Source organism: Oxyura jamaicensis, chromosome 1 (assembly GCF_011077185.1).
Source record: "Oxyura jamaicensis isolate SHBP4307 breed ruddy duck chromosome 1, BPBGC_Ojam_1.0, whole genome shotgun sequence".
In the NCBI taxonomy this organism is placed as follows: domain Eukaryota; kingdom Metazoa; phylum Chordata; class Aves; order Anseriformes; family Anatidae; genus Oxyura; species Oxyura jamaicensis.
This window is the reverse complement of record NC_048893.1, coordinates 105,668,801-105,807,539: the sequence shown is the minus strand read 5'-3', so window position 1 is coordinate 105,807,539 and position 138,739 is coordinate 105,668,801. Positions and strand designations below refer to the sequence as shown.

Here is a 138,739-nt window from a genome sequence, read left to right as displayed (position 1 = left end):
ATTAGTGTAATGCTGGAATGAAGCAACTGTGTGCAAAAAAAAAGGGGGGGGGGGCAAAGAAAAAAAGCCAGCCTAGCCTTACAGTCTGTCTCCATAGAGAGCATCAGTGCGCCTGCTTGCCTTGCCTGCAGTAGCTTGTGCTGTGAGCATGCATGGCAGGGAATTTACCAAGGTGCCAGTGCTGTACAGCCTCTCTACAGCCATGTTTTTTTTGCCCATCCCTTGGAGCTATGAGCTTCTCCCAAGGGCAGAGCCCCTGCTGCACGCTGCTGGTGTGATTGTGTAGAGCAGGCAGGCAAAATTTCTGCATGTCTTGTCTCTTAGCACCTATCGTAACACTCACTATGAACTGCCATTGGTAGTCAGTGTTAAAAAACCCCTCACGTCTGGGGCAAGGAGGGAGGAGGCAGATGACAGGGAAATGAGGCAGAAGTACAGGAGCAGAACTGAAGGATGCCACTGGCATAGGAGTTTCTGACCCCACCGCTATAAGGGGCCAGAGGCCACTGTTCCCCTCTGGGCTAGGGAGAGCCATTTGCTGGACTGAAGAGAGAATCAGGTCCTGTGTGGAGAGGTGCAGCTCTTCCACTACCTCTTGGGCAAGGGCCATGGTTTGCTATGGCTAGTTAAAAACATCATGGTGCTCCTATGCTTTTTGAAAGAAGATCTTCCATTTCAGTCCGGCTCACAACTGCCTTCACACTAGCCTGCTTGGTAAAGGCTAGCATGGCTTACACAAACTCACGTCCTCAGGCAGCAGAGATCGGCAGGCCCTTGTGGGCTCTGGCGGTCACAGCCTTGCTGCGCTGAAGACAGTCACTGCAGTCTGAGAATAGGAAAGGCTGCTTGGTTTGGAGGGCTGTCCTTAACACAAAGCACAGGCACAGTCGATGTGTCTTCACACATCATGTGGTAAACGTCAAGGGAAAATTCCTGCCCACAAGGCAAGGGTGTTTCCCCCCATTGAGTCTTCTCTGATGGACAGCCTGTGGGCGGCAGGGTGGCTGGCAGTGTGCTCTCAACCTCATGCTCTCATCTATAGGCACAGGACCCTCAAGCAAACAGACCCCCTTAACATGGTGAGGTTTTATATATGTATATATAAAATGAATTGAAGCTCAGGTTGTTGCCCCAGGAGTAGTAAGTAATTCTCTGGCTAAAGAAAGGCAGCAAGTCAAGGAAAATGTGTGGGCTGAAATGCATGATAACTTTCACTGATCTCAGCATCAGGATGAATCACCATGAGATGGTGTGAGCATGGGCCGGTGGAGGACTAATAAATCTGTTAGGTAAGCAGGAGAGCCTGAAAGTGGAGTCTTCATTAAAATACTTTGGAAAGACAATATACTTCCAGGGCTGGCTTGCAAAAAAAATAGAGACACAGAGGAGCAACTGCTGCTGACAGCTGTTAAAGAAAAAGCAGCCACGCCACAGGGAGCCCAGGCAGGGAGTAGGAATGTACAGGCTGGGTGAAAAGGCGCAGTGACCTTCCTGTCTCTTAAAGGCCTGTGTGTGCTCCTTCTTGGTAAGGGGTTGCCAGCACCATGGGGTCCTTACCACAGGGTCCATCTGTCAGGTGTGGACTGCTCCAGCATGGGTGTCCCATGGGCAGCAGCACCGCCAGACCACCTGCTCTACCACGGGCTGCAGCGTGGAGATCTGCTCCGTGTGGGACCCATGGGCTGCAGGGGGACAGCCTGCTCCACCAGGGGCCTCTCCACAGCCCGCAGGGGAACTGCTGCTGCCTGCCTGGAGCACCTCCTGCCCTCCAGCACTCCCCCCTTTTAATTTAAATATGCTCTTACAGAGACCCAACTAGCATCACTCACTGCCCCAGCTCTGGCCTGAGGCGGGTCCCTTTTGGAGCTGGCTGGAGCTGGCTCTTAACATGGGGCAACTGCTGGGCTCTTCTCACAGAGGCCATCCCTGCAGCCCCCCACTACCCAGACCTTGCCACATAAACCCAATGCACATTCCCAACTGCTCCACCTCCCCTCCTAGCAGTGCAGGAGACAGGGAATGGGGGCTGTGGTCAGTCCATAACAGCTCTTCTCTGCTGCTCCTTCCCCCTCACATTATTTCCCCGTTCCAGCATGGGTTCTTCACAGGCTGCAGCATCCTTCAGAGCATGTCCGCTTGCTCCAGTGTGGTCTTTCCACATGCATGGTCTGCAGGGGAGTCTGCTTCAGCACATGGTGTGCCTCCTCTGCCTCCTTTCCTCACCTGGGTTTCCACAGAGTTGTTTCTCTCCCTTTTTTTCTCTGCTGGGCCCAGCTGTGCCCTGCAGTGGGGCCATGGGAGCTGTCTGTAACCAGCTGTGTCCAATACACAGCACTCCCCAGCCCCCTGCCACCACCTGGGCACTTGCACCAGGTACATGGAAGGAAAAGAAAATAAAAAGGTGTTTTTGTAGAGACTCTTGGCCACAGCAAAACCAGCCACTGTTCCTTCCTAGGAAGAAACATCTTGGTTAGAATGGGCTTCATTTGTCAACAGCCAGGCAATCTGGGCAGGATGCAAAGCATCTCGGTGATAAACGCCATGCATGTTCAAAGAGAAAGGGCTTAATGCCACTGGAAGAACCATTTCCCCACTGGTCCCAGCTCCTCAGACACAGCAGACACACACACACACCATTTTTACTGGGCTCACTAGGTCCCCACAGGCCCTGATGTCAGGCAATGGCACAGGCAATCGCTTTCCCTGCAAGATGTTGTACTTCCCAATTTCTAAAAACTACGTTATATGGATAAAATGTGTAGCAGTCAGGCATCAGACTTGAACGTGTGCTTCATCGCTGCTGACCTCTTTGATTTTTGCCTCTGCAGACCCCTCCTGCTCCCCCAGCACCCTGACAAGCTTGACACGGCAAGCAGGAGAGGCTGGTGGAGAGGAGAGCAGGCAGAGCCCGGCACATCACCGTCTGTATCTCAGGAGGAAAAACAGCCTGCATATTTGTGCCCTGCAGAGCTCTGTGTCAGTCCCCCAAGAACCACTTTCATGAGATGGTCACCCCCTGTGGCCCCTGTCCCTGGAGGGACTGCAGGATTCGGGACCGAGCATTTGGTAGCTCCTGACTACTACTCCTGTTACTGACTGATGCATATTATTTAGCTGCATCTTAGAGCACCCCAGAGAGGTGACAAAAGCAATAACAGGGATGGAAATAAGGCTCAGCAGGCCAAGCAAAGGCCTGAGGGAGGCAGGGAAGCTGGTTTCTAGGCCTATCTGATTACTCTTTCTGATGCTTTTTCCATGATCATATGACTTTTAAAACAACAAGGAAAAAAGAATTTATTTTCTTGCTGTGGCAGACTGTGGTGACATAAAATTCAGGGATACTGGTTGTGGCTTTGCAGTCAAAAATGAATGCATTTATAGAGACTGAAAATAAAATAAAGCCCTTCAAAGAATAAATTTCAGAAAATAGCTTGCTGGTAACCTGTCCGTCTGTTCTAATGATGCAATATCTAATATTGTCATCCTCTTAAAAAAAAAAAAAAAAAAAAAAAGGACAAAAAAAAAAAAAAAAGACTCTCTTCCAACCAAGTGTAACATCAGTGCAGAAAGTGAACTTTTCTGAGCTTCACTGAAGAAGGATGTCCTGGTCCCCTGGGTTTCCTTCTGACTGTGTTACCCAGATGTTTCTAATAAACCCAAACCCACTCAGACGTGGGGCTGGCACAAGCCTCCCCTACATCCTGCTGGGCTCTCATCCCAGGATCACACTTCCCATATCTGTACAATCTGCTCAATTTCCTTATACCATGTATGCTTAGAAAAATCCCCAAAGCAAGCCCAGCAGGCAAGGCTGTGTGGGGAGCAGAGCCATAGGATGGGCATCAGGTCACTGTCTGCCCCAGAGGGCTCCTAGGTACGGCTGAGGAGCCCCAAGCCTCACAGATGCACCCTCTCAAGGGATCTTCTAAGTACCCAGGAGGCAATGCTGAGTGGCTGTAGCCCCAAACTAGCTGAATGGTGCTCCTGCAAGGACCACAGTTTTCCGCCAGGCAGAAAAATTAATTTTTCCTGTGCTGTGAGAGAGCTGAACTGGCTCTATATTTTGCATCAGCAATGTTCTTTACACCCTGGCTGCTGCCAAGTGGGTTGAGGAGAGAGAGGTGGGCAAAGATAGCTTCCCTGCTCTGGCAATGACTCACCCGAGTGGGAGACCTCCTTTTTCTCCATTGAGAAGTCTGACTGAGGGTTTTTCAGGCAAAACATTTTCATTTTCTGCAGAAAATAAATAAAATAAAATAAAAATAGAATAGAATAAAATAAAATAAAATAAAATAAAATAAAATAAAATAAAATAAAATGTTTGGTCACAGAGACGCCAGAGGGAAAGACAGAGAAACCCTGACCCATGTATTTTCTTCAGAGAATAAAATTTCTGTTAGTGAAAAACTAAATCTGAGAGAGTGCTCAGCCAGCGTTGATGCTGACATGGAAAAGTTTCTTCTTTCTTTTCTGGTCATGTCCTTTTATCCTCTAACCCAGAAAAATGTGGTATAATTTGTATCTTGCTCTCCAAAGACCTGAATAAATTCAACCAGACAGACGTATAATGAGGTTTATTTAACAGACCCTTTTACACTTCAGATGTTTCCACAGACAAGCATCAATGTGGAATCCATCAGTTTCACAGGAAGCCCTTAACACCCACTTGAATTTAAAATACACACTTAAGAAAAAAATGCATTGTATTTTAATAACTGTGGGTGACTTTGGAGGTCATGAACACAGGGAGACAAGTGGCTGTATTAGCATCAAACATTAATTCCCATTTTAAGTCCTAGCAATGCGTGGCAATCCCTGACCCGTCACTCTGCAGCTGTGGTGTTTCTGATCTTGAGGAGGCCTCTTCTGACCAGAAAGCAGCAATCATAGCACGCTGTATTGCAGCTTTATTAGTCAAACATCCACTGGAGGCCACTATTTTCAGTAACAGCTTGCCAGCATGTTTGGTCAAATCCTATGCATAATGCCAGCAGAGGTTTAAATGATAATTCAAAGTTCAAGCCAAGGTTCATTTGTGCCCTATCAGGGTCACCTGTGTAGCTGTCAAAATTTCACAGCAGAGGGAGGCTGTGAAAGAGGGAAAAGAAATAGCCAGCACAAGCTAACTCATCCATGAATTGCTTTGGATGAGAGATTCCTGATGGCATCCCTTTATTTACAAAATCACTGATTTTCTTTCCTCGACACTGGTAATGAAAGACAGATAAGAAGAAGCACTGCTGACATCTTCCATATGTCCACGTACCTTCCTGTGCAGCAGGAGATGCATCTGAACAATTCCTCATGGCAGGACACGGCTCGCACAGAGCTCCCAGTCACGGAAGCAGCCCGGAGGCATCCACATAGCCCGGAGGCATGGTTCCTCCTTGGGCTGAGGGTCACTTTTGTGATCATCCTTTTGTCTCAGCACTGGCTGAAAACTCACTCTGTTTGCATCTTGAAGATATAATGTCTAGCCACACATTTCCAGGCCGCTGCCTGAGAGCATTGCAGTGCTCTCTTATTTCAGTCAGAGGAAATGCTTTTAGGAGAAATCTCTCTGGCAACCCGTATTTATCATCTTTCTGTCACATGATCTACAGTCTTTTCAACATTATTCAGTCAATGCTCAATTAATCTCTGTTGCAAATCTTTATACCTAAATCATTTACATCTTTCTTTTCAAAAATACAAACAAAATTCAAACCTGCTATTGAAGCATAAGAAGTATTATTATGTGGACAGCTTGTGTGTAGGAGAATATTTCTTTACCTCTTTAGCTTCTTTATACCCTCAGGACAAAAGATGAAGTGGTCAGGCTATCCCAATGTCCTTTAAGAGATGTCAGAAGCAAAGATTTTGTCGAGAAGCCCCTACTCAGGCATATGGCAGCAGGCTGCTAAGAGAAAATATTTAGCTTTGCCTTTTTAGCCTTGCAGGCACCAATCTGGGAGGGCTCAAAAAGGCTTCAGGGGGCTTTGTGACTTTTTTCTATGCACCAAAACTTGTCAGCAATAATAGTCTTTTAGGAAAACAAGATTACCTTGATTGGATATTGACTCCTACTTTAGGGTTGTGTAGGGCATTGATTTCTACCTGCATGGCATCACATGCAAAAAACACCTGAATCCAAAACTTATCACAAGGCTCTATTAACTCCCCGTGACTAAGAGACCAGTTTTTCACACTGCTTTGCTGCCATAGTGGCTGCCTCTACACAGTCAGAGAGTTGAAGTGGAATGAGTTTCACCTTGAGAAAGGCAGCTCAAATCTACAGATGCTGTGAGAACTTGTCTGAGTATCAATTTTTCCGCATCATGCTGCCTTCGTGCATGGCCTCGGTCTATCAGTGTTGCGTGACATCAGAGCCTGGAGCAGACTGCTGACACGAGCCATACAGAAAGCAATGGTGTAAGTAATGCACACAGTCATCTGTTCGTTTTCGGTGGCCGTGCTTTTCTCGAGAGAGGATTCTTGCAAATACAGAACATGCTGTCTTGGGGTTCAGCGTGATTGCAGGCATCGGTAGGAAGCTTCTGAAATAGAAAAATGTCACAGTTTTAACAGAATAAAAGACTAATATGGTGGTTGAAGGAAGAGGGAGACCTTCTTTCTCCTTAAACAGTAATGGTTACAAAATGTGAGACTCCTGTGTCTCTAAATTACTGCTTACTAAGGCACTTCAGTGAATCAATCTCTGCAAATAGCTATCCCATTTTAACTTCTCTCTAGGCATTCACTAACCCAGCCTCCTGCTTTGACTCTGAAAGCAGAAGTGGCTGCCACTGGCTACTGAATTATAGGCTCTGGCATCACTGGAATGACATTTCATAAAAACAAAAATTAGCCGTGGTTTAAAATATATAAAATAAATAAATAAACAGAATAGAAGAGAGAAAGCACCTGAGGGGAGAAGGATGTGTTTTCCTTCCAATTGCTGTATATGTGGCATCCTCTAAGACAACATGAGCAGGAATAGGTGCCAACACATAGAGACGAGCCGCCTACCACTTCTCATGAAACTAGATGCAAGCAGGATTCCTCTCCAATTGTCTAGCAACATCGCCAGGCCAGGTATTTGAGCCTATGTTTAATTTTAGCAGCTTCTGGCAATCGGGAGATGTGGGCAGTCATATATTGTGCATGCTAATGACACATAATGGTGTTGGCTGATCCTTTGTTTCTCTTTACAAATTGCAGTTCCAGTAAGCTAATTAAGGAGAGCTTTAGGTACCAGAGCTAAGAGCTTCACAGCCTCAGTCGTGAGCCATGTTTCAGGCTCTGGTCCCAGGGCCTGGTGGCAAACCAAGCTGAGCTGGGCCTGCCACTTGTCCATTCAGTTATATGTTTCTATCCCCATGCAATCTTCTCGACTGAGTCCATACAGCATGTTACAGGGTCACATAGTTAAAAGGATCACAGAACTAATCCAGCTGAAAAATATCCCTAACAAAATATACTTTGAGGGTTATTTTAGATAAGCTATCCATTCTATGTAAATATCAGTCATATATAATTGCACATTGTCATATATAATTGTTATGCATTTTTGTGCATGTAAACTTACACTTTTTTACTATATCTGCTGCTAAACACCAAAGCTTGTAATTTTTAACCCGGATGAGTTTATTGCTGTGGTTCCAGCTGGGACTCCAGGTCTGATCTTGTCACCATATGACTGCAACCTACACGCTGTAGTCAGGACAGCAATATTTATTTAATGCAGCAAGCATAACATCTGGGCAACAACAGTGATGGCGAGCCAAAGGATTACCCTTTTGAACCTCCATCATCTGGCTGGTCCTTGAGCTGGTAATGGGGAGAAACAGGGCAGGGGTGCTCTGCTTCTGCTCACCTCTGTAGCTGCAGGACGGGCAGCTGCTTGCACACGGCTAGAGCAGGGAGTCAGCAATGGCTCCTTCTCGGCCTCCCACATGAAAGCTGCTGGAGGCTGAGGGGCTGCAGAGGTGAAACCAGCGGTGAAACCAGCCGACCTGCTGGCCAGCCAGGCCAGGGCATCCCTTCTGCTTAGCGAGCCGCAGCCCCAGAGCAGTTTCACTCCTCTGCTTAGGGCTTCCCATTACGTGGCACTAAAATGCCAAGTTGTATGATAGCGTAACGGAAAAGATTTTTTAACAAAAAAACCAACACCTTGAAACCAGAGGTAAAAAAATTATAAATCTTCAGAAACAGCTCATTAGGAAGCTGGAATTAAGCACAAGTGAGCAGGAATTTTAAAGATGACATGCAAATTTTTTTAACTCAAATTATTGATATTGCAATCTTCTATTAATTTTCTTCTAATTTGTGTATGCACTTAAGAGAAAATATACCGCCCATCCATCTTGTCAGGCACGTACACCCAGGATTTTAACAGCAAGAGACTGAGAACAACTCCAAGGTTAGTGGAGAGAAAGCTGCAGAAGTACCCCTCCGTCACCGGCAAGTCTGAGTGCCTCTCCAGTAAACAGAAGGGAGTGCAGTTTTGTAACACGCAGGGTGCGTAAACCCTATAGCTTCACAGTTTATTTTTTTCTGCATTACTTCAGTTGGAGTGCTTCAAGCACACTACTGAAAATGTCAGAGGACAAATCAATATCATCAAGAGGAGAGTGTTGTTGATGTACCGCTGCATCACATGTGAGGAGAGGGACAGCAGTCCTTTCTGCAGTGTTTTTGCTGGTATGAATGCTACTGTCTGACACTTAGCCCCTAGGGGAGAGAAAAGTGTTGGGATTTTAATCTTGCTTCAAATAACCACCCTCACTCTAATTCAGCTCAAAGCTTAGAAACCATTAGAAACCATCTCCAGGGTGTGTCACAGCAGAAAACCAAAATGCTTGTTTAGAAAGGAAGGGAGTAATTTTCGCATAGTTGGAGGAGGCCTGGGTTGAAAATAATCATTATCAGTTGATTCACTGCATCTGGTGCCTGGTGCCCCAGAAGACGGGTCTTGCCTGAAGCGAAGAAGGCTGGAGCTCAGTACCCACAGCCACCAGCCGCAGGTCATGGTGAGGAGGAGGAGGGACGGGCATCTCCTCAGGGATGTGCAGCCAGACAGCTTCGGAAGAGCTAAGGTGCAGCACTGCGAATGGGCAGCTCTCTGCTGGACTTGCAGTGAAACAGCATTAAAAAAAAATAAAAAAAATAAAAACTAATAAAATGAGTGGTTCATATTTTTTCAGAGCAATTGTGTCAGACTCCCTGCAAATTCAGACTAGAGGCCATAAAAGTGTCTTTGTCATTGTGGTCCCCACCCCCGTGAAGCTATGTAGGCAGCCCTGTAGGGGATTAACAAACCCAAACATCTTTCTCACAGGGAAGGGAAGGGAAGGGAAGGGAAGGGAAGGGAAGGGAAGGGAAGGGAAGATAAAAAGAAAGGAAAGGGAGGCTGGAAGCTCTCTTTAATGGGAATTTTGCCATTTAACATTGTCCTATTTTGGTAATGTGAGAGAGAGTTTTGATAATAGTTTGAGAAGATGATTTTTTTTTTTTCACCTTTTTTAACAGCCTGCTATTTGCCAATACTTGGCAACCTGCAGTTACGTTATGCTTACCTCATGTGCTAAGCTTAACCATTTTTAATGACTTCCTTACTTCCAATTTGATAAATCTTTTTTTGCTTGATTTCCTGACTTTTTATGCATTTGCACATCATCTTATTAGATTTTTTTTTCTGTGCTTTGTTCTCATGTGAAATACGACCGAGTTACGTGCAAAACCTTGGAGCGCATTCATCATTACTTCTTTTCTGGATTTAATATTCCCCACACCCTTGACAGTATTATTCATGTGTTTCTTGGCTGGCAGCACCCTTACTAGTACATTTAGGCTACAAATGCCCACTGGCTCTACCGAGACTTGGACCACAAGAAAGCTCCCCTGTGGAGTGCCAACCCCCCGCAGCGGTCACACACCGCCCTGCTGCCTGCCTCGGCCAGCAAGCAAACAGCTCTCGGTGTTGTTTTCGGCTGAGGCCAGCCCTGTGCTGGCCCAGTCCCTTTGCCCAGTGGCTCTGAGGCCTGGACCTGCAGCAGCCCAAGAGCAGAGCAGCTCCAGCCCTTGGGGCGCGGGGCAGAGCGGGGCAGAGCAGCCAAGCTGTGGTGGAGGCCCACGTCTGCACACCGGGACACGCTCGCCTTAGCTATGGCGAGACAGCCTTGCTGCGCCACAGGGCTGAGGCACCCTCGGCTTCTCCCTCACACAGGGCTTCCCTTTTCGCAGGGAGGACACAGGCCAGCAGGCTGGTGGGTGATGTCCTCCACCCAGCCCCAGCGCGGCAGAGGCCTGGCTGCTGTGGGGGCAGTGCTGCCTGCCAGCATGAGCCCCAGGGGTGGTGCGTGGCCCCATCGGCTTGGGGATGCCCCGCGCCATCTCTGTGGGGCTGGGCTGATGGCTGGTGCCCATAAAAGTTAATACAGTTCCTCCTAACAACCACAGGATGCGTGTCCTCTCCATTCAGGAGCATCATTAGGTTTTATAAAGAGTGCTGCTTTTCTGTCTGGTGTGTTTGAATTCATTGTCAGAGTGACATCAGCTGGGAAAAGCTGGTACTGGAGCAGAAATTCATCTCAAAGAAATTTCTTCCTAAACAAAAGCAAGTTACTCCATGGCTCCACGGAAGGACACCTCAGTTCTTCTGACCTCCAGAAATCCGGGGAAAACTATAACTTGTCATGAGCTGAAAGCAACAACTGACCTCCTGCTTCAGTAGGGTTACCCAGATTAATATCAAGTGAAGTTGTATTTTATGAATTTAAACTATAAATTCTTTATACTTGACATTAGCAAGAGAAAACCAGAGGGAAACAGTGAAGTTCAACTTCTTTGAAGGACAGAGCTGGGCACAGTGGGGTTTTCTGTTTCAGTCATACAGGAATGAATGAAGCTTCAGCACCAGCTCTCATGGGGCTTGGAGGTGGCAATTATCATACTGAAGAGCTGGCTGCATGATACATGTTTTTTCTTTCCATGCTAGCTGTAGTAATTGTATTTTTAATGTTATATTAAGGCTACAGGCTTCTCATTAAAAGGCAAGGCAGTTTCAACACAATACTAAGTGATTCAACATATGTTTATAATAATTTCTGCTTCTGGCTGGCAACTCATGTAACACGCAACAATATAATGGATTTCATATGATCTTGGCATAGATCAGGATTATATTTCTTTCTGAAAGATATCAACAATTGCTGTAAAATAAATTATCTTGGACAATTCTGGCATACATAGATGAGCGGGAAATATATCAAGTTTTTTTTTTTTTTAGTTTTTTTTTTTTTTTTAATTGGAAACAAGGCATGCTTACTTTCTTTCTGAATATGTGATAGATAATGTTGGAGAAATCCTCCTCAAAGAGGAGGATAGGTAAAGCAAGCCTAGGAGACTCAGATCAGCATTGAAAGATTTTTTTCTGTTGTTCTCTTACAGCAGGAGACTGTAATCTTTATGGATTTTTTTTTTTTTTTTTTTTTTTTTTTTTTCAGCCAAAGATCTCCATGGGTGCAGCTGAGCTGATCTTTTGGGAAAAGAAACTGTATGAACTTTTATATAATAATATATGTGATATTTGCTACTCTAAAATCTATTACAGATTTCAACATTGACAGAAGGACTTTGGGCTAGGATTTTGTTCAGTGACCGAAGTTGTGCAGTCCCAGCAAGTGACAGGCTTTTTCAGTGTCTAAGGCAAGCCCTGCAAAGGGAATTCACTTTTTCTTGCAGAAAGCTGAATACTATAAAGGTCAGAGGAAACAAAACTTTCTATACGCAAGCTAATTTATGAAACTATGGAAATATCCCACGGAAACATAGTCTGCACACAGCAGGTCTTTTGGGAGAAGGGAAAAAGCTGAGATTCCTAGAAGAATATCACTCTTGAATTTTTCTTGGCACCAACACCCTTTGGTAAAAAGACAGGTGCTGAGCTAGCATGTTCCCTGGGATTACTGTCAGGAAAAGGGAGTCATTTTACCTTTAGTTCTTCCATTTCTTGAAAGGGTTTTCAAGGTCATATCAGGAAAGGGAAGGAGCAAACAAAGTGCTTATGGGAGTAAACGGCTCCAGTAATTTCCAAACTATGAAAGTTAGATTGAGTTGAAGTTTTGTAGTTTCACAGCAGCAAACAGCATCTGGCTAAACTTTAATTTTGCTCCTGGCTAAAAGAAAATTATGAGCAGTAGCTGAAGCAATGGAAAACTGCAGGAAAAGCGCAGAGCATTACAACATGCTTCTCTTTAGCAAGAGTTGTTCTACATGCACAAGACCAAATACAGATTTAAAAATGAAACACAGGATTCACTGGGATTTAGGGACTGCAGAAGCAAAGGCTTTAAATGCATCATTCCAAATGCTTCATTGCTCTAATACAACACTTTGTTAGGAACCTGTCAGCTCCCCAGGTTTACAACTCACAGGCCATATCTGTTAGCTGGTATTGAAAATAATTATCCTCAGGACACTTGAAGTTTAATCAGACTTTTTTTTTTTTTTTTTTTTCCCTCCCCAAACCCTTAACTGATGCCCAGATAATTAGAGAAGAAATGTTTCTAGGTGTACACTGTTAAAAATGAAAGAGAGAAACTACATTTATATGTTTACTCTTTCTTGCCCAAGGGTATAATCAATTTCACTTGCTTCAGTTCACAGATAGCAATGATATATATGCAAGAGCTATGCTAATGCTGTCTGGTTTATTTTACAGGGACTCTCTGAGATACAGCACCAACAGGCAGTCTTTTGGCTTACAGTACCAGCATCAGCAGCTCTTTTACTGGCCTTTTTCTCAGAACTTCTTCAGATGAACCAAGAGTTTCTGGGCTTCCTTGAGTTTCATTTTTTGCTTCTGTTTCCCTCTCCTCTTGCTTGTGCGCATCGTCAGTCAACATCAGTGCTCTGCCTGTGTGCATATTCAGCCTATTAAATAATGTGTCCATCCTCAGAGTTAGTTTCTGAGTAACTTTGCACCTGTAATGAAAAAGTTTAAGCTTTTTTTTTTTTTTTTTCCTCCTCCTTCCCTCTCCTCCTCCTCCTCCTCCTCCTCCTCCTTTCACTTCAGCCATGTTCCTTTCAAAAATAAATGCAGAGGCTGTTGGCCTTCCTTGTACCTCTCGGCCTGGTCCCTTGTCTAGCTCACCTTCTGGTCCAGGGAGAAATCTGCATCTATTGCTGCCTGCCTGGCATTACCTTTTAAAATTATTTTCAGAAATTCAGTGCTGCTATTTTCAGCTCAGTGCCAGTTTAGTGTCATAAATCAGCTGTCAGTTTTGCACCATACTCCATTTGGCTACCGCCTCTCCTGGAAGAACTATCCTCCTTTTGAGGAAACATTTCATGAGCAAGAAGGAAACCAATGAAAAAACATGTTGAAGTCTCTTTTCCAAAGCATTTGAATCCTTTCCATCCCATCACACGCACACCCATGAATCAGCTCTCTTTGAGTTCTTCCTGCTTCCCTAGCTGAGCACAACTCAGCAATGGCTGGTGCACAGCTGTATACTGCTCGTTGCATAAAGGCTCGCTTACGCTTTATTTTCCTACCTGGGCACACTGATTTGAGAATACAATCTCACTCAGCTATTCAGCCTCACAGAACTTGGGAACATTTACTGATTTGTATCCCTTTGGATGTACCTGGCCTGTGGGCAAGAAAGTTCGTAAAGCAGGGAAGACAAATACGTCTTTTCCTCCTAAAAAACGCCCCCCTAAAAACAAACTAAAAAACAACCAACCGCAGTCAAACAAGAAAACCCACTAAAAGTCTTCCCTAGCTGAATTCTTCTTTTTTATTATTAAAGAGTTCACTTTAGGGCTGGTGATTTATTCCCGAGGAGAAGTTCAAGCTCCTGTTACAGTTCCTAGATCCACGTTGGGCAAAGTTCAGGTCATCTTATCAATTTACAGTCATTAGCCGAAAGGCTGCTCCATCAGTTCGGCTTCCCTCAGCTGTTTACAATGGATGACAGCCAGGAGAAACTCAACTTACACAGCACGTTTCACACCCTCACCAACTGTCCGTGACCTCCTTTCACTAATCATAATTGGAAAAGCAAAGTCCCGCTGTGGGTATATGGATTTCTGCACAGGACGGTTTCAGTGAAGCCCAACACTTTTTGGCACGCCTCAGGAGACAGAGAGCATACTTCATTTGCGGAAAAGCATGGCATTGAGTTTCCAGAATAAAACATTAAAAAATCCTAATGAAGGTAATCTTAATCCTGAAATTCATAAAAACTTCCCCCTACCGATTGCTTTACCCACTAGTTAGTCTAATTCTCATCCCTTGCATTCTTTTTCAAACTAATTTTTCCATTTACAGTTTACAGCTTTGACTCTTACAAGTTTTACGGTGGTGTTTCTTTTTTTTTTAAATACTGATGTACATGTAAATCATTTCTCATTGCCTTCTAAAGCTGAAACTTCTTGCAAACCCAGCTCCTATGAAGCACAGTCCTTGAAAAAGTTTAGTTTTTTTTTCAGAGTACTAAAAAAACTAAGATTAATGGGAAGAAGGGGGAAACAATTGACATTTTCGTCCAAAAATACCTTTACTTATATGGGAGGAATTAAAAATAAGTAACAAATCTTCTCATTTCCAAGAAATGGTTTTAGTGTCACCTATGCTTGCTTAAATTATAATTTATGCAATTATTTTTTGCTCATCTTTGATTAGGGAATTCTGATACATAGCATATATAAGTCTAGAACTACAGCTTGTAAATGATGATGTATTCCATTGAGCTTATAATGTGAGTTGCAAAGGTAAGAAAATATTGGATCTCTTATGGCCAGAGCTTTTTTTTTTTTTTTTTTTTTTTTATACTATAGACTGCCAGCATATTCAGATTATTAGTAGCAACTACAATTAAGCAAACAAGTAAAGTTTCCACAAGTTTTCACACTCATCAGAAGTATGTTGAGCTAACCAAGCAGTTTTCCTGCAGTGTTTCTAATCAGCAGTTTCAACACTGGCAACCTGAAAGCAACTACAAAGACTGAACTATTTTGTTTTATTAACATCTACTGCCCAATGGTTGTTTTACAATTCAGGAATTGTTGGGTATTTTTAAAAAATGCATTTCAAGTAACTTCAGCTGTTTCTGGTTACATTAGCCAATTATTTATGTAAGGAGTTTAGCCGTTTCTGATAGTTATCTGCTCTTTTGACTGCTTTTCTTTTTATTCAGTAACAGCATAAATAAGTTGCTTGCAATTATTATCAACAATTAATTACCTTTGTATTCTTTCTTTCCTGGATTCTAACTTTCCTGTCATGGCTAGTTAGGGTGATACCACCTCCAAACAGAAAATGCTTGGATGTTGTGTGCCATGAACCACAAACACAACAATCAAACCCTCTGTCCTTTGAGGTAAATGATATATTTGTAACCCATTAAGTGGTTTTCTTCTAATACCACTCCTGTTAGCAACATTTAATTTAGGTTTCCAGAAGATCAGTTCCACAAGTTATTTTAATTAAAATCTGACATTAAACATTTGTTTTTCCCCCTTCTCAGCATTTTTTAATCTTAGTTTCAAATGGCCAAGACATCAATACACTAAAGTTACAAGCTGGTAAGGTTTCAGTTTGGTGCCTAGTTAGGTGCTTTGGGCTCTAATCCCAAAATAAAAACGCAAGATGTAATTGAGCCATAACACATCTAATGTATTAAGTCCCACATTACAACTCTAGAAACTAGTCAATCATTCTTCTCCTTAATTACTAAAGTGATATTGTTTAGCATCATCTATATGAAGAATTACTTTTCCAAAAGAAAAGTTACGCACTATCACAACACAATCAGTAATACAATTCTGGAGGAAAAAAGAAAAAAAGTCTAGTTGGTATATTTCGCATACACTAATGCGAATGGATCTTCTGCAATGCTTCCTTCCAAAGATGTTCCCATAAACCCATGTCAATGGACACTACACCACGCTTCTTTCATTATCAGGCAATGGGGTGCTGTATTGGTGGCTTATTTTGCTTAGGATTGATAATTGCAAGGTATCAGTTTGCAATTCTCTGTACTGTTCCAATGAAAATTTTATTCAGAGAATGCAAATCCCCAAACAAACTCAGACTGACGTGAAGATATTAATTACTGTGAATACCAATAAAAGGTCCTCATTTTAATAGGATGCTGAACACTTGTAAGTGCACTTTAAAGGGCCAACAAATTATTGAAATGTTCTCAGAATTACTTTCCGCCATTACTTACTTGTTTGCATGCTACTGCTGCTGAAACAGAAACATGAAATCAAGCGATCTGTTAGGTTTAAAGATAAATATTTCCGTACTGACCTTGGCAGTCTAGATGGAGGACTTAAAAGGTATGAGAAGATTTCTATCAAGACATAATTAAAAAATAATGTAGTAAGAGTGTAAATAGAATTTGATCTTTCTAAGAAGAACACTACTCACTACCGAGTTAGCAGGCCACATGCAATTAAGTGACACTATTTGCAAGAATGGAACAGATTCCTTGCTGGGACATATTCAATGTACGGTGCAACATTAATCTTTCCAATTTAAATACCCTTAAAAACATAACAGTGCTGCGTTACCTGGCTCCATTTTGTCCTACTGTTAAGTTTCCACCATTATTTTCATAAAAGCACCATTTTGAGGTTTACAATTAAGATGTTAAAGAAAGCTGTTACAGTAATGAGGCATACTGAGTGCCAGTTTTAAAGTGGAAACACAAGCACGCATCAAGTCAAAGACGATGCATCTTCAGACAATATGGTAATTTTCCTTCTTCCTGTAACTAGTTTGTGATCTTAAAAGTAATGAGAACGAAGCACATGTATTAATCCTTAACCTGTTTGCACATAAACATTACAGATGGCTTTCTGAAAAATTAAGAAGTAAACAAGCATTGGCCATATAACATTTTTATTTTACTATATTGACATTTTCTGCACAAATATTTTAGAGTAAAAATAGAAAATAATTGTTTCATGTAAAATTACCAAAAAAATGCAAAACAAAAGAAATACATAGTTTTAGCAGAGTATAAGTGTCTTTATTTAAAGAGTAAAAAGTATGCAAAAACCTTCTGTTTTACAAAAAGTGGAAATATTCTTTCTGTGGTTTCCTTCTGGCAGCAACAGAACAACTCTTGACAATACATCGTGCATCTTGTATTTCCTTGAAGACATCAAGTTAGTCACAGGTTTCTCCCTCAACTATAGAAAATGTGACTGATTTTATAACTGTTTAAAAGATTTCATCTCTACTAGTTAGAACAAGGTGGAAAAGCAGATGATCACACAATGAAGAACCCAAAGGGCTGTATCATACCCACTGAAAAGCTTCAAAAATAATAATCAGATGTATTTACAAAGCAAGTGTGATATCAGAACTTCTCCCTAGAGGGCTTGCCATGTAACAAGAACATTCACGGGGATAAAGTATTGATACTACATTTCAACTTTGCTATTAGTTTATCCTACTGCAGTCCAGTTCTATTTAGTAAAAATATTTTAAGTTCTTCTTCTTGTACTGTATTTTAACTTTAAAAGGCCGTTCATGAACTCTGCTAAATATAACTAGTGACTTGTTTTGGACGTCTGTTTAGTAATGGAGCAGTGTTATATACATCATAGCTGCCACTGAACTATCAGCTTCATCTTACTATTAGTAAGCAAATCTACATCTATTTGCGCAAGTCACCTCAAACACTTGCCAACTGGTGGAATTAGACTATTTTAACAGTAAGAAGTGGATTGATGATTGACCTCTTGTGACAGACACATACTTTGCTCAGGGTTTTAAAAAACTATTTAAAAAAAAGCCAACATGCTTAGCAGATGGAGTGCTTTAAGCACCCAAGAAAGAAAACAATATTAAGAGTTATTGAAAGAATCTGTCAAGAAAATATTATAACTGTGGAGGTAATGAAAAAAGTAGACTAGAAATACATGCAAGATTTCTAATGTATCAAAAGCTATCTGCAGATGAACATCCACCTATAAAACAAAACAGGTTTGTCCTCAATGCATTTTTAAAATAAACATAAAAAAGAGTATTCTGTATTTCCTGCCCTCTGACTACAAGTATGACCATTCCTTTTCAGATCAAGAGCAACAGCTCAGTGCTCTCTCACTACTCTGTATAAAGAAGTTTTATGTTTAGAAACTCTGTACAAGCACTTTTCATTTCAGGTTTAAGGATAGCTCACTCTCACAGAATTAAAGGTTTTCCCTTAACCATTTTCATTTTAATTAACTGTGAAGTGTTGGGGGGGGTGTCAATTATAAGGAGTTGCAAAATATGCTTTCTGATGTAAATATTTATACAGTTTAATAACATGAAGGGGCAAAACCAAAACAAAACCACACTATTTTCAGACATCAAAAGGAAGTTCAATAGACATCAGTATAGAAGCTCAAACATTGCAGCCAACTCTTCACTGCACATTTGCATGAACTACACTCTATACTAGCATCTCAGAATTCAAAATACATTCCAACTATTTCTATTCATCATCCAGACTTCGAATTGCACCCAGCTCTGGAGCATGCATTTGGCTTATGAAGCTTCAAAAACATCATTTGAAGTTCAGAAAGAAATTAATTTTAAATAAAAGTTACATATCTTTGTATTTTTATATATGTCAGACTGTACAATAATTTGGAAATCAAACTTAAATTCTCTTTAAAACTATTTCCAATTTGTATTTGGTTTCTGAACAGGAAGGGACTACTGACTGTGATTAACTTAGGTCTTCAGTTACTAAGGTTGGCTACCATGCAGGTGTAAGCACCTTACAGAACAGAACATTAAAAAACCCCACCAGAGCAAAATACTCTTTGGGCAAGGGATATTTTTTCAAGTTTTCCAATCACCTGATGGGGGAGTGATGGGGAATTGTTTTTTGTTAAATGTCTAGCATCAACAATGTCTTTCAAAACAGGTAAGTACTTGCCCTCATATACGCGTATTATCTCCGTATTACAATGAATACTCATAATTGGCTTTTCACCTAAGCCAGATCTAAACCTGGATCTCCTGCTTCAGCACAGATCTTCCGTTCGGTCTAGTCTTAGTTTCCTTTGCTTATAAACATGGAAGTCATTTTAAGAACTTGATGCTTTGTAATGTTTAGTATGTCTTTTAACTCTGCTTGATTAAATGAGAATGATGAACGTGTTTAACTTTGAAAGCATCAAATTCCATTTGGTAGCTCAGCAGAGAACAAAAGACTGGAAAGAACTGAATCCAGACAAACTGATCAGCCTGCTTACTGTATGTACTTCATTTTTGTTAAAAGCACTGCAAAAAATATTTCATAGAGCTGTGGGCACTGAACACTGACCAGTTCAACTTTTCTCACCAATTTCAGACTGCATACCATAGGAGCCCTGACTCAAAGTTGCAGAAGTTGCGGTGATCCCTTAACTTACACTGAAATATATGCTGTTAAAAGATCCAAATTTATGGCAGTCCCAGTTCTTTGTAGAAAATCATGCACTGTATTGTACTGTGAAGAAACAGAAGAAGCTTCAAATTCTGATAAAACTAAGAGCAACTGCTCTGGTTATATAGGAAAGGCCTCAGGCTCCCACTTTTAGGTCCTAGTGCTTAGTTATCTTTCTCTGTTTGCAGGGATGCTGTAGCTAGTGCTACTGCTGTAACTGGCTGAGCAATGCCATGAAGCTGCATCTTGGCCAGTTTCTTTTGCTCGCATTCCGTAACCAACCGATTCAACTCTGCTGCACTGTATCCAATGAGAGTTTTCAAGTCGCAGACAAATTTGTAGACAAACCTCTTGCCTTGCACTTTGCAGATCATGTCTCCATCATAGTAATATCTATAAAAAGAAAAAAAAATCTAGTTAAGCTTTCAGCATCTCTAACTTCCATACACAGTTGCTTACTTAGTGACACTGGGACACTGAACCATGAATACTTTGCACAACAACATTCTCATGTAATTTCATGTACTGAGATAACATTTATGCTTTTTTCCCCCATAAGAAAACGGAAGGTTAAAAGTTTTCCCTGCACCTTGATATGTTAAGTGAAAACAAACCACAATAATTATAATATAAACTGCAGAAAGCACCAAGACCATTTTTAAGCTGGAGAAATTCAAAACAGCTTACAGGGATAAGGGCGTAAAGTTTATATAGTGCTTTGCCTTAATAAGAAAATGTTATCTCCTCCCTTGTTATTGTCCTTTGCCTTCTTTATTCATCTCTGCTTTCCTGAGACAAACTGTTTATGCTGGAAACAGCTTGAAAATTAGCACTGTGGTTTTTACGCTACTAAAAACAAGTGAGAGAATGACTTTTAATGACAGAACTATTAAAAGCATGCTTTTTATAGTTACTACTTGCTAAACAACATCCTCTGCCTTTATTTACAACTAAAAATGATTTCTCTGTGAACACTTTTTACCTTATGTCACAGAAGAGTTATCGCACTGAGCAGAGATGCGGAAAAGATAAACCCTACGTGACCCACTGCACTCGAGACATTACAGTATAAGTATTTAGGTAGTACCACTAAAATAAAGAAGCCAGCATTTACAGTTTTGTTGTTCTTGTCTGACTGCAGGGATTAATTGAATGCACATCATATTTTTCGTTAGGAAAACCTAAGTGGTTAGGACATAACTTGGATTTGATGAGCTTAACAAACCTGTGACAAATTTTTAAAAATTTAAAAGCCTGCCACACAATTTAGTTTCCTCAAAACCATCACCCAGATATTGTACAAGACAGCCCAGGTTTCTTGACTGCCTAAAACTCAATCCTCTGAGTGACATATCTTTACTGTACCGGCATTTCTCATTTACCAGCAAAATCAAGTGAAGTAAAAGACTAACTTTAGTCTCCAAGGTCTAGGGGAAAATAGGTAAGTTACCAAGAAAGGAAATTTTTTTGGACACTTCAAATTCAGTATTTATACAAAGGACCAAAACCATGCAAGATTCCCACATCTCATTACAGAAATAATCCAATTAGAATTGAAGCTATATGATATATATATATTAGTATTATTTTGAATACATTTCTGGTTACAGCATTTGCCTATTCAAACCCACAAATATAGAGCTAAAATACCCATGCAAGTTTAGAAATTCTTCGTTGTTGGATCTTCAGAGTTGCACGAGCACTTTGTTTCAGAATAATAAAGGAGATGAATTCTTTCTCCTCAAGTCTCACTTCCCTACTGGGTAATTAAGCAGATGCTGATTCACCAACTTGTATGCAACAAAAAAAGCTGCTATTCCTTTTTTCAGGAAGATACCGCCTGATTTTCCTACAGCTGGGCAGAAAATTTAGCACATTTACTATCAACATAATTTCTGGTACTAATCAAAACTGACATAATTATTTCAGTACATCAGTAAACAAAACATATTACCATTTTTGTTTTAATAAAAGTTTGGCTTGACAACAGTGTTTATCTCAGTAGTAGTAAGAGGCATTAAATATCCCTTCAAACATTCAAGTGTTAGAAAACATGTCAATATTGACGCAGCTGCCAAAACGGCAAAACTTTGTGGAATGTGATTTTTGTAATTCTGACTGAAATATAAATAAAAAACTTCTCTAATAGTGATTTATGCAAATTACTATGCAGACATCTGTTTAATACTGCAGTGATAAGAGCATTATCCCAGAGTTCTTCAGCTGCCTTTGAGATCTTCTGCGTAGTTTGTTGACGAAACCCCGAAACCATTAGCATCGTTTATACGATTTGATGTTCCGGAAAGTTTTCACGTATACCTTCAGTGCATAAATGAATAGATTCAGAAAAGTAAGCAGGAAATACAGGAATGGTATTGCAATGATACAGGCTGGGGACTGTCTGTCTGGGGAGCAGCTCTACCTACCAGGGGAAAGGCCCTGGGCGCCTGCACTGACTGCAAGCTGAGCATGGACCAGCAGCATGTCCTGGGGGTGGAGACAGCCCAAAGTGGCCTGGGCTGCACAAATAAAAGTGCAGCTAAGAGGTGAAGGGAAGTCACTACCCTTCAGTTGGCACTCATGAGAGCATATCTGGAATATCACGTTTGGTTTTGAGTTCCCTAGCACAAGAAAAACATAAAAACTGAAGCAAGTTCTGTCAAGGGCCCTCGTGATAGTTGAGGCTGGAGCACTTCCACTGCGAGAAGACTGAAGGAACGGGGCTATTTAGCTCAAAGAGATGGCTTCAAAGGGACCTATTAGTTAGACAGGTCCCAATACCAACAGAAGTCACTGAGAAGAAAAAGCCACACTCCTCATAATGGCACACAGTAGAAGGACAAAAAGAAACAAACAAAAAAAAAAAAAAAGAGAAGAAGAACAACAAACTGAAACAGGAGAGGTTAAGACTGGATATGAGGACTTTTTCCCCCAGAGGACAGGCAAGTAGTGGGAGAGGTTGCCCAGTGAGGTTGTGGAGGCTTCATATTCAAGATCTGCCTGGAAAAAGGCCCTGAGCAGCCTGTTTCTGGGCGGGAGGTTGGACCACAAACCTCCTGAGGCCCTTCCCAGCCATGGGATTCTGTGATCCTGTGAAAAAACTAATACTCTAATTTAAAATATAAATATTATATTGCAAGGACAGCCATACAAGTGCAGACTAAAGATCCATCTAGAACAGAATAATTATTCCAACGAACCAAAAGCAGATGCCTAAGAAAAAGCATGAAAGTAGAGTAGATATATAATAATGCTCTTCCTTGCTTTCAAAGACCTGGGGCTCAAGAAATTCTAGGAGTTCCACATTTCTGTATTTAATGAAAAAAATACTTTGAGGGGTATTAATTTGTCCAGTTGCCTCAAACTCATGCAGTGATTTAGGCATCCACAATAACGTGCCCAAATGAGTTAAAAGACAAATAACAGGTATAGACTATGTATTTGCTGCTTGCCAATTTATTTTCATGCCTCCTGTTCATGTAAATGAGATAGGGAGCAGTCATTCTTTATAAAACCACTAATGGCATAGTCATAGCAGCTTTCAACCTCTCCCAGTGTTAGCATCGTTTCTTGCAGAAGTATATTTAAAGAGAATTTAATATTTTTTAAACAACGATAGATGAATTTGCTTCATTCTAGAAGGATAATGTAGCCAAAAGTAGAAATGATTAAAAGTAAATCTTCCATCTGACTTCAACCGATACACAACTTTACTCCTATAAAGAGTTCGTAAAACTACTTAAATATTTATTGCTTAATGCTGCAAACACTTTTCTTGACAGCTGATCATACCTGAATAAGAAATAAGAAACTCAGTCTTAATGATTTAAAGGAACTTGGTGAATTTTCCAATGCTTCCAGAGACCAAATTAACTGGGAAAAAAAAGTATAAAATTCATCTATTTGCATTCTTCCCCACTCCCCAGCTACATTGCCCACAGTGATTCAGTAATGCAAATTCTTTTTACCAATGTCAAACTACAGAAATCACGATGGAATGAAGACAGCCTAAAGCAAATCATTACAGAGGAATGCTGTAAATGATAACACAAGCAAGACGAACATGAACAAGTAAACTGCAAAATATAAACAAGTAATTCAGAGTATTCACATATTCATGCATCTTTCCCCATTAATGGGCATAGTTTGGCATGCTAGTGAAAGCATAAATGCTGAAGATGCATCAAAAATATATTTGTGAGCTGCACAAATTGACTGTCATGTCAGAGTTCAATAGTCTTGAAAAAATAAAGTTTTCAAATGTTCAAAAATTTATTGCACTAGCTGCTACAAAGAAAAGCATGATCTAATAGGAAGGAGTATCTTCAAACGATCTGTTTATTCCCTTACTTCGAAAAACACACGTTGCATTATGATAAACTTGCATTATGACACTTTGAGAAAAAAAAATTTAATCAAGAAGAAGCACAACATTTTAGACCTGATCAGTTTCTAAAGTTTCTTACCTCAAAGCCCGACTAAGCTTCTCATAGTTCATTGTGGGTTTGTTTTTGCGCTGACCCCATTTTTGGGCAACCAGTTCAGGTTGGTTCAATTTAAACTCTCCTTCATCACCAACCCAAGAAATACAGTCCCGAGCATCCTTGTCAGTGAGAAGTTCTAATAAAAACTGCCACAATTGGATCTGGCCATTGTTTCCTGTTAAAAGATAAAATAACAAGATCCATTTCCAGTAGTCCTTTTTATGTTCCCATCAAGGCTAAACATTTTCAACCAACACATTAAAGCAAATAAGCACAAAATGTATGATGGAAGGAAAATTTCTTCTCCTCTACAATAAAAATACCACAATACTTTTTTTGCAAAGTCACCGATATTAATCTATGCAAAAAGAAACTGAGTATTATGCAAAACAAGACTTCTCATGTACTTGTTTCTATAACTTTGGGAAAAAAAAAATGAAAACAAGATGACAAATAGTCATTTAGGCACACATCCATCCCTGAAATAGAACAGATTTAGCACAGTCTCTTTATTCCTCTTCAGGCATACATACGAATATATGTATTTTTTTCCAATGATTGTTTTATCTCTAACTTTCTACGTGAAATATTAGGGATAGGAAAACAAAAAATACCCACGAACCACAGCTTAATTCTATATAACATCTTTCACATACAGTCATTACATTTATTTTTAACTCAAGTATATGAAGTTAAATTTCTCAATTCTCAATGAGATATAGATAGCAGACCTAATGCCTAGATGAAGAAACCCAGAGTGTTTCCCATTGATGTAAGATGATAAATTCTGGGCCTAAAAATCATGAACAAAATAGACTTCCAAATAGACTTTAAAAAAAAAAATAAGAAAAGGAAAGGATTTAACAGAACAAAGGATTTAACAGATCTGCAGCAGTGGAGAAAATCAGAGCAAAAATGATAGCAAGAAACAAAGAATTAGATGAGTTATTAATGATCAAAGGGATGAATACCAATAATTCTGAAAATAAACTGCAGATTTAGCTTGCCATTTTCCAGAAGGTGTATTTGCTTAACAGAACAGAAATCTGAGGCTTGCTATCTGAGGCCATCAAAGAGTAGAGAGGTCAGGGCTAGACAGGGGGAGGCAAACAGATCAAGCAGTAGCTAGGCTAGGTTTCTGCAACATAGAGTTTATTTTGTCCCCTTTCTGCAAATGGAAGCGTTAAATGCTGGAATAAGCGCTATGCAATGGTTTGAGAGGACAGACCGTTAAGCTGCAGGAAGAGAAACAACTCTGGGCATTTTATTTACTATGGCTAGCTCTACCTGTTCCATGTCAGGAAGATTCAAAAGCTGCAGGACTACGTTAACAGTGCCTGTTAGAGCTAACGAACCTGCCAGGTTTGCATGCGCTTGAGGTATGTTTTGCAGGTAACAGTCCCTTTTTTGTATCTATATGGATTTTTCTACAAACATTATAACCAGAGTGACAAAGATGCATCCTACAAAGCCATAATTCAAATTAACGAGTGTTTAGCTCATTTGCATTTAAAAATAATGTAGACAATACCTGTTCTGTTCCCAGGGGAACTTCTATCTTCCCCAGAGATCCTTGGAGCTCTCTGTACTTTAGCTGCCTTTGCACTGCTGTTTATTACTTTAATGGTGGTCGGGGTTGCAGGCTGTACAGATGCTGGAATAATCTGCACAGCTGTAAAGCAGAAAACATTGCAGAACATCAATTATAAATTGCTGACAAAGAAACATCAGATGCATAGGCATGTATTATTTATTATCTACATTATAATATTAGGAGCTAGGGTTTTTTCCATTGTTAAAAAGAAACATGCTGTGTAAGTCACAATGCTAAGATTTTTTTTCCCCCCACTTACAGTGGAAACTCTGGTTTTAGAGTTTTAGTAAAGATGCTACATTGTAAATACAAAATTATAGATGTGACCATTAAAAAAATCTCACGTCTTTAATTTCAATTTTATGTTGTTCCCATGTGATTTACCTTAATGCAATCTTCTCTACAATCACTGTGCAGTCCTTCACATTTGCTATTCAAACAGCAATGAAATAACCTGCTATGGCAATGGTGTAAGAGGACTCAAATGCCCCACCCTGGGTGGATTCAACTAGACACAAACCCAGGACAGAGTACATAGTCCATCTATTTAACGTGTAAGCTGCTTATAAGTCTTCCGAAAACTGATCAATTTTAATAACTGATGACACTATTACAGCTAGAAGAAAATTCCAAATATTTTTTCCTTGTATTGCTTTCCAAACAAGTCCTCTCTTTCATACACTTTCAATTCTTTTTGGAAATGCTTTATTTTGAAATCAAAATTGATAAGTTTTAATTTATCCATTCAGTAATGCAATATATAACCTAAAACACCAAAACCTCTCAAGTCCTCAAATATGTATCCCTAGACCAGAACTCCTACTGTCCAGAATAGGTTAGAAACTTCCATAGCTCAGGTCATACAACATCTTTCAGCCAGTAACAAAATACTGAGAAACCAAAAGTTTTGCTTTTTCATTTGATGAGAGAAGGGGGGTGTATTTTGAAGAAAACTACTCTCTCTAGTGATTTTCTTACTGTTGTACCATTATGGTGTGGAACCAAAGCATAGTGCCAAACTTCCAAATGGTTAACTGTATAAACTAACTGCTGGCAGAAATACTTACGCTGATCAATAGTAACGGTTGCTATTTCTCCAGAGTGTTCTTGGCTAGCCAACACATCTGCAGATCAGAAAGAAGAACAGTTAAGTTCTTATTCAACCCACAAACTTCAAGTTTAACTTAGTCTTCACTTGAATATCAAAAACTTTCATATTTCACAGAGGGAAAAAAAGCCAACACTTTGTATTAGTCTGCAAGAGACATGCACAGCTCATGGTCTTATAGGTATGTATAAACATTTAATGTTTGTCATTCAATTTTTAGAAATGCGTATGTCCATGAGGAATTTCAAAATACCTTTTTCATTCTTCATCCCCTAAAGCCATTAGCTATATAATGTAAATTGAGATTGAAATAGTTTATTCTGCCAAGTTATATTCAAGCACGGTAAATCTAAAAGCATATTAATGCACAAACAAATGTATCACTTATCAGTCAGGCTGCACACAGTCTAAGGATTTCATTGCCTATGCTTAATACTCTTCAATTCTAAGTGAGACAGAGATGAACATTAAATAACTCACAATCAATATTTAATTAGAAAATTGTCCAATTCAGGAGAAGCACAAATTAAGAATCTTAAAAAAAAAACAAAGGACTGATCAGTCACTACTTCCTCCCTCTTAATTATGAAGTTTGATGAAAAATGGGTTCACTGTTTAGCATGCAGGCATGCTTTCTAACAGCAGACATTCTCAGTAATACTTCCTGTTATCTTGTGCTGATGCCCTAATTTATACTGCTAATATGAAGTGGAGAAAAAAGAGCTGCTCACAGGTCATTTCATTTTAAGCAAAAATAAAAGAGAAGGGGGGAAAGGAATTAAGTAAAATCAGCTACAGAAAAATGTCTCGTACACTTTCGAAGGAGTTCCAAATGACTCCAGAGAATTTCTCCACGTGGGACTCGCTGGAAGAAGTCTTCCTGAGTGAGGCTGCAGAGCTCACGCCCAGGAATGCTGAGTGCATTAAGGTCAATGTCTGACATGCTGAACTCCTTCATCACCCATACCACCCAGTGGAGCACCTGGTCTGTTGACCACTGCACAGGGTCTGGAAAAAAAAGAGGGAAATGAAACAAATACATCCCACTGCATACCACACAGTTCCTCAGCACTGAGGGTACAGAGGCAGTCCTTACTGTAATTTACAAGAATGAAATACAGGTGGCTGTTAAACCACAGGATACAAACAAGACTAACCTGTTTTTTCTATGTAACCCTCTCTGAAGACTTTTTTTTTTTTTTAGGGCCTCTTCTACACCAGTCAGTACTTATATTCAGTCAAAGTCCTGCAATGGTATGTTCTCAATTATAAAATAACTTCCATAAAAGTAAATATGTAACATCAAGGAGAGACATGGTTATCATGACCTAATCTGACCGGGCAGAAAGTTGACTACCCTTAAAAAGCTGATGGAGTGGTGTGGCTTGGTGGGGACATGGAAGGGATGAAAAAAGGGACTTTCTTTAGCAAAAGCTTCTACATCAGAACTACACGACATTCCTCGAAACACAAAATGAGGTTCTCTTTTTTCCACGGGTCTTCAGTTTCAAAAAAAGAGTAGGAGTGTTTCATATCAGGATGGTCCTTCTCCAATACATTGATCTGCTTGGGGTTACAATTAAATATTAAGTTCTAAACTCATCCAACATTATTCCAGTTCCTATACTATTTAAAATCACAGTTGGACTGGGTTTTGCTAGGATGGGGTTAAATTTTCTCCATAGCAGTCCACATGGCACTGCGTTTTAGATTTGTGACCAGAACCATGTTGACAACACACCAATATTTTAGCCGAGCAGTGCTTACACAGCATCATTGCCTTGCCTTTCCCACTCAGCCACCCTAGCAAGTAGGTGGGGGTGAGCAAGAGCTTGGGAGGGGATGCATCTGGGAGAGTCCAGACATCACTGTGCTGGTGGTGATTGCTATTGTATCACTTTTTTCCCCCTCCCTCCTTTTTTTGCCTCTCCTCTCATCCCATCCACCCCCTTCACTGATGAAACTGTTGTGTCATTCAGCATTAGCGTGAACAAGCTAGAGAAAGGATGGGTAAACGTAAGCATCTTCAAAACTCTTGGTACTGTATACAATATATGAAACTATATCAGCGAGTAAGAAGTGGAAAGGAAACCTAAAGCAAAAATATTTACTTCCACTGTCACAAGGGTAAAGAAAAGACTAGAACAATTATGTATTTTTAAATTATGATATGCCAAACATTTCACCATTACAAGATTTTATTTTAAGAAGTAAATAAAGCAAAATCTTCTAAATCTATAAACATTATTAAGCACAATGGAAATCCTGGCTCCAAAATAAAGGACAGTCACAATAAATCATTTATGATTTTTCATGCTACCTAAAACTATTAAATGGAATCCTTTGTGAAAAACTACACCAAAAGTGTCTTGCCTTACAAGACCCTTATCATACATGGGAGTGAATTTTCACCAAGAAATCTCCTAATCTGCTCTTTGATGGAACATAATTGCAACACAAATTATTACTTTCCCAAACTAGCTCCATTGTTTCCAAGCTTTCTGTCGCTCCATTTTCTGGCTTTATTTCCTGTATAAATGCTATGGTATCAAGCTTTTGGATTCCATTAGCAGAGATAACTTTAAGAGCTGTGAACCTGTAATCTCTGGTAAAGCCCACCAAAACATAACACAACAGGAAAGGCACAAAATTTTAAAGACCTGCTAAAAGCTAGTTTTCCATTTGCAGAAAAAAAAACAGACACCTGTAAGGATGAAGATACTGAACCTTTCCTGGTGATGATTATTTACTGATTGGACTTGAATTTTACTACCAACATACCAATCTTTCGAAAAGATTCGAGAATTTCAGATGAGTAATTTCAGAACACTGCACAGAACCAAGCCTCACAACTCCTTCCATCTGTCTTCTCTTTCCATTTTTTAAGATATTTATAAATTAAGGTTAAATTAAGATACTTATTATAAATGTTGCAAAAAGGCTTTCCTGGGACTCCATAAGAACCTTAATATTCTCAGAAATCTCTGACTATATCATAATAGAAAATTTTATGGTGCCTCATTTCAACCCAAGTCCCTACAACATGAAGTCAGATAGTACTTAACATTTTACTCTTTCTGGGAAGACAGTTTAGCTCATTCCTGTGACAGCAAACATTCCTACTCTTAATACAGAGATCTCTGCCATAATAAACTAGTAAGATTTTCCTGGAAAATTTTCCATGAAAGACACTTGTGGATTTTAGAGTTTTTGTTAAAGCAACAGAACTATAAAAGCTTAGTAACAACTTTATTCAACATGGTTTTATGTGGAGTCATGGTTAAGTGAGAAGGGGCATGACTTAATTACAATGAGCAACTCAGGTTTTGAAGGACCGTGAAGATGTAGGCCCGGGGCTGATGACTGTCAGCGATGTTGCAACTAGAATAAGCAGAACTATGTATAGAAGGAGAGACGACACTGCTCCGTGTGAACGACACCGTTGTACCAATCGTAGTAGTGCTAGAGACACGTGCACAGAGAAGCTAGACCAATCATAAGTTGTTGTCGACGCGTGCTGTAGTTAGTTGCCTATATATACTCAGCTAGAACATGCAATAAAGGAGAACGACCATACTCGCATTGAGATTCTGTCGTTACTCCAGGTCCGTCTCCCATTCTGACAGTTTTAAGTAACCTTCTTCCTATATTATACAGGTGAACATGCTAAAGAATGTCCAAGTCTGCTCTGATAATGCCTTACATCTTCATAAATATTCTGCATCAAATCCTTGACTATCAACAGACAGAGCATGATAAAAGCTATTTTGGAACTACTTGCTTATGAGAACAATAAAAAGGCATCAAAAAGCCATTGCTTTAATTATGAAAAATATGTTCAAGACATTGGAGAGCTACATGTCCTGCAAAGTCCTGTGACTTCACTGGAATTTTTAAACACTTTCAAGCACCCTCCTTTCCAAACACACTCCAGTTCTGCAAGTCTGCTTGCAGAGTACAATTCAACTTCAGACATGTGAAGAGCTTTATCACTAACATACACATTTTTAAGGAAGAAAGACTGCTTTCTGAAAACTGCAACAAGAAGGTTCTGGAGCAAAAAGCATCACTTTAATTGAAGTATTTGAAGCTTTGATGATAATTCTCTTTAGCTTTCTCCTATGCAGAGATGTTTGTATTGCACTTACCCATACCATAACAAATCTCCTCAGAAGTACCAGAACAATTTAATTATATAACCAAAGTTAATTATAATTTATGAAAAATATGTGCAACCCTCTCCCACCGAATATAAAACCCCCCAAATATAAAACCAACAAACCCCAGAAGAACCAGCCCATACCCCAACATATGCCCACCTCACAATCAAACATTATTACCATAGGGTATCCCAAGGCGCTCCTGCTCCTTTCTGTAGCCTTCCAGTGCTGCAGCCCATCGCGTCACCTGTTCAGAGGTCTCATCTGAAATTGTTGTGATGTGTTTTGTTCCATCTAAGGTTATCACTTGAGCCTCCTCAACAAGGTGAGCTTCGGCCTCTGCATGATGAGCATCTGGATCAATCACTACCTCCACAGTTTCCACGGGCTTCACAATTTCAAGGATATTTAACTTGGGCTCTATCCCTAGGTGTAGATAGAACAAACAGAACAATAACAATGCAAATATAACAAAAATTGTTTAAAAGCTTTGCAATTAGTAAGCGTTAGAATACTTAGGAACGAAGCGTGATTGAAAAGAATGATCACCGTATTTCTTCATGTCTCCTAAAGAGAATTATATAGTCCATTATACAGAATAGAAAGCAAGTATAAAGCTGTCCCTCTTTTCTCCCTTGGTATTACAGTTCCATCTTTTTTCATAATTCTGTATGGATGAACATGTGGGCATATACATAAAAATTTATGTTCTTTAAGAAACATATGGGGCCAAAACCAGCCAACCCAACCCCCCAAACAAACAAAAAACCACAAGCATCTGCCTCTTTCCCCCCCACCAGCAGGTATTACTTTCAACCTTTACAGTACTTCCCCACTATCTACATAACTGTTAACATTTTCCCTCAAAGCACCCTGCAGGAAGCCGTGCATTTGACAAGTTAAAAGAAAATAATAAAAAAAAAAACTTCCAGTTTTTAGTTTTATTAGCTATTCATTTTTGTTTTGTTTTAGTTCTGTCACTTAAGAAGCTTGACTGTGGAGTTGGAAGATATGCCTGCACTCTGCGACAGAGAACACACTCATTAATGCCACTAATGCTTTGTATCACTATCCCCTCTGTGGTCTCCCGAGAATGCATTTTGTCCAACTTGTACCTTGCCAAATTTCTGATGTTGTGTAGAATTTGCACATCGTAATATGCTAAACTAATTTCTTTTAATTTTTCTGATGTATCATTTCCATTATAACAACAAAAACAAATGCACTTGTTTAGCAGATTTACATCAAACATGTTTGTACATTCCTTTCATTTAAAGGCATTGACTAGAGTTAGGCAGCAGACAAGGAGGATTCCCAGAACATCACACTGTTAGGGTAACCTCAGTGTTTTGTGCCATGAGGTACTGCTTTGTGTCCCTCCTCATTGATACTAAAGCTTAATGTGACACATGGATTCTGTACGTGACACAGCCTTAAAATCTAAAACCACAGTCTACTCACAGTTTGTAAGGAAGAATACATGGAATACTTCCCCATAATGTGAGAACAAACTAAGTCTTTCTGGTAAGTATAGACTTTAACAGCAATTTAACTTGAGACAAATGCTAGAAAGGGAAAGCTACAAGGACCATAAGTACATCTGATTCAGCTGCAAGCTTTAATGCAAACTTGTGAAGACACAGTTATTTGCCCTCCCCCGCCTTTCTTTTTCTTTAATCTTACACCACTTGGGGTAAAACCACAGTTTTGCTGTTAAAATGACTGGTGTGTTTCATTCTGCTCATGAACATTAAATGTACTTCATGTGCCAATTCAGCATCTTTTCCAAGCACTAAAATAGCTTAAGAAAAGTCTGCTCAAGTATGATAAACTTCTGGTATTGTTTCTCTATAAACTTAATTAAAACAGTACAATAATCTCTGCTGAAAGGTAGTTTCTCCTTTATATTATATTTACTACTTATGGATGTACTTTTAGCTATATAGAAATAACTTATTATTTCAAATTATTTTTGAAGACCTACTTCTGCTTTTGATTAGCAGACTCCAAATATCAGAGCTACTCTGTTTTAATGTTTAGGCAACAGATTCATACCAAAAATTTCTAAGGCCCAGTGAAACAAAGAAAATAAATTAACAGGTACAACATACAGCAATATGAAACGAAGGAAGGGAAAATAAATGTAGACAACCAGTAAGTGATTGATTAGATGAAGAAGCAGACACAAAGATAAAGCAAACAAGAACCTCATTTAGGACAGTAAGTGTTTCAAGTAGGCCATCCAAGCTTAACATGTTCAGCACAGGCTAGTTTGAAAGTCAGATAGAAACAGGTAAGGGAAACGCTAAGGGTTACGGTTCTATTTTTGATCTTCAACAGAGAAGATAAAAGGCTTCTAGAGAGAACAGTTCACTACTGCTCCACAAAATAACTCCCTGTCAATCAAATAACTACATGTCAAAAGAACTGTGACATGTCAAAAGAACTGTGAATCTATTGCTTTATCCACAATACAAACATGGAGATCAGTGATAAATCTCTGTAGAGGAATCAGCTTAGAAGTCTTGTGAAGTAACAGAATGCCAAGTAACCTAATGCAACATGAGATCAAAATGAATTCACTGGGTTTGTCTGCATGTTTTCACATCTCTCCCTTTATCATATAGAAAATATGTCCAGTCTTTATGTCATGTCTTCCATGGACAGAATGCAAACTGTGGGACACAATGGTACAGAATGTCACATCCCAGAAGTGTAAGTTGGTTGAAAAATACAAGAATTCAAGGAGTTTAGCTATCAAGACATGTCTAAAGATATGTCTTGCTGCAAGCCCCTTCAGTACAAGCCCCTTCAGTGCAAACTAGGGTAGGACTGATCTGCAGGCAACCTGGTTTGGTTCTCTAAATGCCGGGTATTAACCACAGCCAGAGAGAGGGCATTAGCCAGACTGCACCTTTAAACTAAATCAGCATGGTTCACACTACACTCATGAATCCTTCTTTTTCATACTAAAAATAATAAAAGTCCAGTTATTGCTGAAACAGTTTAGAAAACATGGTCACATGAGGAGTTACACGCTTAAAAAAGGACTCAGTCTTCAGGTACCTAAATGCAAAGGACCTGCCATCCTTATCACTGCTTAGTCCCCAACCTCTGTGAACACAGTGGAGCTATGCGCATACACTTGCTCAGAAATTCCCAGAGCAGCTGGACACTAACTTCTTACGTTAAGCATTCAGGAAATCTGTGGAGCAGCATCTGATCAGAAAAATGTTAATCTTGCAGGTGTGCTTTGGGCATACATAAAAGAATTGGGCTCAACACTAAGAGCAGCTACAGATACTTTCATTCACAAATACTCCTTTGACTTGTTCAAATTTGTTCACATACCATGTACAATTTCAATGCCAGGTTAACCGAACTACCTGTTTGTATACCTTGCAAGCAAGAAACAAAGCAAAACAACAATGCCCAGATACATAATACAGGTCTCTCTTCTCCTATTGCTTAAACCAATGTCTGACAGATTGCCATTCCCTCCTGCCATTGTAACGCCTTCAAACTTAGGACGTGTACCAGACAGATGACTTCTGGGCAACAAGTGTGATGAGTACTCCCATTCTGCCTTGCCTGTACTCTGGTGATTAAGGAGGTAGAAAAGGCAAGAAAGATTTCACCCTACTCCATACTAAGCACTGGTATTCACCACCTTTTTTTCCCCCCCCTTTTCTCCTCCCTCCTTTCCTTTCCAAAAAAAAAAAGGGGGGGGGGGATAAGCAAAATAAAAGGTCAGAATCAATTTTAGCATATTTCAAGAAAAAACACCAATCAACCTTTACAGTTTAAGGTTGGCAAAATGTTAATCTGATATTATCCACAGTCTGACAAGCAGGAGAAATCCTTGATCTGGTATTACTTGTGTCTACATAAAAAAGGCAAAAATATTCTCTATGGAGGTCTTCAAAATTAAAGATTCTTTCATATTCTTTGACATATGATGCAATGATCTCTCCATAGACTTGCAAGAGGCTTACTCGACAGAAGAACAGAACAGGGCTGCCCTCATAAATAGCCGTTCCTACACATGTAGGAAAACCACATACATCTCCATTCTTCCAACTCGGAGAAAGTAGTTAAAACAAGGTGGAATGAAAGAATGGCCTTCTTAGTAAAAAGATTAAACAGGGGGATTTAAAACAACAACAACAACAACCCACCACCACCACCAACCCCTAAGCATTATGCAGTAGCGGCAATGCCAACCTAATAAATGCACTGCAACCTTTTTGCATTTATGCTAGTATTTCATCTGCCATAAAGTATTTTTGTATTAAATACTACAGAAGAGCTACAACAGACTAGATTCTAGCTGGTGTTTATTTCTTTGAATTTACAGATGCCTAACCAAAATCTGATAGAACATGTGAACTGACATTAACAGCTCGCCTCTTAAGAAATATGAGTCCACTCCAGAGTAAGGATTAACATCAGTGAATATCACTAGCTTAGTTCTGTAAATGACACAAGCTGGGGGAAAATAAATAAATTGCCAAAAAAATCTTTCAGTGAGACCTCACTTGTGGAACAGATGACAAATACAGGAATGGCACAAGAATCAGTTTTTTCCCCCCTCTGGCTCAAAGTGACGCTGCTGCAGTCAGAGCAACAAGTTCATCTCCTCTACATTTCTTATATCCATGCCACTTGCTTTGTTATTTTCTGCTATACTTAACCACATTCAACAGGCAGATTTCTTAAGAGTTGCTCACCTATCAAGTATCATGACCTAAAAAACAACACTGAAGACTGTTCTGATATTATACAAAAGTACTTAATACTAAGATGTTGCTTTTAACAAGGGGAAAAAAAATAAGCTCCTTTAGCTATATGGTCATGCACCTCAAGTTTATGTTAAAATAAAAAAGAAAGCACAGGAAGAAAATAGAAGCTAGTAGTGAAGATATGTATCACCTGCATCCTTCCGAAATTCAAAGGATAAGCACTGCATACTACAAGCTACTGGACTTGAATTAAGAGCAGTTATTCTAATATAGTAACTGAAGAATATTTCTATTTATTTTTAAAACAAAGAAACAAGAAAGATTCTTCAATCCCTATTGCATATGGGGAACTGAGGATTCAGTCCAGCACTTGACAACTGACAGCTAGCATTAAATGCAAATCCTCAGTCCTACTGAACACTGTTTAAATACAATTAAACAGACAGGCTCTCTTCTGTCTCATCTGTACAGAAGCAACAACAAAACAAACATGAACCCCAAATTTTGCTGATGTACTTTGCTGACATTAATTCAAGAACAGATAATCAAAGATACCCTACTCCAATAGGAACTTGTTGCCACTGATGACTTGAAAATACAGCAACTTCCATAGCTGTTTCACAAAGCCCATTACGGACACCGTTCTCAGCAAGTGGTGGCAGTCCTTCGACCCAGGCACATCAAGGGGGCAAAGGAGAACAGGACACAAAGAACAGTAAAGCTACTAATTGCTAGGGATTCAACAACAGGAAGTCCTGGTGCAACTGGTGCTACGAACGCCTAAAGACATGCATCAACAGATACCTACCACCCTGGTAAATGCCCCTCTGTCTTAATGGTTTACCCCAAGCTCCCACCCAAAGAGAACAGCTGATAGTGATCCTAGCCTTTCATACTCATTTTCAGTTAATTACATATACTCTCATAATCTAATAATTCACAAGACACGTGAGCTCGTACTCTTCACAGAGATGACGCTGTTGCCTGCCTAGATGGAAATCCTTTGCTTGCTTAGATACTTTGTCTGATATGACTAACTACTCACTTTTAATGAAAGACTTATATTCTAGATAACTATCCACAAGTATTGCTTTGAAATTGATACCGATTTTCATAAGACATTTTGCATGGCATCAGTTCATGATATTTATTTTTATTACTTCTACATATAACCACAACACAATAAAAAAGACATTCTGAAGCTGTATTACCATCAATTTACAACTAGAAAGAGTAGAGGATTGGGTTTGCTCACAAGCACTCCTGAAGTATTAACTGGTCTGTAAAACTGACAAATATAATTGCTTACCTTGCCTAGATATTACTTGCACACTGAGCTGTACCGTTCCATCTGTTTTTACTCCTTGATCAAAAAGGCTTCGATCTGGGTCCAGCTTCATAAAAGGAAACAAACTTATTAGTCTTAATGTTATAACAAACTCTTATTCAGTTATACCTTTGGCAGTCATACTGTCTAATACATGGTGATGTTTGTAGAAATAAGTGTGCAGGGAATTTTTTCATATATTGTGCTATCTATGCGCCTGACTACCATAAACTTCCTGCTTTATTCAGATTCAAAACAAGATTAGACTCTCAGGTGTTCAACAAATGATGTGGGATAACTCAAGTCTTTGCTTACACAGTTCTTGTCATTGCCCTCATTCATCTTTCACTTAGTCTTTTTTTCCCCTTTTATGTAAGGGGGTGTCGTTTCCCCCCCCCCTTATAAAACATAATCCCCTAAAGTTTTTTTTATGTTATTCATACTGAATTTGCACGTACATATTAAATGGTTTGATGATAAGGAAGCTGACATAAAATTAAACTCCATATTGCAATGTATAAAGTGTGAATTCCACGAACAATGAAAGAAGGGGACAAAGCAAAATGCTTCTCTTGTAAATCTGCCATAACCTTTCAATTTACCTGGATATCTTGCAGGCAAATTTCATGTGCATCCAAGGAACACTGCAACCTGGGTTCCAGCAGCTTTTTAAGATTTCCAATTGGTTCATTGATATCAATAGCTTGACTCACAAATTCTGTGGTGTAGGTTTGCTCAACTATGCTTAAGTACCAAAAGAAAACAATAAATCATTACCCATATGTTAACAAAGCTTGCACAATACAGACAGTATAGGTAGAGCATAAATTGCCAAATTTGGTCCCATTGATTTTACAACTGTAACTCTTCCCTTTTTTTTAAAAAAAAATAAATCATGTCACAGTTCCAAAGCTAGGCTAAATTCTTTTCAGAACAGTGTTTTCAAGGTGTGAAGTTATGATTAATGTATTATATATTGTTAAACTGCATGTAGAGTAAAATAATTCTAGTACCTTGTGTAGACTGCATTTAAAAGATCCATGTTAAAAAACAAATACAAAAACGTAACAGGTAGGGAACAAAAAAGAAGGAAGAAAATATCCCCTCTCATACAGAATAACCATCCACATCTTTTAACGAATCAGCATAAGGATAAGCTTACACCTACAAGAGATGCCAGAAAGAACTACAGCAACACATAAGCTTGAAGGAAACATTTAGTTGTCTTGCATTAAATTGATGACACTATTGGCATAGGCCTTCTGAAATAATTTACAGAGAGGAAATCAGAAAGTATATGGACACAGTCAGGTCACATGTAATAAGAATACACAAGGAGCTCAGAATAAGGAAAAAATAATAAATGGTTTTGAAACAGTTCTCCAAAAAAGGCTCTTACAGAGCAGGTCATCTACCAGCCTCAGTTATTTCTTCCAAATTCATTAACTGCATCTCTGTATTTTCAAAAACTGTTCTGAAAATTAGGAGAAGCTCTCAGAAGAAAAAAACTAGGCTGAGGTAACTACAGCAAAGGCAACTTTCCTATCTACAGTTTACAGGGCCCTGTTAACAATACAGTCACAATATACAGAATATCATTTCTGCTCCTTTAAAAAAGGAGATTCTGAGTAACAGTAAAGCGATGGGCTGGAGGAACTGAAAATTTTTCAGTACATGTAAACACACTCCTACAGACATGAAAGTAGCAGAAAGAAATAGAACTATTAAGAGCGATAGGAAGAGATAAATAAAATGGTTTGAGATTTAGGCAATTAAGATTATGATAGAATGGGGGATGAGAGGCTGGAGTGAAGCCCTGCAGAAAGGGATCTATGGGTCCTGATTGATAGTACGTCGAATAGCAGTCAGCAGCATGCCCTGGCAGCCAGGAGGGCCAACCATACTCTGGGGTGCATCAGGCACGGCACGGCTAGCCGGCTGAGGGAAGGGATTGTCCTGCTCTGCTCTGTGCAGTTTTGGGACCCACAGTATGAAAAGGACATAGAACTATCAGAGTGTCCAAAGGAGGGCTACAAAGATGGTGAAGAGTGTAGAGGGCAAGACGTATGAGGAGTGGCTGAGGTCCCTGGGTTTGTTCAGCCCAGAGCAGAGCAGGCTGAGGGGAGGCCTCATGGCGGCCTGCAGCTCCCTCAGGAGGGGAGCGGAGGGGCAGGCGCTGAGCTCTGCTCTCTGGGGACAGCGACAGGACCCGAGGGAACGGCATGGAGCTGGGACAGGGGAGGGTCAGGCTGGGGGTTAGGGAAAGGTTCTGCACCCAGAGGGCGGTCGGGCACTGGGACAGGCTCCCCAGTGCAGTGGTCACAGCACCGAGCCTGCTGGAGTTCAAGAGGTGTTTGGGTAACACTCTCAGACACATGGTCTGATTTTTGGGTGGTCCTGTGTGGAGCCAGGAGTTGGACTTGATCCTTTGCGGGTCTTTTCCAACTTAGAACATTCTACGATTCAGTGATAGCACTACACTGGTTTCCAATAATGGCTACAGTTCCACTTCAAGAAACCACCACTTAATTGCATAAGAAAAACTGAAGAGAGCACAAGCAAAATGACAAGCTTTGTATCCAGCAAGAAAGCTGAAAAACTATGGAAGTGATCAAGTGCGGGAACGTGGAGATGACAGCGATCCTGTTACTTCAGCCAGTTTCAAGTTGCTTCTTTTGCCTAGCTAGAAACGCTTGCACTTATTTCATAATCATAGCCATCTCTGAAACATTACACAGTACCTAATAACAAATCTGAATAACTGAAATTAGTGTGTGCTACCACAAACATGAAATCAATAAAATACACCAAAGAAATAAAACATAGCCTAATGATCCCCCAAAAGTGAAGACAGTACCTACCTTTCTTCAGTGCATTCCTGTTTCTCAGTTCCATCAATCTCTATTTCTATCAGCTCTTCTGCATCTCTCTTAGTCATGGCTAAAACGTCTCGAAAACAGAGCTATGAACAGAAAAGATTTTTTTCCTAAGTCACAAACAAACAAAACTAGACAATGTTATGTGTACTATCCAAAACTTTTAAACCAAATACCTAGGCAGCTTTTTAAATATAAGAATTCACCTAAAAAAAATAAAAACAAAATCTAATACAGATTTCATGAAGTACACGACAATACCCGTTTCTCATACAAATGCTCCAGGGGACAAATTCAGGACTCTAAACGGACATAAACACTGAGTACAAAGCTTTGTTTCCTTGGAAGCATCCCTACTTACTGAATGCTTTTGGAGTAAGTCAAAGAACTTCTTAAAGTTAACGCATATTTTTATGCTATGTACTATCTTCGTCTTCACAACAGAAGAGGCTAACAAGGTTTCAATCCTGGAAATGTTCTTTCTGATAGACTCATTTATCCCAAATCCAACTGTTAATACAAGATTGTTAAATTCTTCTCAAAACGAATAGTAAACATGTCACGCAGTTTTACAGAGGAGGTGTAAAGAAATCCAAACTGCTCATCTTGTCATGCCCTTCAAAAACTATTATGTAAAATTGGTTTTGTTACCAGAAGAAATCAAGTGCTGTATCTGATGCCAATCTGTAAGAAGTTATGAGGGCTAGACAGGAAGTAAACAGCACCTCATTAACATCTCACCACCAAAACCAGAATCTGTTCCACTCTCACATCTAGCTCTGAAAACCCCTGAGCTGTAAGGGATGGGTTCACTGAACTTTCCATATCACCTGACTTTGTATATCATCCTCGTGCTAAATGGGAAAGAATGAAACTCCGTTTCTGAAGAACATAGGCAAGCTTAACCAAATCTCTGAAGGAACCTTGCTACAGGTGAGCTGGTCAGCTGTTAAGATTTTTGGAAATTAGAGTTTGAGCAAAGTGCCTTACTGAAATCTCCCAGGGAAGCTAACTTGTACTACATACAAAACAAAACACACAGAAAAACCTCTCATGTATTAACAATAAAGTTAAATAAAAAGAAGTCCAAAACAACAGGAATAAGTGTTTTTTTTTTTTTTTGGTGAGGAAGGGAGTTTACCAGCAAGGCCACAAAAAGGGCTGGGCTATAATTTCTGCTCTTTGACATGTTCATGAGTTATTTATTAGGAATCTGAAGAACTCTTGAAAGAACTCAAGATCTTGAATGACTGATGAAAGAAAACATTCAACTTTGGTAAACGCAAAGTCACATGCATTGAGTAAATATTATAGGAACGCTGTAACTGGAAACGTATAGAATTAGGTAATACATTTTGGAGTCCCTGTGGACTGGACTCTGAATTGGCAGCTGGACTAGCAGCCGTTCACTCACTCTTCAAAGACAGTTTGCCTTTCTACGTTACGCAGTGGCATCTTGCAGGCTATGCAACAGCCTAACTTCTGGTTACCCTGGGGAGGTAGAAAAGGTGAGCACAGGCAGAGGCAGCAGGTAGAGAAAGAGGAAGAGAGACAGCTCCATTGAGCTCAACTGCAAGAAAGGGAGATGGCAGGGTGGAAAGAGGAAGAATAACGCTACCAAAATATGTTAAGTCATAGAACTGAAGAACGGCTCGGAGAAGACTAATGGGGGAAATTATTCACTCTCGCAAGGAGTGAATAATAGACTCCTGATAATATTTCCAAGCAGCATGTTTAGAAAACAAATGTCTCACAAGAAATCCAATGAAACTTGTTGCTACAGGACTGTGCAGAGGCTAAAAGCACACGTATGTTCAGATGGGACCGTACAACTATACACAGACCAACGTGCCAGAAATAGCTACAAAGAAAGGAAGACTATCATGCCAAGAGTCAGCCCAGAGACTCTCCATAAGAGAGATGCCCAGCTAGATATCTAGTACATCAACTATGTAAAACATTAAAAAAAAAAAAAAAAAGCAAAACATGCAAGAACCACTGAGTTACTTTATTTGAAAGTACTGATGGCATACACCATCCTTGGTAAGCTTCCTGAGCCTTCTCTGAGGAATACTGGGAACTCAAGTTCGGTACAAGGGAACTCGAACAGCCTGGCTTGCTAGGAGGGTCAAAGTGACAGCAATACTGCACTAGCAGCACTTGTTGGGAAGAATATACAAGAACGTACAAGGCGGTATTCTCAGCCTTCTGACTGCTGCTGCTCTGCTTGTGCTCCCCAAGCCGCAAGGCCCTGAGACCTACCCGTTACCAGGCCGGACCGTGTCCGCAGCTCCAGCCGCCGACCTGCGCCGAGACAAGGGCAGACACCTGTTAGCAGCAGCTCTCCCCCTCCGACACGGCCCGGCGCCTTCCCCGGCTCGGCTTCCGCGGCCAGGGGCGAAGCTCCATTGTCCCGCCCGGGGCGGCCTCTCCCCTCCCCTCCCGGCCCTGTACCGCCCGCTGAGCACACCGCCGCGGCGGGGCGCGCACCCCACAGCCGCCGCAGCCCCCCTGCAGGGCCGGAGCCCCCCGGCGGAGGACAGTGGAGCTCGGCTCCGCGGGCACCGGGCGCCCCCGAGCCCCATCGCGCCCCCAACGGCCCGCTTCCCCCCCGTGCCCCCCCCCCCCCAGCGCCGTTTGAACCCGAAACGGAAATGAGGCCGGCGGCACCGCGGAGAAACGGAAACAAAACACGGGGCGGCCCCGCAGCACGGCGCGGCTCGGGGCAGGCCGCCCTTACCCACCGCCGCTCCCCCGTGCCCGGCCCGGCCGCACGTTGCCGCCGCCGCCCCTCCTCTCCTCTCCTCGGCTGCCCCCGGCCGGGTCCCGCCGCCCTGCGGAGGCCGCGGCGCGCGCTCGCGATTGGGCAGCGCGGGGAGGGCGCGCGCGCGCGCCGAGGCACCGCCGCCGCCGCCACCAGCGCCGCTGCCGCCGCCACCCCGTAGGCCCGGCGGGAACTACAACTCCCGGCGGCCCCCGCGCGCAGCCCGCCCTCCCGGGCCGCGCACCCAGCAGCCCCCGCGCGGTGGTGGCGGCGGCCCAGGCAAGGTGACCGCGGTGGGTGCCCGCATCGTGGGGGCGTCTGGGGGGGGGGGGGGGGGGGGCGGTGGTGCTATTAACGGCTAATTTCTGCACTAATTACCCCGTGTACGCGCTAAACACCGTATTTACGCGTTTATATCAGCGGCGGGTGTAGGTAACTGTGCGTTTTCCCCCGTTTTCCAGCCCGAACGCCAGCGCCGCCATGGTTCTGCGCCAGCTGCTGCGCGTCCCGGCCCTCCTGCGCGCCGCCGTCGGGCTGCAGCTGCGGAGGAACGTGGGGCTCTCGGCCGTGGCCTTCAACAAGGCGAAGGAGCTCGACCCGGTGCAGAAGCTGTTCCTGGACAAGATCCGGGAGTACAACACGAAGAGCAAGTGAGTGGAGGGGGAAGGGGGGTGGCCTTAAGGCAGGGGGCAAAAATGGAGGAAATGGGGATTTTAAGGAATTATGACATACGTTAACGTTGTGGTTGGGCCCTGCGTACTGCAGGTGTGCTCTTCTGTCAGCAGGCAACGCTTTGGAAGGTGCTGAGATCACCTAGAGCAGACTTGAGTTCATTTAAATGGCATCCACTTTAATTCATACTCAAAACTTGCCTCCCTCTGGTAATGGAATCAGGATACCCCAAGCTGGAAGGGATCCATGAGGATCAGCCAGCCCGACTCCAGCTATACTTATCCCCTCTCACCTACTCTTACCTCTTACACACTTCCTTATTCAACCATCCTCTGATTAACAACCCTTTGAAGGCATGAAAGACTATCATAGGCATAATGCAGGGAAACTGTAAAGAGTAGTCTCTAGTTGAGTTTCTCTTTAAACAGTTTCTGAGACCCCACATAAAGCTGGATAAAAGTATTTCACTTAATATACTTAGCTTTAAAATTGGATGAGGACTGGCATCGTTTTCTTTTCTTTGTGGAAGTATAATACTCTGATGCAGCTTTCATTGGCAGGCTTATTTCGTGCAGGATGTACTCCCAGGCTTAAAGCTAGGTTTAGAGCAAGGGTTTGAGTTTAGCTTTTACATTTTGAAAGAACACCTGAAACTACTGACGTGTTGGTTGATACTTGGTAATATTTCTTCTCTGTTGGTGGGATATCCTGCTATAAGAATACGTTGAGAAGGTGGTGTTGACAGTGTTGAAAATCGAAGATTCATGTCCTTTCCTCTAGTTCAGGAGAAAGTTGCCATATTAGCACATTGACCATACCAAAACAGGTGTATGGCTTGCTCACAAAAAATAAATAAATTAATTTTAAAAAAATGGGTTTAACTGTACTCTGAGACTGCTCTGAATGACAATTATTACTTTTCTGCAACACTTACTGATATTGTCATGGCCGAGAGAAGGCTTGTAGTTGGAAAGCTAACAGAAAATGTACGTTTTTTCTCCATTTTAAAAAACAGCTGATGTCTTCCTTCTTAGGGAGCTAAGGCACTCAATAGTCTTTTGCACACTGTGGAGCATGAGTAATCTGCAGAGTTACTATGTTAACTACTTTATATGTGCATCTCAAGAAATTTCTTTCTGAATCTCTACGAGTTCATGGTGTCCTGTCTCTTGTTCTTTTTGCTTTTTTAATATTCAAATCACGATCTCTTCGCAAAACTGAAGTTAAGCTTTACTAAGATCACTAATTCAGAAATAGTAGAGGCACAAGTGAAATGCCAGAGCCCTGTAAGTCTGGAGATTCATTGTAGTTTTGTGTCTCTAAAGGCTGCCTTCGTAGCTTGGATTTTCACTTAATAGTAGCAAAAAACCTGCACTTTACCCTGAGAATGTTCTTTATCTGTAAGATAAGTAGGTCCTAAGGTGTGTCATATCTCAGAAATGCTTTAAATTACTTGCTTTAGTTGATTGTCAAAATGGTAATTCATAAATAGCCATTAAAATTGTAGAACTTCCACATAATATTTCAGAACTAAACTGTTAATCAAAACTTCTCATTCTTTTTTTTTTAGGCAAGCTGGAGGGCCTGTTGATGTAGGCCCTGAATTTCAGAAAGACATGAACGAATCGCTTGCTAGACTTCAACGGATGTATGGTGAGGGAGATCTAACCAAGTTCCCAGAATTTAAATTTGAGGGTGAGTTAACAATCTTACTGAACTTCTGATTGCATGTAAAGTAACGCTCACGAACTGGTTTTCACATAGTTAATTCCTTTTTAGTTTTTATCTGGACCATCAATCTCATGTAAGATACCCTCAGTGAATATCCTTACTTTTCCAGTTAGGATGTGAACTTACACTGATGCTTGACCAGACTTGCAGACAGAGTAAAGTATCTTAATTACCTTTCACAGGCCCTAAAGAAATAGCCCCAAGTGGCCCGTTGTTGGCATCTTTATTTCTCCCTAAAGAGGTCAGCAGACTGTAATTTGAAAACCAGTCTGTATCATCCTAACTGTGGTTCATAAACTTTGTAACCTTAGGATGTAAGGCAAACATTTTATTATTATTATTTTTAATGACAGGTTCATTCTTGTTGTTTCTCTTACTTTAAGAACACCTCAAAATCTCCATTGCTCTCAGGCAGCCTTACGTAGGTTGGGAAGGGGGGTAAGACATCTTTCCCATAATCTGTAAACAGCCTGCAGCTGGGATTCTACAGTGTTTTGTGAGGGGCAGTGTGTTGGGTTTACATGGCAAGGTTTTGGTAGCAGGGGGCTGCTGGGGTGGCCTCTGTGAGAGGAGACCGGAGGCTGTCCCCATGTCAGGCACCGCAGGTTACAGAAGGCTGCAGTGGACTCACTGCAGGGCAGGGCTCAGCCCATCAGTGGCACTGGCGGCACCTCTGTGATTCAATTCAAGGAAGGGTAAAAACAAAACAAACAAAAAAAAGGCTGCACAGCAGCCGTGAAAGGAGTGAGGAAAATACGTGAGATAAAAAGTCCTGCAGACACCAAGGTCAGTGAAGGAGGGGATGCAGACAAGTCAGAAACAAAAGAGTGAAGTTGAGCCTGGGAAGACAGTGGATCTTTAGGAAAGGTGTTTGTTGTTACTCACTGTCCTACTCCATTTTTCACTGGCAATAAATTAATCTTCCACAAGTTGGGTCTGTTTTGTATATGATGGCAACTGATAAGCGATCTTTATCTTGAGTTCACTTAGTGGTAACTTTTTCATCTTACTTTGTCCTTCCCGTGTTAAGGAGGAAGAGAGTGAGCAGCCTGGGGGGCACCTGGCAGCCAGCCATGGTTAATGCACCACAGTCAGAGACCTGTAATTCTGATCAGACTAATCAGAAATTGTGGTTAAGACCAGGAACTCATCTTATTTTTGTTTTGGTGGTATTTCAGGTGGATTAAGGAAGATTTTGGTGTCAAATTCTTACTAGTGCAAATAAAACAGAGCATCTGTAAAGTAGGATCTATGGTGTTTCTTTTTTCCCCCACAGGAAAAAAAAGGTGTCTTTTTTGTTCCCAGTTCTAGGGATGTGGTTTATTTATATGCAGCTTTATTTCTATGTAATATGTGAAACAATACATATTAAAGTTCAGGTTTTTTACTTTTTGTAATGAATCAATTTATGTGGCAGTAGGAACAGATCAAACACATGGGGGGACACCATGTTACCCATTCTTTTATCACTGTTCTGTCATTTAATCTAGGTTCAACAAGTTCACAAGACTGTGGCTAGATGCTTTATTTTTTGCTTTAGCAAAGATCCGTATAGACCGAGTCCTTTCAGACTCCTTGTAGCAAAGAGTTCGGGCATTAATAGCCCCTATGTCAAAACCCTTAGCTCTTTGAGTTTGTACCTTTGGCATCAAGAATTTGTTCCTCAGGGTTTTTGTGTAACGTGGAAATTACCTTTTGCTGAGTGGAGTTGACATTGTGCACTCCATTCACGTAATTAGCTATGATAACCAAGAGGACAAAAGAGCTGGGTTGCTTGTTCTTCTATCAGAGCTAAGCTGAAAGTAGTAGCCAGGGTGTCCGGTAACATCCTGGTTGATTTCTTCAGTTCCCTGTCTGTCTTTTTTCCTGACCTCACGTGTTGCTAAAAGGTGTTGCAGTAGAGTGTTAAGAGGGGCACATCTGTCTTAAACAACACTATACGCAACTGTAAGGTGGTAAGCCCTGCCTCAAGTGTAGTTTGTTCTTTAATGCTGCTGTGGTGGCTTAACAGCTGATGGGCAGCTAAGCTCTACCGCACTGCTCTCTCGCTGCCCTCTCCTCAGAAGGATGGGGAAAGAAAGCTCGTGGGTTGAGATGAGGACGGGGAGATCCCTATCCCTCTCCAAGTAACTGGAGGTGTAGACTGCACTGTGCAAGAGCCTGTTTAGGCTTGCCAGCTGAAAGTTTAGTTTTCTTTGAATAGCAGATGAATGGTGGTATTTTAGGCTGGAATAAAAAGAAACTAATGTGGCTTTTCTCTTTCTCTGCCCTGCTTCTTCCTCCTTTAGAGCCCAACTTTGAGGAGACTCCGAAGTGATTTCTGCAGGTTGTACTCCAGACAGCAGTGTACAGTCCAAGGAGTTGCTGAACATGGCATCGGTTGTAATTTAATAAATATGATGATTGATTTCAGAAGTGTGAAGCTCTTATGTGTATGAGGATCCTAGTTGGCTTTATCAACTTCTAAAGTTATTGAGGCAGCAAGTAGCGCTTCTCACTGTTAATAGATAAACTTCTTTGGCAAATAATGGTTTAATGCTGAGAAGATATTACCAATGGTGATGCACCTAGAATAAACTTTTTCTTTCTCCTGAGTTTGTGATATGTCAAGCTTCTGCAAGGGGAAAAAATATTACAAGAGAACCTTAAATCTGTAGCAAAGTCCAAGGGAGGTGAAGGACTGCAGAGCTAAAAAGATTGGTAGACACGTACATATGTGCTCATTTTACACTGCATCAATGAACACAAGTGAGGAAGGGTTACCCTTATAGACACAACTGAAACCTGTAAATGAGGTGGTGGTGTTTAAGCTTCAGTAACTAAACTACTGACACAAACGCTTCAGGTTCTGAAGAACTATTTATTTGTAGCACTTCAGTAATTACGGTCCAGATACTACAGCCTTAGTTGTACTGGCATGATTCTTTTCATAATGCAGTTATATATGCAGTCCACAGAAGGAGATGCTTCCTCGAAGAAGAAATGCTGTAGGCATTTTGTATTAGAAAATAAAACAATGTTTGGGCCTCAATTACCAAGCAGCTTTGTTCTCCCAGCATAGTGAGTTAAACTCTGAGCAACTACTTACACACTTCTAGATGGCTCCGGCAAACCCAGTACATTGTAAAAGTACTTGTAAGAATAGAATCAGAACTGGGGGGACGGTTTGAGCCCTTAACAATGCTGGAGATTTGAGTAGTAAAAGTACTGGTAACAAGGTCATCTGTCAAAGTTATTTGGATAGACTATTCCATGTTCCAAGCGTGAATCCTTTATTGCTGCATGTGTATATCAACAAAATGAGAAGTCATCACAAAAATTGACTTGAATATTCAACTTAGCTATATCTTTAAGTTAAGGGTCTGTTTTTTGTTTTTATTTTTTATTAAAAAAAAATAGGTTGACTAGATCTAAACAATAGCAATTCCTACTTTCCCTGTGTAGTACATGGAAGCAATATTTACAGGACAGAGGTCAAAAATCCCTTTGATATTTTTGTATAACAAGTAGTCATTTGATGTCCCTCACAGAGGCTGAAATCTTCTAGATAACAAAGGACTTGGTATGCTTGAAATCCTAAATGAAGGAAGGTAATACGTAAGTAATAGTTCAAGTATTTTAATCATATTAACATTTAATGCGCATTTCAGAAGAAACACAGGCAGGATGAAAAGAAGCACACCTGAAACGCTGTCAGTTACTAGTATATGCTCTTTCTATAAAGGAAAGCCTGCACGATGTACTGTTACACAGAATAGAAGTAATACACTACTAAAAGGTAAAAGTATCATTCTTCAGCATGCTCTGTTTTGATTAAAGGATTGGGATAGCTTTCAGAGGGCTTTTAAGCCTACTAATGTAACCTAACTGTAGATACGAAATTTTCTAGTTGAAGTTTTAGTTGGAGCGCCGTTCTTTTTGCACCAGTTTGGAAAGCTGGAGCAACGTATATGAAATAATTCCTTTGAGCCCTTTCACTGAGGAAACAGGAAAAAAAAAACAACACAAAAACAACCCACAATTTTAGCTTCCATATTTAATCAAGCCTTTTTAACCCACGTTAATCTTAAGGGGAATTAAGGCCCCAAATTTCTGCCTTGGTGTTTGTTTGACTTTCAGTTTCTTTGGTTAACTAATATGCACAAGCACATCAGAGTGGAACACTTCCTCACAACAAATGGCATGGTTAATGGAAAATAACTATCGTTACTTCCCTTTCCCCAGGTGTTGGTGGCATGTAGTGCCATGCAACATCACAGCGTGAGTGCATGCAAAAAACATCACAGATCTAAGGAATTCTGATGGAACCTGAAAATGTAAACACACTACTAAATACAAAATACTTGCCTTTTCACTCATAGCTTGAGAGTTGGACTTCTTTCTGTTAATAGAACAGGAAAGGAAATTAGGTTAAACAGTGACTTTTTAGTGTTTGTTTTAGCTCTTTGACAACTTTATTTATGAATGCATTTGTCCTGATTTTCAGTAATGCTTAGTTTTTTTTCCTCTTAGGAAAAATAAAATTACAAAATCTGTAACAAATCTTTTAGGCAGCTGTCATTATCTCATGAACCACTGCCAAATTATCTTCCCTAGGTTGACCCTTCAAGGCTTCCAGTTATGCTTTGTCTTAATTCATGACCAGTATAAACATAAGAGTATTTTAAAATAGTATTTTTCCTTACTACATTGCTTTTTACCTGCTGTTACCTAAAAGGGGTAAGTTAAACTTCAAAATCGATAAATAAAAATTTTGGAAGCTACCCAACCTCCACGGAAACATCATTTTAGTCTTGTGTGAGAGCACTAAAATAGATTGAGGAATTCTGACTTTCTAATAAGAATTACCTAGTGGCAATTTAAGTGCATTAAATAAATCTGTATCAAAGGAGTAGACCTTACAAGGTCTCTTCCAGTCATATTTTTACAAAACTGAAGTAATCTGTATTTACAGTTATGGTTCAATTTGGCCCTGAGCACCTTTTATCAGGTTTAGATGAGAAAAAACCTATGCCACTAGTTGAGCTAGGGGTGTACCCCATAACTACAAAAAAGGACTTTGCACATTTATCACAGTAATAATAAATAATTTTCTGACCAGCACATTGGTTCTAATGAGGAAACTAGCTGGTGTGCCAGATCAGGTTTATTCCAGTGTTCAGAAAAGCCACTGTATAAGAATCAGAACAAAAAGACCTTAAACATCACAGTTACTAAGTCATCAGAGATGTAAATGCTATTTATGGTGACTTAGAATCATAGAATCATAGAATATCCTGAGTTGGAAGGGACCCTTAAGGATCATCAAGTCCAACTCTTGACACCGCACAGGTCTACCCAAAAGTTCAGACCATGTGACTAAGTGCACAGTCCAATCTCTTCTTAAATTCAGACAGGCTCGGTGCAGTGACAACTTCCCTGGGGAGCCTGTTCCAGTGTGCAACCACCCTCTCTGTGAAGAACCCCCTCCTGATGTCAAGCCTAAATTTCCCCTGCCTCAGCTTAACCCCGTTCCCGCGGGTCCTGTCACTGGTGTTAATGGAGAAAAGGTCTCCTGTCTCTCGACACCCCCTTACGAGGAAGTTGTAGACTGTGATGAGGTCTCCTCTCAGCCTCCTCTTCTCCAGGCTGAACAGGCCCAGTGACCTCAGCCATTCTTCGTACGTCTTCCCCTCCAGGCCTATCACCATCTTCGTAGCCCTCCTCTGGACATTCTCCAACAGTTTCATGTCCTTTTTATACTGTGGTGCCCAGAACTGCACACAGTACTCGAGGTGAGGCCGCACCAGCGCAGAGTAGAGCGGGACAATCACCTCCCTTGACCTACTAGCGATGCCGTGCTTGATGCACCCCAGGACACGGTTGGCCCTCCTGGCTGCCAGGGCACACTGCTGGCTCATATTCAACTTGCTGTCTACCACGACCCCCAGATCCCTCTCTTCTAGGCTGCTCTCCAGCGTCTCATCGCCCAGTCTGTACGTGCAGCCAGGGTTTCCCCGTCCCAGGTGCAGGACCCGGCACTTGCTCTTATTGAACTTCATGCGATTGGTGATCGCCCAGCTCTCCAACCTATCCAGATCCCTCTGCAAGGCCTTTCCACCCTCATTCGAGTCCACGACTCCTCCAAGTTTGGTGTCATCAGCAAACTTGCTCAAAATACCTTCTATTCCTACATCCAGATCGTTTATAAAAATATTGAAAAGTACCGGCCCTAAAATGGAGCCTTGAGGGACCCCACTAGTGACCGCCCGCCAGCCTGACGCAGCCCCATTTACCATAACCCTTTGGGCCCTGCCCGTTAGCCAATTGCTCACCCATTGTATGATGTTTTTATTTAGCTGTATGGTGGACATTTTGTCCAGTAGGATCCTATGGGAGACCGTGTCAAAAGCCTTGCTGAAGTCCAAAAAAATCACATCAGCTGGTTTCCCTTGGTCCACCATACGGGTGATCTTATCATAAAAGGAAATCAAGTTAGTTAGGCAGGACCTACCCTTCACATAACTTGCACATAACTTGTATAAAACGTTAAGATACTTACTGGGAAGAACTTTCCTCTGTGGGGGGGAAAAAAAGGAAAATTAGCACAACAGTAGTTTCCTTAAACTTGTTTGAAATATTAACTCACAGCTTCAGTTGCTAAATGCAATGTCTCATTTCGATGTACTGAGTTTGAACAGAAAAAAGATTAGGTTGCTTTCAAAGGTAAACATTCTAAGTGAGTGTGGATTCTAACATCAGCTCTGTTACCCTGTTACTTTCAGGCAGTGGCCTTTCTCACTCTGGCACGGGATCCCTTTTTGCTGTGCTAAACTCTACAGGCACTAACACAAATGCTATGGAGAGGCAGGCTGCTTGACGTGAAGCTATTGCGAGTAATCCTCAAAAGCTAGTTTTCTCCATGTGCACTTTCACCACGAACCAGAAGAGGGAGCCAGTAAATTACTTAATCAGAACTCAACTGCTCAAAAAACTGCTTTTGAACTGCAAGTAAGCTTGTACAACTTGTTCTCATGGTGCCTTTATTTTCCATGCCCTCTCGAAACTAGAGCAAAGAGGCTCTGGAAACCAGGGCTCTGCTCGTTGCTTTTCCTACATTACTATCTGGTGGCCTTGTGCAACTGTACAAACATCTTCATTCTTAAATTATCTTTTATGGTTGAAGAAGGCAGAATAAAACTGTTTGCACAGGAAAGTTGCTGTTGTGCTAAAGAGTACTTTAGCTTAGGACCACGGAGCTAGAGTCTTCATGGAAAGGAGGACATGTTACAATCAGCAGAATTACAGCCCTATTTTTTGAAACAAAGAGTGATTTTACTGTACTTACTTGTAAAATAACCCTTTTTTTGGGCATAAAATACTCCAAGGCCACATAATGCCATTACCAGTGCCACGAATACTACAGCAGCGATGATGCCACTTACATTAAGGTCATCTGTAATTATAAAAGAGAAATCCAGTGCTATAAGTTTTAAAAAGTTCCATTGGCTGTTTTGTTGTTGTTGTTTGTTTCCCCTCCCCTAATTACTGCAGGCTCCTTTTATATTTATGGGTGGACGACTTTGGCCCAAGGCTTATAAATTAGTTACCAACATGCAGACGTGGATGAACAGTCTAAAACCATTGCTGTATCACAGCCACGGTAGGAGGAGCGCTTCATACACTTCAAATCCTTACTCTGACACAAAAGCAAGGGAAGAATAACAGAAGTCAAGGGATACAAATTTCTTGTTCTATCTACCCACAGTAAGTATTCAAGACATATGTCTCAAAGACCTCAAGATATTTTGCCTTAATCTGTTTAAACAAGTGTTTTCATACGCAGTTTGCCTAAAATAACTGAAACAGCTGGTGAGTGTTGCATCAGTCCTGAAGAACTCTTCAGGTGAATTATTTAAAATTTAATGCTTTTTAAAATTATTTTTAAACAGCAAGGCTTATAAATTAAACACACTGAAGGCCAAAAAAAAATAGCACATATACCTAAAGTTTAATTTTACACTGGGCTACTGGAAAGTGTAGCCATTTCTATTTTGAAGATGACAGCCTATGCCCATTTCCCAATATAATCCCTAAATGCTTCAGACAATCATCCATTTTAGCAAAAAGAAAAACACCAACAATCAGAAACATTTTAATTGTTTGTTGTTATTTGATCTGTTTTTGTATATGAAGAATTACTTATTTGTACCCTGACTTTAAGCATACATTAATACATAGTTGGGAATTTCTCCACCAAACCTATCAATTTTTATGCACTGGTTGACAGCAGTTCAGGACTTGGGTGAATATTTCCATAATAGAGGAATTCTGTCTTGGGAACTTGTAGAATACTTGCATATAATCAACCAGGAATTCATTAAAAGCTTTAATATAATGATTTTCAACTAAGTTATAAGAAAGCACCGGACAACTTATTTATGGAGTACTAACAGGAAATAGTAAAGCTTCTGTGCAGTATTTGTTAGGACCTTTTAGAAACTTCAAACATCTATTTATCATCTTTTTTTCCTTTTTTTTTTTTTTTTTTTTTTCTCCATAGCAAATTTGTAAGAGCTAATTTTATATTTTGCAAAAACATTTACACATTTTGGATTATTATAGATTCTGGCCTTCCAACCTTTGCTAAGTAACTGTGTTAGTTAACCAGTATTACAATTCACAATACACTGCCCAAGTAGAAAAGAAAAAGGCAGCAGGACTGTTTTTTTAAGTCAGTGCACATTCCATGTTCCTCTGGCAGGTATAAATGAGTTTTTTTCAGCTAAAGCCCTGATCCGTTACGCGACAATCTCACATAAATGCATCTCAAAAGGGAGGCTGGCAATTCATTTAAAACAAACACCATGTCACAACAAAAGCCCCACAAAACACACACACAAAACCATCCCCAGAACAAACAAGACAGTGAGCGGACTGGTACATTATGCTGTACAACATCCACAAAAACATTCTGAAGTATTAAGGACCTCATATGAATACTGCTGCTCTGTGACAGTGTTTCCCAACCATAATGCTGGATACTGCAGTAATTTTGAAGTACTCAACTAGGTGATTTTTTTTGTGAAATTCAGTGAGACATGTTTGTGCTGCTAAAAAGGAATGCTTTGGGTAGCCACCGTAACTGCGTATAAGGTGCTCAGTAGTCTGTAATTCAATCTTGTCTTAGCTTCTCAGCTGCATCATGCAATGAAACCATTCCAATTGCAAGACTGCTTTCTGCCCCTCTTTGCTCTGACACATACCGACTTGCATTCTCCTCACTGAGCATTTCTGAGGTAATCCAATCCCATTGGAGGCTTCGCAGAAATACTCTCCAGTGTCATTCTTTGTAACGGTGTTAAATAGCTGTTAAGACAGAGTACAAAACCATGAGAATGGGGAAAAACACACCAAAAAATGAATTTCCTCCAGTATAGAAAATTTGCTGTGTCAACAGTTTTCTTTTTTTTTTTTTTTTTTTTTTTTTCAAAAATATGAAAGAACATGAGAACTTCAGTCTCATGTTTATTCCGATTCTGCTCTCTGGTCACATCCCCTAATACTTCTGTTACTGGTCCAAGTGGGTATTTTAAATGGATATTTTAACTAGATAGAGCATATGTAAAAGGAGATTCTTTTTCAATGATAAGCACTTTCCAGTAAAGTGTATTTTCTTAGACATGCTCCCATTTCAGAATCCCTGAAATCAAAACATTGTATTCATTTTACAAAATAAATAAATACTTAATAACTACTTAACATGGTAAATATTAATAAATATTAATAAATACTTAACATAGTACAAAATATATTTTCCAAGTTTTTTTCCCCAGAAATGCCACTTTCTCTGTGATTCCAATGGAGAAATGCTGAACTGCTTTACTTATGAAATACTATTGATATAAAAATTCAAGTGAGAAAGCAAAAAATGGATGCTGACCTCATGTCATTTCCTGTGCTTCTCTGTATTTATTTTTATAATTAGACCTGCTACATCTTCTCCCTTTAATATATCCCATACATTAAAACTAAGATTTTTTAGAAATTAGTAATTTTGAGTAGCCCACTGAATTTCCACAGTGTACTGAAAGATCCACAGCACCTCTGAATGATTAGGCGCACTGCAGTTACTGAATTTGATCATGCACAAGAGCAGGATGTCCATAGAATGACCCTTCCAAAAAAAAATATCAGCTTACATTGCACAGTAAGTGGTATATAATTTTTATTTTTAGAAGGATCAGCCATAATGCAGCACAGGGGTAGAATGGAATGAGAAAAAGATGGCTAGTTCTCGGGGGGAACATAACAGAAAACACAGTAAGCTTACTTAAAGCCACTACTCATTCCCCTGACAAGTACAAGACTGGAACCTTTAAATGCCACTGGATTGCTGAGATTCTGGATTGCCCTTGGTGCTGCTGCACTTCCCGCTGTAGTGCATGATGTTGCTATTTCAGATTTTAAGGTGCTATCAAATATATCTCTGTTGACATACTAAGAGATCATTCTCACCTCACACTGGCTGACTGACAAGGTGAAATTTGTCATTTATTTGCTAGATTCTGCTGATTTATCATTACTACAACCTTATAATTCACCCAGCTTGCCTATTACACTCAATCTCTATAGCCTGTCGTTGGTCTGAGGCAGAAACTGTACGTTATACACGTTAGCACATTTCAGCATGACATTGATCTCTATCAGAGACCTCGTGCCTTGGCTTAAGCCAAGGAGCATCACTGTACAAAACAGTAAATTTGGTCTTCACAGCTGGTTATTACAGAGTTGTTAAGACACTTACCAGAGTGCCGGACTTTTTATTCATGGTGTAAGTTATGTTTGCTGCTCTAGCACTGCCTGTTCCTGTCTTTTCCAGTAAGGCAACCCCGTTCTTGTACCACTGGTACTCAGACGGAGGGGACCCCTCCGTCTCCCTACAGCTCAGTTCCACCACTGTTCCCGTCATTGCAGAGCTGGGTACCTCACATACCGGAGTAGTTGGAGCAACTGGAAAATGAAATTGCACTTGTTACGCAGTCTTATCAGTAATGCCAATCTCACAACAGTTTGAGAGGCACAGAGGAGGTGAACAGTTGTACACGTACTTAACAACTGCCACATCAGTGAACAGAGGCTCTGGAGACAGGGTGGAAGGCAGAGTCCTGCTGCTGAAGAGAACTGTAAAATTCGTGAGTTGCTAAAAGCAGTGGAAGGCAGAGGTTTGCTCCCAGCCCCCCCCCCACCACATGCTGTGTCATCCTGACTCCAATCTATACATATTCATCCAAACCCTCGGTAGCTTGTTCCACTCCTCTGCAGAGGCCTCTGTGGGACCTCTTGCTCCCTGACAGAGGAGGGATGTCTCAGTGAATCCAGAGCCCAGCATTTTTTTTTCCCTCATTAATATTTAAAAACAGAAGTGGGGGAGAGTAAAAAGATTTTTGTATTAAAAAAAGTCTACTGTGTTTTGAAAAACACTTGTCAGAAAGAATTAACAAGACTGGCCATCATCACAGCCATGGTGTGAATCTCAAATAGAAGATGAAAAGCAATTGTCTACCAATTTAATTTCAAATTAAAAAAAAAAAAAAAAAAAAAAAAAAGCATACTCCTCCCCCTGCTCCCGGTTTACCTGTTTAGCACTTTTCTTTCATAGTTCTCTGAGAAGTGAACATCAGTGTGGAAAGTGTTCAAATGCTTTCCTTAGGTTTTGTTGGAGTATTCAGAGAAATTTCTGTCAGGTTCTGCATCACAGATGCAGGACAGCTCTGTCATTAATATATGAAGGTCTTTTTTTTTTTTTTTTTCAAATTTTTATTACGTCAAAAGAAAAGGAACTTGATTTTATTTTGGTACCTTGAAACTATCCAGAAGAAAACTAACGGTGACGACGACTGCATGTTAAATTAAAAGAATGAGTAACACTTTAACAAGTATTCATAGTTTCTTCTTGGTTGACTTTAAAATAAGAAGCAAAAATTCTAAAAACAAGACATACCTAACTCCCATAAACTTTCAAAAAGGTTTGTGCACAAGATACACAGACACCCACCACTCTCTTCAGGCTCCAAGATCTCAACTTTAAATTAAGAAGCTACATTTAAAAAAGGAAATCTGCTGAGAGAGTGGAAGAAGGAAAGAAAAAGCGTGGTTACCTCATTATTGGGGTTAAGCAAAAGTTCACAAATTTATTATACTTTATGAAGAAATTTGAGACTATTTTTAAAGATCAATTATTTTTCTAAGATGAAGAATACTTTCTTTACTCCCTATGAGGCAAAAAAATAAAAAAGAAAAAAATAAAAGAAAAAAAAAAGAAGAAAAGAAAACTACCCACCAACCATTAAGTAACTGGGGAAAAATAGGAGGGACAGTGGGAGAAGAATGTGCTCAGTATTCAGTTTTCCCTCCTTCCCTCAAATGGGGAAAAAACAAGCAAGAAAAAAACAACACAAATAATAATAACAATAATAAAATAATAACTTCTGTCCTGTAAATAAAGTCCACAGACTGCTAGCTGGCATTATGCAGACACTGCAGTAGTTTCTCCTTCCAAAAACAGGAGGAGACTGTAGCATTGGAACGAACTGCTGCTTTGGAATATTTGATAAGTGTTGACAGATGCTGACTTTCCAGTGCCAAACATCATGATCAGCTTATCTAGAGTCTCAGCCACTGAGTGACTTCAGTTTTTGTAGAAACAAACATTTCACGATCACATAAATCAGCATCCTTGCTAACTTCTGACAACAAAAATACACATTTATATCAATAAACTAGTAACTTTCTTTGAACTATGTTATAGAATATTAATCCATGCACGAACATATGTTTATAATCCAAAGGAAGACCCAAAAATACAACAGGCACACACTATATGGACAACCCTGCACACAACACCCCTTGCCATAATTCAGTTTCTTTATGGAAGCCCAAGTAAAAAGAGTTTCTTTCTACCCAATACGGTGAGAGTAATGGTAGCCTCTCCCAGGCGTTGCCCCTCTTCACTTTTTGCACTGATTTCGCAGCGGTAGGTCCCAGAATCCTTTCTAGTCACGTTTCTAATACGGATTCCTGTATTCAGCATCTCTGCTCTGTCTTTAAGATCACCTTTAAAAGAGAACAAACAGTGCTTTCTGGTCATTGCTTACAGAAAACATCTGTCTCGTTGGCTTGCTCTGAAATCACATACAGTTTATGCACTATTGCTCATTTTTTCAGTGTTAGTTATCTATTGCCAAGGAGCAGCATGTAATCCCCCTCCCATGACATTAAGAACCCTCCATAAATTTGTCCGCTTAGTCCAAAAAAAAACCCAACAACCTCAGTTCAAAAACCTATGTCATTTTTCAGTTTTAAGATTAAATACTTTTTTTTTTTTTTTTGGTAACGTGGACATTTCAAGAAAGCATGTATAGCTGTAGTCATGTGACAAAAAAAAAAAAAAAAGGATAATTTTCTACTTGGAGGGATGGCAGTCACTAACTTATTTCTCTTACAGAAATGATTCTTACCACAGCAAGGTATTTGACATTTTAACTTGGTAAGAAAAAAAAAACAAACTTGAAGGAATTAGAAAAATTTACCTATCTTCATTTGTTGTGTACCAGAGACCTGTATTTTCTTCAATACATAAAGCTGTGATATGTCTTTTAAAAAACACGTAAGCAGAAATTCTACTTCCAAAAAGTAGATACAAATAATTTAAAAGGTACTGCTGAGTTTATATTTTAATGTATATAAAAAAAATGTTGCATTATTCATACCTAAACCCCCAAATCTACAGGAGGTTTCAGAAACCTCTTTGTAAGATAGGAGTGCAGAGCTTTCAACAGTTTTAAATGAGCTTATGTTTGAATGTAATTTTATTTTTTTAAAAATTTAATAAACATGCAGGATCATTTTTCTTAGTCTCCAGTTTTATTATATTTAACTTCATTCAAAATGTAGCCAACCACTGAAGATTTCATTAGGAAAAGCTTTGTTTTTCCCTGAGGAAATATTCTTTTCCTCAGAAGGACTGATGTTCAGTACAAGAGTCAAGAGCATCCTCTTTCAGTCATTTTCCTAATATTATTCCCCAAGAAACAGTTGGTATGTATGCTATAGAAGGGCATGTTAAATGATCAGTCTAAGCTTGTTGTATTGTCTTACCTGTAAATTCACCATTGTAGTAGACAAATGAAACTCCTTGAGACTGGATTTTCTTCCATTCTATTCTTAGACTCATCCCTTTTGAAAATTTGTGCTTGCAACTAAGGATGGCCTCTAAGGAAGAAACAAACAAACGAACAAACAACAACAAAGGAACAAAAAGCAACAGAGAAAGTTAGAGCTTTCAGCATTGTCTTGGTACACAATCAGGGTCCATGAAATTAACATTCCCCCTTCATACAGCTTGAGCGGTCAAGCAAGGCCCAGATCTACTCCTCAGAGTGATGTCATCAGACCTTCTCCAGATTTATTCAAATACACAGGGGAAACAAACTACTAATTTCCCCATTAATTAGGTGGCCTTTGGATCAAAATTCACATGTTGGATGAGCAGTGATTCTGTACTACTACCCTCATTTTACGTTTCAATATTTTTGTCAGTGAGCAAACCACTATTAAAAAAAGGACACTGACCCAGTTGTCATCTATATTATAAATTGCCATTCCGAGTTCATTATCAGTAGTTTACCTGGTTAAATATGTAACTTAATGCATATGAAAAACACACTGGTAAGATGGTTAAATATTCTATGTAACTTGTGTATTTAGTTACAATTTCACCTTAGTTATTTTGAGGGTACGTGGATGGTGAGAGTCTGCTTCATTAGGGTTATCCAGTCAAGGACTTTTTCAATGGAAAGATGGTAATAATAAAGGGGCAGCAACAAACAAAACCAGAGACACAAATATGACAGACAGAGCACAATGACAAAGACCATCAGCCTCCAATTAAACTGATGGGCCTGTGGTGCCAGCGAGTGCAGTCTCTGTGTCAGCAGCAGGAAAGCCACAGATCTCAGCGGTGTGTGTTGGCGAGTCCTGAAGCACATGTGCCTGGAGTGCTGGAAGGGATGGAGGGGATGGAGGGGACTGACAGAACCTGGGGCCAGCAACTGGGGTCATACTGGGGGTGTAGGCACCCCTGAGCCTCTGTCACTGGCTCCTGGAAGAGGAGGTGTGTGGTGTACATGCTGTGTTTGTATCTCCCCAAACCTGGTGTGCATGTGAGTACGTAGCTCACTAGCAAACCTCAGGCTTGGTAAACTGGCAAGTAGGAAGCCCAGGGTCCAGGCAGGGGTAGCAGGGCTATCCATGCCAGTACTCAGGGGATCCAAGAACATGCATGTGCTTCTGAACCCAGAGAGTGTTGTATGAACACTTCCACCAGTGAACTCCAACGTGGAGGAACGATGCTTGGTCTTCTACATTTAATGTTTTGTGTCATCCTAGGTAGTATTATATGTGGGTGCTGCTGAAAGCAGTGCTTTGTATGTGGCAGTCTGCACATGCATCTCTGGGATACGCACTGAGTCTTGCTACTGACTGAACCTGCAAAAGGAAACGCAGCAAATGGGTCTGTCAATTTGGGACGAAGACCCCCAGGACTCCAGGCACACTGGACTGGGCTCCAGCAGCCAGGCAGTAAGGCACCATTGTACACAGAGGCTGAGATTTCAAGAGTTACTGGTTTTTACTATAGTTGCCATAGCTGGGTAGAAAACAGACCAAACAGGTCAGTTGTTCTTTCTCCCTCACAGCAGGACATAAGCACATGCCATCCCCAATACGGAGCTTGCATCATATTAACTGTGGCCTATGGTCAATGCTAGAGTTACGGGGGAACTGAAGAGGGAGAGAAGACATGAGCTGTATAGGCAAATTATGAGGACAAACTCAGCATTTCAGTAGTTCCACTGTCAGTGGAACAGCATGCTGGAAAATATATATATTTCTTTCCTCCAGCAAATTCCTCAAGTCAAAGTACTATTAAGAATTGTCTGGATTCTTTCCTCTGATATTGTTTCCAGCCACACATCTGACTGGCTCTGATCTATTAATAAAGTGAAATTTAGCATCTCCCAGGAGTTTTTGCAAAAGAAACAAATACAGCATTGATCTCAACTGCTCATCGTCCAATACAGGTCACAGCATCATGGATCAAAGGCCTTCAAAGTTTTGGCAATGCCTCTCTAGTTTTCAGGAAGCAAACATCCACTGATCAAACACACAGTCCATCTGCATTAACTGTCACCCTCATTTCCAACCTCAGCAAAAAGGGCTGCAGTGTGATTAAGAGGTACCAGCAGATCTCCCCCTTCACTCCTTTGTCTCATCTCCCAGGTCTGTTCTGTGGAGAAACAAAATGTTTCAAAGGGGCTAGGCTGGTAGCCTTGAGAATCTCTCATGGGGAAAAATTGTCCAGACTTGAAAGAAAAATTGGGGCAGGAGTGCATTCTTTGCCAGAAACATGTTACACATGCGCTGGCTGCTACTAAAAACATGCTGTGCACTCAGGAAGCCTGAGGTTCCTGACTTCAGGTTGCGTGGATGGGTGGAGGCTTCCTGAATCTTAAGATTTGCTAAAGTTTCCTTTCCATTTTGTTTTTGTATCCTTCTAACAAAGAAAAGCCATCATTCAAGCTCAGCTTGCTTTTGCTACTGACCTTGTGACAGCTGGCTGGTCCCATGAGCTGTATTAGCTGACACAGAGACAACTCAGCTGAAGTGTTCTCAGCTTAACAAGTCACCTCTGTCCTGAAGGAGCTGAGCTGCCCCTGCCTTGCATGCCACATCTTCCTTTCCAAAAATGCTAGTGTCAATGCCCTTCCACTGATCTTACCAGTTAAAAGGTATAGAATGGAAGACGAGGAATAAACACGGAAGAGACATCATAATAAAATCCCTCTTTAGTTCCCTTCTCCTGCCCCCCCCCTCCTTTTTTTTTTTCCCATACTAATGATATCAATGAGAAATATTCTCCAGAACAGGTCTACTTGATTTTCATTACGGTGGACCCACAGGAAGCTGTGCATCTGCACACGGTCTACCAGCCTGGGAAGAACCATCTTGGATCTTGGAGAGGTCTGGACAATGTTTGGTTTGGATGTATGTCTGGTCCAGGGTGATCATTTGATTAGCCCTTCTCAACTGTACCAGGAGTTGGAAGAGAAAAACGCATTTCAGATCAGCTGCATTTAGATGAATAGCTAAGTCTATCTGCTGCTACGGTTCCCTTGGTGCTGCTACATATAAAGAAAAGAGCATAGCTTTTATTTATGTTAAACTGATCTCACTCTATTATAGAAATAAGAAAAAAACAAAGTACAAGCTACACATTTTTTTAAAAAGTAGACAAAGAAGAGAGATCGTGAAGCCAATCAAGCTGTAATATTACCTGAAGAGCTCCTCTCTCCTCTGTCCTGTACTAAGCTCTAAATGTATTCATTTTTCTTCATCAAAAATGACAAAAATACTTAACACAGCTGACAGTTTCAGAGATCACTATTTCATTATTATCTCAGACAGGTGAATAAAGCCTAAACCTCAGCAAACAGTTCTTTTGATTCCCAAATTCCCTTCTCTCTGCATTCCAAACAAATGCAATAAAAACAAACCCACAGCCTACAAACCTCACATACCTACACACTACTAGCATCTCTTTCTCACCTATCCAAACATCAGGTTTTCTTCCCTGCCTCCTTAACTTCTGTACCCGATTATTGAAAGTGATTGACTTTGTAGGTAATAAAATATGTACATATATTTAAAAACAGACATTCTAGTAATTGGCAATTAAAAATAGTCATTAAATTACATATACCAAGAATAGCTGATTTACAATTGTTCTCCCTCTATCTCCTTTTTCTATCATTTCTCAGCACTTTACATGGAAGGAAGCTAGACAGATGTTACAGAGCGGGCTATCAGGACTGAGAAACAAGTCACAGAATAGGTGGAGAAGGACCTCTGGAGAGCATCTGGTCCAACTCCACAAGTAAGCTAAAATGGGGACAAAACTAAGGTTATAATAAGAGTCAACAGAGAGAGTAGGAGCAATACCCCCCAGAAAAAAGGAAGACAAACTTAACTGCCCAACTGTCTACATATCTTGCATGTATTTATCCCATATATTTTTAATCAGAGCAACGTGCATACTGTACCCTTAAATTCCTCTGCTTTTACATTTTTGTTATCCGTTTCAATAGAAATTCCAGTCGCCTTACGATCTGCAAGGGGACAGAAAAAAAAAAAAAAGGACAATTAAGACAATTCAGCAATGAACTGTACTTTTATAAGTGCTTCACTAGTTACAAGCGATGTTTTTGAGACTTCCCTGCACAGGACAGATTAGATATTCTCTGCTAGCGAGAGCATGGGGACTAAGAGTTAGAACAGGGCTGGCCACGCGGGTGGCCTTGAACAATTCATATCTTTCTATGTCCTGGCATCTGTAAAAAAAATAGTAATATTTCTCTTTTACAATGGCATGATAATATTTACACGTGAGAAATACTACATAAACAATAGGCGTTTTTTTATACTGTGGCAACATTTCAGTCAGTTTTTAATTCTGGAGACTTTATTAACCTGTGAGAGTATTTTCCATGGTATTTCTATTACAAGGCAGACTTGTTTACTAAAGAATACCATGCACTACTTCTCCAGGATAACAAATGCAAGCAGTAACTAGCAGTTACCTCAAATTCTCATTGAACTGAGAAGAAAACGAGTCAACATTTCTATAGTTTTATATGAAACAGATGTAAAAACAAAAACAAAATGAGCAAAAAACAAACAAGGAAAGCATACATTCTTGGAATTTCAGTATACTCAATACAAGAGAGACCCAGACAAAACGCGTGAAATCACCATTAGCCCTGCATCGATCCCCACCAAGCTACCCTCTCCCTCACAGCATCTCATTATACATCTTCAACTGAGAGCTGCTCTCCTCAAGAAAGGACACCAGTGTGCATTCCTTCATGATTCAGAAGTATTCCTACAGGGCAGAACAGTCCATCAGTTTTTCTGGTTACTCCGTGGGAGGTGGGAAGTCTACCAAGTGGTTAAAACTTTGCCTAATAACAGAAAAACACAGTTCCTTACATAAGTTTATGTTAACTTTATTTTCAAAAGCACCTCAAGTTCCAGTGGTTTAGACCAGTTTTGAAGACAGCACATACACTCATCTCACTCCCCATTTCCTATGCCAGCATCAGCCAACTGAACAATTGCTATGGAGGGTATGAACAACAACTGAGCCCCTCTCACCATCAACAACATTTAGAAATATGGCTAGTTCAAATAACAGTGTAATGTGCTCTGACTGACAGAAACTAGTTTAGCCTTACTCCATTTAACCTAATCTCACTATTTGCCTCTCTTGTGTGTACAGACCTCCTTTATTCAAGAATCAGTTTCTCACCCCCCCATTAGTCATACCCGGGACATCTAGTGTTAATCTGAAGACATGCACAGGTGAAGAATCCTCTGCTTCTTACTATTTTATTTTGATTGTTCATTACTTCTGTAAAGTATGTTCCTCATTTCTCACTTGTGTGAGTTTATTTGGCTTTCAGCTAGGGGTTCTCAAACCTCTGAGTATGCCATTTTCTCTACATACAAAGATACTGTCAACGAGTCATCTCATGGTTTTCTTCTCAATTAGGGATCATCTCCTGTTCAAGTGTGGCAGTGCAGATGGAATTCTTCTTCCAAACTGTTCCTTTGGCCCCTTTCTCCATATTTTTTCTTCCCCAGTATCTTTAAAAAATACTGATTGTATCATTATCTTCAACCATTGTGTCTGAGTCATGAAGTAGCGACCAGAATAGCTATTTGAGTCCCCACCCCTACAGCAGTTGCTTGTTCACAGTATCCTGTAGTGGTGGGTTGACTTTAGCTTGCTGCCAGACACCCACCCAGCTGCTCTCACTCCACCTCCTTAACTAGACAGAGGGATGAAAAAAAATTTGAACAAGCTCATGGGTTGAGATAAAGACTGAGACATCACCTGCCAATTACACCGCTCCCCTCACCGCCCCCTGCCCGCGCGGTGTTTGCCCTCCCTTCCCCAGGCTGCCCCCGAGGCGAGGCGCCGCCATCTTGGCTGCGGGCCCGGCCATGCCCTGTGGTGGGGCCGTTGGGGCCGCCTGGGGCCGGCACGGGGCAGCCCCGGCATCGCCTCACGCGGCAGCCCCACAGCACCCACTGCACCCATACCCAGTACACCTGTACTTCTACTCAGAGATGCTGCTTCCTACACATCCCACCACCCCCCTCCAAATAAAACCCCAACACTTCTCGTTTCTACAAGAATATAGCTTCATACTTGGCAACAAAAAGTGAATTTTCACACGTGCAGATTTCCAAAAGGTCCAAATTTTTGTGTTAACTATACTGTCCTCAGTACTCTTTAATTGTATTGTCATTTTTGTGTCACCCCAAATAGTTACAGCAGAAGTCTGTAATATGGAAGTATAATATGAAAGTAAATAAAAAGTGTAGATGACGATTTAAGCAATGCCATTTATGTTCGCTTGTATTACTAAAATAGCCAAAAAATATTTCCATTACAAATAGTGCGTGCAAATTTTTTCCACTCGATCCAGAACGGAAACTTTCTTGATGAACTTTTTTAAAAGGAACACAAACCACAGAAGGAACCCTGCTGACACCAGAGGAGGGAAGCCCTCCTCTCCTCCAGCACCTCCCAGAGTAACAGCTGCTCCTGCACATACGCACGCAGCACATCTCTTTGATTTTGTCTAACCTTGGTCTAGAATAAGGGCTGAAATAGTTTTCCTCTTTGTCTATTAAGCCTTATTTAGGCTTATGGGAAGAAAATTCTCTTTTTATTTTTACCCAAACTATAGTGTCTAGAACAATAAAAAACAAACAAACAAACAAACAAAAAAAACGTTCTCTACACCAGTAGATAACAAATCATGTTATCTACTGAAACAACATCTTCCTTAATGTTCTCATGATGGGGGCGATGATTTTTCTGAGGCCCTGACAGCAGGTAACAATTAGGATGCATTTCTAGAATGTGGGGGGGGGGCTTAAAGCCATTTATAAATTACTGGCACATCAGCCATCTCTTTCTGGACACAAAACAGCTTGAACACATGCAGTTCAGCACTTTATTACATCCACTGTTTCATAAACCTGAAAATTCTCTCTCTTCCTCCATAATACAGAGGTCATGAAGTTCACCAATGTGCTTTAAGTATTCATGAGAATACACAATAAGAAACGTTTTGTAACTTCTAGGGCAGGATCATGACACTTATTAGTATGGAAGTATCATTAAATTACTTTGTGTAGTTTGTATTGGGAGCTTGCAATTGCACCAAGCCTGTGTAATTCCTCTTGTATCAAGGGAATTATAAATATACAAGGGCTCTGGTATGCAATGTAATATATACAAAATAGGCCAGAAAGAAAAAAATAAAAACAAAATTCATACTTAGCACGCACACAGCCCTCCTCATCACACACAAACCACACATAAACATGCTCCACTTCAAGTAGTGCTAGAGTCTGAACTGTAAATTAAGCTAGTGCAGGGAGGGGTGACAATTAAAGCTTGATCAAGCAGAAAAACAGAAGTCTTCGAAGCTAGAGTACCTCTTCCTTAAAATGCCCTTTCAGAAGAGTCTGCCAATTATTCAGAATCCAGGACTTAAGCATTGCATTTTAATTCACCATATAAAGAGCAATAGAGAAAAGATGACATTACTGTACCACCAAACTTTTTGTTCATCAAATGCTTTCATACACAGATTGATCCACCCCCCCATTCTTACATGGAAGCAGCTTCATTTGTTTAGAAGTAGGCCCACAAAATGCATGCTTTCCATTTGATAATCCCTCTCACAGCTGTAAACTGACGCTTGAGGAATCAAAGAGAAGCACATTAGTCAAACCAAATCAAAGGAAACAGTGGTGCCTGGAGGAAATTACATGAGAACAGAATCAAAACAAAGTTATAAGTACAAGAGAAAACACAGTCTCTTGGTATTTGTTTTGCCAAGTTCTAAGTAGCAGGTGGCCTAGGGCAAAGCTGAACAAAGGATTTCAGAGGATACTGAAGGTTTAGGAAGTCCGATGTCCCAGGAATAAAGCGATAATGCAGACAGTTCTCTTACCGTACTCCCCACCAGAGAACAGGAAGCCAACCATTATTTAATCAAATGATACCTTGAGTCTTGACACGGTCTTGTCATTTAAACACTCCCATGGGGCGTGGCGCTTCTGTTGCCGAATTTTTCCCCATGAGAAGTACCCACAGATGGCATAGTCCATAAATGGGGAACAGGAGAGGAGAAGCTACCTAACTGTGGACAGAATTTGTTTATCAACTCAGAAGAGACTAACTCCCATTCTCCTCAGGAGTCCAAAATATGGTCACTACAACCAAAAGGATGCCACCCGGCTCAGGGTAGCATTGGCAGGCTAGAAGAGTGTTACCTGGAGGTGGGCAAAAAACAGGCAGCCAGGCTCACACCACAGGTCTGACCCAGCCATGTTGCTGTCACCAGTTGAATGTTTAAGCCATTTTTGTCTTCCATCCATTTTGCTTGGTGAATGCTAGCCTCCAGCAAATGTTCTGGAGGGAGATCTGGAGTATTAACAGCCTCCATGACTGCAGGAGTCTCTGGAGTGTGCGCCAGAGTCCTTAACAAATCTCTGAAATCAGTTATTTATGCACCAAAATGTAGCCTGAACTAAGTGAAGTAGTCTCATTAGGAAATATAAATAGAGCATTAAGTGCTCAAACTTCAGACAAGGGCTAGAAGAAATTACCAAACATGATGGGGAAAGAAAAAAAAAAAAAAAGAAGAAGAAAAAAGCTCCACTTCCGTCCTTCATTTATCTTGAGTTACAAATATTCTTGAATCTTAATAATGATAGAACAGGATTTACTTTGGGCAGAGTTTATGTTTCACAAAAAAAAAAAAACAACACACCCTGCATACCTTTAGCCACAGAAAACACATAAGGTAGTAGTCTCAATTCAGATGGAGGCTGTAGAGTGGTAGTAAAGAGTCCACTAAAATCCAGATGTGGATTGCAAGTTTGTATTTTACTAGGTGTGTTGTGACTGCATAAAGCATAGTAATCCAGGGAAGAAGGTACATTTTTGGGTTGACAAACTGGGTCTAGCACATAAAAGAACTTAAGAGGTTTCTCAGCCACCCCTGTGCTTATGCGGTAGCTGTCAGCAGCACTACTGTAGTGTTTCGGAAACTGCTGGACTTAACCACGGCAAGGTTTAGTCACTCAGGCACAGCAGCTGGTGGTAATACGTACAGCTCCTGAGAGTATCTAACACTATGAAATACATGGCAAGATTTTAGACACATTTTAAAGCCCTTGCTGATATTTTTAACCATGAAAAAATACAAACTAGAGATCCTACATCATGTACATGTGTTATCCATGCATCAGTGGCAAATGAGAAGTTTTTCTACTAGCTTGAAGAAACTGATTTTAATTTAGTTAAGTTTCTAAGACCTTGCAGCTATAAGGAAAACTGCTCCTCAATATGATGTAGTGCTGGTTTCCTGGCACTACAAAGAAGTTGTTCTAGTTGCATCTGTGCTCTGCTAGTGTTTTGAGCTGAAGGAAAAACATATGACTAGTTATTTTCACTCCTTAAACAGTACTAGAAATGCAGTATATTGGCCTCGACTCTTGGGATGACAGAGGTACAGAAGCAGCAAGCTTTTAGATATTCATAAGGGACAGAGAATAAGGGGATAGGGAAAGAAATTTATAGGCAGAGTAACAACCTAACTTTTATGCCATAGGAAGTGCCTTTTCCATAACTAGATCAATGATCTTATCAAAAGCCTTGTAAGATACTTTCATTTGTGCACATAAATACCTGATAGTCTTCACTCCTTCCCACACCTCCCCCTTTTCTACAAGCCCTCTTCTAATTCCTGATGAATTTCTTATTCATGGAGAAATTGACTAGTTTTTCAGAGCATGGGAAGAGAGTAAGTAAACTACAATAAAATAATAATAATAATAATAATAATAATAATAATAATAATAATAATAAGCTGAATCCAATTATTTGGTTTGGCTTCTCTTTTGGAAGAGCAGCTATTAGAAAATTAAAATTCCAACTCTATAGCTGAGTAATATATGACACACAAACAAAAAAGACCTTTCCCCCAATTCCTCCAAAACAACAACAAAAAATTTCCCCAAGCCCTACGGCGTTTTCTCCCCCCTTCCAGCCCAGGCTCAGAGCCATGCACTGAGTAATGGAGTAATCCTCCCCTCTGTCTGCTCCCATGAGCAAAGCCATACATTTGAAGCTGATAACAAGGCCAGCATCCAGATGGTAGGGTAGTTAGCAATCTAACACGCAGAAACATTACGTGCCTTGCTGGGTAAGTCATCAGACACTCTCTTCACTCTTTTTCATTAAAAGCTCTCAAATTAACAGCAAAGACAGTCAGATTCAGAAGAAAAAATTGTCTACAGATCCCCGAGTGAGACAAAGCAGTCAAGTTTTAAGGTACCTTGCCTGCAAAACCTGTATCAAAACAAAGCAAAGTGTACTTTAGGCTGGTTTCTCAAAACATTTCAGAGTAGGTTGTTTCAGAAGAAAACTTAGGTTAAAGTGACAAAGAGTTTAAATGGCCAAGCTGCTCAACTTCAAATAGTTTTTCTTGGATTTATGAGTTGTTGTACATTCAGAGGCCTAGAACTTAATACAGAAAGTTTCTGTTTTATTTAATATAGCATACAAATGAAAATGAAAATTCTTTGCACTCATCTGTCAGAGAAAGTAATTTTTTACATCACTGTCAGTAAAACTCTGTGATGGAAATCACGTGAGAATCAGAATGGAGAACCTTGGGTTCATCCAGCTGCGGGTATCACATAGAGCAGTAACAGCATTGTCAGAGAGTGCCTTGGAGTGGGATTTCTACCTGTATTGAAAGCTCGTATTGGATGATCTGAGGGGCTCTCAGTCTCACAGGAGGGGGAAGAGCTCTTCTGTTATAATGCCTCAATTATAGAGCAGAATAGCAAAGAAGTTTTCATCCATGATGCCTAGGGATGATTTAATGCTCGGCTTCCTGTGAACTGCTCAGTACAATATGAAAGGCTAGCGCACCAACCGATGATGCCTTTACTTTTAAATATACTTTTACTTGTCTAGAAGGTCAAGAATAAAAAGAGACTGTAGTTTTCAGAGTGAATTATCTGAATTTACCAGCAGTAGTCCTGAGATTTTAAGATCAAATTACTGATCATTTCAGAGCACAGCCCCAAGGACAGTCAGCCCTGGCAAGGCTGAACTGGAAGTGCTTGTAGAGGAAAAAGCAAGGAATAACAAACAAGTGGCATGGGACAAAAAAGGAGGAGATTATTTAGGTCAGCCTTTCCAAAGAAACTGAACACCAAAGTAAATGAATTCCAGAGAAACTAAACGGCCTCCTAAGTGCTTTCAAGCAGACCCAACACAAATTGCTGTGTGACATGGTTTGGGAAATTAAAAAAGTTTGTATTTATAATCGAAATGTAAAATTCCACTCCCTTCAAGGCTTTTATTTTTTGCCTCCTCTTCTCCTCGTGTTCGAATTCACAGTCTGCACAGGTTCAGCGCAGCGCAGACTTTATCCCAGAAGACAGACAATCCACAAAGCCTACGTTATTAACCAAACATTTATAGCTCTCACTTTCACAAGACTCAAACCCGCTGCTCCCCCTGTCTCCATGGAGCCTGTGACACCGGGGTATGGGGTTTTGTCCCAGCCAGGCCCCACAACAGGGCTGGTTTCCCGCTCGACCGTGCTGCTCCACAGCGGTTTCCACAGCAACCGGGCAGGGCTCAAAGGCAGGCCACAGGCAGGGCCCCAATACTTGCTTTGAGGTGGATCCAGATACTGAAGATTTGTGTCTGGTGCCATTGGGTTAAAAAATACCATTAGAAGGGGCTATGCGAGGAGATGTCTCTTTGCCACTGCTGTTGGAGTTGAAGAAACAGGTCTCCAGTTGCACGGCTGGGTGCAATGCTTCAGCCGAACACCGGCCTGTGCAAATACCTCAATAAACAGTCACAGCACGATGATCATGTTTACGAAACAAGGCTGGGTCCCCCGTGCAAACTGCTGTGGTCCTCTGAAGTCAATAGTACCAGGCTGATTTACATCAACCGTAAAATCAGCCTTGAAATACATAAGAGCCGGGGACGTGGAGAAAACAATCCCCTCCAAAAAAAACCACAAAACAAAACAAAAAAACAATTACAACAACAAAAACAGAAAACCAACACAAACGACCCACAACCATTCAAGTCACATTTCAAGACAAGTTCCGTAAGTTTCATGCTAAATTTCAGAGGTCTGCACCAGGCTTTTGCTGGAACTGCTGGGCAATTTCAAAAGGATGAACACTTCAAGACGCTGGGCATTTATATACCTGCAAATACAAACCTAAAAAAGCCGTAAACCAAATTTAATTTGCTGTCCAACTGATATAGCCAACATTAGTTATGATACCGGTATACACCATGAAAAACTGGAGTTCCTGCTTGCTCAGAGCCAGAGGAGTAATTTAATTCCCCGAGGGTAGGGTTCTGTTTCCAGATTCAAGGAAAACCATCAGGCCTCTGGGACTTCCAAGCATGGAAGTAGACTCCACATTGTTACAGTGAGGGAATGTCTCTTTCCATAGGTAGTCTCATCCATATACGCTGGAACCAAATTTCCTGTGCAACTTCAGTCCCTTCTCAAGTTTATAACAGTTTTTCCCAGTAGGCCTTCTCAACCCCTTTTTGATTAACCTAAGCATTTCTACAAACTGCACTGCAGAGGATGTGTACATATTAAGTTCTGGCTTTTAGCAGTAAAGGAGTACATAATGAGCCAGAACTGCACACTGCAGAGATCCCAAGTAGCAGGTGGGGTAGCTCATTAGACCAACTACACCCAAATGTCTCATTTTCAGGAAAGTGTAATAATCAAAACCAAGTCAGCATTGTCACGTGTCCCCCACTGAAAGAGATGATCCATCTGAAATCTGGTAGCTAAAAAAAAATGTTTTTGTCTCTGAAGCAAACATTCACACGGAATATACTTCTATGCTAATAGGCAATGGATGCAAGAACAGCTCCTTGGGGTGAGTTTTTAAAGACAGGCTTGCACAGGCTTCCTTCCATTCAAATTTTGCTGACTGGGATGTACCATGACTACATTCTAGCTAGTGTGCCCATTAAAAAATATATAAATAAAAAAAATCAGAATCTCACCAAAAACAGTAGAATACTTTTAAAATGGAAATACTCTGTGAGAAGATGTGTAATGCTTTGTGAATTTGGGATTGAGACATTTCCAATAGGTGTGGGTGGGGTGCCACTTGACTGAATTTCATTTGAACCATGAGTTTTAGGACAGCATCTTGCCTTGATCAGCAGCACTGAGCTATGTATTCTTCCAACACCCCCCCCTCCAGACTACAAAGCAGACTCTGCTAGTATGAGCTGCAAGCACAACAACCTCTTCTCTCTTGGCCAAAAGAATCTGGTGAACCCTTCCTAATTATCTGCACACAGCTTGCCAAATTAGCTCATCCCGGTTTCATTGACACATGATCCCTTACACTGCCAAGTTCGCTCAATTGTCTCTTCCTGCCAGAAGCAGCTAATAATCATGTTTGATGTCTATTCCTTTCAACCAGCATTGTGGTTTACAGTACAAATACACATCTTTAGCCTTAATTCTGCAGGCCTTTAATAGACAGATTAGTTCTTCAATATCTGATTTTATTAGGAGCATCTTCTGGCATATTTATTTGAACAGGACTGAAGCTACTCCTTTGACTCAATTAAGGCTGTTATGTATCAAGAGGAGCTAGAACAAACAGAAGATGTTTTGCATGCTGAAAGGAGAAGGGTGATCAGAAGAAATCCTCCGGAAGCCAGAGCTAGGAACAATAGGTCACAGTATAATAGGTGCCAAAATTTCCTTAAAGGGGATGAAGAGGGTAAAAAACAAACAAACAAAAAACCACCTTAAAGTCTTCATCAGATTAAAAGCTATACAAACAAAACAATACATGGATATTCAGATTAGAAAACACTAGAAGAACACTGGAAAGTTACACAGGAAACAGGAATAAACACAGTAACTCTGTGCTTTATTTATTTTTAAACCAAGCATGAACGTTAACTCAGTAATCATCCCAGCTTTTCAACAGAAGAGATGTGTCAGGAGGCATATCCTTGAGAGTATTTGGGTAAGGTTAGCTAACAAACAATTCTGCTGCTTTCGTCAGAAGAAGGGCAAGCTTAGGAAGCAAGCTATCATTCACAATTCACTAGTTCGAAGCTTCACGTAATATGTTTTGATTATCTTGTCAGCCAATACTTAAACTAAGAAAGTACCAGCTGTTTCACTGTCACAAAAGTGAAATGAAAAAAAAGATGTCAGGAATTCTGTAATATAAAATAAAATAAATAAATAAATGAATAAATCCAGGGCACAGAATAATTGTATAGAAGACAATCTTGTGAGAATCAAAAAGGCAATCTTGTCATAATTCAAAGATAGTATCAGGAACACAGAGATAGGAATTCTGTATTATTTAAGCTATTGGATATTTTTAGAATAAAAAAAATACCTGATTAATGATTCAGCCCCCTGACCCATCTTCTCAAATCATCAAAACCCTGTATTATATCTCTAAAATGCCTGCTAGAGTCAATAGATCAACACATTTCATGAAATCATGACTTCCAGATAGGCACATAAGCTGCTGTAAATTGTTTTGCCATTTGTTTTGCCTACTTCTGCCCTGTATTATCTTTATAACCACCTCATCCTGAGATATGGATACCTTATAAACTCAGGTGACACTATTTTTGCCTAAACTTAACCTTCCAGTAGAAATAAGATTAAATTATACCACTCTGGAGTACTCAACTCCAGTTAACTGATTTCAGTTCAAGAACCTCTCTTTTTGAGAAAGGTATCTGAGGAACAGTCCAAGCACTATGCTGGCATAAAGATAATACAGGCAGGAGCACATCAGCATGAGCAATCACATGGAATCCAAACACAAAATGAGTTCTTCAGATTTCAGGTGTAAAGTCACAGAAAAATATTTTAGTAAGATGAGGATCTAGCACATTTATCTATTTATTTCCACTGTTGTTGCAAGGCTGCACATCTTGCATCAAGCCCACACGGTATGGAACTAGCGTCAGCAGAGAGAGCTCTGAATGGTCAGGAAGCCAAAAAAGGGAACAAGATGGTTTGTTGAATAATAGATAGCTACCTGCATTTCTCTCCTAGAAAGGGAACTCATCACCACCTAAGTTCTGCTCAAAACACCTCTATTGAAATAAGCCTATAAGCTTTTATGCTTTGTGTTACTATGCTGTGAGTGCCAAGTTATGTTTTAAGGCAGCTAAGGACCAGGTTCTTACAAGACAAAATGAATTACTCTTTCACAGAAAAAAAGAGTACCCACTTCAGAGCTTACAGCTACGTGAATCCTTATAGCCAAGTCTACGTATACCTTCCACTTAAACAGTCTGATTACATAGCCAAGCCCCTTGACATATTCGGTTGTATGAGATTTTTGGAAACTCTCTGTCCACCCTGCATGCTTCCCATCCCAAAGCAGAGGCAGCTAAAGGTCATGGATGATCTACTTTTCAGTCACTGCAATTAGCAATTTAAAATAATCAGATTTCATATTACATTTCTGCTTACAAGTCTTAAGCCATATGGACAGCACTCCATACATTTATAGGGATTCTAATGCAGCATCTAGCCACAGGATTGGAACCTTAACAGCAAAATCATGCTGTATTTTCTTCTGATTTTCAGATTTTTTACCCCATCCCAAAACTGAAAGGGTTTTATATATGTACAATTTCTATATATGTACATATTGGCCACAAGCTAGACTGTTTACTGATATTATTTATATTATATTGGTATTATCTCACTGTCTTTGTATTCCATGAAACATGAAGATAATTCAGCTTCAAAAGAAGGGCAAATTCCTTCCTACCCACTCCCACTATGTCCTTAAACGCTCGCAACAACTAATCTCTGCTGAAGCCATAGATACATCATTGCTTCAGAATCCCACTCTGCCTCCATGTTGATCTTTTGCTTTGTGAGCAAAGTAAAATAAAATAAATCATACAATAACATAGAATCAATTGTTAAAGGTGCCAATAGGATCCAAATTCAACTTTGGCCACTTCCTCCCAATAACTAGATGAAATTAAAAACTGTTTTATTCTGCATTTGTCAAATACTAGGCTAATCATAAATACTACCTCATTCCCAGTTTTCCAAAATACTGTAAAACAATCTTCTGGTTTTAATAGATTGTTACGTAGTTATTAGATTCAACTGTTTTTCCAGTAAAAACAAACAAACAAGAAGTATCTGCCTTAAACTTTTATGATATTTTCTGAAAAGAATACAAGCTTTCTGGGACTTTTTTGTGGGACTGAAGACTAGCTTAAAAAGGTAAGGAAAACCCTTCTTATTGTTCCCTAGAAGACATTAAGTTTGCTTTAACTCAAGAAAAATACTCTGCACCTGCAAGTCTCTCAGCTGTATATGTAAGAACTGGTCATACCAACTCCTCTTTCTCTGTTTACATAGCTTTAAAAACTTTGCAGAAACTTTGTTGAAAAGCTTATAAACAGACATCATTTCATTATTCTCTCACAAAAGTCAGTGTGTTCTCCCAGCAGCTATTTATGTTATAAAACTAATGCATATTGCAAAACCTGGACAAAACCTTTGTAGAAGTGCATTCTCTTCCCTTCCTCCTCCTCCTCAGGAAAGAAGATTAAAAATTTGAACACAGCTGGAAAGCAAACAGCAACTGTGTGGGCTGTTGAGAGTTCAGGACTTAGCTAGAGATACAACTGGAACAACTGAAACATATGAAGTATTCAGCAACAGGGGAAATGCAGAGCTGAAAACAATTTTTAGTCGTGTCTCAATATATGCTGCTGATTCCCTGTTGATAATCAGCTTCCCCAGATGACTCTTACGTCCTGGAACATTATTTACTGAAAGGCTCCAAAGACGAGTGCTGTAAGTACGTTATCTTCTGGAAGTACCCATCATTTCAACAATGTTTAAACCCAACACAGAGAGAATTACGTTTACTTTTCATACGTGATACAGAAGTCTCCTGAAATGTTTTAATTAGTACTGTTTGAATCAAGGAATCAAGTGATGTCTAGGATGTAGGTCTTATATAGAAAAGGGAAAGAAAAAGCATTTGACTTAAAATAGAATTACGCGAAGGTCTCAGACTGTATTGCAAGAAACAAAACCTTACACACATTGCTTTGTGATGTCTAAGCATACTTCTGCTATGGTGCGCATCTGTATACTGCTCTCTACCTCCTCTCCTGGGCACCAACTTTGATGTTACCAGTAAATCTAGAGTCCCTGAATTTGTTTGCTTTACTAGTCACTCTAATACTACAAAAGCACTATCTTAAAAACCTTATGAGCTCTTACTATTACTTGCCTGTCCCAATCTCCCCCTCCTCCCCCCTTTTTACATTTTCAACTGCTGCATTCAATATTGAAATATTGTTTTCCTTCAATATTGGTTTCCTTTCAGGACCATCTCAAATGATTACAACATTCTTGTGCATCAGTAAATCACATTACACCTGGGAGGACTATCATGTTGGTCAGCAGAAGGCAGCAGGGACATTCATTGCAAGACACAAAGAAAACTCAAATACTGACTGAAAATAAAACATTTACATTTCATTCATTCACATACAAATATTTACTGGCATTTAAATTGAAAGTTTTTAAGTCTACTCATAGAATACGGGCCTTTTCTGCACAAACTCTTCCAATATCTAAGCATTGCTATTAATAAACTTTTAATTGGACTTTATGTGGACACTGGGGGAGGGAGATTCCCCCCTCTCACCCCCTTGTCTTGCTTTGGTATTCTACAGTTTGTGTTTTTGAGATAATCCTGCTCTAACAACTCCTGCAGAATTAGGGGTTTCAAGCATCTGAAATGAGCTGGAGTTCTCTACGTGTACTGTAAGTCCCTGACCAGCTATAATCTACATCTCAAGCAATGAAATATATATGTTTATCTACTTGAGGTTGCTAAAATTTGTAACTCAAAATTTAGAAAGAGGGTATAACATCTTAATTAGCAAGACATCCTCATAAAATTTGTTTAATTGAGCAGTATTTAAAGAGTCTTTAGTCATCGTTACATGTATCGGAGAAAACACTTACTACTGTATGGAACTAATTTTCAGGACTTAAATTTAAGGTAGTTAAGAATTAACTTGCACAGCTTTCACATACCATGGGTCAGCTGGGTGCTTTACTCTCGGCAGAGCCTGACTTACTCCCTGATCTACCTTTCAAAGTCAGGATCTCAGGCTCGCAAGCAGGCTCAACCCAGTGAGACCAGCTAGCGGGGCTCGGCAAAGCCCTGCAGCTCCCAGGCGGCCCCGGCCACACACAGGCCTTGGCACGGCAGGGCCTGTGCGCCTCGTCCCCAGGCACTGAATGGTCTCAGAAAGACTTCTCCATTACTACCTGGGCAAGCAGCCTTCCCAAATACAGACACACAGCCCAAGGTTATTAAATGCACAGGACAGCCCGCTTGAATCACATTTACAGCAGTGTTCACCACCAACAGCTTGAACAGTACCAAAGTTGTGTTTGTGCCTTGTCAGGCTCCCATAAATCCCAGTCAGTATGGAGTAAGGGAACATGAAACAAGAGCCACTAAGAAGAAGCCACAAATTTAAGAAAAATAAATCTCATCTTTGTCGTTTACCAGCTTCAAGACTGGAAGAAGGGTCAGAAAAATCAGTGTAGATGGCCCAATACTCAAAAGGCAAAACCCAAGTGTTGGCTTCTTTACATTTTATAGAAACAGATAAAAGCTAGCCATAACATGAGCCTGAACACACCTACACACACTAAAGATACCATTCCAGATGATGTGTTTTGGCTTATTTTTGCCACTACAGCTACTAGAAAGCTTCAGTTATGAACCAGTGGCAGGTACTGTCCATACACTCAAGTGGTAAGTTGCTGTCTAATTCACATAGTATTATTCAAGCTCTGGTCTTCTGCGCATCATTCCATCATATGTTTACAAGTATGCCCAGCACAAACATCTCTCCAACTCCAACCCAACTCCAGTCAGCATACACTAGCCCTTACCATGCTGCCCCCAAGAATCTCTCCCAATTCATACTGGGCACTCAGGTATGCCTTATATAAACATTTTGGTTTCTGAATTATATATTAATTTGAGCAAGACTCAAGTCTCAAGAATGCACATTCCATCACTACCTCCAGTACTATATTAGCAGTTTGCAAACAGCAAATATAGCTGCTATGGTTAACTATATGGTGCCAAAACAATCCTATAATCCGTTACTTCCCATACGGACCATGTTTTGTTTCGCCTTGAGCCTGATCCAGTGGTTTGGACTGACTTGAGTATATGGTAAACCCTTACAAAGTTAATCCTAACAAAAGCTAAGTAAATATCTATCTTTTGAAACTTTATACCTGTAGGAACTGTTCTAACTCAAGTCTGACCATTTCTTACTTTTTTAAACAGTCAGGATCAAGTTATTGCTATTACAATGCAAGTTGGAGATTCTTACTGAAAACTGCTGAGTTTAGAACTTGCAGAAAGTAATCATTCAAAAACAGTTTATTACCAGATTTTCCCAGTGTGTTTTCCCCTGTGAATAAGCTTTGAGAGAAACTGGATGCCTCCTTAAATTCCTGTTAAGCAAGGGGGCTACACTCAGCAGTGGTTCAACAACTACTGCTGTTGTATTGCTTGCTGTTGTTCAGAAGTGGGTATTTTTCCCTTCTTGCTTCTCCAAAAGCTCCTTCACCTCCCAGCGTATGTTAGAAAGTGACAAGTGAACAGTACCAGATGTTCAGCTGCCAAGCTTACCTTCTGCCTGTTTTAAAAAATCATATCTAAGCTCCACAGTATGCTGCTGTGAGCGTAAAGGTGACATAAGTCTTTGGAGCTTTCCGGAAAAAAGTGACTTTGGAAATACAGGTGAGCACAAGTGCTGCCAATCATCCAAATGCTGCTCCACTTTCATTTTCTATCCCATTCTTTGGGATACTCATTTCTCAAAGACTACTATTTAGATGAAGGAAACGTATCATTTGTCTTGATTACCAGACACCATAATATTTGCTTTAAGCTTCCTGTGGTAGAATTACAGTACAGTAATGTCCAACACTTTGAGAAAGATGTGGCGGGCTTTTCTGCTGAAGTGTTTCGTTAAAACTGATTGTTCTTAGAAAAGTAATCAGGATGGAAAAGGATATGCCAGAAAGTAAAACTGTAAGAAAAACAGTCTTACAAAATCAGTTTTCCTTGAGAGGAAGAGGTGAGCTAACAGTAAGGGAATTACCAGTAAAATAATTGCCTTTCAGTTTCCACATAACATTTTCCTCACTTTCCATTAAAGCATTCACACCATTGGATATTAGCCACCAAATGGAAAAGGAAGAAATTAACCCATCTATCTTCCCAAATATCCAATGGTGGTGTAATGTTATCATGGTGGAGGAAGAAATCTCAATCAACCGAACCAAAAAAGCAGCAATAATATAGGGTCCCTGTGGTGGACTATTTTAAGCAAGTGTCCTTGTTTTATATTGTTCCATAACTTCAAGGGAGCCTTAATTTACCCATTCCATATGGCCCTTGCAAATAGCTTGCAATGGCAAATATGAATGTCTATCTCACACTTTAATTGTTTTGATGAACAAAGTATTTATATTGCTGTGTGGATACATCTTAACAATCTTCCCTTACCTAAGTTTTCACACTAGACTGACCTCTAGCATTGTTACGAGAAAGCACTTCACTTACTCTAAGAAGTGCTCTTAAATGTGATTGCCTTTTATAAGGAACCGATTATAAAGAGACTGTCTTCAGAAATCTCTGAGAGAAAGATGACGTTTCAGAGTGTTGGTGGAATCTAAGTAGACTGTAACAAACTTTTAGATCCTGATTTCACAACTAAACTAATAATTGTTTCTGCCCCTCCAAAGGCTCTGACAGCCTAAACCTACACATGCCCATCTAACAAGGGAAGCTTGCTTACTGCTACTGTAGAAGATTTACATGGATGTCACTATGTCAGTGTCTGTCTTCGGTGAATAAGCATCACGAGTATACACTCACGTGAAATGGTATGAGAGATTAATTTTCTATAGCATTAGTTGTACAAGAAGATTCTCCCGTATGTAAAGAGTTGTCTCTTTTGCGACCACCAGCACTTGAAAAGAAAAAAGAGAACTTGAGGTACCGTTTGAGGAAGCCATATGTAAAAAAAAGCTCTAACAATTTCAGTGTATTTCTTTAAAAACAGGTCCGTACAGGTCCCCAGTAACATTTGGGCTGTGGCCTCAGACAAGTTTCGTAGATCTAAATCATGAAAGATGACCCCACAAGTTTTAAATCTGATAATTAAAGAGAAAAGATGAAGTCAAAGTTCAAGTACATGTGAGTTCTTCCTCATTTACTATGTCATCTGCCAATTCCTGCAGCAGAAGCTGGCAGGCAGCACGCTGCTGCCAAAATGCTCTATAGCAGGGAATTCAGATATCATAGAGGAAATATAAAAAAAATAATACTTGGTGTAATTCAGTTAAATAGCCAACAAGAAGACCTCATCCAGGCTCAATTAGATTTGCTAATAACAGTGGTAAGGATAACTCTCATCATGGATGCCAGATGCCCTACGGTAATCACAATTACCAGAAATACATGTCCTATGACATAAAAAAAAGAATTGTTGCAGCATTAAGGCCGAGAGAACAGGACCATGGAGGCCAAGCAACAGCAAAAGCAAGTCCTCTACCTGCATACAGTCATCTTAAAGAAAAGAAAATAAGGGGAATTGTGACTGTCTTGACATGATAGTACAGGTGCATTTCCTGCTTCCTATATGCAATGAAGGAAGGCATTCATCCTAATTTTTTCTTCTGCATGTCCAATAGCAGGCTTTGGGGCCTGAACAAAGGATACTGCAGGGCGAGCCAGGAGCCAGCTCTCTCTGCTGGCTGAGAAGAGGGAGACAAACCCTTACCACAGGACAGCATTGCTTCTGGCTGAGTTCTCTCTGAAATGGAGATCCCTTCCCAAATAGAGTGCCTAGGTTTTAAGAGAGATAGTCTGTCTTGTTCAAATGCAATGAAAGCCGTGATTTCTGGAAGACTTTCCAATAAGGTCACAGCCAAACTTTCATCCGAGTCCTGAAGATCTAACCAAGAGGCTGGAATTGTGAAGACAATAACAGAGGGGGGGAGCCTGTCTCATTTCCAAAGGCAGGAAGGTCTTCCAAACAAATCCTTTATTTTTATCCTTTTTAGCAGCATTCTAGTATCTTGTGCAGTGTCACCATAATTCTAAGAATTAAAAAAAAATAGGATGAACATTTGAAACAAATGCCACTTTCTATAGTCAATTTTCATTTGCTTCTTGGTATTTAAAGCCCCCTGACACCCTATATTATGGTGCCTAAGTCTGCGCAGGTTTGTAGACCACTAGCCATCTATAGCAAAGAAATGTCACTTCTTAACTAAAAGAGCAAGAGAAGGAACCATCCTTGAATGTCTCTTTTGGGGTTGCCCCTGCTCCTTCTCCAAATAATAAATAATAAAAATAATAAAAAGCAACGTGGTTCATAGCCTTATTTTGTAGAGATCTTAGAGAAGTATGCAGCCTTGCAAACTTAAGAAATCCCATCTCACCCAAATATTTCTAATTCAGAAATCATAACTACCTACAAAAGTTAATCCAGCAAACACAGAGGGTTCGGTCGAAGACTGGGGACTGACAATATTCTCAACATTGAGAGAATATTACCATATATAATATGGAAAGCATACTTTAAAGACTTCCAGCCCCACTGTCATTTCCTACAGCTAACACTGTCACGCTTTGTAAATTCTGGAGGAGGCTGAGGGTGGAGACATGACTTTTTTGACCTAGAACCTCTGTATTTGGCTGAAAGATTCCTGAGTGCTAAGGAATGTTTGTTTTAAAGCCAAAATAAGGTGATTTTTTTTTTTATTGCTGAATCAAACTATCCGCAGGAGCTCCATCCGATGTTTATGTAAGACTATTTATTGTCTCTGCATTGTCCTCACACAGACACATTGTACTGAATTTGTTTTCAGCATCACCAGCTTAAATTTAATTTCTCACTTAAAGTAATGCAGGAAAAAGTCAGGCCTAGAAGCTTCACAGAAGGGCTATTTTATCAGGATATATCACCTCTTCAACAGTGGCCATGACTATTAATAGCAATCATTTATGTAGATTTTCTAACTCTCCCATCAACAGAACTCACAAGTCTTACCCTGCAGCACCTTTTAAAACTTTCACAGATAACATGAGTTTATAGATCTCACGCAGACTGCAACTATGACTGATGATCTCAAACTTCCTAACTTTCCTCTAAATTAAATGTCAAAGATAAGCTTTAACTCAAGAGAAACCACTACTTCTACACTATTTCTTATTAGGTTCACACCAATAAGACCCGATTGACCTCAGTACTGTTCCTGGCTATGCTGATTTCCTATGATCAACTTACACAGGTTTTGATTTCTACAGCTGAATTACCAAGCAAGCTCTCTACACCTGCTCCACAATACAATGTTCACACGCTTAAGGTATCAACCCACTTCTTTCTTTTCCTCCTTAGTGGGGAACAGGCAGAACCCCAGTGCAGCATGAGAAACTACTCAACCCGTAGGTCTGACTGGGATGCCGGTATTACTCAGTCTTATTGTTCATGTGAACATTCTGCAGCCACAGGAGGAGCAGCAGACTCCCGACTGCCTTTTCTGCCTGGATTTCCTCCAGCTCACACAACCATCAGCATTTGCACACCCACCTACAATTGCTTTCTTCACGTAGCAACTTCTTATCAGCACCTTGCTGGTAAACTGAGTTCTCCCCATCTGGCATTTTCTTGGGAATAGCGAAAAGAAGAGTGAAAGAAAACGTGAGCCTGCCAACAATTTAGGCGCCAGATCCACTGTCCTGCTTCCAAATCACCCTGTAACATTTCCACACTGGCCAAAGCCAGCACCATCAATGGACACAATAAATCCAACAGCTGAGCAGCCTGAACATGCTAAAACCAGTCACCAAAAAAACCATAGCATCCTTATTCAGTCACATATACCCCATGAAATGAGGAAAAGATCAACTTCTTTTCAACTTTTTTTTAATATATTTTTTTAAATAATAAATTAATTATATGGAAGAGAAAGTCTGCACCAGCTGCCCATCTAGATAAACCAAGTTTTCCATAAGATGCTGTATAAGTGAAGACAAAGGAAAAGAAGAGCTGCCACCAAACCGAAGCACTAGCAGTGCGTATGTCATTTAGAAGTCTGTCCTTTTAGGACTCGTTCCTCCTCTGCAAAGAAGGCTTTTCCACACACATAGGTTTCTGCTAGGTGGGGAGGAGTGAAAGTTAAACACAAAAACGCCCAGCATGAGCACGGTCCCCCATCCACAAGACTGAGCACCCATCCCACGCGGGTCTCGGGTCTCACCGAGACCGTGCCACGCAGTTCTTCAAAGGCATTATTTCTACATACAGCCTCTTTCCCTATTGCAACAGCGGGGCACAGGAATATAAGAGAAGCACGGTGATTTGTGACCTGAAAGCAAGTCTCATCACAGGCAGGGCTGCCAGCGGTAACGCTGTGTATCGATTCTATTCAGCCGCTATTTTTCACGCACTTCCACGCGCTTTCTGAGCGGGGCAGCTTTTGCCAGCTCATTTTAACGCTTCCTCTCGCTGTTTTTCACGAGTTAGACAACAGGACCGCGACAACGTTACAAACGCAAGCCTGCTCTGGAGCTGCACCCGCCCGTGCCGGCCACAGACACCGCTCCCCGCATCCCTCAGGGGCCGGGAGGGGGGCGCAGCCCGCGTCCCGCCGGCCGCGCGGACACGCGAGGGGCTCCTGGCAGCGCCCCCCGCCTGCCCCGACGGACCCGGCGGCTTTGGCGTCCCCCCCGCCCTGCCCGGGGCGCCCCCTGCTGCCCAACGGCACCGAGCCGGGGCCGCTGCCCCCCTCTCCCGCCGCCGGCTCGCACGCCCGGGGGTGACCGCGCCGCCGGGGCGGCGAGCGGAGCGCTCCGGGGGGCGACAGCACGGGCAGGCAAACGGACGGACGGACGGACGGACGGACGGACAGAGCGCGTACGTGCTCCCGAGGGAAGGGGCGCGGCGACTTACAGCAGAGGACCCCCAAGTAGCCGAGGAGCAGCAGGCGGAGGCTGCGGCTCGCCATCTTCCCGGCAGCGGCCGCTCCCCCCCACACCCCCGGGCGGCAGCGGACGATCGCCGCGGGGCGACGCCGGCTGCGGCGGGGCGTGGGGCGGAGGGGGCGGCACGGCACGGACCGGCCTCGCCTCGCCTCCCCTCAGCCGGCGCCCGGCGTGGGAGAGCGGAGCGGGGGCTCGGCCCTCGCCCTGGCGAGGCGGTGCCAGGCTCTGGGCGCAGCCCGCGGGAGGGGCGGCTCCGGGCCGGTCCACCCGGTCCCCAAACGGTGGTGGTCTGGGGCTTGGGGGTCCGCTGGGACGGCCGGGGCAGCAGGTGGGAGCGGGCGGGGAGGTGCTCGCCGTCAGGGCACCGAGCTGGGAGACCCACAGCGACAGGGACGGCGCCAGGACGCCTGGCCCCCAACCCGGCTCCAGCAGACAGGCGTACAAACACACAAATACATGTAGGTGTGAGGTCTTCATAAGCTGAAGGACGTTTCTTGCCACAGAATAAACGATAAGCCTTTCTTAATCGAAACCAAACTTAGTAAAAGCTTATACTTCTCACAGGAGAGGTTCCCAGTCCCCGCCTGCATTCGCTGCCCCCAGTGGCACCCGCCCTGCGGGGCGAGGAGCGGAATGGAAGCAGCCGTAACAGGGCGAAATTGTGGAACAAAACTGCAACGGGGGTGCTGCTGACGATGTGCTGGAGGTAGTGCTTGTCAGTCACAGTGAGCCCTGCCACATGTGCAGCTGGGCTGCACAAAATGCCATGTACTGTAGGGTGCGTCCCTAAACCAACAGAAGATGGACCACACGGTCACCATCAAACCCTTCTGTATTGGGAGTTAGTATTAGTTGAGGAAATTATTCATTAAATATACACGAGCTGCAATGGCCCTTTAAATTTATGAATCAGGGAAAATTCCTCATCGTGACAGTGAGTGGAGCATCCGAGTCGTTTCTAATGACATCCCCAAATACATTACTGTGGATGTAATATGGTTCTCTAACAGGAAAAGTATTATAAGTATTTCATAATCAGAGTAGCAACACCGGCTGTATTTTTAGACCATAGCAAAATGAGGAAAGATTATTTATAAATAAAGCATTTAGCAGCTATTTTAATGGAGAGCAAACAAGTAGGATGCCATGATACTCTTTAAATCTTCTTAGCTTATTTATCACCTGCAAAAACGCTCATAGAATACAATATTTCTGAAAAACAAAAGACCATATATATATCTATATCAAGTATGTATCACCACTGCATGGGAGGAGCATGGGGGAAAAGTTGTAGAGGTGGGGAATATTAAGAAAGCAGTATGTAATTAAGTTAAGGGGTAGCTTATAGGATAGCTACTGAAGCCAATATAACGACAATTAATTGATAACAAGAATGAAGAGGTAAGGTATCCTGTTGGACATCAGGATGAAGTTTAGCTGCAAGCTGCACTAGTGTTTCCACCCCAGTAAATATTCAGTTATAATTGCCTAAATACATGGACTCATATATAGCATTTAATTTGGATTTCATTAGCATGACTCATACCACAGTAAATCCACTTAAATGCTTTGGGTTTATATAAGCATGAGGTCAGAGTAAATTTCCTTTTTTTTTTTTTTTTTTTTTTTTTCACTATTTTGTTTCTCTTGGAAGAAAAAGAAGTATCTAGTGTACAAGATTGTCTCCTCAACATTTCTCTGTCTTTCTAGTACAGTTTCACAGTGTTTTCATAGTTTCTTTGCATTCCCCTCTTTTTATTTCAGCAATAACTGGATCATGGCTTCTCTGCTTGCTTTATACAATTCCTGGAAATACAAACAAATACGAATCTTTTGAATGCATTTACAGAATATTTTGAAAAAAAAAAAAAAAACACTTGCAATGCATATAGGTCACTTAATGTATATACTTTTTCTGTATTTGCTGAAAATGGTATTCTTAAAATCTGTAAATACTTTCTAGAAAGAGTACAAGACTGCTATCAATATGCTTAATCTTTTAAAGTTAAAAGCAGTAAAACAGTAAGAATAGTTTCATTAAAACAACACAGAGAGACCAACATGAAACAATTTGTTCAAAATATTCCATTTAACAGTTATTCTGAGAGAGCTTTCCATGCAGACTCATTTTTAGAATAATAAAAATAGTCTATAATTAGCATCTGCACAGAGAATGCAGGTCAAAGATAGCTATCTTATTTTGTAATAACTATTCTAGTCAAGTTCTTTGCATACAAAAGCCTTTAAGAATTGTGTGGAAGTGTAATATGATTTCAAACTTAGCTGCTTCTTAATAATTTTTAGTTTTAGGTTTACACCTATTTCATTAGATGATATGTTAGAGTAATCCACATTCTTACATTACAATGGAATGAATGGAACTCTCTGAAATAGCATAAGCCAAAACTCATTGTCTTCATCTTAAGAGTGTTTAACATTTTATAGTTGCATGATGATAAAATCAAATACAGAGAAATTAATCTATATTAAAAATGACTCCTTTTGGTGAGTTCTCCATTCAGAATGTCTTTTTTTTTTTTCTTTTTTTTTTTCTTTTTTTTTTCCAGTAGGAATAAAATCACCCTATATTTATTTTGATGTGCTGATTTTTAGAATAACTTTGAGTTATAATGAAAAAATGAATACAAAAACTTAGAAATGTTGAATTTGGCTTAAAGGCATTGCAATGCAAATAATCACATTACAGATACATAAGAGAGGAAGATGATTATGATTCCTCATCTTAAAAAAAAAAAAAAAAAAAAAAAAAAAACTTGGGGGAAAAGTATTGTGCTACAAGAAGAGAACTGGCTGTTTAATTAACAGAAGAGTAAGATTTAATTCCTGTGTAATCACTCATTTATCATGGCTTACAAATACCAAACTAGAAGACAGTCATGGAAGAACTAATGAATATTCATCCATCAAAAATAAAACAAAAGTTTAATGGAAAGCCAGGCTTCCCCACTGTATCGTATTCAGGCATAAACCTGACATATTTCTTGACTTTAAGTAGCACAGCTACTGTAACCATAGTTTCATGGAAGCAACTACATATTTTTAATCTGGTGATGGTATTATTGCTGCATCTGAGAGTAGGTCATCTCTTGTTTGCGGAGTGAAACATCCGGGAAAGCACAGAGGTCTGCACTGCCTTTCCCTTTTCTTCCTGTGCTTTCCTAAGCCCATTTTCTTTAAACTTCTTTGTGTCTCTAAGCTGAGCCACTGAGACTGCTGTTAACTGGAAGGACTAGGGGGAAAGATTCAGGATGTGGAGCCACTGAGGACGAGAGGGAAAGACTTGCAAAAAAAAGTGCTCCTATGCAAAAGCATATCCATATATTTATATGGACAGTAGCAGGGATGGTTTTTACTGCAATTTACATTACTTAAGTTTTGATCAAGAAGACATGTTTGAATATAATTCCATAGTTAGAGATAGAAATGTTATGTTTGAGGTGTTCAGAGATGCCATAGCATATGTATGGGTTGAATCTATGTGTACATCAAGTTGTTGTCATGTATGTTCTCCTAAGTGCTGAAGACTGGAGCAGACAGCTGTAGAGCGATTGTTCTGGTGTGATTGGGGCACAGCAATGAGACAAGTTGATGGAAATCTATTTTGTAAAACTGCTAAAGCAGATTCCATTTAATTAATGAGCTTAATCACCAAAACACATATTTCACACTCCATGTAACAAATTTTATTTCTGAAAAACAATGATCAATGTGCTATGTATTTTAGTTTGTGCCCAGACGGACAGCTTGGACTACACTGAATCAATCAGCTTGAAAGCTTTGCTCTGGGTATGAAGAATTACTAGCAATCATGTAAGTATGTGATAGCAACACTTTAAGGAATAAGCTTTTTCTTGTGCAATTTTTAATGTCACCACACCTTGTTTTTTTATCATGTTGTAGGTATTGTTCTAACAGCCGTCCATCCTCCAGATACAGTAGGCCTTGTCTCCTTTCTGCTTCTGTGGCATTTTGTTAATTTGTTTTGCTGCTTCATGTTAATTGCTTTAACTGCTGTCTGGAGAAAAAAATTATTTAGCTGGCAGATTATCTTCTTCTTTTGCACTTTGAATCTGAAAACCACAAGTATAGTTTTGAGAAAAAGCAAAACAAAACAAAACAAAAAAACACAAATACTTTTTTTTTCAATGAAGCTGTCACTGATGGCTGTTTAGAGACAGAGTATGCTGTAAATTACTTGTCTTGCTATAATGAAAGAGATTAGAACCAGTGTTGTGATACAACATAATATCTGTACAAGATTGTCCAAATGTTGCGTATCAAATGCGGCAGCCAAGCTAGAATCAGGAAAGACAGAAAATGTGAGGCTAAAAGAAGAAAACAGTAATACATTTTACTTGTTCTCATTTTTTTTTTTTCTTTCCTAAATATCCCCCCAATCTGTTGTACAGTTTTATCTTTGACTTACAGAGTACAGTATTAATGCTGTTTTTTTCAACTGAACTTGGAAGATTACTGTCACTGAACAAGCAGCTCAGTAGCAATCACAGGTACATTTCTAAAAAAAATCCACCAAAGTATGCGGCATTGTTGGATGTTTCATGATTCAGCTTAAGCAACAGTGGAGAACATGATAGCAAGGATGTTGATGATGGTAGATTCAGAACTGTATTTAAAATATTTTGCAAGAACATGTAGTTACACACCACACTGTGTTACAAAGAAATTGCTGCCTCCAGCCATGAATTACTGCTACCACCTCCGTTGTTCACAGGCATGTGTATATGAAGCTGTACTTTAAGCCAGATCACTGAAATAACACAAATAAAACCCAGATCCCTCAGAAATACTAATTCTGTAATGTGTATCCGTTGAGTGATCTCATATTCAGCACACGTAGGACTCTCCTGCACTGGTCTGCCCAGAGGGTGAGTGGTAAATGAGGGAGATGGGCACATGGAGGGGCAGGCTTTGTTGGGGCCGTGCTGCTCCTGCAGTGATCTGTCAGCAAGCCTGGGACTGGGTTGGGAGCCACAGGGCCAGCAGCAGCCATGGTTTATCATGTACAAATTGCCACTGGGTCACACTTTGTATAAGAGCACCGACCAGGTTCCTGTTGCCTCAAAGGGCAATCTCCCATTTTCTGCACACTATAAAATACTATTCATGGTATCCCTGAAAGTCAAACAGCTTTATGAAGACTTATGCCTTGCAATTACTTTTGGCCAGTTTTTCTCTGCTTCTATTACCTGTCCCTCCTCCATACCACAGACACGCTTAGAGTTGTGGCATGCTAGAAGCCTCTGGCCTTCAGCCAAACCCTTCCCAGTGTACTTTTCAGTCGGAAGGCTTTAGTTTTGGGGCATTGACAGACAGATCAATAGCTCAAGGATTAAAGCAGGCCTGTAAACCCCCTGCCGGCTGCTGGCAGGGCCATGCTGGGCAGCTGAGCATAATCCCCAGCCAGGCCTCTGCTCAGGCCCCAGCTTTGTGGTGGGTTTGTGATTTTTTTTTTCTATCACGGAAGCCTCAAGTAAATACACAGAAGTAAATGATGTTACAGTTGTGAGCCAGCTGTGGTATCATGTATCAAAAATGAGCTTGAAGACTGAACGTTGTAATCAACCCCAGATCCATGCCAATGGTGTTCCTCTTTTCTGCTTTTGTCCAGGAGCTGTAGATTTGGCAGGTGAGCCCTGAGTGAAATTTCCAGCAGCTTCAGATGTCTTTTGATTTCCGCTGTGGGGTAAAGCTTTGCACTGTCACTCTGCGGCCAAGGATTACCAGAACACAGAGGGCTATGGCCATGTGCCTCCCAGAGCCTGCAGCGTGCTACAAGGCCCAGGAGGCTTTTCATCCTCTTTGTATTTCCAGAGTGGCACCAAGAAAGTGGAAGCAGGGAACAGACCATTTTCCTGTTTGCTTTCTGAGTTGCATATATTCATACAAAAGATTTAGAGATTGGAATTTAAAGTAGAGAGACTGTCAAAGTGCAGTATCAAATGGAATTTTGTCATTCGAGTCAAGTGAACAGCACATTCAAGAGTGACAGAACAGAGCTTATTTCTCTTTCATTCTCCAGACATTTTGAACTGACATCCTTGGAAACCAAAAGCTTCTTTCTATATTCTTATTATACTGTACTTTGAAATTTTTTTATTTTTTCAATTAAAAAAAAAAAAGCAATGTAATCAGTGATTGCATATGAATCCTCAAGCCATAGAATAAAAAGGTAATAGAACTGGCAGAGTTGAGCTATAGTGGTGTAAGTACTAATAGCATCTTTGTGTTTCCTAAGGACCTTTCACCTCAAGACTATAAACTGTTATATACACACAACTGTGTAGCCTACCATATGCCCGCTGCGCTAAAAAACAACCTGTAGTTAACTTGTTTCAAAAAGTGAGGAAGCACGATGTTTGACTTGCCAAAAAACCTGTCTCTATCAAATAATGGGACGAAGGGCAGGAACAGCCTCTGTACCCTCACGCCTGGTTTTCTGGATGACCGCCCTGGCGAGCAGGGCTGCCAGCGCCAGGTGCCGCAGCAGCAGGAGCCGGCAGCCCTGGGGCTCACCTGGCCGCAGCCCATTGCGGCCGCAGTGGAAAATTCCCTGCCCATTACTGTCTGTGGTCGGTATTAGCACATTTAATTTTTTGGATGCTGAGTTTAATTAGAGCCTTATTTATTTATTTATTTATTTTTAAAGGGCACCGTGTCAGTGTAGCTGTTTTGACGCTTGTATTCTTGGTGGCCGTTTTGTTTTTGCCATTGGGGGATCTGGCTGACAACCATCGCCATGTGAATTTTAAAACACGGGATCAAATCCTGACTTATTTCACGAATTCTAACTTTGCCTTGGCCTCGCTCCCGGCCCCGCGGTGCCGCCTGGCGGCCGAGGGCGGAGCGGCGGCCGGAACCGAGCCGCTGCCGCCGCCGTTTCCAGCGGGGCCGAGGGGAAGCGGCACCGGGGCGGCGAGGCTCGGACGGAAAATGGCGGCGCGCTGGGCCGCGCGCTGCCTGCGGGCCGGGCGGGAGGGACGCCGTGAGTGGAGCCGGGGGGGTCGTGTCGTGTCGTGTCGTGTCGTGTCGTGTCGTGTCGTGTCGTGTCGGCGGCGGGCTTGTCCCGTGCCTGTCGCTTCCAGGGACCGTGCCTGGGGCGGCCGTGCTCGGCCGGGTGACCCCTTTACGCTTATAACGCCAAATTAAGTTTTTGCTGTTTAAGAGGGTTGCTTCCCTTTGTTTGTTCTGTGACTTTGCTGAATGCTTGCCTTTCTGCAGAAATTGAGTCTTCAAAAACTCTTTATTGCTCACTTTAGAAAATTTCTTCTACCAGGGTTGATCTCCACACCAGCAGCTTCTCGACTGACCTCAGAGGAAATTATTCAGATGCGCAATGAGCTCTTTACCAAAGAGAAGGAGAGACAGCTATCTCTTTATCCGCGAATTGAGAAAATAGAAGTAAAATACACTGGAAAATCTCACCCTGGCAGTTTGCTCATAATGAACAAAGCCTTGTCTACTCCGTACAACTGCGCCATGCGTAAGTGAATGGGCTCTTAAGCTAATGTGCCACTGAGAGTGAAAATTATGCTGCCCATTGAAGTATTTGTCTTCCAAATTTAAAATGTTAGTATTATAGACATTGTAACGACCGAGGTAAGGGACTTGCATTCAGAGTATTTGTATTTAAGTTTATAGTATATTTGTACTGTGAACTTAATGACCTAAAATACATTCTATTGATTTAAAATACATCAGCATAAACTGATTAATTTTTTTAGGCTCTCTTTGCAGCTTATTCTTCTAAGTCATTTACAGTAGTAAAACATTTGCAGATTGTTGTTACAATGCAGGGGAATAATTTGCTGACTCTGACGACCAATATTAATAACCGTGTAATGTGTTTTTCACTTTCTTCAGACTTAAGTGAATGGCATTGCAAGAAATCTGTGCTAGCTCTTGTGGATGGTGAAGTCTGGGATATGTATAGACCCTTGACCAAGTCATGCGAAATTCAGTTCCTTACATTCAAAGATGAAGATCCAGAGGAAGTAAACAAGGTAAAGTTCCATCTTAACCTCGTTGCAGGTGACCCTGATTGCAGCTCCTTGATTCTGTGTGCTCCTTTTAGTTCCATGTCCATCTGCTTCCTTGAACTTTGTTGTTGTGAAAGTATCAATATTTTTAATGGTTGGTTGGCACCTCACAGTTACTGTTAGTTGGACCTCAGTGTGGGCTAGGTGGTGTGTGGACATTCTTTTCAACCTATATTCTTGCATGATTCTATGATTTGAGATTTAAATATCCCAAGGGAAACATGTGGCTTGCCTTTCAAGTGCAATTTTTATTATCTTGATGGATGTTTTAATACTCTCCAAATAGAAGTCTACATTCTAAAGAAAGTAATGGGGGGTAAACATCCTAGGTTTGTGCCTAATTCAATGAAATGTTGGCATGTTTTTTTTTTTTTTTTTTTTTTTTTTTTTTTGGGTAGCTGTTGTTCATCTGGTATAGGTTGTTAAGTTCTAAGTAATAACTGTGTTTTGTAATTTCTTTATAGGCCTACTGGCGTTCCTGTGCCATGATCATGGCATGTGTGTTAAAGCGGGCATTCAAGGATGAGTACTCTGTGAATCTGGTTAAAGCTCCAGAAGTGCCAGGTGATAAGAATGTTTTACAGTTGATCATCTTGTCTTTCACTGCTTTTTAAGTGTGTGTGTAATTATGTTATAAAAGAAAACCAGAGGCTCTTTCTTCCAGTGTTTGAAGGTATTTAGCATTTTTATGTGTATTAAGTGCTGTTGTTGCAGCTTTTATTTGTATATGACGTGACGGGCGCATAGAAGCAATCCAGAATTTGTATTTGATTATGTTAAGTAGCTGGGCTTTAAACTGTGACAACTCAGTGGTCTCTACATAACTGCTAAGCTGTGTGACTGCTTTGAAGGCCATTGAATGGAGAAAAGACAGGAGCCTATCTTCCTAAACTGTTTTTTTCTATCAGTTGATATACTGGGGATTAAATGTTAAATCTTTGCATTCTTTCCAAATTTCTTTTCTAAAGTTTTAGCTTTGCACTACACTTTTTAAATGTCCAGAGTCTTACTTGGCCTGACATTATCGGTGGGGAGAGGGAAGAAGGTGCAAGCAAGTCTATGCCCCTGGGTGCTCTATTGGAAGAGTAATTATTATTATTATAAGAATGTGGTGTACCAGGATTTCTTCAACTTACATTCATCAGGCTGAAAATAATTTCTTCATTAATGTATGGAAGATTGGTCTGTATGGTAACTGGATTTCAGACCACTTTGGACTACATAGATGAAGTTAGTAACTTAAGGGCATAGCGTTTTGATTATGAAGTTATATGAGTAATATATTTAGAAGATTTGATCTGTTTCTGTGAAATTTGCCCTACTATGTAACCCTATGAGCACTTGAGTTATTAAAAGTCACTATTTATACATCAAGTTGGAAGATTACTGAAGTTGGTTGCTAGCAACGTTTCTTCACCTGTGGCCTAAGATTCACTAAAATTAGAAAATGCCCTAGAAATGAGGTTACATGAACTTGATGGTTCTTGTGGGACCCTTCCAATATGGGATATTTTTTTGTTTTAAATAACAAAGCCTACAACACAATTATAGATTTGATATATAAGAACATGGTTTGTTGTTTGGAGTCTTCCTACAATTCACTCCCTTTTTAGTCATTTCAGCAGTTGTCTTGATTGGCAGGTGTAGGAATGGATATTTCCGTTCTACCAGGATTTGCAATAATCTTGCAGATACTAATCTACATCATTACAGTGTATGTGTAGTAATAGTATGAGTGTACTAGGTTCATAAGCTTGAATTTTAAGATGTCAATAACTTGATAAATATACACCAAGAGCGTTCTAATGACTACCACAGAAATTTGTGTTAAGTACGTGTCATGGATAAACATCTTAGTTCAGCTCTAATACTGTCTGATTTATCTATGCAATAAATTCCTCTTTACAAAATGGTAAAAGTTGCACCATTTACTAAATGGTGCAAACTTAGTATATGATGCAGCGGAAAATACTGTGAAATATTTTTGAAGTCTATTGTCTTTTTCAGTGTTGCGAGCTGCAGTTTTGGGAAGCAGTATAGGTTTATTTTGTTGTTGCTGTTGTTGTTGGTTTCCTTTAATGGATGTATATTATATCAACATTAAATTAAAACACATTTAAAATGAATATTTCTAATTCAGTGAAATGAAAATGATACAGATTTAGTCTGCTATTTGACTGTATAATCACAGCTGAAAATTTCTACTTTATGGATTTCTTAAGACTCTGTTTTTCTTGTAGTTTTAATACATTTCTAAAACTATAATATGGCAATATATGTACTTCATTACAAACATGAATGTTTTTCTTGTTGGAATTGGAATTGCAGTGATCTCTGGAGCTTTCTGTTATGATGTAATTTTGGACAACAGACTGAATGACTGGCAGCCAACAAAAGTAAGCACAATAACTTCATGCTCAAAAAGTTATTTTGCTTACAGTATTGTCCATTGTTTTCCTTGTCAGGGGGAGAGGTTAGTGGGGTAGTGCAGTTTTTGTTCTTGTTCTGCCTCCTTCACCCCATCCTTTTCTTAGGGTATTTTATTTTACATCAGGAATACACTTCAGAAACTAAATCTCTTAATTTATCATATACTGGCTCTCACTGAAGAGTGCTCTGAGCCCACAAACTGTGTTTGTTTCAGATGAAATTAAATCCAGAGCTGTCCTCCAGATACTTACAAGTTTTAGGCCTATAGGGCTAGAGTAGCTCTGATCTGAAAACCAATTCCAGAAACAGTTGGTGTGGCTGCTGGGACTTCAGTGCCATCTATGTCTTATAGGATCCATAGGCTTATAGACTTTGTATGAGTAGAACCCTCTGACAGTAAGGACGTATTTTCACCTATTAGTTTGCAGCATAATCAATTTACTGTTGTAAAACAGCTGTGAGCACATTCAGCTGAAATTTTTCTTAATAGCTTGCTTATATCTCTTGTTCTTTGGAAAATCCAATCATCTACAAACTTCTATAAAATCTAATAATGTACAAACTTCTAACAGTTTGATAACTGGTGTGATCACAAGTGTTTTACTTGTATGGTGCCTATTCTTCACCTCATGAAGTGGAGGTGTGTGTGGCTAACAAAGCAGTGTTAGTATAATACGGATTTCTTTTTCTTCAATATGATCTTGTAGTTAAAATATCCCAGAATAAGTTACTTTATAAGTGACATAGTAAATGCAATTTCTCTTAATCACAGGTTATTATTTATCAACAAATTTGAGTGTGCAAAGCTTTGGTTTCTGGACCGAGGCAGTGAATTTCATAGTTATTCAGTAGTTTTTTTCCTTTTGATTCCACCAGAGTGGAGATTGTTTATAACTGGAATTACAACTGTGGGAAACAGGATACACAACTGAATATTGACCAGTGTCAAGACTGCATGTGCATATATCATGTTAGGAAAACAGAAGATGTTTAACTCCGATTAATGTATATGGTTTCTTATGGAAGAATGCCTGTTCATTTTTTCCTTAGCAATATGTTGCTGATAAATAGTAAGAACTACAATTCTACAGTAGTATTCTTATATTTAGGATTAATACTAGATGGTCTGTTTATTGACTAAATATTTAGTGTTTCCTATGCTTTGTCTATTCAGTACAGCTGTGAAACAGTGGTGACAATTTTACATGTTTCAATTACTATTTAGGACAACTTCAATTCTCTTACAAAGGATGCTAGTAAGCTAATTTATAAAGACCTGCCGTTTGAAACACTGCAAGTTGAAGCAAAAGTAGCACGTGAAATGTTTCAGCATAACAAGTAAGTGTATGAATTTGCCTTCCTTTTAGAAAGGCAATTATAAATTCATTTAAATCTGTGCATAAGATGTGATAGGTGAAGTAAGAAGGTACATCTCTCACTGCTCTGATTGCACTCAAACACATCTCCATTGTCTTTGTTCCACTAGCTGATTACATTTTTAATGTTCTCTCTAGAGGCCAACACCTTTACTGGAGGTAGTTTTGTGAGAAATAGAAAGATGGTAGACTTCTAAGTTTAATATTAAGCTTCAAGATGTCATACTTTTAAACTGGAGCTCTGGTGATTAGACTTTTTGCATGCTAGCTACCTTAAGCTTTTGCTGAAAGGCTTTCATATTCAAGTTTTTTCATATCTTGGTATCTTGAAATGCAGATTTGATGAAATGCAGTTTTTGAGCTCTACAGAGGGAAAATGGGTAAAATGCGTTATAGAAAGGCCTGTTCAAAACACTTTTTTTAGCTGACAGACCACTTAAGCAATGTTTTGGAAAAATTACCTGGTCCACAGCTTTTCAGTGGTTGGAGAGAAGTGGGGGAAAATGATAAATAATTTTACTTTTTGTGAACCAAAATAAAATTTTACTTGAAGCTGAAGTTATTACCAACATAAATACTATTTTTAGCTTAATAATATTTGTGACGTACCAACTAGCATCTCTTTACTATGTTGGTTGGCAAGCATTTACAGCAGGTAGGAGCTGAGCAGACTTCTGATAACAACTTCAGACATCGTATGTGTATCTATGGTTGTAGAAAGAGCAGAGACTGCTTTTTGCCATCTTGCAGATGACCAGTTGTTGAGGACCACACATTTCATAAGACAGTTTAGGTGATGGCGATAGATTCTTCTGAACTTAGATATGATTTAGAAAAAAAAATTCTATGTAGAAGTAGGTTCATTTTATTTTTCTGAAAAAAAAACACAACTCTGTTAGAAAACATACATGCTTCATGAAACATGTCAATACACACTGGCATATAAAATTAAGAGTTTAAATTTCTTTCAAAGGTCCCATAAATATGAACATAACTTTAAGAAATGCTCCCTAAATCAATCTGTTAAGTATTCCTACAAGAATTTGGTGTTAAAGGTTAGAAATTTTAATCTTTTTTTTGTCTTGATCAGATACAAAATGGAGATGATAGAACAGAAAGCTTCTCGGAACATGGAAGGAATTGTAACATTACATAGGTGAGCAAAACTGAACTCATTCTGTAATTTTTTCACTGAAAAGTTTAGTCATATTGCAAGTAGTACCTGCAAGTAAAAAGAGTAAGTTACTTATGATGGCTTTTAATTTAAAAATAAAAGCACTTATGTTCAAGTGTTGGAGATGGGAATGGGGCTGACTTTTGGAAAACAGTGTAAGATGTAAAGTTCTCAGGCTGGAGGAAGGAAGCTTTTATTATAGCTCAATCTTACAATTTGTGACTCACTTGGGCTGGTGATACTCAGTTTTACAGATGCCTAAAACACACTTGATTTTGGAGTCCAAATCTTTGTAAAGGAGAGATGCTTTTGCCATGATGGTTTTTGAAATTTTAGAACGACGTTGTGTCTGTTCTCCTTCCTCCTACTCTTTAGTTTGTTCAGTAAGATGGGCTTGCCTGTTGATTGCTGGGAGAGGTTTGTTCTGAGTATTCTTTTGCTGTACATCTTGCTCATATCTCACTTTTCTTAATTGATTTGCAACTTTGCAGGACATGAAAGGGAAAACCTGTGCAGGTGGTAAACAAACTGTTCTGCAGAATGTGTGATCTCGGAGGCAAATCTTTTCCTGGTGAATGACAAAGTTATTAACCCACTATCAAAGTCATCGTGGCTTCAAAAATTTGAGAAACAAATGATTATCTTTCTGGACTTGGGATTTAAATTTTGTAAATTAATTTTAGGACATTATGTGACTTCTGCGTTTATTTCAGGAAACCTAGAAATACTGAGCTAGGGACGTGTTGAGAGTTGTTTTGGGATTTGTGTGGATTTTCTTTCATCCTGTTTGAAGTGTTCTGTAGATAGGTTTTTGCTAACCAAAAATAAATAGGATTGTAATTCTCTTTGATTATATTTGCCATAGCATTTTTTTTTTTCTTTTCTTGATTCCCATCAGGTTTGGTGACTTTGTGGATGTTAGTGAAGGCCCTCTCATTCCAAGGACAAGTTTCTGTTTCCAGTATGAGATAACAGCAGCCCACAATCTTCAGACTAACCAATCTGAATTGATAAGGAGGTTCCAGGGTGTGTCCCTGCCAGTTCATTTGAGGGTAACTAATTCATTTTCTGTAATTTTTCTTTTCTTTTAAAGTTAGGGCATTTGACATATTTTCTGATCTTTATTCTATGCTGTGACTGTAGAAATACACAGTTGAGAGGAGGATGAGTAGCAGAAAGTGATGGCCCATGATGATGATCTCATTGGGTACTTGGGTTTCAATTGACATAGCTATATAGTGGCTATGGAATCAGAGCTTGAAAGCTTGCATCAGAGCACCCCAACATTATTTTTTTCAATACTGAAAGCATGATTTTGGTTGCACAATTGCTGCATGGCTATTTCATTCCCCATGCCTTAGTGAATTTTTGTTCATTGTGCATGGTGATCATCTGAAATGTTCATTCATTCAGGAAAGAACAGAACTTTGAATTGACAATCATGATGAAGGAATCTTCCATGATACCAAAATAAAACTTAGTAACGACAGCAAATCCCATCACTAATCTATCTTAAGGAAAGTCTCTGTGAAAATATAACTAGAGACAAGAGACTTTCTTCCTGTTTTTGTTGACTTATATTGTCTTGGCCTGTGGTCTAGAAGATGTGTTACTGTTTCCATTGGGGATGTTTACAAGAGATAGGTGGGCACTGTCTTTCTTGCCTCCTCTCTTATGTACCCTTCCTTATCATTCCGGGTCATAAGATTTTAATGCCTGTTTTTGCCCGTTACCCCTTCAATGATTTTACAGCGGATGGATGTGATCAGTAAATGTATGTTCAAGCCCTCTTTAATCCTCCCAAAGAATATAGGCAAACTGGCCACTGAGGTAATAAGCCATAACATCTGGATAGAGATTGTTACATATTTGTTACATCATTTCTATAAACCTGTCAGAATCTTATCTATAGTAAGATATTTTCTTTTCCTCCGGTAATATTATTTAATGACACTTATTACAGGCTCACCACACTGTGTGGCACAAACTGCTGGAAAGATCAAAGTGGCTGGTAAGTCTCAGTGGTGAAATACGACTTAAAAATAGATGTATATATATATAAAATGCTCTGATAGAGTAGCATTTGAATGATTAGAGATGGATAATATCCTCAGTAACGTATCTTTAAGAATGGAAATGTTAACAGGTGAAGGAAAATTGGATGCACATGAAATTTAATTGCTTTGTAGCAGAAGATTTTCTAGTATTTGATGTCTGACTGCTGAAGTGTATTATACCATTCAGAAAAAACATGCACTGTTCAACTGATATTGTGTACTATTCCAAATAATGGGAGCAAATTATGTCAGGCTTATCATCTATGACTGAAGCTGTCTGCTTTTTAATAGTCCCTAATCTGTTTTTAATTATCACTTTAAAGTACGTCTGTATTTTTCAAATTCATCTCTAGAATTTATGTTGATACCACACATGTAGAACTTAAAATATTTTTTTCCTGTTTTAATCATGAATACAAAATAAAAAAACGTAAAATTGGAGTAATGTATTTATACTTACCTAGATTTTAGGTAATGGTAAGTTTTCTGCCATAGGCTTGAGAGAACACAAGCAAACATACTTTTAATAACTAAATGCAGGGATAAAATCTAGCATTGGATGAACCTAGGTGGAAACTACTGGAGATGAAAGGAAATACTAACTCAGTAAACTGCATAAATGCACTAGTTTATTTTTCTCCATTTAAAATCTGCATGGAAAATAAAAGTTTCTTGCAAACATTCTTCTGTCAAACTGTGTTCCAAAGGTGAAATGGACTTATCCAAGAGAAGCTTTATACTGACTGGATAAAAGCAAAAAGGCATTTTTTTTTCAATAAATGGAATGATAAAATATCATAAGCTGCATATAAGCAGAGGCTGACTTTCAAAGCATGATTAAACGTAGGAAATTGTTACGAGAATTAAATAGCAGATGGTTTGAATTCTTCAGAACGAATATTTTATTTACTTTTGTGGCAAAAGAGAGAAAAAATATGGTATGCCTACTGAAACTTGTTATCCAAGGATGTTCTCAGAGTCTAACCCATGGTTTTTTTTTTTGTTGTTGTTGTTGTTTTGTAAATGAAATTAGTTTGAAGATGCTTCTTGTCCAGACTGTTTACTTCTGGAGACAACAGTTGTCTTTCTTGCTACACTGACAGTGTGAGAGGAGGATTTCCAGAATCTAGAGTTAAGTCATGTTTAAAAAAAATAACAATTTTGTTATTTTTCTGCAGGTCACTGAAGAGAAAATTGTGGAAGCAGCAGCAGAAAGTCATGAGGAAAAAGGTGGAACTGAAGAAGAAAAAACTTTATCAATCTAAATTAACCTTTAATTAACCTTTAAATGTACATAATAAAATGTTTGTTTTTTTACATGGCTTATTTGTGCTACATGGTAAACTGACTTCATTAATTCCGAGTTCCGTGGACCTGAATCATGGATAGGTACAAAGCCAGTCTCATACATTTCAGTCTACTTTAATTTCAATTTTCTGTCCCTGTTAGAAAGGCATGGATTTTTTTTTTAAGTCTCATTTGTGTTAACTCATTTTGCAAATCATTATCTCAAGAACTATGATACACGTCCAGATACTGTTCCTTCTGATTAGTGTGCTTTAACCATCCTTTTTTAAGTTGATACAATTTCAAGACCATGTTTTTAGGCTAACTCTTTACATGCTATATTTCTTGCTGGAGTTTTCAGATGAAATTCCACTGATTTCTTTGCCTACTGCATTAGAGACAAATAATGTCTTAAACAAAAACTTACAGAAGCCCGTAAAGTGTCACAAAAGGGTTAATTCCCAATTTTGATTTTGCCAGAATTGATATTAGATTATTTTGTATTTGCTGTTTGAAAGACTTCATTCAGTAGCATGCAGAATCACCATTGCTTTATGAATGTAGAAACTGAAAAGTTATTTGAGGTTATTAATTGTCTGCTGTACAAGAGCAGTTAATATCACCTTTAAAGATCATTTTCGAGAACAGGACCAGGAATGTAGTGCTATGCACATCACCATAGTAAGATTTATTATGAATTTTCATTCTTTGATATTTAAATACAGTGGCTTCAGTTAAATTTCACAAGGGGTTTTTGCTGGCTGTTTTCTGACATTTTGTGTTTTCATCACTAGCTCATTAGAGCTTCTCTCATACCAGAAACTATTACTGTGTGAAGTGCAAATATTTTATCTGAATTTTATCTCATTTACTACTTTTACCATTAACTGCATCACTTGCTTTCTAATTGATTGATACTACCGTTTTGCAAGAGCAGTAAAACATTTAAGTGAGGAAATCTTACCTAGCTTAATGAATCTACAATAATAAGGAAATAAATGCTAAATGTGTCAGAGCACAGAAGAAATGATAAAAGCTGGTGAAATTGCACAGTCTACTTAAGTTATGTGTTAAAATATGTTTGCTCTTAGGCATTTCTGTGCTTGGCACAATCTAGCTATTCAAGTTTACAGTCTTAAATGAAGTCTGTCGGTATAGTAGCAGACTATGCCCTCTAGTATAGTTTCATGTTAAGTGCAACACATCCTTGAAATACAACCCACACCCTCCCAGATCATTTGAAGAACTTTTTTTCCTCTCGATTAGTATTGCAGATGATTCTTTAATAGTGTTGACTTTTTTTTTTAAAAAAAAAAAAGATTCTGGATACAAGGTTTACTTTATGAATACACTATCACATTCTATTTATTTTCTTAAGACTAGAAGTGATCTCTGTACTGAATAATAGTGTTTCTTTTGAACCTAACCTGGAGTATACTTTCGCTTTGGATCTCTTGCTCTGGTACTACTGAAAAAGCAGACGGTGAGAAAATGTGTGCTTTGTTTGTTTTTTGAGGTACCTGTTCTCTCTGATTAACCTACAGTGAAGTGGGGACTGATCTAGGCCTCCTGTTCTGAATTTTAAGCTGGTTATATACCCATCTTAAAATGGGGGGGATGACAACCCAACTTTTATAGTGTACAAAACAAAAAACCGAAGGCAAATCACTAGGCTAAAAGGTGTAGGGACTGAATTTCTCTATCCTAGCCTTTTCTGTGTGATGGCTGCTCAGTTGACAGCACTGCCATGGTGTCTGCAGGCCGCCGGCACTGCGCAGGCCTCAGAGCTCTGGGAGGTGAGGTGCTGCCTCCCTGTGGGTGAAGCTCTGCGGAAGGGGACTTTGCAAGTACAGAATTATGCTACTGAGAAGACTCTTGAGGGCTACTAGCTGAAGTTTACATGTGGATAATTTTTTTTTTTTTTTTTTCCTTCTTCCTAGGAGTTTTGTGTGTTAGAAGGTGGGAAGGTGAACTTCTCAAGAACTTGGTGCTAGCTCACATCTCAGCTTAGGTGGTGGAATCCAGAAGGCAGGTGTTCGTCTGGGAGAGGTTGAGCTGGAAGTTGTGTCTGGAAAGCACTAGGAGACAATAGCATTTAAAAGATAATCAGGTAACAGAAGGTAGTGTCTGCTTCTCTCTTACCAGCAGCATAGTGGTTGACAGCACTTTTCAAAGTACATGGAGATTCAATTCGATATCTAGCCAGAGAGGGGTTCAGAGCCATGGTTACAAGAGGAAACATCTGTGGGGTTGTTTTGGGGTAGTACAGAAGTTACTCTGCTCCCTACCCAGTCTGTACAAAGTGATCATGAAAAAGTCCTGAATTGGACTAAGCATGAGAACAAATGTAAATGCTGCTCAGTGATGATGGCATCCATAGAGCAACAGGGACATAAGGTCCTTGAGCTCAGAACCTCCTGTGTTTTATTGTTACTTTTAGGCATATAAAATGCCAAAATTAGACAATTTTGGCCCCAAGAGGGGCCAAAAGAGGAATGACATCCCAAGGGAATAACATCCCAAGAGGAATGTTAAACGGCTAGGCTATGATAATACCTCATTTGCCTTTTTGCTCTAAAGATTTCTGATCTTTTGTTGGACTGCAGGGTGGCACCCACCTGGTTGGCTGTTTAGGATCTTTACTCTGACACACACCTGGAAGTATTAAGTGACCTACATACCAAACTTAAAGCTGTGGAGTAGTATAAAAGTACCACAATGAACTTGGGTATGACAGAGCTCTGCCTGGGTTGTTTAGATTGTAGATCATGGGGCCTGGGCCCATCTTCTGCATTGGAAATAACCCAACGAAGCCATAGTAGGTCTGTTCAAAAAGAGACAATAAAGTAGATACTGTTGTTTTTCTATGTTGAATGCTATAATTTAGAGACTACAGGGATTAGAGGAGGGTAGATAGACAAAAGAGACTACAAGAGTGAACAAAATCATCTCCTTAGCTATTTCTCCCTCTTATTAGATTGGTTTTCAGCTTTAAAGAGGAAGTTTTTACTGTGTTCATTCAGCAAAAGAAATGCAGATCCAGCTAGAGGTAAGGAAAATTATAGGAACACACCATACTACAAAATATAAATGTTGGAGAAAGGGGAGGGCAGGGAGATTTTAGGCCAATATACATGAGCAAAAGATGATTCTAGTCACATTCTGATTACAGGGGAAAGGGGGGGATCTCTAGCCTTCTTCTGTGTCGCACATCTCAGTTGTAGCTCCATTGTGCCGTTGCTACATTGTGTTTGAAAGAAAGGAGATGACCCCAAACTTTTCTAAATTGCAGAAAATTTGCTCTGAGCCTAGAAATCTTGAACTTTCCCTTTCATTTAATGGTTTTAACCAAAACTGAAGCTTTGTACCGTGGTTAAAGCTAAATAGTGTATTGACTGTATGAAGTGGTGGTTGGAAGGTTAAGCTGAGTAAGTTCCAGTCTTGTGTACGCATTGTCTAAACAAATGAAATTATTTATTTTTTTTTCAAATAAATACTCTGTAATCCATGTTTTCATGGATTTTGGAAACAGAAAAGACAATGATGATCTAGTCTGGCTTCCTTCATAACAGAAGGAATTAAATGTAAAGAGATATCTTTTTTCATACGAGGGAAGGGGAATTCTTCCCTGGGAAATTGTACACTTTTGAGTGATGAAAATGCTCAATCATCAGTAGACATTGGGTCCTTTATGAGCAAGTGGAACAAGCTTTCTTTTCTATTATAACCTCTGGGAAGCAGTAATCTCTTAACTGCTGTTTGGTGATTTAGCTAATTTACTCAGTTTATCACAATACTTTTTTATACTTGAAGTTAGTGAACTTGGTAGTGCAGCTATGTTATTTTATTATTACTTTGTCTTAAAGGAATCCAAACACAGGAGCTCAATATCATAGAGGCCTTTGATGGGAAGAATTGGTAGTGTATATTTCTTGAAGAACACCAACCATCTGAAAATGGTAATGCAGTCATGCTGTGGTCTTTCATAAGATTTAACCTCAGTCGTGTACAGCATTAACATTTTTTTTCAGAGTAAAAATAAAGCCTTTTTTTGTTGTTTATCTACTTGCTAATATAATATCTACAACTTAATGTGTCTGTTTATCTGGGGAATCAGCTATGCAGGAAAAAAAATATAAATGGTATAATGACCATATTTATATTTGCTATTTATTTCTGAAGTTCACAGATCACTCTTAATTTACTTTTTAAAGGGAGAAAACATAGGAGAACATGTATATGATTTTTCCAGTATGAGTTTTCCTCCTTGAAAATATGCTTTCTCTGGGCTTGGGTCAGACAGGACAGAAATGGGGGTTCCAGACTGGGTAGAGGAGAAGTAGGGTGAAATGAGTAAGTCAGATCTGGTCATTGTATGAGGACCATGCCACTCACGAGCACTGAGGTTGGCACTGTACTCCAGGTACACAACTCTGATGTTGACTAAACACTCTGAAGAAGAGAAAAAAATCCCTTACTGGCTGCAGGTTTGGGGTGTTGCACAGTAAATGAATCTTCTTGTAATACAACAAGGATCCAAGGAGTAGTATTTTCCTTTTGCAAGTACATAAAACATGTAATAGTTTTAATTAATAGTCCTTTAATAGTACTCCTATTAATAGTACTTTAATCTGTACATTCGATGGGAATTTAACTTCTGGAGATAAGCTCAATACCATCTTCAGATTTCTGCATTTCATATAAGTCTTTGCATTAGGTTTTCCTCTTTACCACAGCGCAGTTCTCCACAGGCTCTGTAGCCATGCCAGGGCAGCTTCAGCTTTGCCACCGGTTCTCTGGTAACTGTGCCACCAAAACGAAAAGCAGTGGTGACCTGCGACCCAGGGACTGCCTGCACCTAGGAGCTTGGGGACCATCTTGGCTTTATGAGGAGAACCAATGCTTGCCTCAAATAGATGGTGAAACCCTAGATGTTTCACCCTAGACTCAAAAAATGAAAATTTCTATTGACTCGTCTCTTCCTCCACAACTTCATCTCCACTTTCAGAACTAATATTCCAGCAAAAGGAATTGGAATGTGCCTTTTTTTTAAAAAAAAAAAAACAAAAACAAAACAAAAACAAACCAGAGAAGCAAAAATGAAAAACCAAAACCGAACTGTGCTTCACAGCACTGAAAATCCCCCTCAGAGCCATGGCTCTGACTTTGGAAGGGGCGAGCTGGCTTCTGCATTGGGTGGGCACAGCCGCTGGTTACATACATCCCAAGGGGAGACAGTGACCTTACAGCCTGATTTGGAAAAGAGTTACACCCTGCAGCAGCCCTGCCTGAGTGGAAAAACTGTGTTCAGTGAGACTGTTCATATGTGAGACCGTTTTATACGTGAGGCCATTGATTCATAAGTGTTTGTGGTCTCAAGTTGCTCTATAATTACACTGCATGCTGGGGGTTCACAGTTAAAACAGTGAGAACAGAAAAGTGTATGAATATCGATACAGCACAAACATTAACCTTATTTCTTAGTTAACAGTGAGTGCTTTGGGACTTTTTCCCCCCTTATGCTCCCCCATGACTACTCATTAAGCATATTTAATTAGAGCATATGATAGACAATTTTAAAGACTGGCTCTGGCAGTTTTTTTGTACATGTGAGTAGTCAGTGTCTGTCTATTTCGACCTTCCACAAAACAGATACAATAGTTTCTTATCACTTAGGAATTTCTGGAGATTTTTCTGAAAGCTTGTAATGCACTGGCAATCACAGAGTAAATAAATATATTTTCATTTTCTCCTAATGACTGATTAATAACTGACAAATGTCAGAAAAGCATTTTTGGTTAGTCTTTCTCTAGCATAGAATAAAATTCTATAGAAATTAATAAAACACACACTTATGCATGCCAAAATTTTAATTCATTATATTTCTTTCCTAATGAAATAATGAAATATTTGTGTTGGAAATAAAAACAGAAAACCTGAAAAGCAGTAAAACAAAATAAAAAACAGGTTGCTGAGCTCAGAATATTACACATTCTACATCCTAGTAAGGATTTATTGATGCACAAAGCTGCTTTTTTCCCTACTTTTTCCAGTGCCTTTAAACCTAGCAAACAGTCTAGCAAGCATGTCTGTATGCAGAAGAACTTGTTTTTTTATGAGTAGAATGGAGGTTTTCTCGGTGAAGTAGTGACTGATTCATGATTTCTGTTCTCCTCCCACAGCAGCAGTTTGTTCCATGTGAATTCTGGTAAGAGGCATGATACAGTGTTAATGCTAACATGTAGGAGTCAGTCAGAGGTAAAAACCCCTATCACAATTAGCATTAACAACATACAGCCTACAGAAGAACTCCAGAGATTGGAGTATGAGACATAAAGAACTGAAACCACCGTTTTTTCCCTTTGATATACCTATAAAAAAAAAGAGAGAGAGAGAAATGTATCTAGAAATTACATCAGAAAGAGGACAGACATCAGAGTAAAAAGATAAAAAGACAAAATAAATACAAAAAAATTAAATACAAAAGAATCATCTGCTATATATATAGAAAAAGTCAACTCTGCAATAGTTTTGAAGTTATTTTTAAGAGAGAAGTAGAATACATTTACTATTCTTCTCGGGGGGACTTTTATTTCCATCCTTCTGTTAATAACATTTTTGTGCTGCTTTATTTGCATTGAACAGAAGTAATATAGACTATAGTCTTTCCCAGTTTTTTTCCCCTTTAGGTATCAGGTAATAAAGACTTCTAATACCAGCCAAGCTTCTCAAAATATTAAGAACCCAAAATAAACATCTGATCAAACAAAAATTGCCTGGTTTTATTTTTAAGTAAATAGACAAAGTGTCCATTAGGAGAGCTGACTGCTTAACTTGATAAAAGACAGAGAGCTAAGAATTAATCATAGTTTCATCATTATGCTGTGTCTGTGATTAAGCAACCAAAGTTCCTTTGGATTCTGGAAAAAGTGAGTAGTCTGTGGAGAAAAAACCTGCTGGATAGATTTAGTTACTGATCTAGGATCCATAGACAAGCCTCCTACATCCTTGTTACAGTAGACTAGAATGAGATTAATAATTGGTTCTGTTGAGTAAGTATATTGTTTGCTAATATCTTCTTAATATTAAACAATATCTGATGCTTTAACCATAAAATTAATGAGCAATTTTTTTTTTCTTCTTTCAGCCTATTATGAGCTCTCTCCTAAAAACAAAAGGAAAACGTAGTTTTGTGGATCAATAATACTATAAAATATTTCAAAAATCTGCAAAGAAATCAAATAATGAAGTAGAAATGCACTCAATGGAAGAAAGATTAGAGAATCCTGATTATATTATTATTATTATTATTATTATTATTTTTTCTTTACAATTTTCAGTTACTTACATCAGTGTTAAGGATGGAATAGTTGAGACAGTCATTCCAAACACGTGTAAAAAGGCCTAAGTAATGACCAGTTACTTCTCTGCTAAATATGTCATGAATGAAATATATTTTCCTTTTTCCATCCTTCTAAAATAAAGTATCATGTCCTGGGCAGAGTTCAGGCTTAGTTGAATCTTGTTTGCTTTCTGCTTGTTCTCCCAGTAACTACTTTTTCAAAATAAACGTTTACAGTTATTTAAGAAACAACTAACATGAAAACTGTATGGGACATGAGGCATTATATATGACACAATTTTGGAGATCTTTTTTTTTGGTATGTAAATTTAAAGAAACTTACGTACATTTATAACTTCCCTACTCTTACTAACACATGTTTTAAGAGGAAGTTAAAATGTCATAGTAAGACTGTGATCTAATTTAGAGATTTTAGGGAAATTACCTTTCACTTTGTGCCACTCTAAATGAAACCAACCAAGTATATGGTTGTGATAAGTAAGTGGCAAGCAGAAATTCCAAAATGAACATAAAATTTTGGTAGGCATAAAAAAGTGGTTTAGAAATTTCCAAACCTCAAATTTAAAATTATGATTCATAGCTCTGTTGAGTGTTCAGGCTAAACTCCTACTGAAGTCAGACACTGAGACCTGTGGGATTACATTTGCATTTGTGGGCAACGAAGTGAACAGTTTCTAAACCTGCACATCAATACTCCTAAATGATGTGTGTGGGGGTCAGGGGTGCAGGTCAGGGAGGAGGATGGAAGGTGCAAGATAGGGTATCCATTGTGGGTCTTTCTCATTCTCTCTTTCTCACTTTCTCTCTCTCTCTCTCCCCCCTTTCAAATAAAGCAACCAAATTAATTCTGTCAATAAAAGCCATTGAGTGGATATTATGGATTGAACTTGCTATAAGCAAGGACTGGGATGTGAGGACCTTCGAAGATCCTTTCCAACCTAAATTATTCTGTGATTCAATTGTTGCACTTTTAATGTCTCCAGGTCCCTGACTGCTTATTCACTTACTGTCACTCAGTGGGTATACATCTTTAGGAAAGGCTTGATGCAGAACGCCTGTTCCTCTAGTGGGAGCCCTACCCTGGCTTCACTGAGTTGGACAAGAGCTTCACTACAAGAAGTTGCCGTGACTTCAGAGTCTGTTGCCCCAAGACTAACACATTCATAAATTTGCAGATCTTAAATCTATTACACATTACTAATTTTTACACCGTGCTTCCTAAAAATTAATTCTTATGTATCTTTTTAAGGTTTACTAGAAATTCCTATAAGTTTTGCTAAAAAAGAGGATATTTTATCTGTGGTTTGCAGCAGCTATTTGTGGTTGATAGCACTTTCCTTTTCGTTCTGCTTTTTACTGCATTCAGTGGTGGAGAAAGAATATTTTTGAAATGGAAGGCTTCAATGAATCTGATAATTGTTTCTCTAAAGAAGCTGAAGGATTGATTTATTTGCACTTGTCTACATTCAACATTACTGTTGAGCAGTAAGGGAAGCGAAAATCTTCGGGGAGCAATACCTTTCTGCAGCTTTACTTCTGAGCATCAGCTCTTCTAGGCAGAAGTGGGTAAGCAGTTTGTTACAGCCACTGACCAGCCTTTGTCTTTGGTGCTTTTCTAATCCCATGGTCTTGGATTTAAATAATGGAATAGTTTTGCCTAGACTGGCACCCTAGCATTTTCATTTTGGGTTTAAGAGCTGCATAGCTTCTCTGAAGTTACAAACTGTTCTGCTTCTGTGTGCTAAAGGAAAAAAAGAATCGTGCTTTATGCGGAAGTGGTGAGAAATGGCATGTGTTTCCTCTTGCTGAACCTTTGTAACAGCCTTTTGTACAGCTGTCATATTTCCATTACATGAACAAATGCATTGCTGCCTGTCTTCTCACTCAGCTTTAAAAATGTTGCCTTGCCTTCAATGGAAATGATGCTCATCTACTCATGCTTCAACACAATGAAATAAAATCCCCCATTGCTATCCTCACAACATTAGTAGAGAAAAAGTTCATAAAATCTGGTATGATTTATCTCTTCCTCTTTCCAGTACTCACTCTTCCTTCAGTTACTGGCATCGACATAACATGTTTATTCTCCCTATCATATCAGCTGATCTCTTTGGTCATCAACTCCTATCTACTCTTCTGTTCCTTCATCTGCTCTAGTGACCTCAGAAAGATAAATATGTTTTAATTTCGTTTTCAAACTTCACATCTGCTTTCATTGCTATTGACTCCACAGAAGCTGCCCATATTAAAATTGATCTCTTAGGCTAGACATTCTACCCCTTGTCTGACCTACATGTGAAAATGTTCCACCTTGCCTTTTTGTGCTTGTCCTTTCTTGGTTCTCCTTCCGCCTTTGTGGGTGGCCACAGAGTTGTCTCTGTATTTCAGAGCCTTCATTTAAGCACTGACTTTGCCTGTTTCTCTGAGATGTCCCTCTGGATTTCTTAGTAGCAACATTTGACTAAAGACATATAAACTGCGACACTTAATTTTTCCTCCGGAGTCATCTCTGCTTCAGTTATTCTCCATTGGCATTCAATTCTTACCACCACCTCTTCTGCTGGTAACATACAGAAGTGATCTATTCCACCAGAGATGTTCCTTACTATATTTCATCTACTTCTCCTCACACTTTTTTTCCAGGCCACCCTCCTTCACACAACACTGTTTCTCCACAGTTCCTTTTTCCTGTTTCAAACACCTCCTAAAGGTCAGCTTCTCCTAGGACAGCTTCAAGAAATGTGGGGGCTGTCTTTTCTGAAAAGCCTGTGGAGCAGTTGGGATAAACTGAATGGTTGGATGACTTATTTTGAACTATAAACAGTGACAAACAAGCATTAAAATAGTAAAAATTTACAATATTTTCTCTGCTCTTCTATACACATATGTACATGTATTTAATTTCCTGTCTGTCTTTGCAATATCCTTAGTATGTGACAATGTTTATCTCTATCTCTGTTGCAATATTAATGCATCTGATTGAGACTTTACAGAGATTTGTGGCATTGCTGGAAAAAAAAATAAATAAAATTTTACAGACAATAATGCATAAAATAGCCTTTCTCAACATCTTCCAGAATATGTGAGAACGGATATCACATGCATAGCTTTCTTTTTATTTCATGTATTTTTCAAAAAAATCTTTGAGGCACTTAGTCCATTCAAGTGTAGGTAGCTCGTTGTTCTGTAACCTAGGCATTTCTTTGGTCAGTAAAGTAGACACGTTTAACCAGTTTGTCCACATGCTCAGCCTACATTCAGATTCCTTTCAGAAGGAGTACCACCAGTACAGTTTGAACGACTTAGTTTAAGTTCTGGATGTGCTCATTTCCACACCTGTCCATTTGAACATCACTCTTGCCCTCAGTGGTCTGAGTGGACTCTTACACTGGGATACTGGTGGACTACAAGCATCCAGCTTGTTAGTCTAGTTATGTGATTATCCATTAGTCAGCTAGAGGGGATCCTTTGGCATGAATACATAGTAAAACTCAACCTTTTGTCTCTGGATTGGTAGGAAGAGGACATGTCAGCTTTGATAGTACTTTCCAATATGAGCTATCAATAAAAACCACATACAGGTTAGGAAAGTAATGCTCTTCAATATTTGGTAGCCAGTTTAGAAAGGATAAAAGGTATCTCTGAACAGCAAAAGGAATTTAGGTCTTCCTATTGGGAAGCCTCATCATTGCAGTTGTGTAATCACCTCCATTATGAAGCCCCTTTTCAGTGTTAGAGAGAAAAGGCAATTCACCAAAGCCAGTGATCTGCAATGATCATGCACATAAGGACGTCTGTTCACAGTCATGTTGGTGGAACCAGACTGTGATAGACCCCAGATCCTAACACTTTGAAGTTAAAGAATAGAGACCCACACTGACCACCGTAGTCTTTGAAACAGACTTGGTGAGCCCTGGTCTGTTAGCTGCATTTACTTGTGTAAAAATGAGACACAGCACACAAGCACGATGCCAGATTACCTGCTCAAAATTAACTAAAGGCCTGATTCTGGGAGAAGAAACTTGAATGAGCTTCGAGGTCTTGAAAGAGATGTGCCAGGGAGCAGACTATAAATACAGTTGCAGGACACATGGGGTGAGACTCACACCACCCAACCGGAACTACATAAAAATAAGGTCTTTGGACCGTGCTATCTATCTACGTATTGTCCTTAACATTCAGCAGAAAGAGAGAGATGGAGAGAGAAGTGGGCCCTGGCAAGAGGTTAGCGGGCTTCACCTGTTTTCTCTCTTTCTTGGAGTGTGACAAATTGCCCTCTGGAGGTGCACATTTCCTTTCATTTTTCCTAAAATTTGGTGTAATATAGAAAAGTGGCTTTTGAATGTCTTCCTTTGCAGTCATGAAAAAAAAAAGTTTTGTAAAGAATGCAACCAAAAAGAAATGTACCAGTTTCAGAGATGTTTTTACCCTTGAATAGCAGAAATCTAATTTGACTAAAAAAGAATCAGGGTTGACAATTAGTAAAATTTGCACATTCTGTAGTTCTTTTGATTACCTACAAATGACCATTACACATGAACAATACACCACAGGTATTCTGTTTCCATTTTCAGAAGTACTTTAAGTCATCTATATACATCTAATTTATCAGAAAGTGAAATAACTATTTTTAAAACAGAAAAATACAGAATTCAAGTCTCTTACTTAAGATAATAGAAAAGCTACAAGGATATGTATGTAGGTACATTCTGCTGAAAATTTACTTCTAAATTAAAATGTCCTCATTAGCTCTATTTCACATTGTGGACCAAGAAGCTGGAAAATTCTGAAATATATTTCAGCTATTTTGTTTGTTCTATAAATTAAAGATTGCCATATTGAAAAGTAATAAAATAAATGATTAATGTTAGATACTTGCTGCCAAATCTGAGTTCAGAGCAAATTTTTATGACAAAATTAAACCTCAGAGTTTTTACCAGACAGGTGTTAATGCTGAGTAGGGAGTCATTGTTTTGTCAGTACAGATATGCATTTCAAGAAAGTTATAGTAAGTTCCTATATGGGCTTTTAAAAACATTTTCATTTTAAAAAGAATGAAAACAGACCATATCTTAATGATGCAAGTCTAATGGTTATATTTTAAAGAAGGCATTTCTCTGTTGCTTATTTATGAAACAAGGACAAGAACTGGTCCCATGTCCAAAATTAGTTGTATGGCCAAGTTTAAGCAAGTCAAAGTAGTCTGCACAGTTACTTTTTCCCACCCCAGAATCTCTATGGCAAATTGTAGGCAGTTTAGTCATAAACCTCTTTCAAACAGATAACCAAAACATTGTAGAAATTATATTCCATATAGCATGACCTTCTAAACTACCCATCTCACAGCAAATAAAGGAGGAGTGCAGCATGCATCCACTCCCCGTGTCCTCCTAGCTGTCCGCAGACACCTTTCTCATTCTCACTGTGCTCTGAGCTGCATGAGGTGTAACCGCCAGCAGAAGTGCATGCAAGGACACCAAGGGGACTGGGTTTGTATTCACTTTAGACTGTTGGTCCATGTGTGATTCAGGATGGCAGAAGGCATATTTCTGTTAGAATACCTTGCCTGTCTGAGTATTTCTGTGTTTAAATGTTTGAAGTTCAGCTTGTCTGTCTCTTTAGGCTTCTCAACACTGTCCTTGGGCCCCTTCCCTTGCCCTGCTCCCATCTCCTCTGACATATGATCTTCTCACTTAAAAAAAGAGCACACACAAAAACAAACAAAAAAGCCAAAGAACCAAACTGAAAAACCTACCTGCTATGAGGCAGTTTCTTTACACAGAGATGCAAGCAAAACCAATGCAGCAAGGAGGCCACAGACTTCCTTTGTTCCATCTCACATGTTAATCATGATCACTGAGCTTGGGCTGTTTTTTTTTTTTTTTTTTTTTTTTTTTTTTTTTTTTTTTCTTTTTTTTTTTATAGAGGGAGCAAGGGGGGGGGGGAGAAATAAGGCAAACAAAAATGAAAAAAAAAAAAAAAAAGCAATTGAGGCAGCAGAGGTCTGCTGGTCTGACTTGTCGCCTGATATCCCTGCAGCACGTTAGGTGAAGAAAGCCTGCTCCAGACAACTTGAGACCCTTTATAAGTCATGAAGGTGACTCATAACTAACCGACTTGCCTTGCCTTTAGTAAATCCCCTGCCTTCCTTTTCTTAGAACAGAGTTAAAAAAAAAAAAAAAAGAGAGAGAGACAGAGACAGAGAGAAAACCCAAGGAAAACAGAAAACTCCAATCAAACAGGATTTTTTTAAAAAAACACCATGTACTTTCCTTCCCTCAGACAGCTTGGCATCAAGCTTTGAATTGAGTAATAATAATAAATGCAAATGCTTGTTTAGTAGTGACAGACAGTTCACTTAAGCAAGTTAAGGGTATGTTGTGCGAGAGAGAGTTCCTGCCAGTATCATCAGAGACCTAAGCTGGAGAGGGAGATCACTGTGTAGAACTGTTTCTTACTCTTCTTCATGCTTCTTTTTCATCCACAGCTATTCTGCACGGACTCTTCATATCACAATTAACCCTGGCAGATCTGGACAGGAATAAAAAAATCAGAGGCGGATTAAATTCTCCTTGTCCTCAACTAATGTGCCAAGACACCTGACAGCTGTAGCTGAACAGTTGAAAACCTATAAAAATAGGGACAAGTTCTAACCAAATTAGGGTGTATATGGAAAACTGTAAAACAGTGGGTTGTGAAACAATACTATTAAAATTATATGTGATTTTTAACTTTCTTTACAGACTACTGCAGATGACTTAAAAGATTTGTTGGTCTAAATGTACAGAAGTTACAAATTTATACAGTTCTTGGGTTCCAAACATATTCCCAGAAAAATCCAGTTTATGTGAATTTCTTGCAAGGAAAAGTGTGGCTGTTACCTCCTGATTTTCCTCAGTCATTGAGGGCTGTGTGCTCTCAAAATGCTACATTTTCACTATCCATAACATAATTCATTTTGACTTTCCTTTTGAAAGTTCAGTGATTTTTTCCAAAAATATTTTCTTTTCAGAACTCATTAAGACAGCTGAAAGACAATAGTTCTGTGTGCCGTCCATTGAAACATAAGGAAATAAATAATAAAAAAACAACAAATTCCATCTTACACATTGGTCTTCTCTTTGTTTAAGTGTATAATTAGAAATGTCTTCATTTTCCCCTTTGAGCCCATAGAAGTTTTAGGTGCTTGTCCTCAAATCCTGCACTCACATGATTACATCAGACCCTCATGCCTCATTAATAACCTGATGGATTTTGGCTCCTGTTGTTGCAGAGAGAAGATAGAAACTGTAGTTGGAACAGGGGTGTTTCTCTGACACACCCCGACAGACGCAGCTCTGAGAAATACAAGCCTCAGACCCTCAGTTATTTTTATCTCCAAGGTCCCCTGCCCTGGGGACGTTGCCATCACTCCAGATAAGCCATGCATGCTGGTGGAGAAGAGGGCTGTGGGTGGGGAGAGTACAGCAGTAACCTTTGCTGTTTCGTTTCTATGCCTGTTGGTTAGAAGGAGACTGAATTTCTCTTGGGCCCTTACAAAGGAAATAGAAAAAATACTGAGTTGCTCGTGGTCCTTTCCCCTCTGTGTCTCCTCTTACTGGGTACTTGTTACTGTAAGGCCAGATTTTGGGCCCAGCTTTCATGGGGAAGAGGAGAGAGGTTACACATCAGTAAGATTAGACCATGGGATTATCTCAGGTTTGATTATTCCACAAAACAAAAATCTTAATTTTTACCTCGGTGTCTTTAACATGCATCTTTAACTTGATTTCCATATAAATTGGAAACTTATATTCCTAAGGAGATGATTGCGTATGCATATGACATACTGGGCATGTGAATGTCTGTGTGTGTTGGTCTCCTCTCTGATGACTTGAAATCATGGAACAATTTGAATCCACAGTGATGGAGGCATATCTCAAGGATATGAATTTCCTACAACTTTTGTGAAAACAAGTGAGCAGATTAAGAAAGGCCTTATTCAAATTCCCATTTGCGGAAAGGATGGTAATTGGATTTCAATTGTTATTAAATATGACAGAGGTCAAATGGGAACTCAATTACAAATCTATAGGCAACCAGATTTTGTTCATTTTGCCAATAACAATATGATCTGATTTGTAAAGGATTGCGTTAAGTGCCTGAAAATACCAGTCATTAGATGATTGTGGGTTGAAGAACAAATACAATTCTACAGTCACTAAGAACAATATGCATGGGTAATTTAGCAGGAAAGCTGTCAATTAGGCATCGATTCCTAATCACGGGTAGTGTAATAAGGGCTGTGTGTGCACATCTGTGTTTGAAGGCAGGCAAATAATCAGCTTCAAATGCCCAGGCTGACAAGTGCTGTGAGGCAGTCTGGTGCCATTGCCATGGTTCAGGACCCACCAAGGCTCTCCCTTGCTCTCTTCCTGCTCCTTTAAGTTTCACTCCCTAAACTCTTTTTTGCTTCTTATAGCAATTGTTGCTGTGGTTCTGCGCTCAAGTACAGCGCAGAACCATAGTATGGTTTCCTGGGAGAGACAATCGCATCTTGGTGGGCACACCAAGAGACACCTTGCAAGAACATCAAAAAGGACCTTCAAAGTCATTAGAAACATTCAGTCTTTAAAGTACGCCACATATTTTTAAGTACCTGGGGTACTTCTTATTGTCCAGAGTACTCAGAAACATAAGCAACGTTGGTAAAGATGGTCAGGATTCCTGACTACTGTGGTGCTCTATGAGATATGCCTGACCAACAGAGGGCAATATGTCCATACAATCAATAGACTAGTCCAAAACTTATGGAAATCAAGGAGAGTTTGAGCTTAGTATAACACTGGTCAGACCCGTAACTCTCCTAATTTCACCTGAGATAATCGCTAAAACTCTTAATGACATCTGTCAGAGACAGCAGCAGATGACAATTTGGTCTCTATTAGAAAACAAACAATGAGAAAGGTAGAAACATCAAGTTTAGTTATGACTGTTTAATGACAGAAACGTTATCTTCAAAGAGAACTTGTTAATGAATAACTACAGATATTTAACTTTTGGGTTACTGGAAAAGGGAATAACAATGTAGAGGCAGCAAATTTTAATTAATTGCAGTTTTCTTCAGATTTTCCAGGCTCATCTTCTTTTACTCCTTGAAATAAGCTGTTTATTTATTGTATATAATGAGTTTTCTGAGCTGAAAATTCCAAAATTGCTTAAATCAGGATTTGCAATAAAAGCCAACTGTAATTTTTTATACTGAATACACTTTTAATACTTTTATGGAAATTGTCACGTATTAATCAAGACAGTTTTGAACAAAAGTTCTTTAAAATGTAACAGTTCTATTACCAAAAGTTATACTATGGCTTATCAGTTCTTGTCACTGGTTGGAGTCCTCCTCCAACCCTTCACAACAGCAACATGTGCAGTCCTGGGTCTTAATAGCAACTGATTTGCATTTACATGAGAAGAGTTTTTTGTTGTGGGCACCAAAATCTTGCTCAAATTTCTCTTTAAGTGTCTATCATTGTGCCTGTCACTTATGATACTGAAATCATATTGGTGAGCCACAGAGGAGCCAGAACGCGATTGCTCAGGTCTCTGCCTTTTCTGACTCAAAGGTCATAAAGTCCTGGAAAGAGCTTCAAACACTGATAAACAGTGCTCTCCCTTTCTTTACAATGTCTCTTGTTCATGCTATGGTGATGCTGATTTTAAAGCTGTAAAACAAGAAAGGTGTTCTGGGTGACCTGTTTTCCAGAGGGACTTGTGGCCATATCTGAGGAGCTAGAGATAGAGCCAGTACCTCCAGAGCTGGAGGGGCTCAGGAAAAACAGCTGAGCTGCTCGTGGTCCTCTCCCACTTGTGTCAAAACTGAGTGAGAAATTCAGGAGGACATGCCAGAGCAGAAGGCTGCATAGACCTTGTAGTGCAGTTTGGAGGAAGCAGCAGTGAAAAAGCTGAAGGTCTGGCTTCAAACATGAACTCCAGAGCTCCTATGCTCAAGGCTCCAGAAGAAGACAACAGTGAGGGAGAAGGCTGCTTAAAGCTACATCCTAGGTAAAACAGGTTGCTTCTGTCTCTTTCAGGAAATTAAAAGACTCGTTCCTGGAATGTAATGAGAACTGGAAACAGTAAGGACTCCAGATCAAAAAGAAAATTAATGTTATTGTGAACTGCCTTTGACATTATCTTTAAGTGTTGGAATGGACTATGTTTCTAAAATACACATTTTAATGCATCCTGGGTAAGTTCAGGTGTGACTGAATTAAACTCAGGTATAATTAAAAATATAAAAATAATGCCAAATTACTGAGTGTAATTTCTAGGGGCTCTGAGTTGTATCCAGACATCAAAGAATAGTTTGGATTTGTATCCTAATGGGATTTCTCCTAACATTGTTCTCAGCTTACAGTTACAGCTCCCATAGTTTTTGGATATTTTCCTTATTATAGCCTTTTGTTCCTTGGGGGAGAATTGACACCTGTATATTCCCAGACTTTAAGTAACTTTACTTTCTAGCAGTTCTTTATTTTTACTATCCTTAGCATCCATGCTTTGTCCCTTTTTATGCTACAAAGAAAGTCAATAAAATATGTATAAACTGGAAGTCATTTTTACATACTGAAAGTCCCTTTCCATTATTTCACTGGTTGTAAAAAAAAATGTTGTTTTCCTTTCAAATATGGAAAAAGAGAGGGAATATGGATATTGCTACAAACCATAGAGCCAGAGGACAAGATGAGTTAGATACTCATATTCCTCTATCCTCATACTTCTGTAATCCTCAAATCTCACAAACATTTTGGGGAATGCAACATTTTATGCCAATAAAATTTATATTGTGATTTCTGTGTGTGCTGGATTTCTGGAGCTGGCTGGATTTCTGCTGTCCATTTGCTCAGGTGGGTTCTGTCCACTCCTCTATGGGAATCTTCTCTTTTCTCCAGCAGACTTGCTCCTTGCACCAAAGGCAGTGCCAGGCCATATGCCAGGCACTCAGAGCCATGACTTGATGGGGAACAGCCCTGAACGTGGCACAGGGATCCACTGCCTGAAGCTTACAAGGAAAAGAAGGAGTAAAGATGTAACAATGCCAGGAAAATGCTGCAAAAGAGGAGAGCAGCTGGCTGGCTCCTCGTCTGACTATCAGAGGAAATGCTGAGAGGGTTGGGGCTGTTCAGCCTGGAGAAGAGAAGGCTCTTAGAGGGTATTTCAGTCACCAGAGCCCAATTCTGCCACCCTGCCCACCTGAGTGGGGTGGCCGAGGTGACATGAGGGTGTCCTGATGTGCCATCCAGCAGTGTTGTGTGGCCTCTGTGGTCCCCTCAGCACCATGCCAGGGGCATGGGCATGGTCCAGGGGCAGCCCCCTGGGTCTGTGCACTGAGGGACAGCTGGTGAGAAACACTGGGGAACGGGCTGGTGGCAGGTAGTGCTCCCTTCCATCATGGCACCAATAAACCACTCCTTTCTCAGGAGGCACCAGTTGAGGGGCAACACTTGACAGGGAGAAGAGGAATCTCTGCTGGGTTTGGTAGGAGAGAAGTGTAACTGGGGGAGTGGAGCATGTACTAAATAATGAACTACTAATGGATGCTTTCATATCAGAGTTCAGAGAAATTGAATTGACATGTATTTCCTTATGGCTTCTAAAGAACTTAAAATTATGTTTTAGGGAAAAAAAATATTTAGGCTCACAAAAGTTGAATTTGGCCTTATCAAATGATTTTGGCTGATTTTTCATATGGATTCCTACACTGCAAATTCTTATTTTTAATTTGCAGCACCAAAATAAGATGTTTGTAAATAAATAATTACAGAAATATTTTTAGATAAAATGGGTGAAACTTTAATAAAATCGTTAAAGTTAATTGTTTTAGATTTTAATTAAAACATTTTTTAAATTAAAGTAACTAAAATAAAATAGAAATAGATTAAACGAATATGTGTAAATATTTAGTAGCTAAAATGTTATTTTTAGTAAGCCATTGGATCCTGTTACTGAATCATACCACCTCTAACTCTCCTGATGTTGTATGTGGTCAGTTACTGACTGTATGTAATTTCTTTTATCTTCCTGCACCCTCATTTTTTACCACTTGTAGAAAACTGTAAAGCTCTCAAACCATTTAATTTAAATAAAAGCTGTCCCTTTACCCCTTCCTCTGTCCTTTTTGTTTATGACAGAAGTTTGGTAAATCCATATTTTGTTTATTCCTTATCAGATTAGTGCTGTTTAATTACAGAAGTTCTTTGCTTTCTAAGATCTTTCCTCTTCAGCTATGTTCATAATTACATTAGTAAAGGATAGCCATTAAAATATGACAGAGGAGGTTAATCACCTAATTAAGTGTGTTTAGCCTATGTTGAAGCTAGGACTACAGAAAGATGTGTGTAACCTAAAGCAGGGAAAGTTTTATATTTATATATATATATATTAATTATTTTCCCCTCAGTCTTGGTAGGCATGGGCTGAAGGTACTCATGTGACTCCAGCTTGGAGAATCGATCTTCACAAATTGACTAGGTCCCCTAAGAGCAAAGCTTCTGCAGGTGTCTTAGTTGGGAGTCACAGATAAGCTGGTCAAAGAGTCTAGATCTAAAACTAGAAGAGAAAATTTTCTCCCATCCTAACCTGACTGTTGTACTTGCACTTTCGTGGAGGAAGGGAAAAGAAATCAGAGCAGTGAATAAAACTCTGTGACTACTTTCAGTGCTGTGGAACCTCCTTCTATCTGCAGGTTATATGCTCTGTCTGTATACGTAGAAAGGTAGGCTTGGCTTACACAGCATTTGAGAACTTAATATTCCTTAAAATAAGCACCCTGAATTACTAAGGCAAGTATGATTTTTATGAGTTACACAGAAAAATGCACGGATAAGTGCTCACAAGCAAAGATCAGATATCAAATCCTTCAATCCTTATTCCCTCCTGAAATATCAGAATTGTATTTTTAGGAATCAGAAGAATATTTGCATTGCTTAATGATCAATAAGAAAACTGACAGTTTGTGGAATTTATTTTTTCAGAAGTATTATTGTATTTCTGAGAGTGTTGTTATTATTATTATTATTATTATTTATTGCTTTTACTGGATAAATAGTTTTAGCTGCGAAACTGGGTAAGGGACAGTTGACTTTGACAACAAACATTATCTATGCAAACTTCTTGAAAAATTACAATATACCAGAGATATATGGGGGCACATCCTTAGAAAGAATGGGGGAAGTAGCAGAGTAGCTGCAATTCAGAATTTAGGAAAATAGAAGACTGAGTACCAAGCAAAAGAAAGGCTAACCTAACCCGATGTCTCCTCACAACAGAAGAGTTGGCAATGTTTTATCTAAATTAGATGCTACCTGCAGCTATTTGTGAGTGCCACTTGAAAGTAAAAATCCTTTCCCCAACATATGACCTATTTTTCTTTTGAAGGTGGTTCTCATGCTGTTTCTCTCTGATTTGCTTTTGTGTACCTGTTAAATGATTTTGTTCAGTCATTTTGCAGTGTAGCCAGACACAGTGAGATAAGACACGGAGCGCGAGGTTCCTTCCTACATGTTATCATTCAGTCGTTCTGACAGTGGACTTCCGCCCATTGTAGAATATTGCACAGTTACAAGATTTATTGGTGAAGAACACAAAAGTCATAGATAGTAGACAAAAATTTCTGATAAATTGAGTTAATTGTATGTATTTAGGCTTGGGATCTTGAGTCTCGGATTCCTGCTTACCTCTTTTGGTTTCAGAGGTGGACCTCCATGGTGTTTTCTCAGTTTTGGACTGCAAAGTACACTTTATTCATGTATTTTTAGGATCTTTTTGAAGTGAGTAGGTGTTTTGTTAAACCATCATCTGCAGGACAGAAAGAATTATTTAGAATTCCGCAGTGCAAGACATCTTTATAACAGTTCCAGGCTTTCTCTTTGTCTGGATGTCTAGGGAAATTTAGATAAGAATTATGAATTTATCTAGCCTTATTCAAAGCTCCTAACTTGCTGCAGTCTGTATATCACTCTAACAATCTAGCAAGAGGTTTCAGCCAGAACTAAATCAGAAATACCTCCCAACTATTGAAAATTTAGAGCTGAATCTGAGCTCATGGCACAGCTCTGTTTCAGGAACACACTGGGCTGTCAAATCAAGAAGAAAAACAGATGTTTATTCCCTAGGCTAGGAAAATATGTTAATGTTTAGTATGAAAATTATTTTGCAGATGTTAGAAACAGCAATATGGTAAAGGAGGACAACTCATGAAAACATCCGCAAATATTTTCTATGGATAAATAAGAAACAAAAACAAAACCAAAAAACACCCAATGAGTATAAATAAGGTTCTTAAAGAAAAAACCTTTCCCCCAACCACTGCTGTTTCCCATTGACACTGTTGTTCTTTGTTCTAAGGCTACGATATGTCATGTATTGAAAGGGTTAATGGATTTTATCTGCTTCACTTGTACTCACAGGAAAACTAGTTAGGTCGATTTCCTGTAACATAGAGAGTTGTATCACAACATGAAACACTCAGCTGACAGTTTTATGGCAAGAAATGGAAGGAGCAGATCTGTGAGACTGCTTCAAAGAGAGTAATGTGGGTGGGGAATTTTTACAAGCTGCACACAAGTTCAGAAATTTCTGAAGAAGTTAGTGTCCAATCAATGATCTTTGTTTCTGTAAAGTACATGGGATTTTGTGCTTTTTTCAGTGATGAATATTTCCTTCCCAGAATCCACTTAATGACAGCATTAGTTATTACTACAAGGACATGGGATTAAAAAAAAAGAAAAAAAAAAAAAAGAAAAAAAAAAGATTGCCAGGCAGTATGATAACAAGTCTCTTTACGTCACAGAGAGAGAGTTTGAATAAAAAAGTATATGTTTGGATGTCTTCTATATTCTTTTATGTGGGTCAGTTCCTAGGGAAAATGAATAATTTTATAAATATAAGCCTGCTAAACATATTGTAAACATGGCTACACATTTTTTCTCTTTAAATGTCAATAAGGTTTATTGATAACAACAGCAGGAATAACAATAGTAAAAGTAACTGATAATTTAATGCAGAATGCATATACTGAACAACAGTAAATAAAAATTCTTATTACTTAAAAGTACTCTCCACTCAATAAATGTATGAATAGTTAAGTAAAACAAAAGCAACAAATAAATAAGACAACTGAAGTGGGGAGGGCTGGTTTCAGTGAGGTTACAGATCTCTGAGACAGGACTTGAGGCAGAAGAACGTCACCCTTACAGGTGTTGCTGGGAGCAGAAACCCATCAGGTTGAGATCTCACTAACCAATACCATTGTAACTACAACTGTACTGCCATTTCACTTTTTAGAGAAAAAAAAAAAAAAAAAAAAAAAAAAAAAAAAAAAAAAAAAAAAAAAGAAAGAAAGGATTCTACTATTTTTCAGGTTTCCAACCTCGCGGCTGCAAGGAAGGCTGTTTCAGTGCCACGAGGGGATGTAGGGCTCCTACCCTCAAATTTCTGTAAGTGGCAACAGGAGAGGGCAACAGGAGAGTTAGAGTAAGCAAGCCTTGACAGCATGTGTTAGCAGCATCAGGTTGCCTTGAGAAACCAACTAGTAATTATGTGCCTAAAAATCATATTATCAAGTCACATCCAACATAGCCTTCAAAGGAGAGGCTATGGTCTTAAATGGGGCCAACAGTTTTACTCTGAGTCACAGCCCCAACTGATTTCTTCTCAGTTAGAGGAGGAATGAAGAAGGAATCTCTCTCTTTTTCAACAGAAAGCAACATGATCCTGCACCAAGAAAAAAGTTATAGCTGTATTTGAAACAAAATGCACTATTTTTAAGGAAGGACACGGTAGCACAGAAGACTGGATACCCTGTGGTTTTGCTCAGGTAAGGAGTACACCATCACATAACCAGTCCTGTTAGGTTAAATAAGATTATGCTTGTGTCCGTCAGCTGTAGGATCTGGACCACCTCTTCCCAGTACATTTCTGGAACTGGAGAAAGACAAAGAAAAATACCCCAAACCAGAACCTGTCTCAACAGCAAACACGTGAACAGGGAAGTAGCATTACACCTAATAAACTGGCTAGCAGTGTGACAGTGCGGCAGAGTACATCTGTATCCATGCAGATCTCAGTTCTGTGAATTATCCATTACTCTTTCAAGCTAACTCATCAGCCTGAGTGTGCCTAACACATAATCATCCCTCTGCAGAGCAAAGCTGAAGGTGAGATTCACAGAGCAGCCAGTGCAATGCAGTTGGCAGTCTAGGCTAATCCTCCAGTTGGTAGCTGGGGATGGTCCCTTCTCCCAGCAGCCAGCAGGCTGTGGGCAGAGATTTGGGTTCCCAGGGTGTCTCTGGTAAACATGGGTAGCTGGAAAGTCCCTCAGGGCACTTCCCTGTGATCATGTTCAAAGCCCAGAAGCCAGAAAAGCCCTGGCTTGATCAAAAGCTCTGTATGTCTTTGAGTAGCAAGGAATGTGAAAGCTCAGTGACCAATGTTCTTCTGCTCTCCAGAGCTGCCAGAGTTTATGCTCAGGCATCTTAAAAACCTTATTTTAATTTGAGGCAGTTTGGTTCTCAGGTGGTCCTAGTGAGAGGGATGTGGTGATCTGGGACCACAAGCCTCAGTGCGTGCAGCTCCCAGCAGAGAAATGAGGTGGCAGGAAACTAGGGGGAATGATGATTGCTATTTGGTGAAAGTCTTCTGAAACAGAAATGTTTCCATGAGGTTTATGGTCATCATAAAATTTCACTATGGTGCAGAATTCTTTACCAGCTCGAGGTAATATCTCCATGTGCAAAGAGCTGGAGTCAGAAGAAAAATATCAGAATACTGATTTAGAAGTTGCAAAGCAGGTTTTCCTGTTCTTTCATGTGTTCTGCATTTTAGGATCGTGTTTTCGGCATGCTTTTGTGCAGTGCTGAGGGCTTGCAAGCTACCCTAAGTGAAAGCTGAAAGTCTGATGCTATTGCAGGATTGCTGAGTCTGAGTTTGTTAAGAAAAACACCTAACTTCCCAACACAGCAGTGCTATGATCTGCCCAGCAAAATGCGGCTACTGCACAACTTAATTGAACTTGTTTTTGTCCTTTCTTTCCCTGTATTCTCCAGTCCTGTGGAGAGAAGAGATGACAATGTAGAGCAAGAAAGATTTATTATGAGCCAAAATATTTCCCTGTCACTTTAGTGCCACGTAGTAGTTGACTGCTCAGCACAAAGTGAGACTTAAGAGGGAAATAGTCTATTCTACTTCTTTAAAACACCAAAAAACACTGCTTCAGCCATTTTGGAATGACACTTTAATGTCTTAGGCATTCTTGAGCTGGTAAATGTATCTGGGAGGCTGAAAGACCAATTCATATTTTTCCAGTTTTTGTCAGCATACACCAAAACACCCACCTGTCTAAAAAATTGCTTCCAAAGCAGCGCTGATAAGATGAAAAGGGACACAGTTGCAGGAGATGAAACAAACCGGTACTGGTAAAACACATCAACCTGAAGGAAGCTTTGGAGGAGGAAGCTGGTTGAAAATAGGAGCCTATTTCCTCTAGGACTTTTCACTATCAAGATGTAGCTTAGTTTGCCGTTGGAGGTTTTGAAGGAGATCGTTACAAGCGTGTACATGTGTAGAGATATATCCCTCCTTTCCCTCCCCACCCAGTGCAGAGCTTGTGGTAGGCCATCAGACAACTGTGTGCCATATAGGCAACTCACAATACTAAACATATATACTAATGATTTTCAGGAAAGACAAGACCATGTCAGATGGAGGACCAGTAGATCTGTAAATTATTTTCTGATTCAAGAAGATATGCATGGTTACGTACACACACACAAACATGTACACTTACTTCCAGAGTCACTACAACTCCAATGAGGACTTCCTTTCCATAGGAACAGAAAATGAAAACCTTCATGTATAAATGTTACCTGCTTCTCTGAAATTTTATATAGCGGAGCCCACAAGTAAAAACAAGAAACGTACTGAGTATTTTCATGCCCAGCAGACATGTTTGTCTTTCTTCCAAGTGACATGGCTTCATATGCAAAACTTTGAATTTCTAAAGTGACTCATGAAATGAATGGGGGCTCTGTTTATGCTTTCTTCACCTTGTTAGCAAAGAATGCCAAACCACTGAACGTTAGGAAACATTCCTACTTCATTTCTTAGAAGTTTTTGCTGTTCCCCTTTCTAATGAAGGCTGCCGTTATAGTTGTATGTCAAGAATGATTCATATAACACAAGATAAGTTTACATATGCCTTACTTTGTGTACTTTCACTTATTCATAAACTTACACACTCATTCTTGTTTTAGATTTGAATTCTTGGATCAGGATGCATGCTCGTTTTCTCAGAGGAAGACCATTTATTACATTGCATCGCATTTTATGCATAGTATTTGTCAGCTGGGCACTTTGATTCTTTACCTTAGATAAAAACAGACATTCAAAAAAATAGTTCTAAAACACAGTCTGTCAAGATACACGTACCTTTATCTTCTGTATTTCAGACTACAGGTAGATGGTTTTATCTTATGTGTACTGCTGAATTAACTTTAACTTTACTGCTTTATGTGATTGATAGTCATTTTTATAGTAACTTTTTGCCTGGCAGCAGTGGGTGGTTATCTACTAGTTTTCCAGAAAACTACTTCTAATAATAAATATGCCAGCATAGGCTACAATTTTTTTGAGAAGCCTGGTAATAGGTACTAGGTATGGACATGGCGTATGAAAACTAAAACTGAGGAAGTTTGGATAAATGTGAAAGGTCAGTCCTTGCTTGAGACTTGCTGAACATCCAAGTGCATACATTTGCTAGTGCCCATTTGTTGCCAGGGGCATTTGCTTTAATGGGCTTGGGTTGTTCTACAGAGAGGAGGATAATAGTAAAGTCCCTTTGGGCTTGAATGCAGCAGATTTGGACCTTTGGCAGAGGATTCATCTTGTGTAAGATGGACTTTCACATCTGTGGCTGTGTTCGTTACCTTGGATTCTCTGTAAGGTCAGTGGGAAGTAACAGACATTTTTGGAGACAACTCATCTGGCCTATTTTAGATTTCTACTTTAGATGGAGATGATGTGTACACTAGAAGACCTATCTATCTCCATGACTGTACAGAAAATCTATACTTTTATCTCAGATGCTGAGGTCTACCTACTTATCTATATTTTTATCTGAAGCCTACTTTGTCTAGACATTTTTTGGGGGGGAGAGTGAATGCTACTCATAGGGCCCAGGACAAGACAAAGACTAAATGGAAAAGCACAACGAAGTGCACTAAACCTGGTATCTGCCTCAAGCAGGAGGTGCTACAGCTATAGTGATTGAGACCCCGTACTGATTAGCAATATTAATAACATAAACACATTTACAAAGTTTTGTGGAGTTATCCTAAAAATATTTAGGTTGTGTATTTATTTTATAAAATTGCAGTTTCATTTTTTATTTGGCTTTATTTTTAACATATGATGTTGCAGACAGGTATTCAAATTTACTGTGACATGATCTGAATATAGCTGTAAGATTTCACAATTAAAAAAAAGTCCCAGGAGAAAACATTTGAAATCCATTCATTAAAGCTATTAAAAAGGATTTATCAATTTGCACTTTTATTTATGACTAGTTCAAACTAAATGTATCTGTAATGATCTGTATTTGCCAAAGACTGTAAATATGGGGAGTGCCTGGACATCGTCTGGTGCTGAGAGAGAACTCTTGGCAGGCAGTTACTATAGCTAACTGGTGAGTTTCTTATTTATGGAGTGCAATGTAAGGAAATTTATCTTGATCTAAACATCAAAACTTTCTGTGGATATTTATATGGAGAAGTCCAAACTTTGATGACTGTATTTGACTTCATAAAGGCATGTCATATTCATATGGTCAGTTAGACTGGATTTACTTCCCGCTAGTCCACTCTCCCCAGTCTAGCAAAGCCACAAAATAAAGGGGATGATAGGGAATGAATCAAGTCACACCCTTGCAGAAATGTAATTTATATATATATATATTTAGATGTGCATCTAAGAACCTACTCTAATGTTGCATTCCTACCTCCTGGTAAATAGGTAAGACAAAACTTTTTAGTTTAGGATTTGAACAAAGGTGGCACCTGAAGAATGCTCCAGAGCCATCAGCTTCAGCAACACTCCAAGTTTCTTGACCAAAAAAAGAAAAAATTGGTTATCCAGATGTTTCTATTATGGCTACAGTGAGGATCTTGTAGGAGAACTGAATTAATTCATGAATCAAATGATACAAGATTTGAATGTCCGCATGAACACATTTGTATTATTTTAAGTAGGGGAATATTTTTTTTAACGTTCTGAAGTGTAGACTAGAGTTACCTGATACGCAGGCACTATGTGCTGTGCCATGAAAGGATTTGCCTCACTTGAATGTCACAAGCATTGCATGCTCCTGAAAAATTCTGTTGCTCCCCTCTTTCAAACAGGAAATGCCACTTAGATTTGTCAGATTTTTCAAAACAGGACTTTGTTGTTACCATGACATTTGCAATATGAAGCAAGACTACTATATCCTGACTATCTTCTGAGACATGCACAGGGAAAAGAAGAATACTAATTAAAAAGAAAAAGAAAATTTCCTTACTTGGATTTCACCCCTGGGGAGTGGAGTGACCAATCAGGGCTAGGTGCAGTGAGAGGATTTGGTATCTGAGCTCACTGAAAATGAAAGATGTTTCATTCCAGACAATTATATCATGACTTTACTGGAAATTTGTGAAGCTCAGTTCTTCCTGGGAGTACTAGGTAAATTAATTTCTCAGCTGAATGTCAAACACAAGTGTAATATTTAATTAAAAAACACAGAGATAAAGCTTTCCGAGTGGTGAGCATGCTTCCACTGATTATTTTTAAAAACAGGATATGAGTTCCAGAGTTTTCAGGTGGAACAGAGTCACTGAGAAATATATATATATATATATATATAAATAAACAAAAGTAAATTCTGTAATATCATCTGGAATATGTAACTACATGTTACACTACTGGAGTATGAAGACAGGTTCTTGCAGGATGTAATATGGTATTAACAACAAGTAATTGTTAACTTGTTAGTTAAATGGATTCTTAAATGTAGTTTATTCAAACACATCTTGTGGTATCTTGTGGTACTTAGAGACATGGTTTAGTAGGTATTATTGGTGATAGGGGGATGATTTGACCACGTGATCTGAGAGGTCTTTTCCAACCTTAATGATTCTATGATCAAAACTAATTTTTTTTTTTTTTTTTTTTTTTTTTTTTTAATACTGAAGTCCATAAAGCATATACCATAGAAATAAGAACTACTTATTTTATTTGAATATCATGTAATATTAGTAAGGTTTCACTGGAGAGAATTATTGAATTCGTTAATGCTGGTCTAACATATGTTGTAGATAATGTTGTATCTATGGGAGACACCTACTTGTTTTAGTATGAATTTACTTCACTGGAAGCTGGATCCAACGTATGAAGACAGAAAATCCCAACTACTTCTAATAAAAAAGCAATATATATATCATATATGCACTTTTGCAATTTGTATGCACTTACTCAGATGCATTGTGAAAATATATTGTTAAATTTAATTGAAAGTCTTGTGTAACCTATTTTTTTCTTGCTGGCAACTTATTCACTATTATCCAATGACTCAACAAGTAGATGAGTGATTTGGAAACAGATTTCTCTGTTTGAGGTAGACAATTTCATCCTTTTTTTTTTTTAAAAAAAAAAAAAAAAGACAGGTAAAATTTTTTATTCAAAATATAAAACAGGTCTCAGAATGACGAGCTATTTTGAGTTGCAAGCATATGGAGTTTTACACAAATGTCCCCTCTCCATATTTCTTCTCAAGAAATGATTTTTGCAGTGGCCTGCAGTCATTTTAAGCCAAAAGTCTTATTAAAGTAATTGGTGTGGAGTCTGATATATCTCTTGGGAACATTACAAGGAAAATCTAAAACTTTTCTCACTTTTACACCTTTCATCCTGAAACTTTGTTTAATCAAACGAAATTACTCAGGGTTCTTACCAACCATGGGGGTGGTTGGTGCAAGCTCCTAAACATGTCTTCCACTCTCCCAAAGTGATGCCTTCCCTTTGTTTTAGCTGGGGCCATAGGCCCACCATATTTCATTATGTTGACTTACAGCCTCCAAATTAATACCGATCTAAATACATACTGCAGTGTTGTGGTGTGAGCAATGTCTAATTTAAGAAATTGTCTTTTGGATAATGAAATGATCAGGTCACACTCATATTTTACTTAAAGCAGTCTTCAGGTTTCTTGCGTAACTCCCTATCTGCCCCTGTTGCGTTGACATGGGTGTTAACAGTGGTTTAACTAAAGCATTTTTTAAAGTATACGTCTTACTACCCACTGGGCAGTTTTGTATGCAGTCAAATTGTAAGACATGACGAGAGACCTAAACCTTCAGTATTTCTTGGCAGAACACAAGTGTGAATGGTTCCATGCACAGAGGAAGTGGGAACCAGTCTGTTCAATGTGTTAGAGAGGAGTATATCTAATCACTTTTAATGGAGTATTGTGCATGGTGAGAATAATGATATTTGCTTGTGTGTTCTCACAATTTTTTTTTTTTTTTATTATTTTATTTTGATTAGTTCATTTTAACCCCTCAAATATACTTCAAATTATCTTATTCCAGGAGCATTTCCAGGTGGAATATCAGGTAAGTCACCAATATTCTGTGTTTGTGGAGCACTCCTCAACGTGACATTAGGTTGTCTAAGCCCTACATCTCACTTTCATTCCCTGGCAGAATCCTGTTAAATGACCTCTTTCTTTGACAAATACTTCTATGAGTTTTGGAGACTGTTTTTGCTAATCACAGAAATGCTGATAATATTGCTTGACTTCAAATGAAAGAGTAATTTCAACAAAGCTAACAGTATTACTCAGGAAATTAATGTGGTGTATAGCGAGCTATCCCTGCTTACAGAATCAGAGCCTGAATTTCTGTAGGATTCAGAAGATCACTGTGGTGCACTTGTGAAGGCAGTGAAACAATTTTTTAGATCCTTTGAAATGCATACACAACAAATGCCATTGCCTAAAGGACATTTGCAACTCAGTTTTGGTTTGGTAATGTCTCCTTTGGATCTATATTTATAATGAATTGCTTTTTGGTATTTCAAGGTCACTAAATAGAGGATAGAAAAGGTGGATAGAAAAGATGATACTTATAAGAGAATTGTTATTTTCTCTGGATACCTACATGCCATTAATTTTCCTGATAATTCCAGCTGTTTTTTGTGTCCCAGGATGGAGATGTCGTACTGTTTGATGCATAAGAATACAGTTAATACTAGTTCCTTGTAATTTTTTTGCCCTTTCATCTCTTGATATTTGCTTACATTAATTTTTGTGACCTTTATGCTTTTGCCACTAAAGAAAAAAAAAAAAGTTTGCCACCAGACTAGAGGCAACAATTACAAATGCATTATTTATTTGACATATTTGCTTTTACTGCAATCTTAGATTGAAGGAAAATGGCTTACACAGAGGGGACTTTCAGCTTGAACACATACAGAAATAATTGCAAATGAGGGCTGTGACTTAAAGAGCAACATAATTTTTAGTGATCTTACACCCCAGATGTCTGGAACCTAACATGTCTGGTATTGGCTAGAGCAGGTTGGACCATTGTTGTGATTCATCCTGGCAATTCTCAGATGATTTTGTACATTGAATGGGGATTCCCAGTGAACAAGGGTAATTCTAAAAGAGTGCTTGTAAGTGAATTTTAGCTGCATTTCAGAATATTTCTGACCTCAGCCCATTTGTAAAGTCCATCAAGACTAAATGTGTGTCTGCCAATGTACTCACTCTGCTCCCCATTCACGTTCCCTCTGCCCTCAGTCTGTGGGGATTCTGCACTGTGCAGTGTGAAGGAGTGATGTTTTCCTATTAGTACAGTAGAAAGACAAAGACTAAATTTTAGAAGCAATTACTTCTGACTCTCTCATTACACAAATCTCTGCTCTTTTCCCAGCATCCTCTTATCCTAAATTTTTTTTCTTCTGACCTTCCTTTTGTCCATTCCTTCACTCCAGGAATTACTCCTTCATATTATGCTCACTCTCACTTTTACTTCTACCTCATGGATCGGAGCATATCACTCTCAGCTCATTCCCCCCTTTTAGTTATCTCCATCATCACCATTCACTTTCCTTGACATTCATCTAGCTCCCCAGCTTCTATATACTTCTCCAACTTTTTTGTAATCATTGCTTTACATCTATCCACAACTTGTTTCCTTCTCTTTCTCGAGTGACAATGCCCATCTTCTATGGCATTTATCTCTCAACTGTCACATACACTCACACATAATGTAAGAAAATAATATATATAAAAAAAACACTTTCAACTGTTCTGCAGTTCTTTTAATATGGACTCTTATTTCACAGACCATGCCTTATTTTTGGTGATGAGGGGAGTTGATGTTATTGTGTCACTAACATTCTTATTTCAAAATATACGTATTTAATGTTGAGAAACATTTTGAAAACTTTAATCTCTCCACCAGCTCATACTCTTATTCTGGGTAATCCCTACATCTGCACATCTGTCCAACATGTCAAAGCTTTGTGTTCTTTTACGTTATATATTGTTTTTCTTTCATACTTTTCAGAATCTTCAGCTTAGGATGTGGAGAACTACTCTGTCATCCTTAATATCCTCATGCTAACTTTTACATCCTCTCTTTTTGTAGAGTAATTTTTCAGTCCTTTCACATTCTCCTTTTTTTCTTATTTCCATGCTTTCCTCTCAGTGTAGGATACCATCCCATTAATCCTGAGCCTTGGCTCAGTTCTTAGTGCCCACTCCTTTGTCTTTGTTCCTTTGCTGCTGTGCAGGTTTGAAAGAAATCCAGTTCTTCCTTCAGTACAATCTGTTCCATCCTCCATCAGCTTTTTCATCTTTCAGGCCAAGGAATAATTCTTACCTATTAGATTTCATGTCCAGAGATACCACTTCAATGCAATCTTTTATTTCTTATTTTACTGTTGTTTTAATTATCTTATCTCCACCTTTTTTTTTTTTTTTTTTTTTTTCCTTCAACCTCTCTCTTTTTATCATTTTAATCAGAAACAAAATTGATGAAATCCTATATGATCTTACCCCTTTAGGGTCCTTGAGTTATTTCCTACCCTTTCCCATCAACATTTCAGTGACTGTGAAAGACTGTCAAAGCTGGCTCTGGAGATTTGTCATCTGAAGAATTGACTTCTAAAGAATTTTTGAGATTCAACAGTTATGTGTGGATGCTACAGAAGATACATGGAGAAGAGAAACAGAAAAATCAAAATAGTGTTGTTTAAAACAGACTTTGTAACTACTGTTCTGGCACTTCTAAGAAGATGGAGCTTGGTTCAAGAAGGCTAAGTGAGCTAGGACATCAGTTCTAAAAGCTAGAACTAGATAAAGAAAATGTCTTAGAAGCAGACTAATGTAAATTGAATTGCAAGACTGAATCTGAGAAGCAGATGAACACCCAGTTGTGTGCTACAATCCTAGTCTATTGATAAACCAGACTAAAGAATTTGATGATCAGGAGTGCACTGAAGCATGCCAGAATACACTGTGTTTCCTGTTTTTTCTGGGTGTCTCCTTTTCCTTCAAAAACCCCTCTGTCTTATCCTGAAGTGAAGCTGAAACATCTATAGGGTAACCCAGTATGTGGAAGCTCTCAGGATAGACATAACTAATAAACTGGTGAACAGGATATTTGTCCTGGGAAGGTATTCCAGGCACTCATTTCAACTCAGCCTTTGTTTCAAGTCAAGTATTCAGACTGGAGATGAAAATTTATTAATGTTTCAGTTTACAGCAGTTCTGAAGAAAGCATAAGGTTCCTCAGTTCGTCTTGACAAGTCTTTAACTTTCATTCCTCTAGAGTATGGGTAGGCATGGGTAGCCTCTACTGGGAATGGAAGAACAATTAAATTGATTGTCCTTGACTTTCAAGGGATTTTTATTTAGGACAAAATATTTTGCCTAAGTTACTGATGTTAAAGACACTATTATTTTCTCTCTCTCTTTCTTCCCCCCCCCCCAGTAAACACTTTGGCTAGACAACAGATATCTAAAAGCATGGCAGACAGGTTTAACCAATTTAGCTACAGGAAAGAGAAGTAGATTATGGGACCAAGCATATGGGACCAGTGGCTGCAGGGTTTGTACCTTCTCCTGGGTCAGCGCCAGCAAGGTTTGGTGGAGGCTATGGCCAGGGAGTTTCAGATGTACAAACTAAACTGTCCTTTGAGGTTGGGCAAAGGTGGAGATTAGATCAAGGACTTACCTTTGGGATGGATGACCTTAGTGACTGATAATGGATGTTTTACAATAGGCAAGCAGAATTAATAGCAGAAACAAATAAGATACATTTGAAGGAATGGGAACTGGGAGTTACTAAAAAAACATCAACCTGTCTTTCAAATCATCTTGGCTCAGTGGAGTTGCTCACTAAACAGTTACAGAACAAGCTTGACATGACCTCAAACTCATTCACAGTTACCTTTGTAAACTTTTAGAAAGCAGTTGATATTTGAAAATCTGCAGGACAGTGAGTACTTCACAAAGAGGAAAAAAAGACTCTGGGACTCTTCTTATCACAAAATACTGAAACAAGTACTGAAATAATTTGTAAACACCTAGAAGAAAACAGGAGATAGTCTATGGCCTGTATAGATTCATTAAGAACAAATTGTGTCAAGTAGATTCGCTCACAAAGTGCTTTGTGCTCAGAAAGGTGTTTGATATTACATCCTGGCATAAGTAATGCTTTTGAAACTTTCTCACATGATATTGTCACAAGCAAATTGGAGAAAATTTGTCTAGATTAAACTGTTATAGAGTGGGTACAAAAGTGGATGGAAAACTGTTCTCACAGATTATTAATTAGTCATTCATCACCAGAAGAGAAGGCTATATTGAGAAGGGTTTTAGTAGCCTGCTCTTTTTATTAATGTCTATGAGGAAGGAATAGAGAATATGACTCTTAAACTTGCAGAGGACACCACGTACACTAGAAGTGTACTTCATTCAAAGTGCTACTGATAAACTTGAGAAACAACCTGGAAAAGAAGGGTAAAATGCAGAAAAGACAAATGCAAGGTTATGTCCTGAAACTAAACTTTCTGGTGTTTTCAGTATATACTTAGTATTTAGTGTGTATGTATTTATCAACCAGAGTAATACTTTCAATGTTGGGCATCATGTGCCACGAAGAACACAGAACAATTGGAGAAAATCCAGAAATGAGCAGCAAGAGGTGCACATCTTAAAGCATGTCTCTTACGATGAATACTTGAATGACCTGGGGTTATTTAGTCAACAGAAGGGAAGACAGAGGTATCAGTTGTTAACAGTCTTGAAAAATATAAGAAGCTAACAGAAGGAAGAAAGAAATAATCTGTTCTCTCCGTCTTTGATACACAAGATGAGAAGTAATAGACTTTGAAGTCTGAGAGACTGGGGTAAACTATTAAGAGTTAAAAACAACAAAACAACCACAAACACAAACGCACAAAACAGATAGCTTCCAGGAAAGCATAAACCTCGTAGCTTTGAGGCAAAAGCCTTATGGAAAGACATCACCAAAGATTTTTTTTTTTTAAAGCAGCTGTTAGAAATGATATAATGCTACAGCCTTCTGAGGAAGGTGAATGGACTCAAAGAGAATCCATTTCTCTCCTGGTTTCTGTGGTACTGTGATACAGCTTTTTACAGAGAAACCAGAGCTTACTGCTTAGAGAAGTATAAGGTTTGAATTTAAGAACTGTCTTCTGTGCTTCTGAGAATGCCTCTTCAGGTAGGAACAACCATGTTTCTATTTTGCTTTAGGTAGGGACAATCATGCCAATACTTAGTTTTGTACCTATACAAAACCATAGTTTACATGTACCTGTAAAACCGTAGTCTGGCATAGCTCTATCCATTCTGATTCACAATTCACATTTTTAGGGACAGTCCTGAGTGCACTAATAAACCGTAAAGGCCCTGACAAGTCTCACCTGCAGCCTCCATCTACATCCATGTGTCAAGGACATCTAAAGTCAGCCCAAGCCGTTCATGTCTTCCTGAGCCATGGTGGAGAACTGCCTTGGCCCTGTCTCTCTCTAACATCCCTTTGACTGAGCCTTCAACCTGTGGACTGGCTCCCTGGCTTGACTCAGGCACAGCCTCACCACCAGGGACTTGCCCAACAATTGCAGGACCTGCTTCTGGCCGCAGCCTGCGAATTGACTCACTGGCTTGACTCCAGACCTGTCTTGTTGCCACAATGCTGCCATATGGTCTGCCTTCTTGGTTGGACCCAGCCACCACTTGTGAATCTGTCCTGCTCCCTTGCTCAGGTGCTTGGATGCTGCCTGGGGATCTCCCCCCCAGCTCCTGACTCCTGACTCAGGGTGGGTGCCCTGCTTCTACTGCTCCCAGGGAGCCTGGTATCTAGCTGTGCAGGGCCTTGCCTCCACAGACCCTCCTGAAGCACTGCCCCATGTGTGGGCACTGAGCAGTCCCCTCTACTCAACCACAGTGGCACAGGTCCATCACGCCCACCCTGTGCTCACTGCCCATCTGTGGCTACACCTGCCCACCCCACATCTCTCATGTCATGTGCCTTTCCCACTTACTATCCTTGGGCTTGGTCTATGTCTCCTGAAATTCCTCCCTGTCTTACCACAGCACTTAAATCACCCTACAGTGGATCCCTGCTGAACCCAGACCTCTGCAAGATGTGAGGACAGACTTTGCTGGGAGTGGAGGCTCCTGCTTAGCCCTGTGGGCATGGACAGGCCTGCCCATAACTTGGGCTCCTCCTCTTGCTCCAGGGCCTAGAAATTCACACCAGCCCTGGGGCCACAAGCCCAAGCCTGAGCCCCAGCAAGGTCACAGCAGGGCCAGGCTCCAGTTCTCCCCTTCCCCAGGGAAATGCCTGGTGTCCAGGGCAGAAGTTGCCTGAGTGTCCCTGGCTGCCCTGCTCCTGGCTGGGGTGGTGAGACGACACCTGGCTGTTCCAGAGAGCCCTTGGCCTTAGGTCAGCATCTCCATGTTTCCTGTTTGCTGACACCCATCTAGAAGCAAACACAAATGATGGAAAAGTTGTTCTGTGATCTTCAACAAGCTGTGGAGGCTGTGATTATTTCATAGCTCAAGTAAGTATTGTGGATGGCTGTCAGGAAAATAATTTCTGTTCAGATAGGCAGTACACAGATATAATTTGGGTTTACCTATTAAAGTAAAAACCTCTTTAAGTACTATTTTTATATGTCTTTCATAATGCAGTCTTGACCTCTTATGTATGTCATACCTATTTTCAGGGTCCTGAAGTATTCTGCAGAATGAAAGGGGCAAAAAGGGTCAGATAGGATAAACTGCATAAAAAACATTATCAAGGAAGATGTATTTTGATTATAAATTTCCCTGTCATGTCAGGCATTTAAAAAATGCCTTTTTTTTTTTTTTTTCTCTACAAATGACATCAGCTTGGAAATAACCTACAACTTCTCTGGATATAAGAGATCAGCACACACTCCCAATAGTAGTATTAATCAGACTTTTCACTTCTGTTATGCATACCCCTGGTAGTACAAACAAAGTGAAAAATTATTTGAGCTATGATAAAAAAAAAAATAGGTTATATATGATGAAGAGTCTTAAATTATAATTTAAAGTAGCATGCGTTAAATTCCTGAAGGAAAACAAAAACTTCAAACCACAAATTCAGCAATGGACTTATATTGTAATTTCAGCATAGTCATTTCTTTCTTTAACTTGGAAGTATATGCATAGTGTTTTCAATCCTTAAATCTTGTTTGTGCTGAAAGTAATGAACACTAACATCTATTAAAAAATGTAATGTTTATACAGTATTTCTTTTTTGAAAAAGCCTTGGAGAAAGTGAGAACAGAAATTCTAAAAAAAAAAAAAACCCTACTTATACCCAGTTGTTCCCTTCCCCCTCCAGTCCTGGAAACTATTACTCGAGTTGTTTTCTTCTACTTTATAGTTTTTGTTTGCACTTTCAGTCTCCTGACTGGAAAAGAAACTGAATACTCACATGAACTGAAGAAAAAAAATTAAAAAGAAGGGTTAATATTTCTGCTTTAAAGAATGAGGAAATAACAGAAAAGGTAGGGAAAAATCATGTCTTCAAGGGATTTCCGAACAGAGTTAAATCAATCTTTATCAAGGAAGAAACTGGGAATATTTCAATTTTTAGGAACATTTTAGTGCCAAACTGTTCATTACTGTTTGTGTATTGAGTTTTTGATCATCTTTGATCAAAGTGCAGAATTAAAACATATCTGCCACTTGCCAGAGCCCTGCCTCCAGAGAAATCTGACATCTGGTGTCAAACTGTTCATTTACAATCCACTTACAATAATAAGTGGCAGACATTTTTTGACACTGGAGAAAGAATAAAATTATAAAATGCCATGTAACCATGCAATACAGTAGTAGAAGTGATGTTCAAGGAGATCATACTGATCACTGAGGAACAGCAACAGATGAATGAAAAAGTTCTTGCAATGAGGAAACACGTAATTTTTTTTTTTTTATATACCAAGTGTGGGTGCCTAACAGAGATGACTGGTTGCTCTGCATTAGAATTATTTTACATAATTTGTTAACGTGGACTTTTTCTATAAATAATAGAGAAATATAGGTCCTGTTAGTTATTGATTCAACTTTACTTTCTTACTGACCTTTTAAAAGATTGAATTAATTGGTAC

The 138,739-nt window shown here is 39.5% G+C and overlaps 4 protein-coding genes across 8 annotated transcripts; 2 read left to right on the top strand and 2 right to left on the bottom strand.

The window, feature by feature from the left end:
- Positions 1-17,501: 17,501 nt before the first annotated feature.
- Positions 17,502-42,665, bottom strand: GABPA (GA binding protein transcription factor subunit alpha). 4 transcript variants are annotated; one of them, XM_035315522.1, is made up of 10 exons: positions 42,636-42,665; positions 39,701-39,802; positions 37,442-37,583; positions 36,822-36,906; positions 30,951-31,196; positions 27,424-27,618; positions 26,570-26,626; positions 25,440-25,580; positions 23,891-24,083; positions 17,502-19,817 (listed from the first exon to the last, which is right to left on the bottom strand). In XM_035315522.1, exons 2-10 carry the CDS (start codon positions 39,775-39,777, stop codon positions 19,589-19,591), a joined length of 1,365 nt encoding a protein of 454 aa, XP_035171413.1. In that variant the 5' UTR covers positions 39,778-39,802; positions 42,636-42,665; the 3' UTR covers positions 17,502-19,588. The 4 variants fall into 4 exon arrangements, with proteins under 4 accessions (XP_035171413.1, XP_035171416.1, XP_035171414.1 ...); XM_035315525.1 differs by lacking the exon at positions 42,636-42,665 and adding an exon at positions 42,494-42,510 and having other exon boundaries at positions 39,701-39,803; XM_035315523.1 differs by lacking the exon at positions 42,636-42,665 and adding an exon at positions 41,978-41,996 and having other exon boundaries at positions 39,701-39,801.
- On the top strand, positions 42,643-47,476 carry ATP5PF (ATP synthase peripheral stalk subunit F6). The gene is made up of 4 exons (XM_035315528.1): positions 42,643-42,763; positions 42,941-43,129; positions 44,722-44,846; positions 47,171-47,476. Exons 2-4 carry the CDS (start codon positions 42,960-42,962, stop codon positions 47,197-47,199), a joined length of 324 nt encoding a protein of 107 aa, XP_035171419.1. The 5' UTR covers positions 42,643-42,763; positions 42,941-42,959; the 3' UTR covers positions 47,200-47,476.
- Positions 47,477-47,722: 246 nt separating this feature from the next.
- On the bottom strand, positions 47,723-84,453 carry JAM2 (junctional adhesion molecule 2). Of its 2 annotated transcripts, XM_035315526.1 has the most exons (10): positions 84,190-84,451; positions 63,023-63,088; positions 59,022-59,135; positions 57,825-57,977; positions 55,669-55,874; positions 54,128-54,230; positions 52,210-52,317; positions 51,424-51,439; positions 49,230-49,263; positions 47,723-48,458 (listed from the first exon to the last, which is right to left on the bottom strand). In XM_035315526.1, the coding sequence occupies exons 1-10, from the start codon at positions 84,242-84,244 to the stop codon at positions 48,426-48,428; spliced, it is 888 nt and encodes a 295-aa protein (XP_035171417.1). In that variant the 5' UTR covers positions 84,245-84,451; the 3' UTR covers positions 47,723-48,425. The 2 variants fall into 2 exon arrangements, with proteins under 2 accessions (XP_035171417.1, XP_035171418.1); XM_035315527.1 differs by lacking the exon at positions 51,424-51,439 and having other exon boundaries at positions 84,190-84,453.
- A 6,656-nt stretch (positions 84,454-91,109) lies between these two features.
- MRPL39 (mitochondrial ribosomal protein L39) lies at positions 91,110-100,662 on the top strand. The gene is made up of 10 exons (XM_035315520.1): positions 91,110-91,245; positions 91,537-91,743; positions 92,124-92,263; positions 92,764-92,863; positions 94,628-94,695; positions 95,955-96,067; positions 97,196-97,261; positions 98,178-98,331; positions 99,243-99,290; positions 100,515-100,662. The coding sequence occupies exons 1-10, from the start codon at positions 91,194-91,196 to the stop codon at positions 100,599-100,601; spliced, it is 1,035 nt and encodes a 344-aa protein (XP_035171411.1). The 5' UTR covers positions 91,110-91,193; the 3' UTR covers positions 100,602-100,662.
- The last annotated feature ends 38,077 nt before the right edge of the window (positions 100,663-138,739 follow it).

Coding starts and splice junctions, on each gene's coding strand:
- GABPA (XM_035315522.1), bottom strand. CDS start 39,777: ATGACTAAGAGAGATGCAGAAGAGCTGATAGAAATAGAGATTGATGGA. Junction 31,197..36,821: donor GCAAGTAATATCTAGGCAAG/GTAAGCAATTAT, acceptor ATCTACACCTAG/GGATAGAGCCCAAGTTAAAT. Junction 26,627..27,423: donor TTTGGAACTCCTTCGAAAGT/GTACGAGACATT, acceptor TCTGATCTGCAG/ATGTGTTGGCTAGCCAAGAA.
- ATP5PF (XM_035315528.1), top strand. CDS start 42,960: ATGGTTCTGCGCCAGCTGCTGCGCGTCCCGGCCCTCCTGCGCGCCGCC. Junction 43,130..44,721: donor GAGTACAACACGAAGAGCAA/GTGAGTGGAGGG, acceptor TTTTTTTTTTAG/GCAAGCTGGAGGGCCTGTTG. Junction 44,847..47,170: donor CCCAGAATTTAAATTTGAGG/GTGAGTTAACAA, acceptor TTCCTCCTTTAG/AGCCCAACTTTGAGGAGACT.
- JAM2 (XM_035315526.1), bottom strand. CDS start 84,244: ATGGCGAGCCGCAGCCTCCGCCTGCTGCTCCTCGGCTACTTGGGGGTC. Junction 59,136..63,022: donor AAAAGCAGAGGAATTTAAGG/GTACAGTATGCA, acceptor TTTCTTCCTTAG/AGGCCATCCTTAGTTGCAAG. Junction 52,318..54,127: donor AGTGAGGAGAATGCAAGTCG/GTATGTGTCAGA, acceptor TTATAATTACAG/ATGACCTTAATGTAAGTGGC.
- MRPL39 (XM_035315520.1), top strand. CDS start 91,194: ATGGCGGCGCGCTGGGCCGCGCGCTGCCTGCGGGCCGGGCGGGAGGGA. Junction 91,246..91,536: donor GGCCGGGCGGGAGGGACGCC/GTGAGTGGAGCC, acceptor TTCTTCTACCAG/GGTTGATCTCCACACCAGCA. Junction 92,264..92,763: donor ATCCAGAGGAAGTAAACAAG/GTAAAGTTCCAT, acceptor ATTTCTTTATAG/GCCTACTGGCGTTCCTGTGC.